The sequence below is a fragment of the Anas acuta genome, chromosome 5 (genome assembly GCF_963932015.1).
Source record: "Anas acuta chromosome 5, bAnaAcu1.1, whole genome shotgun sequence".
Classification (NCBI taxonomy): Eukaryota; Metazoa; Chordata; class Aves; order Anseriformes; family Anatidae; genus Anas; species Anas acuta.
Genome location: NC_088983.1, coordinates 8,488,866 through 8,612,646, shown reverse-complemented (window position 1 = coordinate 8,612,646; position 123,781 = coordinate 8,488,866). Strand labels below are relative to the sequence as shown.

The 123,781-nt window shown below is 41.6% G+C and overlaps 1 protein-coding gene across 1 annotated transcript; it reads right to left on the bottom strand.

The window, feature by feature from the left end:
• Positions 1-16,374: 16,374 nt before the first annotated feature.
• Positions 16,375-76,472, bottom strand: NUDT14 (nudix hydrolase 14). Its single transcript, XM_068682558.1, has 5 exons — positions 76,310-76,472; positions 48,439-48,482; positions 33,843-33,907; positions 29,195-29,432; positions 16,375-17,986 (listed from the first exon to the last, which is right to left on the bottom strand). Exons 1-5 carry the CDS (start codon positions 76,388-76,390, stop codon positions 17,746-17,748), a joined length of 669 nt encoding a protein of 222 aa, XP_068538659.1. The 5' UTR covers positions 76,391-76,472; the 3' UTR covers positions 16,375-17,745.
• Between the last annotated feature and the right edge of the window lie 47,309 nt (positions 76,473-123,781).

Genomic DNA, 123,781 nt, shown 5'->3' with positions numbered 1-123,781 from the left:
TACTGCTGCCAACTGGAATGAGGCTCTGAAGGAGCTCACAACACCCAAAGACCAGCTCAGGTGAAAACCAGCAATTTGATTGCTTGTTACACCTCTCAATGAGGAAGAAAGGGTTTTGCAAAGTGCAGGGAGTCTGCTGTCAGGAAACAAAGCATTTCCATCCAGAAACTGCTTCCTCATTTCCGTGATGTGCCTAATTGTGAAGACATCTCCATTTTCAGCATTGAGCACTGCATGGAAGGGGTTATGGTATCGGGGCTGGGGATAGGGTAGGCCTGTGAACAAATCGGTCAGCTGCAGGACAGGCAAGAGAACCGGGTTTCACTGCAGCTGTTACAGCACTGACAAATGAATCTGCCCTCTTAACCAAGTCAGCCTTTCTTAAGGAAATGACAGAAGGGGCCAAACTCACACAGTGCTGCAATGCAATAATCACTGGAGCACTTGTTTGAAAATTGCAGGTCTTGCATTATCGGAGAGCAGAATAATTTGGCAGCCTCGGCCCTGTGTATGCAGCTCGCTCCATGCACCAAGGCAAGGCAGGGGCTCCAGAGCTGAACCTCACTTCATATTTAGGGAGAGGTCAAGGAGAAAACCGAGGGAGGAGGTTGCATTTCCTTGAGTGAGGCATGGGTAAGGAGATCTTGGCTGCTGTGCTGTCACAGGGTGTACCTACCCTCCGCCTTCTTGCAAAGCCCTGCCATGATGAGGACGTGATTTGGGGTGCCATGGGAGAAGAGGGCAGATGACCACTTGTCATGCGTGCACTTTCTTCTCATCATCATTCCCTTGGTGGCCCACGTGTCTCATCCCCATGTGGCAGCGCTGTCCATCTCTGGAGAAGACAAGGACAGGTTGTGGAAGCGACAAATGCTGCCCAGATTCCTGATCACTCCACTTGGCTGCTGGCTTTGACCTGCTGGGGCCAAAATGTGACAACCCAACTGCTTCCCAGGCCGTGCTGCAGCTCAGGAGCTGCAGCTGCTCCGGAGCCCCCGCCAGCAGCTTGCCAGCCTTGCTCTGCCCTCCCAGCTATCCCTGCAGCAGGGCAAAACGTCACCGCAGAGAGCTCTGCAGCTGGAAGAGCAATCGCCTGTCTGCAAGGACCTCACACCACGTTATTAACGTTTTGTGGCAAGAAAAACATCACTGGGAAAGACTTTCCTCCCCAGCACAGGGGCACGGCTGCGCTCTGCATCGGGGCTGCGCTGAGCCAGCCAGCAGATCTATACAATTTCCAGACCCGTTCCTTGCTTGTCCTTAGCCTCGGAGAGCAGATGCAGCACCACTGAGCTCATTCCTGCTTTTCCTTCCATATTAGGCAGACCCCTAAGTGTCGTGCCCTTCGCAGAGCTAACATGATCTTCAGATAGCAGCAGATGGCACTCGACGGCTTGTGTTGTGTCCGCGATGCCTCGCGCACGTTTCACCCTTCTCTGGGGCTTCAATTCCCACCCCTAGCATCGCGCCCCACTGCATCCTCCCTTGGGGTGCCGCTGCTGGAGCGTGCCCTGTCTCGTGTTTGAAGATACCTGGCTGCTGCCTGTCCACACGGGCTCCCAGTGAGTGGGTACCACTTGGATTGTGCTACTGATGCTGTGGAGAAATGGTCCCCCAATCTTCCCCTTCCAACCTTCCCCTTCACCAAACTGTAAGAAAGACAGCAGAGTGACCGAAAGATGACATCTATCCTTTGCTTGCCTTGGCCTCTGCTGGAGCCTCCTCCTCCCTCCTGCACTGCTGAGCAGCAGTGGGGTGAGCTCATCCACTCACAGAGGGTCAGCCCTCACCAACCCACCTGGTGCTCATGCTGCTAAATATACCGAGGGTGAGTGGCACCGGCAAGCACATCTAATTGTTGTGCAGTAGATTTCTACAGTAGATGTCTCGTGATGATTTACCACGGTAGTCATTTGAGAGAAGGAGCATGCAGAGGATAAAAGCCTTGGAGATGCCTTACAGGCACTTGTCTGTACCAAGTGAAACTCGTACAGAAACTCATCCTGGGAGCAGTTGGATTTTGAGCCATTGCAAATGTTTGAAATATCTACACAACATATTTATCTTAGCTTGTGGCTTTAGCACTTAGCGTGTTCTGCAGTCTGTAACCACGGTGCAAGGCTTCTGCCTCTGCCTGGCAGAAGAAATGGCCTGGTGATCATTTTTGTGTGATTAATGTAACCAAACAAGTGTGTGCACAAAAGGGGGCAAGGCATTGCTCGTGCGACCCCGCCAACCTGGCAGTCAGTCTGGATCAGGAGTGATGATTTATTTGCTGGTGGGCAGACAGACGAAATGTGCTTTAATGCACAGAGAAGCGACTTAACACCAGGCACTCAAAAACAAGGGGTTGATTTCACATGGCTGATTCTTACAAATGAGTCCATCATTTTGGCACTTGGTATAAACGAGAAGATTGGAAACAATGGGTGTGCTTGATAACAAAGAGTAGATTACATGGGTCACCTTCTTGGGCTGAAACCCCTCTGCCTATGTGGTTCATCCTTATTCCCCAGCTGCTCCAGGACCCATCCCTCATGCAGGACCATGGCATAGGCCAGCAGCATAGCTCCCTGTGCCTCCTTTGCAGGCCCTGCCAGCCCCCACCATCCTCTGACTTTGTACTCTCATCTCTGAGGGCTTCTTCCCTCGACACCCGTTTCTTCAGAGCCTGGGCAGGGCATCACTGCTACCTGCTGAAACTCTGTCTTCCCCAACTATTGGGTGGCACCCCAAGGCTTTCCTGCTTGTTGGGGAGGTCATTCCACATCTCTGACTACACCATCCGTAACATCTGCAAGGCTAACTTCAATGTGTGTGCTGTGCGAGGAGGAATAAACTCAGATTTGGGACAGTACTCAGACATTGCGCTTTCCCCTCCCATCACAGAGCAGCCTTTGCAGCTAAGGGAAGAAGGTGTGCACTTAGCTCATAAAAATAAACAGTGTTCTCTGCTGCATTCCTGGACGTAATGTTTGCAGATCTGATATTCACTTGTGCCGCTCCGGCAAGCATTAGTTGGCTCAAATACTAAATATTTACATAGCGTGTGTCACGTGCAGACTGCGAGGAGGGAAAGCACCATTGCTCCCACTTACAGGGGAGTTAAGTGACTTGTCCATGGTTTCTCTGGAAAGACCCTAGCAGGACCTACAAGTGAGCAGAGCCCTGGGCACAGGGCCACTCTCTTGCCCGGGGATCTTGGGAGCTGCTGTTTCGGGGGAAGGAGCAATAAGGAATTCAACACGGGCAGCTGGGTAAAGCTTCGAGTGCCCCATGGAAAACCAAACCTCTGCGGGCACCGTGGCATCACAGAGACACACGGCTTAATTTCACGCAGGACGTGGTGCCAGAGCCTTTGAAGAAGCAGCAGCTGCCCCCTAACTCCAGAAATGATGTGGACTTCTGAGAAAACTCCTCTCTTCCAGGCGGCGTGGCAAACAAATTGTTGCTCTTTCTGTTGACAACAAGCCATAAATTAACCTGTTATATAAAAGGGACCGGCAGCCCGAGGAGCTGTGCCCCAGCCACATAGCAGGGGGCTTGTTTTAGCAGGGAGGGGCAAAATCCTCGTGTTTAGGGGAGATGCCCCCAGTTTACCCAGGTTGCTGCCCAGCAGCCTGCTGGCCTTCTATAGGTTTCTACAGTAAAGGTCGCATAGATGGCTTGAGGATAACTCACCCCCTTTGCTGCATGTCATGCAAATGGAGCTGAAAGTCTCTCAGGACTGCTCGTCTCCTGCATGTTTATTTTATTCAGTGGTATCATGTCAGTGTGTCTGCCTAAATATAGCTTCTGTGAAGAGCATTTCTAAGTTTCCTGTTACAGTTTCACTCGCAGTTACCTTACAGTAAATGGAGGAAAATCAATGTAATCTCCATTACACGCCACATCTAAATGTGCGTTGCTGGAAATTCTGCCTGGATTGATTCTCTTCTCATGGAAACCGTGTGGCCTGTCTGCCCCCCACTTTTTTTTTTTTTTTTTAATTGGAATAAACCACAATTTTATCATTTAAAAACCTTCACTCTCCTTTGATGTACTGTGCAGATAAGTCTCTGGTAGGAACTGACAGCACAGGAACCATGGAGTCCCTGGACAGGGTTGCAACTGCAAAGCCCAGATCAATTGACTCCGTGTGGCATTTGGACATGACCATTTCAGCAGCTTCTACAGAGTAAATTGAGCAGAAGGGTCAAATTCAAGGTAATCTCTGAATAGCAATCATTACCCCAGAGCTTGCTTTTGTTCTTTACAGACTAGATGATCCCACAAGTTGCAAGAAAATGATTGCTTTAAGAATAAATTCCCTTCGCCATGGTGTTTAAACACAGCTCTTTTACCCGTCCCTCCAGTGACATGGATCTACAGATACACAGAAAAAATACTATTATCATATCCCTGTGGTGTCAGTGTCAGTCAGTCTCCAGTAAACAATCAGGGCTATAAAATGATCCAACAGATGTTCTGCTGGAGAGGAGTAGTCCGAAATAGAAAGTCTAAAAATACACCCACAGGGCCAAATCACACCCTCGCTTTTCTGCCAGGCTCTGCCATTTCTGGCCCACAGTTGGCTCCCGGGCTTTAAGCGTAGGCAGTGCCGCGGCCACCAGCACAAGCTGGGCAGGGGCGGGACTGGGGGACATGGCTACCTGGGGCCCAGAGGTGGCCACCACGGGGACCGTCATGGTCCTAAGCCTGTGCCTTTCAGGTTTAGTGCTCTTATTATTTGCCCCTCGAATACCTCAGTAATCCAACACCAGGGGCTCTGCCTGTGCTAACAGACTTTCAGAAATGGTGCGTGTTGGTATATATACTTTAAAGACTTGGACTTGAGGTAGAATTTAATGCCCAGAGGGGTGCTGTTGGTCTGTGTGATAAGCAAAGTGTCGCAGTCTCAGCTGTTTTATGTAGGGAAGTGAGCGGGTTATGGCAGAGGAGGATCAAGGCACGTGCAGCTGACAGCTCTGTGTTGCTTGTGGTAAACTGGGGCCAGACCTGGGGCTCCTGCACTCCTGTTGTGGGTCCCCAGTCCCTGCATCCAGCATGGATCTTTCATCAAGAGATTTTTTTCTGTTTTCCTTGCTTCTACAGCCTGAGCCAAAAGGATAGCGCAGGGCCTGCAGGGGGGTTAAGAAGCAGCTCTAGATAATAATATCTATTAAAACCTGCAGACAGGTGCAGGATTGTTTTGTATTTCTTTGAAAGAAGAGACCTAGAAGGTGGCTCAGGGATATCTACTCTGCAGAGAAGAGTGCTGCAGGCAGGAGGACCCCAAAGAGGGACCGTACAGACCAGTGACCACCAGGTCCTCGGGGGTTTGTTGCAGCAAATGAGGAGCAGGTGACACCAGTCATTTTGGCCTCCGGTTGTGCTGTGATCCTATCAAACCTCGTGAGCCAAACAAGATGAGGCCACAGCAGCAGCTGGCTGGGAGATTTCCAGGAAAAAGCAGCAAGCAAGCAGTCTTTACAATCCTGCCCTCACAAACCCGACACTCTGCTCAGATCAGGGCCTGTGCGAGGAAATGTGGGCATTTCAGGCACAAAAGCCTGAAATCTGGGGTCAGTGCAAAGACCTCCAGCCCAGCCCAGCTCTGTGGCTGGAAGTAGCATTTCCCAGTTCTGCCAGTAGTGTTCATTTGGTCGTTGAGAGGTTCTGTCTTCTGCTTGGCCTACCGCTGTGTCTTCTGCTCAGACTACCACAGAACAGTGCTGCATGGGCCTGACCCAGTGCTTGAGCAGAAACACAGCCTGCACAGACAGAAAGGAGGGACTGGATCAGAGGACAGGGGAGAAGCATAAAAAGGTGCTGGGAGAGGGTAAAACATTCTGCTCTGATCTCCAAAGGCGTGCAGTCACCTTGATAAGCCCCAGCAGCTTCCCTCAGTGCTGGCCTGCTGGCAAGGGACGGTGTGGAGGATGCCTGCAGCTGGCACCAGGGATATCCCCATGCCCCAGGCTGGGCCTCCTGTCCCTAAGCTTGGAATGAAACGGGGCCCAGAGGCTCAGCAGCTCTCTGCAGGCCTTGCCCCAGCAAATGCTGACTCTGTTCCACAACATTAGCGGACAATTTGACGGGCTCACAACGTCCCGGCTTTCATATTGCCTTTGCCAGGTGGTGAACGTGGTTGTGTCAGCTCAGAGACCGAACCACGGGATGCTATCTCTGTGTGGCCATACAGAAGCAACCAAAGCCATGGAGGTGGCTTTGCAAGGGTCCTGTTCTAGAAGGTGATGCCCAGAAGTGTCCCGTGGCACATCTCAGCTGCCCACATCCACCTTCCTGAGACGTACACGCTCAGCATTGGCTAGGATGCTCATCTTCCAGTGTGGAGGAAAATAATAAAACAGGAGCAAGTTTCAGGGGTTGCCTGGCCTGCGTGCATTGTTTTCTGAAATGACATAAGAATCTCTATTTTTTCACTGATTAATTCTTGCTCCCTGTGCTGTTGTTTTTTTTCCAGTTTTACAGAGACTTCAGGCTAAACTCAGTTACTCTAGCAAGAATGCTTATTGCTTCAGCTTCCCGACATGGGTTAAAATCAGTAACGTTAAAGTTTATTTTAAACACTTTAGTTTATCAAAGCAATTTTCTCAGCATTCCAGCCTGCTGTCAGTTTTTTCAATGTTATTTGCAATGCATTAGGTGTAGTAAAAGAGTGTTTCACAATCCCATTTGCTTTGAAAGCCCTTTCTAGCAAACCCTGCAATGAGGATATAATTCATTTGATGACCTTGGTCGAAAACAAACACAGGCCCCAAGGTGCAGCATGTGCAAAGGAGCTGATACACTCACAGGTTTTGTTAAAACAAAGTTTTTGTGCGTTGCTGTCTTGCTGAAGCTGGCTGGCCTTGTGTACACCCAGCAGCACAGCTGTTGCTAGCTGGGAAACCAGCTATTTCTTTGGCTCATTTTGAAACCATGAAATATATTTATGCTTTTAAATAAAGCCCTCGCCTGGTAAATTGCTCTGCCCATGAGCTGATGTTTGCAAACGCATTATGCCATTATCAGCTGAATAAATGCATGTGCAAAGTTGCTCAAGTGCAGAACCTGAAAGGGATGACCAGACATTTTTACAGGTGGGAAGAATTTGGATGAGGCAAGCTGGGTGAATAAATTTGATGCATAAGCTCTGCAGGTAAGTTCTGTAGTGAGAGGGCAGTTGGGTTTTGCATGCGTGGCATCCTCCTGTGCTGCAGACCAACCCGAGAGGTACAAAACAAGGTTTAGGAAGCTGATTCACAGCTGCTGCAGACTCACCGCTGCCATGGAAGTTGAAGCCATACAGGGAGCAGGTTGTGAAATATCCCCCCACTTCTGAAAATCAGGTCAGCTCTCGGGTGCCGACTGTGGCATTAAAAGTCTAATTTTAGGCTCTTGGCTTCTGAAAGCATCCCTGTACATGCTCAGCTCCTCTGCCAAGCTTCTGCAGGCTGGAGGGGAAATTTGCATCAGGGAGGTTTTACTGTCTGCACAACGAGTTGGGAATAAGAAAATAAGATGCAGCAACACATGCAAAAGAGGCAGAATTGGTTATTTTGTTTCTCAGCACAGTTTTGGGGCCAAACCCCTCCTTGCTGCAGGCTGCCACTGTGTCCTGGACCAGGAGTCCAAGAGCTAGGAGCTGCATGCGGAAACCAAGCCTAAGCCCAGCTCGCATGCAGACTTGGTGTGAGCAGCATGAGGTGCTGCTGGCCCTGATGTCACATCCTCATCTGCTGCAGGTTGGGAGGGAGCTGGGGCTGCAGAAAAAGTGAGGTGGGAGCAGGAAAGGATGGTGGTGGCTGCCGTGAAGGAGGGGAGGCTGCTTGCCATCCTGCACCCTCGCTTTCACATACAGAGCTGATACTCTGAGCTGACCCCCAGGTTATCTGAGGATGCAGATTAGCTAAGTACTTGTTTGCAAAGGACAGTTCTTTTACAGTGGTGTGAGTTATCTGAGATGCAGGCTATATGCATGAAAATACAATACTTTGAGCTCCTCAATTCAAAGCACTGTGATGTGATAGTGAGATACATATTATAGGGTCTTAAATCATGTCTACAGCACTGATTACAAATCCCATAGTCCTGCCTCAGCATGCACCAGGATCAGGGCCAGACCTGGAAAAGATTCTTTGGAGATGGACAATTCAAGTGCTCCAAATTCCTGCTCAGACTCTGGGCGAGGCTTTTGCTTAGATGCTACCTTCATTTTCCCTCTCCAAACCTTCCAGCTTGGAGGAAACCTTTGTCACTGGCAGAGGAGGCTCTGCAGATATCTGGGACACAGTGGTGATATCCAGCCACTGCCACCCCTGCATTTGTGTTCACCAAGGGACTTCTGCCTCTCCCATGATTGTGGAGGCTCAGCCTGCAGCTGAGCTACCTCCTGGGATGATCTTCAGAGGACATGATTTTTAATATTACCATAATATATAAATGGCCGTATTACTTTGCCATAAGCTCTGCTCTTTTGTGTTGTTTCTGGGGTGAAATCCATGGGATGCTTGAGGCAACTGCTCCAAGAGGATCCAGAGAGAGCAGGTAAGGAAGGTGCTGTAGGCAACAGAACCGATCCATGGAGAGAAGTTAAGCAGCCCTGCTGAGCCCTCCCATGGGGACACCAACACAGACCTGCACACAGGGATTGCTTTCAGCAGCTGTGTTTTCAGAGATATTTCTAATAGAGAACAAAGCACTCAAATTTGAATATAGTTATTTTCCCCAAGCGTCTCTGAGAAAACCTGAAATGTCTGAGGATCAATACTGCTAAAGACATGCTCTTTTTTAAACAAGCCTTTCTTGAAGAAGCCTCAGTTGGTGTGCTGAAGATGAATGTAGATAGGGAAGCTAATTAGTTTGCAACCCACAGCTACGAATATCAAACATGGGGAGAAAGCGGCTGTTTCACCCAACTCTGCAGCTCTAAAAAGGAAATAATGGACATGCATTGCAACCAAGGATTACTGGGGTAGCCTCAAGCCAGGGTTGCTGATAAGCAGTGGGGTTTTAGGGCAGGAAGACAACATTTCGCTGCAGGCAGTCACCGACAGATGCTGGAGACACTTTCCTGACCAGAAAAAGGTCCTGGGGGGAGCTCAGAGACAGGTGTGATCCTGGAGGGAGGAAAGATCAATTTCTCTGCATGTTTCCCTCCCCTGTACCCTTGTTCTTCTCTGCTCCATGGTCAGAAGTCCTGGAAACCCTGCGCGTGCTCCTTTTCCTCAACAGCAGATCTTGTGTTCAGTGTTGACAGTTCCTTGTAAGCCGGACACGTAGCTTCAGGATCCGTGCCAAAACAATCAAGTCAAAGAAAAATGATGCTATCTTCCCGTGCGGTGTACGTCAGCACAGCTCCCTTTCTGTCCACAACGCATCTGTATTTACTTCCATCCAAACCAATTTGGCCCCAAGGCTGCAGATAGAGCTGTGTCATGTCCAGCAGGACAGGGAGCAGCTGAAAAGTTCCCTGGAGCTCTCCTGCTGTCAGAGGAGGCCTTTTTTTCTGGGGGGTGGGCTCAGATTTCAAAAAAAAAATACCTCACAAAACCTAGAAGGATTGGGCCACCATCTTTCATCACTGCAGTGTGGGACACCCAGACCTTTATTGGTGGTAGCTGAAGAAGGATCATTGGTCCAGACGGGCAGCAATGCAACCAAGGTTCCTAAAGTCATCTACTGATGAGCACACCAGAGTCACAGAGCAATGGGACTGGTCCTGCTGGTGATGCTTGGTTGTTTTAGCACACAGACGGCCGAGGCTCCTGGGCTGAAGGACCTGGAGAAGATACCGCAGCCTGAAGGACTCGTAACCTGCAGGCAGAGCAGCAGAACAAGGCCAGGGGAGCCTGTGAGGGACAGTGATGGGCTGAGGGGGACCCAGAGCCCGGTGGCACCGAGCGCTCCCCTCATGGCCCTGCCCGTGAGGCCTGGTCCGCTGGCACCCGCGGCCCTCTCCTGTGAGGCTTTCCACCAGCACTGAAAATCAGCCGTATGATAGATTCAGCATTAAAAAAAACACATCAGCTTAACTGGGTACCCACACGCAGCTTACTGAGGAAAGCTCCATCCTGAAAAAGAGACTTTTAAATGCAGCTTGGTTTAACCCTGGCTCGTGCAGAGTGCAGCGGCAAAGCCCCTGCTGACGGCTGTGAGCAAAATGAGAGCTTTCGGCTCCCGCGTCTATAATTAGACTGAGCAGAAGGCAAAATATTCCATTATGACAACTTCGGAGTTGAAAGAAATAGGTCTTAGCAGATGTTGATTTGCAGGATAAACAAATTAATTCGACTCAGTTTAGTTCCCTCTGCCGTTCAAGTCCTTTGTTCCTTGATTTAAAGTGTCAAATACAGCGCTCGTGCTGCACGCATGACAAAAGCCAGGACAGACACATAAATCTGCAAATAGAAACTACATCCAGTATCCCTGTAGGTCTGTTGGTTTTGTCTATCGTCCTTTAGCCTTGAGGACCTTGGCTTTTACCCAGGGCTGCTGTTCTACAAAGAAAAACTCCATTTTCAAAGCTTTAACAGCTTGCAAGTGAAATGATTGCCTTTGATGCCGAGATCTCCCAGGATTACAGCGCTGTATTAGGTTGTACCGAATAAGCAGATTGAGCTTTGTCAATTTAAATTCCCAGTCTCCAAATTTTAGGGAGGGGAGAAAGATGCTTTCTCTGCCCCATTGACTGCAGGGCCTGCTCTCCTGCCTGCTGCCGAGCTGAGCAACACCTCCTGGCACCCTGGGGGCGAGTGCCTGGGCTGGGTGGTCCCGTGCCATAAATCATAGCCACTGGGGCCGCTCTCTGGCATCCCATCCCACTTAAAATGATGTTCCTTGTAAAGGGCTCATTTGTGAGATGGTTTGGGGAGGGAATTGGGCCCACACACCCAGAGCTGGGTGCTGAGTCCCTCCCTGTCCACATGGCAAAGTCCTGGAGGCTGGGGCTTTCCTTGGAGGGCTGGCAAGCCCAAGTCCATGAAGTGTGTTACATGCAAACGGCTTGGAAATGAGCTCAGCTCAAAAGCAACAAGCAAATAAATTAGTACGGGATCTCTCCTGAGGCCACGTGCTCTTTCTGGAAAGTTGAGCTTGGGTTTAAAGGACTTTGGCTCCTTTAGAGGTCTTGCAGAGGTCTCTGCCTCCTCCGACTTCCAGGTTTAGACCGAGACATAATTCAGCCCTTTTAATAATTAAAAGGCATCTGAGTCTTCTTAGTCCAAAGGAGAAGATAAGCAGCTTTCTGAGTACTAAAACTCCGGCTGGCTTTATAAGGGGCATTAGTGCAATAGTCTTTCTGTGTTCAGTAACAGGAATATTAGTGTGCAGACAGGCTTAGAGAAATAATCTAATATTTTATTGTTCAGCATTTACATTTCTTCAAACACCTGGCCACCCATGATTGGGGTAAAGGGAAGGGAATATTTTGTGTACAGGGTTCTGAGGCCCCAGAGCATGCAGTGGGGCCCTGCCCAGCACCAGTCCTTGCTCCCAGACCTGTCTGCTCCTGGGGACCCACCCCCACCAAAGCCTCCTGCATAAAAGATCTAAATCTATTACCTGAGGAATGAAGCGGCCCCCATTTTTGCATCCAGAACAAATGCTCTGTCTTAACTCTGTGCTGCCACGTGCGTACCCTCAGTGTGCTTCATGAAGCTCACAAGGACAAGCCAGCTCCCGAAGCACCAGTCCTGCAATGAGCAGCAGCCAGCCACAACCCCAGGCTCCAGGCAGGTCTGCGGCGACGCTCTCCGACCTCTTCCAGGAGCAGGAGCTCTGAGAACAACATGTTTTACTACGAAACAATTTTACTATGTAAAAATGAGTCACTTTGTTTAGTGTTAAACTACTTGCATTGCATATTTACGTCTTCTCCCTCCCTGCTGAGTTGCAGGCTGCAGGTGGCAGGAGAAGTGATGCAAGGAACAGATTGTCCTGAGCGTGGTGGAGCTCGGAGGCTGGGGCTGTGGGATGTGCTGGTGCCTCTGCCCCGTGGGGCTGTGCACCCAGTAACATCCTTAAACTCATCCCGGAGCTCCTGCCCTGTCCAGTCCCAATCTCCACAGCCCAAGTTGGGACACGGCAATGCTGGGTGGTAGGCGAAGGCCAGAGCCCCTGTGATGGGCAGCCGGTTGCATAAGCCCCGTTTCTCTGGAAAAATGGCTAAAAATAGCCAGGGGAGATGTGCCACGGGCTGCACGCTCCCGGTGCCAGGCTTGTTTTATATTATTGCAGCAGACCTGGGACTGCAGCCCAGGCTGGGCACGACACCAGCGCTGAGGGCAGGCCTCGAGACGGGCACCTTCGTTAGGTCCGGAGAGGTAACGAGGAGGATCGGGGAGGTCTCAGTTTCTTTATCCCCTGTAAGAAGGTTTGTGCCATAAGATGATACTGTGCTGCAGAGCAGTCTGGTCAAGTGGAAATCAACACTGGCTAAGTAAACGCTGATCATCCTGCTTAGAGACTTGAATTAAAAAGCTTTGCCAATCAGCCTTGATTGATAGAAGAAGGACAGGGCATTAGGATCAGGCACAGGGCATTGGAAGGCAGGACTGTTGCCTCAATTTTTTTTATTATAATTATTATTTTATTTTATTCTTTTTATTTTTTGACATTTGCTGATGCTTTCCCTGTTAATCTAGCTAGGAGCAGAGCTATATTGATGACAGCAGAATATTTACACATTGCTTTTGCCAGCAAGAAAAAAAATAAATCTACACATTAGTGTACATCCAGGAGCTAAATCCTCTGCTGGAGAGAGCTGTCACGGCTGTGATGAGTACAACAGCCGAGGTTGCTCAGTGCTGGGCTGTGTAAGAGCCCCTCGATCCAGATCTTTTTCTTTGGGTGCCTTGGCATTACTTTGTCTGTGCTCATCTGGGATCAATGTGTGGAGTTAGGGCAGCGGCAGCAGAAGCAAGGGCAGAGCAGCCTTCAAGTCCTGGGGAGGTCACTGGGAAGCCTTGTCCCTGTTAAGACCCCCACCCTTCATACTGAATAGTGAAGAGTGTAGCATGGACTTGCAATACCTCTGGATTCATTTTCCTGATTCCCTTGCCACAGCAGCACCCCGAAACCCTGGGGTGGGAGCCCGAAGGAGGAGGTTACGAAAGGAGCTGCAGGTTATCGCTGCAAGTGCATTCCTGCGGGGCCGGGCAGCCAAGGCCGCTTTCGGAAAGCCCAGGAGCTGTTTGCACAGCGCCTGCTGCTTGTCCCAAGAACATTTCTTAAATTGTTTCTAGCGCTTTCGAGTGCTTGGTTGCACCTTGTCCGGTTATTTCACCGGTTGCTGCACGAGCTAAAGTGCTCTGGAGTTGGCTGCCAGCATGATCGCTGCAATGTTTCGCTCTTGTAGAATGATTAAATCATGTTAATGCTGCTGTTAATTGCTCCAGTCATCACACCTGCAGCCCCGTATTGAAGCACAGTGGGCACAAGCAGAGCCAGCGCCTTTTATTTAAAGGAGCTTGGGGCATGAGGGAAGCCATTCATTGATAATGGTTGATGGACGTCTCCACATCACCCGCTGCCAGCCCATTTTCATCCTGACCAAGTGTCCAAAAGGTTTTTTTTTGGAGCCCTACTGCTTTTGAATGCTTTATTAGAGACCAAAGCCAGCACAGGATATTACATCCTCCACCAGCAGAGCAATACAGGGCAGGGTTTAATAAGTCCACGATCGTGTTTCCAATTCTGAGGCAGGCCGGGGAGCTCTGAGCACCGCAAGTCTGGGCTGTTCTGCTATGGTCTGACTTCTGCCTCGTAATTTATCTGGAGAGCAATTAAAGCCCTTGTAAAAATGTGTTCCCAATTACAGAGCGAGACTGGCTCTGAAGGATTATACAGATCGAGGGGTAACATTCGCAGCAGCACAGAAGGATTTGTATGAACATTTTCCTGCTTTTTATCAAGCAAAGCCACGCGTGACCCAGCGGGAAGGAAAACTGCCACGGGGCACCTGACCCACAGCCTTCCTTATCTCAAATGTGAATTTGGCTTGGGGCTGGGGGCTCTGAGGGCTCCACCTTGCTGCTGTGCTGCCTCCAGAGAGCCTTTTGGAGAGGCTGAGCCCAAACAGGGGCTGTAAATTGTGCTTAATGCTGGCTGGGCCGCTCGGCAGCAGTCCTGGGACCGCAGAGATGGGAGCTACAAGCCCACCCTGTGTGCACAGGCCTCATCCTGACCCCTGTGAAGCCGCTCCACGCTTCAGGAGGTGGCTGCGAGCGGCTTCCAGTGAGGGCGTTAATCTGCCACAGCCTCCCTCGCCACGCGCAGGGACCGGCGGCACGGGGGGCACAGCGGGGGCCGCGCAGCCAGACTTTTATGGCCACAAAGGCCAAGTCGCACCTGCTGACGGTTGTGAATAGACTTGCAGACAGCACCAGGTGTGCCATTTCAACAGATTTCACAACTGGGTGTGCCTTTCATCTATGTATAGAGCTCCGGCGAGGGGGATGAAGCCTGTGCGGCGATTGTCCTAATTTAGCAAAAATCCGATTTGGCCAGTGGGTCGCCCTGCTCTGGCCGCGTGTGTATTTCAGGAGCAATTATATCGGTTGCCCTTGGCCTGGCCCCGGCCCCGCGGGGAGTCAGGGCACGCCGCTTTTGTCCTTGGCGGGGAGGGATGGTAATGAGGCAGCGGGCAAAAAGGCGAGCGGCCGCCTGCCAGGGGAGCGGGGCCACGGCAGGAGCATCCCCACGGACAGGGCACCCCCTCCCCGCAGCCCCATGGTTCATCTGTCAGCCCTTCAGAGAAGGCATTTTTATTGGATCACTACTCGTAGGAGTAGCTTGGGGCTTGTAATTAATTATTTTACAACCATCCCAATAAAGAACAAAAATAAACATCATCTGTGTACCTGCGAGGTGCTGGTGATGTCTTTTCTGCCATCTCATAGCGAGTCTGACAGCTACTTTACATCCCAATTTTATAATTTCAGGCTTCATTAGAAGCCTGATTCATAATTTCATTAGATTATCTCTATATCCCAAAGCCATATCAAAAAGATTAAAGAGATGCTAAGACTTGTTTTCTAAATGCGGACCGATCGATGCTGCTCAGCAGAAGGAAGACGCTGACCTCACCGGGCAGGGTGGATGAGATCAGACGCGACTTTTGCACAGGTTTCATCACCAGCAAGCGAGGAAAGGCTGAGGGAGCTGCCCTGCTCAGCCTGGAGAGGAGAGGGCTGGGGGGGACCTGATCAATGTGCAAGTTTCTGAAGGGAGGATGTCACAGGGATGGGGCCGGACTCTTCTCAGCGTTGCCCAGCAGTCGGATGAGAGGCAACAGGCACAAACCAGAAACACAGGAGGCTCCATCTGAACACAACAAAATGTTTCTTTCCTGCAAGGATGACTGAGTACTGGTGCAGGATGCCCAGAGAGGTTGTGGAGTCTCCTTCCCTGGAGATATTTAAAAGCCACCTGGGCACAACCCTGTGCTAGGGGACCCTGCTCGAGCAGGGGGCTGGACCAGGTGCCCTCCAGATGTCCCTTCCAACCTCAGCCATCCTGCAAAATGGGGACTCTGTTTTATTCCAAACTGCAGGCTCTCCACGGCCATATACATGTGTGGTGGCACGTCTGAAGGATGTATCTAAAAGGCAGACGTGATTTCAAGATTCCATTAGAAGCACTTTTCTCCTGCCTGGGCTTGGCTGATGTATATCAGATTTGCTCTAATTATGATCTTTGAAATGAGCCCTGATGAGAGAAGTGGTACTGAATTGCCCTGGTTGTATTTTTATATATATGAATCATCTTCCATTTGGAAAAAAAGTTCAAACCCTTTCTCCTGCATTTTCAAACCTTCCTAACTACTTACAAAGATCACCACCAAAACTGACAGGGAAGAAGGAAAAGGATGTCAATACTTTTGTATTTGATACTGCACAGCCCAACGCCAGGCACAACCGTGCTCTGTGTGCATCACATTGCGTTGCTTCTGTCTGATGACTGCAGCCAGGGGCGGGACGGACTGCTCTGGTGATGGGGAACAGCCTTCTGCTGCCCAGCAGCTGCAGTTTGGGCCGGATTTTGGCAAAATCCACTCATACCCAACATACACACACACAATTGGGAGGCAAGACATTATCTATCATCTATATTCTACTAGCTTTTAAACGCCTCAGCAGTAATCAGGACACATGGTACTGAGCCCTGTAAGGATGCAGAGCAGCAGAGACCCCACCCTAAAACACCTTCTAACGTAAATACCTCAGACAGACGAGATTTATTTACTTTTCACAATAACTCAGCTGTCGACTCTGCGGACCAGGCACAGTTCTGTGAATGTGTCTGCACTCTCGTAAGAGGTGTCGAACTGCTCCTTCTCCAGTGACTCTCCAACAAGCTTTCCTCCCTCTCAGCAGAACAAGCAAGTACCAGTTTTAAAGTCTTTTTACTTATGCATTTATTTCTTAAACACTGATTTAGATCCGCAGCAATTTCAAATCACCTGGCGGACACGATCGCTTCCAGCTGAGCCGCGCTGCGTTTATCCCAGCCGCTATGTGAAGGTTTGCACATTCCTGGTGCTCGGCTTCTAAAAATACCTTGTAGTCCTACAAGCACAGATAATGTACTCATCTTAATTAACATTAACTCAATGAATTGCATAAACAACTGCATAATTAAATGTCCAGACTTGATTCTCTCTCATTCATGCTATTAACAGTTTTTCACATGACAAATCGTCCACATCTAAACCATGCTGATAGAATAATATACGTTCTAATTAGACCACTTTATTAAATCAAATTGCGTTGCTCAGTGTGTCTGTGCAGGATGCACGGCCTTCGACGTAAACTGCACAAATGATGATAAAGCCTCTCATTAAAGCACTTCCGATGGTGGGATTTCAAGGAGCGCTATCTAAGAGGTAAGGCCTGTTCTTCCCATTTTGGCGATAAAGAAACCGAGACCACAGAGCACCTCCGAGAAATCACTTGTATTAGTCACCTCGGAGTCAAATGAAAAGAATTTGGCCACTCAAGTCCTGCTCTAGATGACAAAGTTTGATCTAATTAAGCAACTATTATCCATACAACAAACAAAGAAGCATGTGTTTCAGTCGCAGCCCCCATCATTCATCCCCATCCCGGCTGCTCAGCATTCTAGCGGGCGCAAAGGGAAGTATATAGCCTTACAGCTGGGCTATTGTCTGAATGACACATTAGCAGAAGGATTTACAGGCATGTTTGCTTATGAAATAAAGGTTTGCATGTTCAGAAATGCAAATGTTTTCTCTCTGGTACGGGAGCTACACATCACAGAGAAAGCTGCTCCCTGGAAGCTGTGCAGAGCTCAACAACGTAGTTAGGGTATCTGTAACTACTACAGTTTGCTTCCTCCCCCCCAAAAAAAATATTAGGAGAAACATCCATGAGAACTAAAGTGAATACACAGCTACCAGACCCTACAGACAGCAGCAACAGGTTGGTATAGCAGCTGCACCGAGGCCCTGAGTATCTCTTCAAAACAGTGGTAGAGCATTGCCATGAAAAGAGGGCACATTTATTAGCTGTTGAGTGAGAATCAACATTTGCCTCTCAGAGACAAACCCTGGTCCCAGAGACACCCACTACAGTTCTGCTAATGATGGAAATCGAGTGAGGATTTTACTTCAGATTTCACTTCCAAATTTATTTTGAGAAACATTTGAGAACTCTGTGGTGAGTTGAGTTGATCAAGGCAGTTTTTTTTTGTACCCACAACCAGCAAGGAATCTTCTCTGAAAGTCACAGTGCTTTGATCTTATTTTTTTGGCAGCTTGGGTGCTATGTTGGTTTGGAACCACATGAAGCTGAAGATAACACCCATTGTCTTCGGGAAAGTCTCATCATAAGCAAACTTCATGGAGTCTTCTAAAGGTATTTCTACAACTTCAATCAGCTCTCCTTCCTCAGGATGGCCACCTCCTTCACCAGTTTTCATCTGGTCTGTTACTTCTGCATAAAATAACGTCTGCCTAGAACCCGTCACACCAACTCCAGACCTGGAAAAAAGCAGAGAGAAAAGTTGGTTTTAGATAAAAATATGGTAGCTAGGAACCTGGAAACCTCGATCCTTAACTTGCGTCCCTAAGCAATGCCAAAATATGTCCTTACCCTCTGTTAATGTAATTGATTGCAACTTTCATGCTGAAATATCAACACTTTTGAAAACAGCTGCATATGAAATGCTTCTGTCTTCAAATATATTCCGCAACTTTGGGAAAATGTTAGCTTGAGGGAAGATGATAAACTTTTTTTGAAATTGATGAACAGTTGTTACACATATACTTGAAGTCAACAGAAGTTTTTTTCAGTTGATCTCGGTGAGAACAGAACTGCACCAGAGATCTACAAACAACAGAATTAAGCTCCTCAGTGTATCTGTATGCTATTATGCTACATTCGTTTACTTGTTTTTACACAAATATTTAGAGTTTTTACTTAAGAAGATTACGTCCATTCACAGCTGGAGGCCTCTACTCATGGAATAGATAGATACAGGAATAGAAAGGCAGCCTGAGAGTCTTTCTCTATCCTTCCTGAACTTTAGCCTTGACCCAAATGGACCACCGTAAGCACGCATGTATCTGAAATAATTCAGTCTCCCTGCTAAATTTATTACAGTGGATTTAGTTATTTTAGATTATGTAGTCTTTCTTCAGTTAGACCACTTGCTGTGCATTATACTTATTTGTTAATCCTCTATTTCCTTTGGACAATTTCATTTAGATATTTTTAAATAAGGGATGAGCACATAAGCCACTCATTTAGTCCTTCCAAAAAAAAAAAATCACTTTGTAATTGCAACTTCCTCATTTTGTATAATTAGAAGTGACTTCTCATATTGAAGATGGATCCAAAGTTCACTGAAGCTATCAATCAGGCCCTAGAGAAAGCTGAAAAATTAGCCTCTAAATTATTACACACTCCGAGGATTCTAAGATTTGTAGCAATGTTATAATCCTAAAGTGTGCATCCGTGCTTACCCAATCACCAGTCAACTAGGTCCCCCAGCTAATCCAACATAAATACCTCTATACCAGAAGGTCATCATTTGTCTCTCAATTTGCTTTGAATGCTGACAATTATTCTGTTTGGTCAATTAATAGTGATTATTGAAGTTGATTCCTTACACCAATATACACCTCCTTTTTTAAACATAGAATAGGGAGTGAAAAAGTGAATTATTTTCCTAAAACCACTACTGATGCACTCTGCAAAGTTGGGCAAGGCATTTCACCCCTCCAAGATCGTTCCTCTATTTCTAAGAAGTGCTAGAGAAACTTAAGCATCTTTCACACTTCCAGGGACTCAGAATGAAGGCTGCTATGTGATTTCTTTTATTCTGGGCTCACCACTATAGTTCAGTGTTTGTAGTACTTTTTTGATACACACTCTCTGCCCTGTGCCATGCTCCCTTTCCCCTGCTCTTAGGGGAAGCTGCCTGGCAAAGCAATGCCATCTATCAGCCGTGCTGCCACTCATGCTGCCACGACCAAAGACCCGACGGCACAAACTGCAGTCTCTGAAAGCAGCAGGAGTTGCACACTGGGCCCACCGTGCTGGCTTAATTGTCCTAACCTCAGTACAAAAGTAAGGTAGACTCATCTTTCGTCAGGTTACTATCAGCAACCAGCTGCCAGCAGCTGGAATGCCATTTTTTATGCTGATGTGCGATCGGTCCTCTCTGCTGTTGGGGTGACGGCACACTTTACCACATTCTTCTCGTGTTAAAACAATGCATTTTCTTGGTATTATCAAGCAGTAATATAAAATATTAAAGAGCAACACTGGAAATACCGATGAGGAGCAGACAGATCCCTTTCAGAGCTCATCACTGCTGGCCATTTACGCTCTGGTCATTCAGTGAGCGATCTGCCCCAGCTTATTCACCTTGGTATCTGCCACTGGCCGCTGAACCATGTGCTGCCCATTCCTCACTACTGGAGTTCTGCCCATGCAAGGAGCCTCACTGACAGTACATATTTTGATGAAATAGTACAGTGTTTGTTCACTTTTTGGCTCTTTTCCTTCTTTTCTTGTGTGAGAAGTCAGAAAGGATTTTATTTTTCTTAATCAACTGGAGAGCCAGATCTGTTTTCCTTTCTATACAGCGATACTTTTTCTTCTATTGTTTCTGCAAGAATTGCATTTTTAGTAGTAAAATAAACATAGGAAGCCTGGGGTTCAGCAATTGTTCTTTGGTAACTGATACTAAGAAATAAAAAGCAAATGTTAATTTATGCTGCAAAACTTCCAACACAGAGAATGCAGCTTGCTAGTCTCTACAGGTACTACAAAACAGGACAGGACTGTGCACAATACATTTAATGTTACATTATTTCTGCTAAGTGTCAAATCTGAACTTCATCTGGGGTGCCCCGCCTGGAGAATGAAGATGCTCTTAAGTGGACTTATGCCAACATCCACTTGATATTAGGCAAAAGCTATATACAAAAAACAGAGACTTTATTGAAGAAGCCCTTCTATCAGAACTTTCTAGCTTGAATATTTACAGTATAATCTCCTGCTATACCACCTGTGACAATTTACTTAGGAAATAGCTGCAGCTGTGGAAATCACAGGAGTTCACTTTCTACACATCTTTTCTTTCAAGTAAAAGACAAATGCTTGCTGTGTGGCTATACCTTAAGACTCAGTTTCTTGTCACTCTAGCTCAGACAGCACCGAGTGATTTCCATATGCTGTTATTTCATTGTGTTATTTACTCATATGACACTTATAATAAACCAGCATTTCTTTTCTTATGAACTGAACACACCAAAAGTGGCTACTGTACTGAATACACTTTAAAAGATGAAAGCACTGGACATCAAAGTCTTTCTTTGTTACGATGCCCAGAGTTATAGCCGGTTCAAGTGGGGTTTCTCCATGCATGCTGGCATATCATTTGCCATGGAAATCAATGAAAAATTTGCAATAATACATAATCAAGACAGGACACAGCCACATGTTCATCCTTTCTATTTGATTACCTACCTTCTTCTGGCACAACTTTGCTGTGTGTTATGCATTAGAGGCTAGTAAGAACTTCCAAAAGAGCTTTGAATAAAATCAAAGAGTGCTGGTATTAATATTCATGCTCTTCTATTCTACTTTTGCCCCAGAACAGCACACTTGACATTTCTAAGACTACTTATAATCCCCTCACTATTTAGATTGGTAACTTTGGAGACCGGTGTATTACATTATTTATGCACATATTCACTGCATTTGCTGTCTAACTACATGACTAGTTCAACCTCTTCAGTAATAGGTTGACACAGGAACATCCTGTAATGCATAAAAAAAAGACCTTTCTATTTAATATTTCTTAATCTAAATACCTTGGCTTACTCTGCTACTTTTTGCATGGACCCATGTGGAATGCCCTTACTAAATTAAATATTCTCCAATATTGCCTACTGCTGTCTTTCACATTTCCAGACCCTTAGATATTTCTAGATTCTGCCTGTCCTTAGAAAATTGTCAAAAACAACAACAAAAACCAAACCCTGGTGCTATTGCCAATCCATTTGTCTTAGTACCTTTGGTTTTTATAGAAATGAAAAGTTAGCAGGTCTGTTGCTTTGAAGCCAATCTAAGTCTCCATCTGGATGAAGTAATAACGTGTTTTAAAATATACTTTTGAAAATGTGTATACATTTCAGCAGAGGGAGGAAAAGAGGGGAGTGAGAGAAAGTGAGTCTGCCTGCTAAAGAGGCAACAGGCTACAATTATGTTTTCAGTATGCTTTCAGGTTTATCTGCCATGAGAAACTTCCTCTACTTTTGCACAATTATTTGCACTTTCTGAGCCCTTTGTTTAAGGAACGTTGATGTGCCTTTATTCATGGTTTCATTACTTCTGCTTACTGCTACCTTCTTCCTCTACCCTGAGTCTGTGACATATGTTTTTCTTTTCCCTAGTATTTCACACTACAAATAAAATGCTTTTGGTCTAAAATGAGTCACCTATTAACAGATTACAACTATATTCATTAGCTTTGCATCTGTGAAAATCACAGGGGTCAGCACACACGGACCACAAGTGATGAGTTTCACCCTGGGAAAACCACCCCCTGACAAAGGTGTCCCCCCTTCCAGCACACTGGGACCTGCTCTGGGGGAGGGCAAGCAGGGTCTGAACTCGCCGCACTGCCCCACAGCAGGACTTCAAGCTTCAGCCTCACTCCGCAGGCATAGCACTGAGCTGCCTGGATCAGGCATGGCATGGCTCCTACTGACCCAGACCTACCTCACCTGGCTTGACTCAGCTCGCTGTTCCACATGTATTTTGATGTGCCTGCCTCTCATTTACCACTGTGGGACAAATGCAAATGATCTATACAAAACACAGCTCTGATTTACTCGTCTCTTTCTCGTGAGGATACTCGGAGAAGTTCGTAGTTACTTCAATTAACAGCTACGTGGCTGACAGAGACTCTTTGTCAAATCATTAGGGCTTAAGGTCACAAACCCTGTAACCTCAACAGATAGACTTAAAATTAAAATCTTTAGCAATAAACTTTAAGCATTGCTTCAAAGATGGTAAGAAACCTCTACTACCTTTGACAGTAGCAAGTCTAAGAATGTAAGCACATCAAACTGAGGATACCAAAGCCGTATGGTTTTCATCACAACGGTAACTTCAATTTAGGTTTAACGCACCAAACCAGACTGGGTGCTGCTGTTCCACATTTCACTTTAATAAAATGCCCAAATACTGGGATCAAATCATGCTTATGAACCTGTGGGCAATGCACTTGTAGGCAAGAGTACAACAGAGATGCAGTTCTGCAAAGTGCTTTTCCTCACCTCCTGCCCAGGGGTGGGACTAGCTGGCAGGACGAGGCTGTAAGGAGGGTGTTTTATCTCTACTTCCCTCTTAGACCAGGGAAACACAAGAGGCAGATTGTCACTGCAATCTGTCTTTGAAGCACAGCAATAGCAGCTATCACAAAGTCTTTGTTTAGCTTTTCCCTTTCATCAAATAGATGAGGAAATATGCAGCACCTGAACCAGAGCTCACAACACAGGACTTTTCATTCCTCAAGTCTAAGTTCATAAGCATAAAATATGTAATTTGATTAGAGTTGGGTGGCAGAATCATGGTGCTTTAAAAAAAATGTTTAGTAGTTCCCACAAGCTACTAGAGATTGAGTCCACCTCCTGTGAGTGCCTATGCTCATTAACAAAGAGTTTCAGCTTCAAATTCTTGTGTACACACACATGCACATTTGTAAGCAGGGTCAAAATTCAAAGTGTGTACTCCAGTTTAACTTCCCCTTTTCTCATGTCAGGTACTCATCTATGCAAATCAAATTTTACATTCAGTATTTTAATGTGAAGGAACAGACAAACATCTACGGCAAAATAAACAGGATTCATACTGTGCTCCTCTGCTGAAATGTGGGGAACAAATAAACTAAATTGTGATTGGGAAGATGTATTAGTTAAACCCAGATTTCTGACAGACAGTAATTAAAAGTTAAATCTCTCATCTTTTAATATTTAATAAATTATATAAAACTAGTTTTATGTGCTCCTATTAACACAGAAATACATTTTTTGGTTTTGATATCACATAGTAAATGTGAAAACCCTTAATGCAATATATCTATTTATAAAATGTTAACCATTTGGATGCAGTATTTGGATATATGGTGAATTCATAGTTCAAGTTTACATATAAATGTGACACAAATCTCTGATCAAGATCTATTTAGGCATGCCCCATGTAAACTGATGAACGTTGACATCCAGCTCCTATTGTCACTTCTTAGGACCTTTGTACAGTTCTGACATTATAAGCAGCAGGTGCAGGCAAAAAGCAGAGAAGTAATTAACATAAAATTATATTACATTATGCCATCACCCAACAGGTGTACTAGCAGGTGATCTTTCTAATTATAATGCACTCCAGCATTTTGAAGGCCGTTATTCTTTCTACATAATAACCTGTGAATACAAACCATTTTTACCTCATTGCACAGGGACTAATAGCCGTAGCACGGTAATTGGAACATCCAATATTAATTCTGTGAATACCCTCCTTTGTTGTGTACTTTTGGAAAAAATTCAAATGTAGGAAGATTAAAGTAAGTACCTATGTTAATATAGGTAGGCCCTTAAACTAATCCATCTGAATTTTTTACAGCAGGGCTGGGAACCTGCAGATCCTATTGTATCCAATTCATATCCAAAGATTTTGTACAACCACTGAGAGAAAATGAAGATGGGATGAAGAGGAAAGGAAGATGAACCAGAAGCTCTAAGTAACCTTTTTCCTGATGATCTAACATATTATCAAGGTCCAAATAATTTTTAAAATACTCCTCAAGATGACCAAACATTTTGAGAACTAGAAGAAAATACTGTAAGTATCAATGACAATTATTATAACAACATATTTAGTAATAACAACAACAACAACATATTTCTCTGTCTCTGTCTTGTAATGAAACAAGTCCCAAGGAAGATAGCTGGAAATATTTCAACATAAGAAACTAACTCAAAGCTAAATTCCACATGGGATTCAAACCAAAACCTGCTGGGATACGATGACAGAAAGAAAATTTGTTTTATCTGATATACAAGTAAGGCTAGTTCACTTTCAAATTTTTGCATTTAAGAAACCAAAACAGTATGAAAGCTCACAGATTCATTTTCGAGCTTTTAAAAATGAACAATTTCACTGACAACCATTTTCACAAAGCCCCAGTTTACAGTTACGCAGCAGAATTAGCACCTACCATCCATTCAATTTTTGACTTGAAGCCATACACATAGCTGACTAGAACTCAACACAACGCTAGGTGTCAAAACTATCACGATGGAAAATGAAGTCTCCAAAAGTGGATTACTTGCTGACAGAACAGAAAAAAAAAGAAAAAAAAAGAGAGAGATTACTGTAGTGGCAAAATGAGGCTACTCACTTTGTGCCAGTCACAAATGTAGCAATTTTTGCAGCCATGCTGAGAAGAGGAAACTCATCACAAGGGTGAAAACTGTAACATATTTTTCAGAATGATTCCTGCCTCCATCTACAGAGGTGAACCACGTACATTCAAATCCAGTTTCTGGCTGGCGTAATTCTATCATAAGATCAGATATTTCTGATTTTCAAAAATACAAGTCCTTTGATTTCCTGCAATCAAGCCCCTCTGAATATATTTGTCATTCTTATGCTCTGCTTCCAATCCAGTCTCCTTCGTTCAGCCACAGCATGCTGTGTCCTTGTTGTTGGAACAATTTGTTCCAAAGACTCTTGCTCAAATAGTGTAAATTCTCAATTCCTGGCTTTCTCACCGACTCCAGCTACTCTGTGGATCATTCAAGGTAATTATGTTTCTGCTTAATTCAGTGCCTGACTTCTATCTGATTAGTATCATGTCACAGGAGCTTTGACAGAGCTTAAAAATGGAGTCCAATAGCTCATTTGTAAATGCTTTTGAAATACCTGTAGCAGTACAGTAAACTTTTTCAGTTAGCTGAGAAACTTTAATAATAATAATAACAACAATAATAAATCCTCTAAAAACACTACTGCAGACCCTGGTAATAAATATGAAGAAAATGCTATTTTCAGATTACCTTTGGTCTTTACTGCACCCAATTCTTGAGAACAGAGAGAAGAAGTTCTGCTTAAAGTTTAGGAACTTTCCACATCTCTTTAAACGAATTCCTCTCCACCGCAATGATTGTACTTTTCCTGAGTCCATTTACTTTTCAGTCCATGTTCTTTCCCTGCATTGTCGCTTCATCTCTTCTTCTCATTTATAATTGAGGAACTTCTATTCCATTTTCCCCCTAGTCTAAGTTCTCCCCAGGCACTGTCCATGTCCCTCCCCTTCTCCATCCATTAGTCACAGTACTGTATTTACTGTTCTGGCCAAAACTGCTTCTCCCTTTACATTTGTTGTGTCTTCTGCTTTCCATATCCTTCTGCCAGGTCTGCTTTTATTCAAGTCAGGCAATTTCCTTCTCATTACCAGGATTCTAGAAATGGGTGTCATTAGGCATACAGGACAACTCTTTGCTTTCAGAGCAAAGGATGTATCACAGAAGCTCCTGCTTGTATGAAAGCCTTCTCACTGCATGCAATTCTCAGCTTTTATCTACAAAAATCTAATAGACTTAACTCAGTAATTCTGCATTATATTTTATCAATATTCGCAATGTGGCATTTTTTGCATCGAGAAAAGAACAGCTAACAGATTTGTAAAGAATGTATGATATGCAGTCAAATAATTCCAGCTACAGTAGGATTACAGCTCTTGTGGGTAGGAGTATCAATACAAACAATATAACTTCCATTTCTTAAGGCTTTGGATTTTATTTAACTGTTTCATTAAGAAGCTAGGAAATCATGATATAGTTAGAAATTGAAGAAACTGTGAAATTGGTGTAAATCTAGAATGAAAATGGTACTCATGGAGTGGGTATCACTGCTGAATTGGAAACACACACCAAAACAAATTCCACTGTGCATCATCCTCAATTCAGTATGAATCAATATTTTGTTTTAGGACTTGCATGTTGGAAGAGTGACTGCAGGTAGCAAAGCTAGGATGGGTTATTTGTGAGAAGCTAGAGATTAATATTGAAATTCAAAATCATCCCAACAACTTGGAGAATTGGTCTGAAAAAATGGGATGCAATTCAGTAAAGACAAGTTAAAAGTCTGGTGTGCAGGCAGGAGTAACAAAAGCACACAGAGAGCCCTGCATTCAAAGAATGACAGTCCAGTACTTCTGCAGAAAATAGTTTTGAAATAAGAGAGGCATAATGGAACAAAGTCAACAACATAATGGAACTGCAAAAGACATCTTACTACAGCATAGAAATAAAATCATCTGTATGACTAGGGAAATAATGGTTGCACTCAATCTGAAACTGGTATAGCCTCTATTAAAATACTGTGCTCCACTTTGGGCACTATGTTCTTAAGAAAGATGCAGACCAGATGGAGAGAAGGCAGAGGACAGCAGAGGGAATGATCAGACATCAAAAAAACATAGCTTAAATCAACTAAGATAGCTTTTCATAGACAAAAATAGAATCAAGAGGAGACCTGTTCAAACAAATGCACGGAAGGTGCAGAAGTACTTCACATCCACTGGGAACAGGGTAATAAATCAGACTTGAAATGAAGAACAGGAAATTCAGAAAAGATATGCGGAAAAACTTGCTTATGGCAGGGACAGTTAGCCACTTCGAACAGAATGCTTGCAGAGGCTATGAAATGATTAGATTTTAGGGAAAGCACAGACGCACATTTGTCAGAAATTATTTAAATCCTGATCTTTGGAAGAGGAGCAGTCTAGACAAGATCCTCCCAAAATTCCTTCCAATTGCATTTGCTAAGGCGTTTCTCTGACCTGCTGCAGTGGAACAATTAATAATATAGAGCTACTATTACACAGATCACTGGGATAACAGATAAAAATAGAAGAATTGCATGATGCATTTTAACTATTAATGACATGCATGGGGCACTAATGTGACACCAGCATAAACCATTTGTAAAAACCTGTTACACTTCGAAAAAGCTCCGAAATTCTTATATGTACCATAGCCATTATGGAAAAAAAAAATGTCCTCAGCAGAGTCTAGGGGGACCAATTATTTCCTCTCTTTGCATCAAATACAAGTATCAAACAGATACCAGTCTTTGGCTCAAGGAAAAATAACAGGATATTGCTAATGGAGAGACCATAACATTTACAATCAAATTTTAATACAGAACACAGCAAGTCCAATAAAGAAACTGAAAAAAAATCATTTTTGATTATTCAACCTTTCACATTAATCTGAAAAAGTAAATACTATACAGAGCCTTTTGACTTCTGCATGGATCTCTATGGGCAGAAAGCTGTGCCCAGATAGACAAAGCAGGACTGGGGGATTAACATATTAAGCATCCTTTGCATGGGTCTCAACAGAGAAAACTCCAGTTGTACGCTCTCTTTGCAAGTCTCAGTGCAATTAAAAAAAAGTCAACCTATAAGATTAAAAGACACTTACCAATCCAAAATGTGTGCTATTTTAGCAAGCTGAGAATCATTATTGTTGAGTTAAACTTCTATACTGACAGCTACAGAAATTATATTCTACTCTTCCTATTTTGTAGGTATGTGTATATATCTGTATGCTACAGCCCATCAGTGTCACCCAACATATGAAATGCTACAGACAGCTTTTCCTCAGAAATCTGGAAGGCACTTTTTCTTTCAGCAGAACAAACCCTCAATCTAGTTTCAAGGAGTTGTAAGAGACAGCTCCTGTGATTCACCCCTCCCCTCAACAGAAGCACTGCTCGTTAATCCAGCAGGAAATAACATTTGCCAGGATTGACAGCTGTGGATTTGTATTCAATTCCCAAATTAAAAACCAATGACAGGGCCTAGTTCAATGGAGATGTCAAGCAAAACGAAGAAAGTAAAAAACCTGCTGCTTTCTCTGTAAAATACAAAGATACATACATTTTTGATAGCAGTACTGAAAGCTGGGAAGGGGTTATAACAGGATTAAAGCTGCATGCAAAGTTTCTCCTGAGCTTTTTTTTTCTTTTCTTTCCTTTAAGTAACTCATATTTTTGTAATTTTCCTCTTACTCCTAATACAGATTTTAAAACACGTTCAAATCTATTTCAATAGCTACTTAAAATACTGCAGCAAACGTTATGTAAAAAACTCCACAGTCAAATCAGCAAAATCTTAATATATAACATTAATTACCATTCAATTAAAAGAAGCATTAATTATGCCCTAAATATATGAAGAGACCAAATGGCACAAGTTCTCATATTTCATATTAATAGAATGTAAGAGCCCATCATGAGCAACTTATAGCAGAGCAGTAAGAATCAGAGGTGGAACAAGCCTGGCACAGAAAAGCCAGGCAGTTCTCTGGTGCTGTAACAAACTGCTCTTAAGAGCCCAACGCTACTTCTGTCCAGTTCTAACAGCCTTTGGAATAAATCACAATAGTTGAATTCTTACTTGGAATTCCATTCTGTAATTATCAGTATTTCATTCCTAAATTCTTAATAAATACTCCTTTTACTTGCTGAAAATTACACCTTACACACACTTTCAGATGCCCGTGCTTCTCCAACACACTGCTTAGAACATTAATTCACACTCAAGCCACTTCAGAAATTTGTGACACACAAAAAATGCAGTATTTTTACTTACTGTTACTTACCTGTAAGAAGTGATTTTCCTTAGGTTTGTAACGGGAACACGATAGCCACACTCTTCTAAGATCTCCTCGCATGCAATTTCTTCTAAAGAAAGGTCTGGCTTGTCTACAATGCCAGCACAGAGTTCGTAAGTCACTCCTACCGCAGCAGGTAAGGGATCCTCTACACGAGATAAACCCTCCTTGTCCTGGTTCTCAAAGAGCTCAGGATGATGTCTTTCTAGTTCGCACATGTAAACAGCTTTAAAAAAAAGAAAAAAAAAAGGAAAAGAAATGAAGTGTTTTTTGAGTTTATTATTGGTATTAATGGAAAAAAATATATATATAACATATGTATTTTGCCTGGGAATTTACAGATATCAGAGCATCAAGAGCAGCAAATATTCAGTAGAATTATCTATTAAAATTATCACACACTAAAAATGGACTGAAAACTTTAGAGAATAAAGGTTATTTTGCCACTTCTGTAAATTTATTCTTTGAGCTCTATTTGTGCTTTTATCATTTGGAATGAGATCATGCACACCTTTAAAACAAATTAAAAATAAAAATAGGAAGGTAGTTCATCCAAGAAGTCTACATCCCAGAAGCTCCAAACAGCTTCCATTTGCTGGGCAATGTGGATATCAGGATTTAATTTAAACTATGCAATTATTTTGCAGGAAAGTTGGGTTGTACATTATGTACCATGTGCACAATGATGAGTCTTTCAGCCTGTCAACTCAGCTGTTATTTAGAAAGGGTATGAAAAGCATGTATGTTTGTTTGAAAAAAAAAAATCCTCTTTTGAACATATAGTTCCTTGCACAGATTCCTGTGTGGAGTTTGAAAAAGACTTCTTGAATTAATCTACAAACAGCTGCCACTGTAATGGACTCCTAAAGAAAGTTCAAATGCCAGATTTTAGCCCTCATTTAAGCAAAACCTCTCACTGATGTCAGCAGAAATTTTGCCTGAGTTGGAACTGCAGGACTGGATGCAAACACACAAAGAATCATTGTCAATAATTCCAGATGACGGTAACTTTAATTTACAGGTATAATTGCATTTAAAATGGCATGTCTACCCTCTTGTTTTCCTTGAAAGGTTACCATGAGGGTGTTATAAAACACCCTGAATAAAACTATTTTAAAATTTGAAACAATTTTTATTCCATTAAAATATTTTACATCCATATTTCATGTATGTGTAACATGGTTTTCAAATGAGCTCACCCTTTATTTCCCCTTCTAAATCTTCTACAGCTGGCATATAAAAGAGCTCAAGTTCAATGGACAACCTTTTGTTCTTCCAGTTACTGCATTTAGCTCATTATTTCTGAAAACTGTGGTACACAATCAGATCCCTAAAGAAATGTCGCATAAAAGTAGCACAGTGACAACTTCTCAAGCACTTTCTGTATCCCAGAAATTGGTGCCTAGGCTTCTTCTCTAAGACAGCTCAGAAGGGTCGTACAGTGGACCAGCACTTCATGGGTGCTGTCAGTCTACATAGAAACATGAAGCACAGAAGAGTGTCCAAAAATTCATCATTGTCCGGAACTCAAGACCTTCAAAGCTGTTTGCAGTAGGTACACCTAGGCCCTTGAGATGCACGGATTTAAGGAAAAAAGCCTCCAGTTTTTAGATGAAAGACATGGGTATAGCTCAGTTTTCTTCGCAAAATGGAGTGAGGAGGAAAAAAAGTAGTCCATGCAGAGCCTGAGGGACAGATCCTTGAAAAGTGAATATTGTTAATCCAAAAATCTTTTAAAAGCTATGGCAATTATAACAAATGACTACCTCCAGGATCTTGCTGAGATGAGCAGAATACCCTGAAGATTGTATTGCCTTGTCAGTACTGCCATGCCTTCATCAGCAAATACAAAAAGGCACAAAACACACATTCCAGTAGAGGACAGGCACCAAACCAGGATGCAGGTAAGAGTGTGGGAACAGAAATATGAAACTGTGATTACAGTAACTCTCTGTTACAAGCCTGCTGAATCCCTGAAACCCATCCTGTCATTCCAGCAGGCACCTGCCATTCTCCTTCTCCCCCAGCACAACTGGGCTCCATGTGGATCAAAGTTACATTCCTGGAAGGACCCAATCGAGCAGTCCTCCTCAGAGCAAAACCCTGGAATATGCCAGCACTCGAAGCACACTAACAGCTTTTCTCTGCAGATAAGGAAGAAAACAAGCAGTACTCGTCACTTCTTTAGAAGTGTACAAAAATTACAGAGTGCTCACTACAGAATTAAGTGTGAATCCATTATCACCACTCCTGGAAAGGTTCAGACTCAATTTCTCTCTCATATAGAAGCAAAGCCTAGAAGGCCAAGTTGCCTGCTGGTATTAGGGAACAGAGGAGTCCCCCATCTCTCTCCTGCAGGTGGAAAACTGACTGCACGGCTGACACACCAAGGGACATAAAGTCACTTCTGCAAGTGGGGGACAAGGGAAAGAGCTCCACCAAACTGGTTGAATAAGATGGTTACACCTATTCAGAGCAGTCTTTTTTGATGATCCATAAAGGGATTCATTGCTCTTGCTAGAGAGAATAACGTAACAGCCTGGACTTGGAGGGGTTAGTGGGGTTCAGCTGACTGGGGAACGTGATAGTTTCCATGTAAACTTCAGATTTCTCTTTGATTACACCAGTGTTTACTATCTCCTGAAACAGAACGTGGCTTATGACTCAAATCTTTGATACTGCTTACTTTGAGTCAGTGCAAAAACAAACATCACAATCCAATAAAAGGTAATTATTCTTACAGTGAAAGAAACAGGGCGCATGTCCGTAGGTACTAAGGCTAGTCTTACCCCAGAACATATAATTTTATTAAAATTGAGAGTGTGTGGTCATCTAACTGCTATAACGAGCATTGTCTGAGTCCTTGGTCAGCAAGTAACGTGTGAGGAATTAATATGGAAACTACTGAGATATACGTGTAACTTTCCATTCTCCGTGCTCTTTCCAAATATCCTGTTTTATGACCATTCAAAGTGGCCTAAGTCTACAGTACACTGAAAAATAGAGTCCTGTGTGCCTCACCAAGGTTGTGTGCTCCTGCCACTGCTCAAGCCACCATGAGATCTTCGAGGACAGTCAGACAAGCTGCCGAACCCTCCACCTTACCTGCCTGCAGCCGTATCAGACCTCTGCTGGGGCTGCATCAGGGCTGGTGCTGCCAAAGGGAACGGGGTGGCAATGTGCGTACGGAGAGGGACAACTGCCTGCAGAAGCAGCACGGACTTAAATGGGAAAACCTGACCGTGACACCACACCCGAAGGAAAGGCGAGCACAGATGTCACCACCAGGCGTGCAGGGGACGTGCCTGATGCCTGAGCTGCAGCTGTTTGCTCACCAGAAAAGGGCGGCGTTACCGCCTGCCTGGTGGGACTTTGGCAGGGGCAAGCAATGAGAAAACCTTAGCCTTCGCTTCTGCTCTGTGAAACAGGCACCAAGGCAGACAATAACCAGCCGATGGAAATGTAATAATAGCGACGTGAGTCATGGAGGGGCATTGTTGCATTCATGGGGCTGCTATGGGATGTCTGACCCACCACCGGTCCCTACGGCCAGGATTCTGAACAGCTCCAGCCTCTGGAACAGTTCAACTCCAAGAACAATCCAGTTTGCTGAGGCAGATTTGACATTTCCATGGAAACGATATAATGGACTTGTCTGTGTTGCTATTACATACATATATATATATATATTTATGCATATACATGTAGGCTTTTGCCTAAGACTGCCTCAAACTGATGAACAGCTATATGAGCGATTTTATTCAGCTGGCAAATAAAAGGCACTGAACTATGGATAAACAGATAAACAAACTCTCCGTGTAATAGCCAACATAGTGCTTCATGATAAATATACACTATTATTATAACAGCGCTGCACAAAACAGAGCCTGTCAAGCTCTGTTGGTAAGCAAGGACAGCATGACACCACCCTAGAAAGTTTTCAATAAAGTCTACCATAAACAGTCTTGGAATGGTTTCTTAGCAACAGTCAGTGAAATATCTTGTGATTTTTTAATTAGCATGCAAACAATATGCATTTCATTTTTAACTTCCAAAAAGTAAATATTGCTTGGAATTAAAAAAAAAAAAAAAAAAAAAAAGACAAAAAGACTGAAAAATACAGCATATTAACTTAAATTCGTAATATCTCATAAAATGAAACTGTCCAGGTATTAGTGAAACATTAGCATAAACAGTCCTGAATTTTTCCCATTTTAAATTTGCAGGTATATAACACACAATAACACAATCTGATTTTATTTATTTATTTTAGAAAAAAAAGGAATATTGTGGTTCAGAACAAAAGCTCCCAACTAAATACTAGATAGGTAAAGAAGGAACTTCAAATAAAGGCAACTTATTGCATGATCATCATAGAGGTGTTTGAAATTTCATCCAAAAGAGGACAATGACAAGCCCAAAAGCAGAATGTGAGGCTACCCTCATCATTCGTTTCATCTGTAATGGAAATTTCCTTGGTTAGAAATTCCGACCTATTGAAAAGTGTGGGCTATCGTACAAAGAACAGAATATAGAACAAAGATTTTATCACCACAGATGCACCAACTTTTAACTGCTAAACCCTTAAAGCTTGCTTCACAAGAGAGCAAAAGTAAATCTAAAAAAAGAGGATTACCTGGGCGGAACTGCTTCACCACTACAAAGCACTGCCGAGAAGTGTTAAAGATCAGGATTGACACACTGAGGAAGAAGATAAAAAACAAAAGATCAATGCTTTATGAAGGATTAATGCAGCACTATTAGACTTACATCTTGAGAATTTCATTTTAACTACATAAATACATAGAAGATTTATTACTAGAGACACAATGCAACAAGATCCTTGACCAAAATCCATCAAGAGGAATAGATAATGGGTCATGTTCCCTAAGCAAGTCACTTTTGTCTCTTGCCATATAAAGTAACTCGCCAATCAATTCTTCTCTCCAACAGGAAAAAATAGACAGACCAACTCTAGGGACATGGCTACAAGACAGCAATAACAAGAAAATAATTTCTTAAAACCATTTTTCTTCCCTCCTATCAGGCCCATATTAGGATAGTCTAAATTTTAGGAACAACCCAGCCCCATTCACACCCAGACTTCTGTATAAGCATGGAGCATCTCCTATCCGTGGCTACTTGCTGAACTGGGGCCTTAAAAAATACACCATCCAAGTCCAATTTTGTCCAAATTTAAATCAGAAGCGGTTCTAACTGCTACCACATTCTGTGGTTTAAAAGCCAGATTTTAATCTTTCCCCATCCTCCTGACTGTTTGAAATAAATGTCATAGGGAAACCTGATGGGCTGAGTATTCAGAGATGCTCAGAGAGTGTAAAGTACTGAAGTTCCCCTCTCTTTTTTCCAGTAAAATTACTCTTTGATTTTACTAGTTAAAAAGAAAAAAAAAAAAAAACAGACAAAAGTCTTCCTCCTAAGTTGGTAGCCCATTAAAACCTGCAAAAACAAGCATGTATTATGCTTATTACCATAGTAGCATTCTGTCATTTGTTATGCCTCACTGTGTGCAATCGGAAAGTTAATTCATTATTCTATGAATTCTACAATAGATTATACTAACAATGGCATATTTGCGGAGTTTAGTCAAACTATTAACCTTCCTTGTAAAAGAGCTGTATATTTATTTTCACTATTTGGTTTTATAATGCAGTCTCAAGCTGCCAGAGTAACTGCTACTTGATGATTATCAAAAATAATATTAATGTTTATTATAATAATATAGAAAGACCAAAACAGAAGGGGGAAGTCCAGATGTTAACGTTTATATTCATGGTTGTTATTCTCAAAGTGCTGTACTGCATATTGATGGCTTCCTGCCCCACGAGATGTCATTTGCAGGCAATTTTCAAGCAAAGGTTTTAGCCTTTGGATACACTGAAAGTGAATATTCGTTCTTTTTGTAGAAATGGGGTTCCTTCTGACACAACCCCAAAGTATCTGGGAGCTGCAGTGTGGACTGTTAGAAGAGATGAAGTTAAACTACAGTCTATGTTTTTAAATTTACTTTATTTTTTTAATTGATTTTTTAATTATTTTCTTTATTTCCCCATTTATGTGGCCATTCATTTTCGCAAGAGCAGTACTGTCTGAGGGTAGACATGGCACAAAAGGAGATAAGGAATTACTGCTACTGAATATATATATATATGTACACGTGTATATATATACACATATATATTGACCATCGTTCCAAGGCAGAGTACGTTGCCTGAAACTGGAGTCAGCAGCAGTCCAAGTCCAAGGTTAAAGGGACTGGTAGGGACTTCTAAAGGATGCAGATGCCCTTTGCCTTTCTTCACAGCCACCACCCCAGGCCCAATTTTTCCTTTGGCATGCCTTCTTCAGCATGTCTCATTAAATAACTCATACCAACTCATTAAAAATGGCTCAGCTATTAGACATTATTTTTTTTTTTTCCTAAGAGTCAATCACTTGAGATTTTTATGGAACAGATGGGAAAATTAAAAACAATCTGTCAGAATTAAGGAACAGGATCAAATTAAGCTGGAAAGGAGTAGCAGCAAGTTATTACAATTGTCTGCTTCTCACACCATCTTGAGATGAGAGGGTACAGAAATGGCACAAATCTGCAGAACTTTCTATTTAATTACTTTTAGTTTTCTGAGAGACTGACAAACAATTTTGAACATAAATTTACATGTTTTAACAAACCGCAACACACAAGTTCTAATAGTTCTTGTCAGACTTGGAGAGGAAAAGTTCAAAATCAAAGCTACTTAAGAGGAGTGTGACCCTACAAATACTATTTGGTATTTTTTTATTCCACAAGAAACAAGATAACATGAAGTATTTCCACACGTTATTATGCTTGTAACTTACAAAATGTCATTTAAAGCTGAATTCAGGAGAGTTATTTGAGTATTCCATAAAGCTAGGGCAAGGCCATTCAACTGATCCAACTGGAAGATCCCCACAGCTTTCAGGGAGCTTCCTTACTGCTGCAAGAACCCAAGGATGTTCTTTGGTCTGGCATATAAGATTAGGAAAGTATCTTCCAGAGTTTTACATCACCACACAGAGAATTTATTACAAAACTATTACAAAATTACTATTTTTACAGATGATACCGGCTACCAAAAAGCCCTATTACAAAAGAGTTGCAAATGCATTTTTTAGTGATAACACACCACAGGATATCAGATGAATATTTGATGTTTCAAGGCAATTCCCTATAAAATATTACAACCGATCCTATTTTTAAGTATTATATATGCACCTATGTATGTTAAAGTGATCAAAAAGGAGTATACATATTAAAATAAGCAATTAAAACTTGCACAATGACTCTCGGGAACATCTCCACAAATAAAAGATATGGAAGATCAATGAAGCCTAGCTTGTGTGTTATCAAAAGGGAAAAAAATAATAAAAATCACACAAGCCCACCGGTGATGGTGGGGGAACTGAATTTCCTAAAAAGGCAGAAATCATTGGCAACACTTTAATCTGACACGGGTATCAAAACGTCTTAACCTAACAACAGGCTTCAGGTGTACGAGATCTAAAAAGCTGCACAGTGCCACATTTTTCTTCATTTTTTACAAAGGAAAAAAAAATATTGTCTAATATAAAAGTGTCAAGGTGTATCTGAAACTTGCCTCCACGCTTTAAAAACAAGCTGCACAACTAAAACACTGCCCCAGCTTAGGCCTGCCACCCTTTTCATTCCGGGTAGCGGGTCACTCCTTTTGCAATACTCTGCAGCTGTAAATCTTTGCTGGCTATGCCTGCAGCAGCTGACACCCAGGCAAACAGCTGGTGCAAAAGACCAGGCCATTAAGGCAAATGCCATGCCACAGAGCCACAGACCTGCACCTGGGACCCACTGGGCTAAAACTTTGTATGCAGGGAGCACTTGGGGTACTTGCCATTGCTGGTGGGCTTGGTACATGTCTGCAGGCAAGAGGAGGCAAAGGAGAACACCCTCCAAAACACCCTGCACATATATTTGCTTCTGTAAAACACGGATTGCCTTCAAGCAATAGTGGAGCCCTTGCTCTCCTGTACTGCATCTCTCAGAGGCTGCTTTAAGGACTTCCACTGAACAGAAACAAACTGCATTAGAGATGCCACAGGTCTGTACAGTGTCTTCCAGGGCTGGCGATGACCACAGACCTGCTCAGCCTTCAGGCCAGCTCCTCCTCGCTTCAGATGTACAATAAATCACTGCTCCAGTGACCAGAGGCTTTCTCCCAGAGAAGGCACGCACATAAACAGGGTGCTGTGCAGTAAGGCAGGACACTGTTCTTTCTATAAATATAGCAACAATTAGTGTAGCCTTGAAGTATTTTAAGAAAGATAAATACCTAAAATGTCAGCAAGATGTATCTAGAAGAAAAAAGCTAGGCTGTGCTGAAGCTTTTACTCTAATCTTGTTTGCTGAAAAAGGTGCCTGGTTTTGGTATTTAATAGAGCATTTTCTTAGATGGACTGAACTGTTCAGTCCAGGAACTCACCTAGCAGTTAACCAGCAGAATTCAAAGAAAAGCCTGACTGAAATAGCTAAGCTTTCTTTAGGCTTCTCTAATGGCTGTCAGGCTTCCCTAAAATGTCAATGTGCAGAAATCATACGTAGCCAGGAGCGAGCTGCAACACAGGAATCCAGAATCTTAATTCCTCTTCCACCTTTAAGACTCTCAATAAGAGCGATGATCTCCAGCAGAATACTTCCCTGAGAGCTGAAAACAACTCTTACAGGAGTTTAGAAAATGACTCCATTGTGTGCCACTGACCTAGAAAACCACTTCCAAGTTTTTCTTTCCCCCAGCATAGTACACCTCTGTATTTATTGAGCTCGTGGTAACTGATGCTTTGTGACATTTCAGCAGAGCAGACATGGGCGGAGAAATGATATTACAGCTTCACACCCTCGAGGCTGAAAAACGAAGGTGATGCTTCCTTCTAGGAGCCATGTAAAAAACATGGTACGTGACCACAGCAGGTACGAGGTAGGGGACAGACGAAAACTGACATCCTGTTAAAATGTGCACACGCATATGGAAGGACAGAAAGTTAATTCTTTTGAATTACATCCCAGCAATTAAGATCAGCAAGCGAGCTTTGCCAAAGCTACAAGATCAGGTACTTCTTGAGATCCAGAGCTTAAAGGATGTTATTGTGTTTGCTTTTGGCTGAGCTACATGCTTTGTATTTTGTTGTTGCTTTTTGGGGGACAGAAATAGAATTTCAACTTTGTAGTCGTTGGTTTTGTCATTTTCTGTCTTGAGGATTTGTCAGTTGTTAACCTGGCATACAGTTAATCCACAAGCACATGCTAACATTTCCTAATTGCTTTTCAAGAGACAAACTTTTAGAATCCCTTAATAAAAAGATTCATTCAGCCTTTCGTTATTCTTACATGTGACCTTAATGCATGCTTTACAAATGTGTATTTGCAAAATAAGTAAATAAATAAATCACAGTTTAGTAACAGCAAAGAAAAGGACAAGATTCTCTTGTCTTTCTGTGAATGAAATAAGACTCTCAAGACTGGAGATGAAGCTTTTTAAAGATAATCTTGCACTAATACTATAGTATGCTAAGTAATTGATGGGGTAGTAAGGGCAAAGAAACTGACCCTTCTTTAATCATTTTAAGAGCAAGTCAGGATATTGTTTTGTAGATGTCTAGTGTGGGTATGTGTGTGTGACACACACATTCTGATCAAACTGAATAATGGAAGATAAAGCACCTAAAAAGACTCACATTAACACTGAAAGCCAGGGCTTCCCAACTATTAACCCCAGCTCCTTCCATCTACTTTTAAAGGCTAAAAATTATCACATAATTAGTTGAAAGTCCATAATATTAGGAATGACAGTCTCCTGCACCATAGTGGAAATTCAAAATTATAATGTTATTTGATTAATTAAAAAAAAAAAGGAAAAAAAAAAATCAACCAAACCCCCACAACACTATCAGAGCCTGTGCTAATTCAATGCCAGTCTCAAAGACAATGAAAACAGACTGGACACTGAAAACAAAATTCCAAAAAGAAATACAAAAATGGCATGCAAGAATAAAAGTAAGTAATTGACTTAAGTCCCCTCAACTCCCAGCATATTTGGTATTAAAAATCCCCTATTTGCAATCAAAAGGAAATAATCAATTGCAGTGTGCAACCATAAAAGTATTTAGGGAGATGTACTCATCTCAGCTGGAGAGCACATGAATACAAAATATACACGTAGTATTTTTGCCTTGTATGTTTGATAAAGGAGCAAATGGCAAGATTCATAAATCTCTCAAGAATGGAAGTAAGAGAAAAATATCACTTAGATGTGCTACAATTGTTTTAGCTTTAAAGTATATTTTTTTTTCATTAAGTTACATTAATTTGGCTTTCTTTGTTTATACAGAGTTGACAAAATGATCTTTCACATTATTTGCTGTGTCAGATCTATAACTCCATTTAGTCTTTTTTTTTTTTTTTTTTTAAAATTATTACCTTTGAGAAACACCGTAGATCAGGATTAAAGCATGCTAGTGAGCAAGCATCCTTTTCTTTTCCAAATCAGAAATGACTGAGCTTTCAATTTTAAAGCAACAAACAAGCAAATAAACAAACCTGTTTGAGAGCTAGCAATCAGAAGTAATTGTAAGGGAGGATTCATCCTCCAGGAGGGCCTATTTCATCTTAAGTTACTTCAAAATTATTTTTGGTGACCATGAGCAAGAACTGCATACAGCCCCTGTGTTAATTCTGTATTCGAATTAACCATCCACAGTTGGACACATCCCTGAAAATTTACAACTTGGTACCTAAAGCGCTGTCGTCTTCCTTTTATCAGAGAAGCACAGTATTGTAAGCCAGGCCCTTCGTTTCAGAACAGACATGTAATAAAGCTGTACCCTTTGATTATTCTCCAGTGCAATTCCTTTAGTTTCCCAGAGCTTTAACTATAATGCAGATAGTCCTGAGATTAAACGTGGGCTTGCACAATCTTTATTGGTTCATTTAAGTCTTCCTTCAAAGCATTTTACATTTTTCAAAGGCCAGCACCAATCCAATTGGCTGCTTAAAATGCAGCCTATTACAAAAGCAAAGCTATAAGCTCCTGACAAAAACATTCAGCCTTTCATACTAATCACAGATAAAGTGGATTTGGCAAAAGATAATTAGAGACGTCTAGAAGACTTCTGCATTCAGATGAAATGTGAAAGCTTCCTCCTTTACGATTTAAATATTTAATATCAAGTAAAACCAGAATAAAGTGGTGAGATGCATATAGTTAAGAAAACGTTACGTTGGGAAAAATCCAAAGGAAGGCTGGTTTCAGAAAAGTGAAGTGCAGCAGGAAGTTGTTCATGACACCATAGAGCAGGAAGCATATGTTTGGTTAATCATCGGCCTGGTAGAAGAATGAATTAAGGAGTGCTAACAAATCCATGCACATGCACTTCTAAAACACTCCCTATCTCCTTGTAAAGCAGTAATTAGTCCCCTATTCAAAGAATAAGATGCGGGACAACTTGTTTGGAATAAACAATCCTCCCAGCACCCTGTTTTCATCTAACAAAGAAAAAAAAAATTAAAAAGTAAATTCAACTGCAAAATAAATGAGACATCAAAGCACATTGCCTTCAATAACATTCTTTAAGTGTCATATCTTGGCCCGTATCCCAGGATACCCTTGGAAATGACACACTGCATCTTAATGGGATTCTTTCAACAAAATATTTTAATAAATAAATTCAGGTTTTATTCTTAACTTATTTCATTAAATAAATCTTTGTAGGCATTACATACAACAGATGTCAGAATCTGATGGGCTTTTGTTCCAATTCCATATTATTTTTCTGAAACTACTGCTTACAAATGCTATCACAAAATAAGACCACCAAGTGATCTATCTAAATGGCAGAAATATGACTTCATTCTGAAATGGCAAAAAGAAAACTTTTAAAACAACTTGAGAATTCAAGGACAGTGCACAGAATAAAAAAATCAAGTGTTCTGCCCAAGCTAAAGTAAGGGACAAACCAGCAACGTTCTTTCATACCTATCAAAAATCAAATATGAAGTGAATAGCAACTTTTTTTTCCAGGTATAAATGTATACTCTCACCACCATGAGTGAGAAACTGATAATGTCAGTTATTCACATTTTTCCTAGTTTCCCCATTTCTGAAATAATGGATTCAAGAGTTTCCTCTTTTCGACAAGATATTTTCTGATAAAATTCAAAAACACAGGCACTCAGATTAGAAAACATTTCCTAGTTTTCATAAAATTACTTTTACAATCCCAGATGCAGGCCATGACCACGTTACTGTCTCTAGACCATGTGAATACTTTTGACGCTCCTTTCAGACAAAAAGGTTTAATTCAAAACCACATGGAAGGAAATTCTTCTTGAAAGGTTCTTCTTGATTTCAGTGACTAGAATAGAATTAATATGTCCACTTATTTTAATATTGAAAAATATTGAAAAATTAAATTCTGCACGTTGTAAAAACTAGATGTCTTTACTTTGGCCACCATAAGCCTGTATGTAGAAATTTGTGACTCGCCAACCAAAACTTTTATATACCTGCTTAGTTTTAAAATATTTCTATTGATTTGGTTCTTAAAATTAGACAAACATCTTACTTTGTAATGAATCGATGCCCTGAACAAAGATTTTATTGCCATTTTACCCTATTCGGTGATAGGGCATAGTTGAGTTTATATGCTATATGGAGTTTTAATGGCAGATACTTAGAAAGGGGAAAATCAGAACATGGCTTATGATCTTGTGTTTGTCTCTGATAACTTTACAGCATCAAATACATTTATTTTTGCCTCATTGCTACAATTTTATTTAGATCAGATCCTAAGGTAACAACAACATAAGACATCTAAAAGACAGTAAACATGCCTGCAGAATTCCTGGCACACCAGTAGAGGATATGTCAAACCTTTGCTTAAAAAAAGAAGAGAAAACAACAGAAAAAAAAAAAAAGCATAAATGTATTTTATTTGCAAATATCATATGCAAACAAATCGTGTAATTACTTGGGTTGAAAGGAAATCAACAAGCTTCTAAGATTTTTCCTTTTAATGGCAGGAAAAATATCATTATCCTGATAGCACCCTTGATAACCAGATACCAAGTCTACACCTGAGCATTTCCAGTGACAGCGATTACAGAACACGCCTTCCCAGATCATCTTATTGCCCATTGTTAAAAATGGTTTCTTAGTATTTTGTTTATGAAATACTTTCTGTATGACACTATTCTTTCTCGTTCTGTCATTGATTACTGATGAAATCAAATGTTTCTGGCCTGCTTTAGAGCATTCCTTTCAATTTTTGTGATAAGCAGTAATTTCTCTCTTCGGTTGTATTATCCTTTGCAAGAACATGCCCAGCTATCATTACTTTTTCTCTCAGCTATTATTTCCCTAAACTTTTCATCATTTTTGTTGTTTGTTGAACTACATCCAGTTTATTTTAAACAGCGCATTATCTTCTGCTCTATCTTTGAAGATAATCATGAGAACTCCACTCCATTGACACCCTGGAGGAGATGTTACAAAGGCAGACAAGGTTTAGACAAGGTTTACACCACAACAGCCTATCATTACACATAAAAGGCACTTGCCACCCAAGAAAGATTGTTTTTTAACTTAAAAAGATGCTAAAAGGCTGTATTTTACCCATCTTAAAGCTACTGTGATAATTCTTGCGCAAAGGAAGCATCTGAGTTAAATTTCATGGTGTCTTATAATACACTAGGACATAAACCAGAAAAATACATACGGGATTAAATTTCCATAAAGCCCAAACGATCCGGCATATGAAACAGGAGAAGGAATTTAATCCACTCCTATAATGTGGTCAGGGCACATGACTTCCACCCCGTCTCCAGAGCTGCCTGCTGCAGCCCCTGAGCCGCGAGAGCAGCCGGCTGCCCCCGGCGAGGCAAAAAAGGGCAGCGGGGACGCGGCAGCTCCGATGGCAGCGGGATGCAGGTACCTCCCAAGGCGTTCGTCCTCCCACTCCGTGTCTCAAGACCCCGCAGGGGACAACACGCCGGCGTGCAGATGTCCTCCGCTTCCTTCAGCCTGCAAACCACCTCCTGATGGCAACCCGTGCTTTGCAGTTGTCTTTGCAGCACATAAAGCATCTTTTCTGAGCGAGCAGTTCAATTAAGAATGAAGTTGCTTTAAATGAGAAATAAGTCGATCCCCTAAATAAAATTATCTCATGCGGCAGGAATATTACTTCCCCTTCTTTTTACAGAAATTAGAAAAGAAAGTTTTTTCCATTAAGAATTTTTAAGTTGAGAACTACTCCTGAGCCACTGTGACATGTTTTTGTACTTAAAACCAAAGTATAACAAGGGTGCAATGCACATGCACAAGTTTAATTTTTGGGGTCCTACTGCCTTTTCCTTCTCACATGGTATTTTCAGGGTTAGGAGGAACTCACACAACACTCTTACAGGCAGTTCAGTCTCCTCAATTTATTTCCCTTCTGAAGTAGTGTACTTTCCAGTGAAAGTTTAATTCTTTTAAATAGACAACTAGCCATCATTTTGCTCAATATCCTTTCACAACACAAGCTGTCCTTTTCCTTGTCAGCTAGCAAAAGGTTCCTGTTCCTGAACATTATTACTCAAAGCACAAAAGCAAGCACATGACTCTGCACTGACCTTCATCTGTTCCCAAATTATGTCTTTTAAAAGCCTTGAATCTGTTTAAGGGGAGCTGCTGAAACCTGAAACGAACTGGGTCTATTGCTTTATAAAGTAGATGAATGTAAATCTTAAGTATTACATTTCAGGCTCCTACGGTACTAAATATAGCAAAATTAGGATGAGGGGGGAATATAACTGGAGCGTGACTCCGGTTTTAGAGACTTTTTTTTTGTTACAGGCATGGATGATTACTTTGTAATATTTGGCATATTTCTATTTCTGACAGAAAATCACTATAAACTTGCAGAATTAAAGTGCACTCCTGATCAGGTATTTTACTTTTAATAGCAGTGATCTTTAAAAACAAACAAACAAACAAAAACAAACAAACAAAAAACCCTTCCTCCCAGAAATTACTAAGTAGCTTTGATAGACTCAAATCTAAGAAGCACCCTGCATTAATGATTCTATGATTTAAATTTTTCATCTCTTGTATTCTGCGTGATTCTCTTAAGGGTGTGTTTAATAATGAGGAAAAAAAATTCACCTCAGTATTCAGAGGAAAATAAAGTTAACTATAAAAAAAAAGCACGATGAAATTAATGCAGAAAGCATCTTCTCCTGTGTGTTACTGCCTGACACAACAATCCATAATTATCTAAATTATCTAACACTTATGAGCACCACCTCAATAAACTTATAAAATACTTTCAATAGAAGAGGTAATCCAGACTTTTTTTTCTTCATCTACTTTTAGTAAATTTCAGCATCATTTCTAAAGACATGATAAAAACCTGTAGTGAGCTCTGATACTCTTCAACTGCATGTGTCAAAGAATCATTAACAAATGAGACTCCAAAGGACCAGAACAATAGTGAACACCTTATTTATGGATAGAAAATTGGCTTTCAAGTTGACAGATTTCTAGACAAGTTTACATTTTTTTGACAGTTATCAGATGAGAACTGTAACTTTCATCAAGTATATTTAATTTTCATATAAAGTCATAGAAACTTTCAGGTTATAAGAGGCTTCTGGAGATCATCTGATCCAACCTCCTGCTCAAAATCGGCGAACTTCCAAGTTAGATTTGACTTCTCAGAGCCACTCCAGGTTTGAATTCCTCCTAGGATGGAGACTCCTCTGCCTCTCTGGGCAGAACGTTCCCAGATTTAGCTACTCTCTGTGTGCACGTATATGTCTTTGTGCCCTGGGTCTTCCTTCTATTACAACTTAAACCCAAATAGGGTAGGAAATGCTGCCTCTTTTGTCTACAGTAATTCTCAACTGACTTTTGGCAGCACAGGTTTGGAAGGTTTGCCTTAGTAACAGTTTACTGTGTGACCAGTAATAATTTCACAATTTTTTCTTTTTTTTCTTTTTGGTCTTTAAATGGTATAGAGGAATTAAGAGTAAGCATAAATTACAAACTAAATAAAGCAGAGGCGACTCCAGACATACCCTAGTTTTGAATGCTCTTAAGAAAGCTCAGGAGCCACACAGTAGGGGCTCAAACACAGATCTGCAGTAACTAAAAAGGAGAGGGAAAAAAAAAAAAGAAAAAAGGGAAACCTAATTAAAAGTTGTCCTATTTTAGCTTGCACTAGTGTTACGCCAGCATGTGTACAGATAAGTGATTTTGTGTTGAGCCCTACTGGAATACATTGAGATAAGTAGGTGACTCACACCTAAGGCAAATGAAATGACTACTGCAGTCCTCTTGTTTTTGTCGTTGTATTATTTACTCAGCTGTTCATCTGAACAGTTGGAAAGGATACATTTATACAGAAATAACTTCAACTCTTGCTAAATATTTTCTTGTATCAGGTACAATTCTGGTACAATCTATTGAATGTTGGGTTATGCTGACCTCATTCAAGATGAGAAAAAACACAAAGGTCCCAGAGGAACCAGAAAAGACAAGCTCTGAGCTTACTGTCACACGGCACTGAAGTCAGTCTTAAACACTTCTACTTGTGCTGCTGAAGGAGGATAACAGATAAAGACATGAATCAGGCTCAACGTCTGTTTTTATGCAATTAACAATTATTTTTTTTAATATTAAATATCATTAAATCAATTGCACATATCAATTTTATGTAAGTATATAATACACACATATGCATACTTTGTAGATCTGTTGTTCCAATGTATATGTTCTATTTAAGTAAACAACCTCTTTTTTTAAAAAAAAAGGAGCATTTACCAGTGTTATAGCATTTTCAGTAATAAAACAAATTTGAAGTACTTCTGAAAAGTTATCTTAGTTATGGAAAACTCCCACAATCTTTCTGAAGGCGACAGTTATCTCCTATCTTTATGCACTAGGAAATCCTGACCAACAGGACACATGCCCTGGAAGCCCCTCCTCCCTCAGTATTTTATCCCTCATTAAGAGCAATGAACCTCTAAGGGCCCTCAAAGTGCAAAGTTCTCTACACTCTTCAGCAACTAGACAAGACGACTTTTCCATATAACTAGCTGTCTTACTTTCCATATAACAGCATATATCTTTCCATGTAACAGCTGTCTTACTAAAGTACAGTAAAATGTAGGGCTTCAAGGAATTATATGGAATTCTGAACCTAACTCATCTTTTTGATAATAATTGACTTTGCATTCACAAATAGGGTGTATGAAAAACATGTTTTTTCATATACAGAGGGTTCATATTATTACCTTAGGTTTCAGAAGTTGCAATGAATTGACTTGTGAAAGAGCGCGAGGCATTCTGCAGTTCAACAGTAGTCACTAATAAGTTAGGATGGCAGCTGTTGTACATCTGAAGCTAACAAATGTTATGTGACCAGAGATGACTGGCATGACATGTGGCTGTAGCCTTTTTATACAGTTATGTACTCAACTATTTTAAAAATGTTCACAAAAGTCCTTCAGAAATACTGTTCTCAAGAAGTTCATGGAAAACTGATCCTTTAATATTTACCCCACTCAGTTAGTTGCATATGCTCACACATTATCACACAGTGATAATCTGAAGCTAAAACAAAAATAATAACATAAATTATTCTTCTGGAAGATATGTTCTCAGCACAGTGACTTGAGGCTGGATTCACTTGCTTGAAAGTACAAGGCACATATTAAATTTCCAGCAATCAATTATCATTTCAGCTTTTGTATCTGTGCTCATAAATCCTGGCACATGCCCATATGGACAGACAAAGTGCAAAGACAGAACTGTCTTCCAGGCAAATTCCAAAAGCAAGTGTGAAGTTCAGTAGTGAAATATCACTCCTTTTTCTTCCCTTAACCTCAGGCAGTACAGGCATTTTTAATCAATTTAATATTTTCCTAGTCTTCTTGGAACTTTTACCTTCATAATCTTTATATTGATAAAAAATGTTATCACTGAAGTGATATAAAAATCCATTTCAAGAGCCTAAAACAAAAACATTCATTGTAAGGGTTTAGAAGGTTCTGGCAGAGCAAAATTTCAGAAAATGCAATTGATATTACCTACTTACCTCATACACAAGAAGAATCTCTCTCTCTCTACATGACTCTGGTTGGGTCACAATTTCTTTTGCCATTAGTACTTTCTACATTTTATACATTAATAAATTCAAAAAAATCCTTTTATTTCCTAGGGAAAAGTCGTTACCTCTGCTTTTTATTTTCCAATACCTGAATTTTCAGTAACTAGATTGCATTGTTATACATTTAAAAAGAGACAAATACTTTACAATTTAGTAACTCTGAGACTGCCTCTACATCATGCATACCCTAGTTGTTATTATTTTTCATTCTTTAGTGTCAGGAGTAAACTACTTTACCTCCTTTATAGGAAAAATACAATTGGAAAGACAAAATAAAGTCAGAGGTCATCCATTTTTTCCTGTGTGATTAGGAGAGCATTTTGGTCTACAGAATGCATGGGCTGAAAGCTTTCAGGCATTTGCAAAGTCCCTTGAATTAGGCTTTGCCTGAAACATCATTATACAGCAGTGATGGAGAGGATTAAAATACAAAACAAAATAAAAAAGCACAATACTAAGATTTGATCAAACATGAAACAAAATCTTCACCTCATTGCAAAAAATTGCCAGTGACAAAATCAAATGGTGTGACTGTAACTTTAGACCTCTTTTTATGAGCCTTTGTAGGGCAATATTTGGGCTTGTATATTCAGAGGTGAGGGAACGCGGTCACATATTTGGGCCCAGACTGTTTATCGACACAAATAACAGGGTTAACTATGTGCGGACAGAGTCCTTCCCTCAGTCAATATTTTCACACTCAAAGAAGAAAGCTTCATACAATTCAAACTTTTAGTTCCATCTTCTGTATCACGTGCCAAAACTCTTAACATCTGAAAAGTCAGGCACAGACAAAACATACTGAAAGACATAACGAACCATAAGAAGATTTTAAAATTTCTGCTAATTCTGTTTAAAGTAGTAAAGAAGTAACTGCATTATGCAAGAAGTAAGAATTGAGGAGGAATATGGAGGAAAAACATGAAACTCAATATACTAAGATTTGACCAGTGGAAGAGTATGAAACACAACATATAGAAAAAAGGAAATAATGTGATTCCATCTGTTACCTGTCATGTGTCCTCATAAAGTCCCAGAACTTCTTAGTGCCATTCTATGGAAAAAAAAAAATATATAAATGCATCAGTAAAATTAATTCCAAATGAAAACTGACTACAATGAAATTGAACAAAACTTTAGAAGGTATTTTTTGAACACTTGGTAGTACTGCTTTTACTTACGATGTCATAATTCTGGATTTTGACAGTAAGTATTAAAGATGGTGAGAACTATCTTAGGGATTTCTGAAGCTTTAGTCCACAGTATTAGGCTGACAGCTAATGAACGACTGAGGTAGTCTTTGAGCCCAATTCTGGCCATGGTGTCAACTTCAAACCCCAATCTACTCATTCAGGTGCTAGGAAGCTATATACAGCTAACTTTCAACCAGTAAAATAACCCATAGGTCTAAGTTCTTCCATGGTACATGTGCTGAAGTAGACTTAGCTTTGCAGGAAAGCTCAGCATTTACCTCCTGTACCGTGTCACTGTTTACTACTCACACCTCTGTTATCTTAATAAATTACAGGTACCACAGGTAACACGGCTGACACAAACACCTGAAAACCACCACTTTTCAACACACACAATTGCATATATATTCTATGTTCTGTAACCACCTTCATCAGTTCGTACACAGCAGGTAACAGAGACATACATAGAATCAGAATGGCTTGGGTTGGAAGGGACCTTGAAGAAGATCCAGTTCCAACCCCCTGCCATGGGCAAGGACACCTTCCACAGCCCAGGTTGCCGAAAGCCCCATCCAGTCTTGCCTTGAACACTGGTCCTTCTCTGGCAGCTTGTGCCAGTGCCTCACCATCCTCAGAGTAAAGAATTTCCTCCTGATGCCTAATCTAAACCTACCTTCTTTTAGTTTAAAACCATTACTACATGTCCTATCACTCCATTCCCTGACAAAGAGTCCCTGCCCAGCTTTCCTGTAGGCCTCACTTAGGTACTGGAAGGCCATTATACAGTATATAATTCTGTACCCTATCTATATGATGTGTGGAAATACTCTTCAGATGAAGAACAGCTTGATGAAATTCCCTCCTCACTCAGTTTTAAGTCTGTATAAGGACTCAGCATACAACCTGAGGAAATTCTTTTGGTTGACACCTTTCTTATATTAGCAAGGCAAGTAACAGACCAGCTGAAGACCTACAAACCTAAAACATGCCTAATGTGAAGAGCAGCACAAGCTCTCTATTATAAAGTATGATTAAACGGATGGTCAAACCCTGAGCAACTGGTTAATGATTTAAGGCAGGTAAATGCAAGCAATGAAAGAAGAATCAGGTTCAGTTGGTGGGTAAAGGTGCCAACCAATATAGACAGGCCCTTCAGCTCTATTACAGATGTCATGGCTACCAAGTACACAACAGCTGGTGGGGATTAGATAACAAGCACTCTGGTTCAGAGATTAAGCTCCTGAGCTTTATGAGTTTACCGAGCTTTTTCGAAGAGTGACTGTTTGCTTGCTAGCAGCGTTTGCCTTCATTCCCACAGCTCTAATTATAAACAGTTGTCCACCTCAAGAGAAACTCTAGTCTGCTCTTCCATCGGTGCCTGTGCATAACTTCTGTAGCACTGACAGGAATCAAATGCACGCATCACAAGAGAAGCCATGTCATTGTTTAAACGTAACATAATGTTGAAAGAGAAAGAAAGACAGCAAATTCTGTGTAAACTGAAACATTAAAACCCTTGGTCATCAAGCTGAGTGTACATCCAATCTGTTCCACCTGGTGAGAGACAGAGGAACTATGAAAGGACTAGGACAACCCATAGATGCAACACTCACTAGCACAGAGCAATGCTGTGTGGCAGTATGGTTTAATGTATTAAATTCATAAGGTCTGCTCAATCCTTTTGTAGATTTATTACTACCTGTAAGACATTAATGTGTGGGATTTTCTCTTGCTTGCAGATTGCTATGCGGTTTGTTGTTTGGCATGAGCAATTTGGGAGCGTGCACTGGGAATTCTGCATGTACCTTCACATTGGTTCTCCAGCTTTGACCTTCCACTGCCCTACACAGTAAGATGTGCTCCCACCCATTCTCCCTTTGTAGTGTCAGCTTGAGAGAAATGTGGGTGTCCAGCTGATGGAGAAGACAGAAATGCCTGCACCACAGATATCTTAGAATTGACTTAGGCTATTAGTCCTGTGATACTAATTCCCATGGTGTGATCACAGCAATAATCCTCCTGACTTTTTCCTCCTGCCATCGTTTTGCAAATTATAGAACCTGATTGCTTTGGAGCACTTATGAAAGGGTTTCAAATAGCTGAGGAAAATTACACCCTAGAGAATGAGCCTCAACCAGATGGGATCCATCAGATTCAAATGCCCTCTTCTCATGGGTGAGCCCCATTAACATTAACAGAACCTACCACATAGACGTGCAAATTATTTTTAACAGAAAGTAAAAGAAGAAACTTAGTATTTCAAAAAATAAAAATCAGGAAATACTTTACTTTTTCTATTTTCTAAGCAGCTGGACAGCATATAAGCACTTTCTCTAGAACATAATTTGGTTAGTTTAAAACCCAAATTCAAAACCAGCCACAGGCTAAATTAATTTTAATCTGTCCATTCAAGATGCTGGTTATGATCATATACTCAGACTGGACAACGTTGTTAAGGTCTTGTCTGTCTATATTTGAATACGAATTTATTTCATATGATCAACCTGCACCTGTCCAAATAAATAAATCAATAAACAAATGAAACATTCCAACATCTCATTGTTTACAATGGCAGAAACTCAAATGAGCACCATTCATGCCCTATTGTCCAAGTCAAATGTAATTTGAACCCAACCGTATGGAGTTGAGTTTCTATTGTACCCAATGCATGGTTCTTTCCTAACAGACTAGTATGAAGGTTGCTAATTATTAATAGCATGTAAACAGTTACCAATGGTTCTTATGCTGCTTTACATACTTTACAGAACATTAATTCTAACCAGTTTCCAACCAACTATGTAAAGCTGTACATAATATACCTATCTTATCATTAAGACAAAAATATTAATTGCAGAACTCATCAAGATTCATGCCTTTAAAAGCCAGGTAGCCATGACTACTTGTTAAATTTAACCATCCCATTCTGTATATCCTGTCTTCTACCTTTGACAATGTTCTCTTATCACCACAATTACAGACAGTTGCAAAGAATTAAAAGGTATCAGTGGGTCAACACCACTCCCAAAAACCAGAAGCATCTTTGTGAAATATGAAGGCTCTCTCAAACACTTAATGTTCTTCATTTTAATACATATATATTTATATTAAGTAGTCCATTCTCCAATGTCTATTAAGGAACAATCAAAGCATTTCTCATTGAAGTGTGAAAGTAAGCAAAATAGATCGCTTTGAGATCTTAACACTGACACTTAACACTTTACATGTAAAACTGACTTAAACAACTGTCCTTCAAATAGGAAATGTCTCTATTAAAGAGAGATATGTCAACACTATATTAGTTTTTATCTCTGTGAAATAGCAGTTTTGAAACTCTTCACAGCAGTATATAACACACAATTGATTTGGTAAATCTTTAATTACAAAGTAATTACACTCTACTTCTGTGCTCAGTGATCAGATTCTGTCATGTTGCAATGATGAACTAGTGCATATAGTATGTGTAAATTAATAAAGCTGTATTCCAGGGGGGGCAGCATGTAAGACAGCTTCGTTTCATGTTACTCAGAAGACAGATTACTTACATAAGCACAAATTGCGTAAGAAAGCCGTATCAGGTCAGGCAAGATGTCCATCTTGCCTTTAACAGCAAAAGGAAAATTTAAGAATAGAGGCATAGAGCAATGCTTCCCCAGACCACTCTTTCAGACCTTTGACAGAAGGCAGTTGAAGGTTGTCAGAAGACAATGCCCCCAGAAGGCATCCAAACTAAAAAAATCCTCCTTCTCCCCCTCCCAGAAAAGCAAGCACAAATAGCCATTTCTATACACTACTTGAGTGTGCAATAGCATGTCACAAGTCCTGCTCGTTTTGTCTGTAAGACTGACTTGATAACAGCATTGACAACTTAGAATTACAACAGCATACTACAAGCTTCCCAGTCCACGTGGAGCAAACTCGATCCCTTTCCGTTCAAGTGACTGCAGGACAACCACGCACTGCACAGGGCTCTTTGCTAGACAAGTGCTGACAGTGGATACAAGTTCAGCAGATGTGGCTCCTACCAGCAAGGCGCTGTTTATGATGCCACCCATACCTGATCTCCACATTCTCTGTCCTTCCTCTATCCGTGAAACCATTTCCTAAGACCCTTCCTGCACCTGCTCACTGCCATACTTACAGGCAGCAGCCTGTTCGCACCATCTGTGACAGATAAATTGGACTTGTCTACAGCCTCTGATCAGAATACCATTCTTTTTCCCACCTACACTCTTTCTGTCTCTGGATAAAATGCCGTAAGACTCACTGCACCAGGGATATAACTGTCCTCTGCTTTCCTCTACCACCTTATGCAATATGGTGTCTGAACGATGTGGTCCCATTGCTGTCAGGTTACCTGTGCAAAAGATAACCTTTGCTCACTAGAGAAACTCCTGTAAGATTTAGCCCAATCTAGCCAATGAAGACTACCAAAAGTAGTTTGGGGGCAGCTGGAATGCATTCCTCCTTCTCATCGCTGTGGACAGTACCAACACACAGCTCGTGCTTTTGGGAAATGTCTTTCCATGTATAGCAACGCTCAGCTCAGCATCGCACTGATACCATCCCCAGCTGTCAAAAAATAAACAAAAAAAACACAAAGCAAAACCCCTGCAGTTTGGCTGTGGTCTCTACCATTGTGTAGAGCCTCATAGGGACCCCCAACATGGGTTTCTGTGCAGATGTGACTTCTTCAGATGGAGGCAGTAAGCACTTTGATGTGATTTGGGAGAGACAGGTATAGGACTTTTCCCAAGGATCATTCTGCTCCTCCCAAAGAATGGGATCTGCTCACAGATAACACAAATGAATTAGTGGTGTGGTGCTGCAGTTATAAATAACAGGACCAGGGCCCTTCCAGTGCTACTGAGATTTGAGATGGTGAGGAAGAAAAAGAGCTGGTGGTGCCACGCAGCTTAATGTAACCTATGCAGAGGGCCACACTAAGGGCTGGCACGGCAGCTCTTAAAAAACACGAGTGACATTGTGATGGTGAGTATAAAATAATTGTTCACTACTTCCTATAATACAGAAGACTCTGTCATTGCTCGGTACCCGAGGAGGAAGTCTAAGGCCTACCTGGGCACTGAACTGGCTCCTTCAGAGGAACCTGTGGTACAAACTGCATTGTATATATACATTTTAAAACATCCGGATTTAATGTTTAATAAAATCTAGGCCAGGTAAAGTTTTATTCTTAAGAGTAAATTGAAAACATGCTAGTGTAGTAGGTGCAATAACACTAAAAAAAGAAATCTCTCTTTAAATGTTTCTTTAACACTAGGTAATAATTGTTACACAACGGTTAAACTGAGGTTATCTAAAGCAAATCCTCATCATGAAGGTTTACAGTAACATATTTCCTGTAGTGATTGTTGGGAGTTCAGACCATTCAAAAAGACAAACCTTACATTAGAATTGCACCAACTTAAATAACAGAAAAACTTCTCGTAAGGAGCTCTGTACATACCATACATGACCGAAGCAGTAAAGATATTTGTTCAGACTCTACATAAAGCTCTTTTTAAATTTGCATTATTTAAAGTATGACAATTCAAACAGCTGCTGAATTGAAAACATTGGCCAGCAGCATCTCTTATGTTTATCCAGAGAAAAGCGCTGCTTGGACAGACAGCAGCCAAAGTTTCCACGAACTGTGCAGCTGCACCAAAGCCACCTCAGTAAAAGGGGTTCATACCTTAGGTTACACTTTTGATGAGGCTGGTAACAGGCTAAGAAAGCAGATAATTTAGATGTTGGGGACATACGTCCAAAATAAGCAAACTAGCTTCACCTATGCCATTCAAAGAGGAAAAAAAAATCTGTCCATGACAATGATTAACTTCTTATTGTTTACATAACAGGAGAGACAACCAGACGTTTGGCGACCCATTGTGATGGGCATTAAGAATACTTAGTGGGAACAGTTCCTGTTCAATGATCTTACAATTCAGTTAGAGCCCAGACACAGTTGGTGTAAACAAACAGCGGCAGTTAAGGAAGAAAGGCAAATACATTATGGTATAGATAAGCTACATGCACAGGTTATGAGGGTTAAAATGAGAAACAACAGTAACGATCCCCTAGCCTCTACCAGTTGGGCTGGGTTTAAAGCGGTTATCCGTGACATAAATGTTCCATGCTTGTGAAAAAAAAATTGAACTCCTGAAGTTGATGCAATTATAGCATAAAAATAACTCTATCCTCACTGCTCCACTTCGTCTGTTACCACAGTTCTAAGACACAAAAGCAGTTAATGCCCTCAATGCAAAGGGATTATGACCATTCTTCAAGCAACAATATATCAGCATTACAGGTAAAAAATTAAGATAAAAAATTATTTGGCAAATAACGGTCTTAAACCAGAGTCAGCAGTGTCAAGCAAGTGTGCAGTCTCTGTTTAATCATTTACATGTAACAAAACTGTAAAACTTCCTACAGGAACAATAAAATTTTGCCTTCTGTTCTCATGAAGAAAAATCTTAGAAGTACAAGCGTATTTTTTCATTAAATGCATTTGTAAGATCTGTTTTCTATTGCGTACTTTCCCATATTCAACCAATCTTCTCTAAATTCATCCAGTTTAGTACCAGAGCACATAGCGTAACCTCTATCTGGAAATTTGCTACACATTCTTTTGCTGAGGTATCTCCTCGTTGCCCAGAACCACATGGCAAGAGAACAGCAAACTCTTCATTTTATTAAGTAACTGACTCCCGAAGACAGACAAAAATCTGCACCAACTCAGCCAGTTGCTGCAACCTCTTGTTACTTTTATTTTCTGAAGTGGTCTTAGCTTAATGCTTTTCACTGCTTTTTATGATCAATAATAACTGCCCAGAGGTAAATTTGCAATTACATCAACTCAGTAACTCAGTGCATCTTGGTTTACAAAATTTATGTTCCTACAATGTTAAATACGACCTGGAGATGTGCATTAACTACTGCTTCTCTATCAGCCACAGTTCTTGGGCTACACGGAGCGGACTTTTGCTAGGTAAACCTAGCAAGACAGGAGATGCTGGATGTTGCCACTTAAACCCTCACCCTTTTGGAAATGAACCTTTCCCTTTCTTTCCTCCCTCAATGCAGAAGAAGCACCCGTATCAGTTCAAATTTCCCTGTTATATTTCTTTTTTCACTTTAATAGAATCTGATGTCATATCTGTAGCAATTTTTAGTGGAAACATATGAGGATTTATAACCTCGTGCATACCATTTCTTGCCAGGTGAAATATTAATGCTATAATTCTTTGCTATATATAATCAATACATGATGTTTCCAGTGTCCACAGTGATGTGCCAACATGAGCTGTGCTTCCAGGCCAAACCAAACTCAGGACTGACTACATTACGCTTTTCACTTTCATATCAGACAACTAGTGATCAAATTACCTTACACTGCCTGAATATTTGTGTAGCATTTTCAACACTGCCAAACACAGAAGTTGTCTAAAGAAACAAATAAATAAGGAAAACCACCAGTTTGGATGCCAAAAAATCCATGTACCCCCATAGTTTCAGATTATTTTGGAGCAATAAAGCAGAAATCATCAACATAATATTGTGAAACCTGTATGAAGAACAGAAATTATACAGAGAAAGACAGCTAAAACATGTTTGGACTTGTGCAGTTTTCCAACTAAGAATAAAATGAAATAGCCATTCCATATGCTTTAGAAGTTTAATTGCTCCCCATTGTTTTGTTAGATTAGTAAATTAGGGCAGTGTTTAGCATCTCTTTTTCTTTATAGGAGCTAGAGAGCTGTCCTGCTATATAAAAGTATCCTTTTCATCCACAAAAAAAGAATGCAAATGGACAGTCAAATATTCAAAGTCAATTTATTTTCAATTTTTTCGTATAGAAACAATCATCCCGAACCAGCTATTTTGCATATAAAATCTGTTTGAAGGAATGACATAGCAATTGTGCTTTTTATTTTTTTGTCTATTTCAACAGTTTGATTTGTGAGAAGCAGGGAGGTAGCTGTCTTCTCTTTATATAACTACACATTTTACAGAAAGTATTATGTATCTTTTAAAATGAAGAGAAGTATTCTCAGACAGCATAAAAACATAGACAAAAAAAAAAAGTAATAAAATCATTCTGATTTTCATGAGTTGAGTGCCTGGACCTTTCTTTTCCTTTTGGAGGAACACATCAGTAGTACTGAACCGCCTTACGCTTGGCTATCCTATTACATAACTACTCAGTTAAATGTGATTTGTTTCTGTTAAACTGTCCAGGGGTGCTGTCCTGTAACACTGTAAAGTCAATCTAAACCCAGGCTGCCCCTTTTTCTACTCCAGCTGCATTACTCTGCTCTACCCCTACCCTACCGCTAGCATTTATGTAACCATACAGCAAGCTGGTTATGGAAAGTGATCTGAAAAAAAAAAAATACACTCTCCAATAAAAACTGATGGGAAAAAAATAGTAGCTAACATGAATGTAATGCCATTATACACACACCAAATTTTCACCAACGACTATTAAAAAGAGTACTCTTGGGTCTACTCAAAATTATTGCAAGAATATAGAGATGCATCTGATAAGGAGTGTTTGAGAGAAAGACACATGCACACACAAAAAAAGCCTAAATTACAATTTCAGTCCACACCCACTAATCCACTCAATCAGACTGCACATGCTGGAGTAAATGAAGCCTCATCTTCAAAAGCAATTTGCAGAATTACTTGCTGATGTTGAAGACCTACTTCAAAAGAGTTTAAGTGTTATGGAATTTTACTGTTTTTTAAACAAGCCACTGTTTAAGCTCCAGAGGAAAGGGGGAGGTGTTTGTTTTTTAAACAAAGCCTGTAAGATTTCATTACTAAACTATCCGGAATGTTTATTTTAAAAGCATCGTGATTACTAATAATGGTGTTTTGCAGTTTTTAACTTAACCACTATTCAAATATTTCAGATAGAAATGACTGGTTTTAGTGCCTTTGTGGAATGTGCATCCAAAAATATACAAACTGATGACTTTTCAATTACATTAAAAATCAATGTTGTGTCTGAAGTACTACATCTACTGCTGCTAATTGGCTTTAATTGACAATATTAACAATTTTGTAAGTAAGACTAAGTCTAGCAAAATTCACAGGGACAAACAAAGCTACTCACTAAAGAACAGCATGCCAGCTCCAGCTGACACAGCATTTCTGGGCAGGGAAGGGCAAAGTTACTGTAGTCTCCACTACACTTGTTTTACATCTAAGGATCTTGAATGAGAGATAAAGGTGCTGAGCTCTGTGCCACAGCAAACTCTGAAGCACGGATTTGACTTCTTATCTGAAGTTAGCTGGAAGACAAAGTTACTTCTTGAAGAAATCATAATACACACCAGTATAGACCACACCAGGGATACCTAAAGAGACATAAAACCTAAGGTCATAGACTAGAATTTTTACAACCCGTATCAATTTTCTCTTCAAAGTGAGGGTTATTCTGGTAGGAGTTTGTAATGAAACTGCAAACAGATGGTTATGGCAATAGAGGTTACTGTTCAAAGGTGCAATTTTTTCACACTTTAGGAGGTAAAATAAACAATGGAGAACACACTAATTTATTCAACTGTTAATGCAATACTGGGCCAAGCCACTTTGTTCATTTTATGTACATCAACTGCCAGAACAATTACAGCTAAGATACTTGATGTGTAAGTAAACTTTCTCATATAATCCTCTGGAAGTTTACTTTTCAGGTCACAGTTTGTTTTTTGTGTGTACTTTTCAACAATGGAGTTGTTGCAGTCTAGTTTGGCATTCAGCTATCAGTAAGATCACTTACATTTGAATGAAATTTATAAAACACGAGAATTAAGCATATATGAATACACTAAATTGATTTAAATCCCCTTTCTGTCCTTGGTTGTGTTTTTTTTTTTCCATTTTTATTATACATTATTACAAAGAGCAATTACATATACATATCAAATGTGCTTTATTAGAAGTCAAATATGTAGTAGCTATAGTGTATTTTCAGTATACTGAAATCTACACTACAAAGAGCAAGGATACGGTGCCTGCATTAGGAAACACAATATGCACAAAGGTCAAATTTATGACTTTTCTCACTAACATCATTTTACTGCCAGGTCAGCATATAGTTTAAGGTTATAACTTGAGATACAGATGGGGCTTTTTCCAGTACCAAGTTGATTCCAGTAAGTTCTGTTGAAAGGTAGAAAAATCTACTAGGTAGGTTTTTTAAAATAAGCTGTTAGAATATTTTGAAGACTACATTTAAAGCAAGTATTCAAATGCTCCGAGTTTTACCTAAATTCCTATGATACCATTGAATTAGAAGTCTGTAACACTTTTTCTTATTTTGCAGGGATAAGCTGACTATACACCTTCCATGGTTACAAAATTACTAACACTACTTTTTCACAAAGCTATAGTAAAGCATGAAATCTGAAACTCTGACTGGGCATAGTTAAGAAATAGCTTCCTAAACATGAAAGTGGTATCATTTGCAATTTTTGTTTTCAGCTGATATGGCAGCTAAGTATTTTCCTGTAAATAAGCACTGTATTCTGAAACAAACTTAATACACATCTCACACATCCAGTGATACCCATACTTGTTAAAAATCTACAAAGTAAATGTCATTTAACTAATATCGTTAGAATCTTTTACCTGTATTTTTATGTTATTGATAAAAAAAAAAATCACACAATTTGCAATAGTTGCCTGATTTATTTTTTGTTGTTGTTGCTCCCCCTCCCCCCCTTTTTTTTCAAAATCACTATCAAAGAGACAAAAGGAAAAGCTCAGGAAATTTAAACCGCTAAGATTTCTTTTGCCCAGTATGACCTAGGTCAGCACTTCCAACAAAATAGCATCACCCTCCCTTTCTCTGCTTCCTGCATGGTCTCCTGCATGCAAACAGCACAAACACTTCTGCAACCACACACTGAGCCACACTAAAGATGTAAGCTGGTTAAAGCACCTCAACACAAAAAAAGTTTCTCCATCGCCAGTCATGCTGCCCCTGCATAAAGGTATGTGCCACACAAGAGGGAACCAGAGTAACCACGATTTCATCTCTCACGTCCTGCAGTCCTGATCTACCAAATAATTAAAGACATATTAGACTTTATGAAGTTCAATGAGATTAAGATACGTAACTTAGAAGAGAATCAGATGTTAGAAGCAATTGAGACAACTGTCCTGGGTACATCATGATCAGAAATTGTTAACACTTTGTCTCCTCGATTCTTATCGGGACAAGCAAAAGTGTTTCCACCATTAAATGCACATCCCTGTGCAGAAACAGCATAGAGTATTTGATTAGTTTATTGTACACTTTACATATTCAGTGAACATTAAAGGAAATTAAAAATGAAATTCCCCAAATGACCTAAGAGGCTGAGAAACACAGATCCAATTTTTCAAAATTAATTCAGTATTGAGGAGAATACCATACTTCAGATTTTCAGCTCGACAGTTGTGAAATTGAAAATAATCAAAATAATGCCTCCCTCCTCTCCCCCCCCCCCTTTTTTTTTTTTAAACCACAAAAGGATAAAGTTAGGTTTCATCAAAACTCTTTCTGGATTCAGAACAGCATTTCTACTCAAAACCGTACAAACTTCTCCTCATCAGCACAATCAGATGCTAATGGCACTCTCTGGTGCTACAGGAGGCACATCTGCTGGCTTCAGCTCAGAGACTAAAAGCCAGGGAAATACCCAAACAGAGGGCTGCAGGGAACTCTTAGGTGTTCCGCATTTAATTTCTTTTTGTAGAGTTTTCCTGATTTGTATAAATCGTTACATATTCATTGAGTCAGGAACAAACACACACACACACACACACACACACACGAGGCCTTTGTAGTTCTCTAACAAAGAAACAAATGTGGGGAGCAAGAGACACGCGTTCAAAACCCTTCTCCAATTCTAGTATTTCCTGAACATCTCCAGAAGAGGAGACTTAAGAAAGCTCTTTGTAGCATTCAACAACCTCCAGTTTAAGGCACTCTTCAGAAAGAGAAGATCTGAATTTAAGGATTTTACTTGAACCATTTCAGGCAAACACCTGAATCCCTGAATGTTGAAACATCTTTATTAAAACCTTTGTTTTAAAAATTTAAATAGATTGAAAGAATAAAAATGTCTCTGGGAAATCTGTTTTCATCTCTTTTGGTCCGTTGGCAGCTGACTTCTTTTGGCCCCAGAGCTACCACGTAAGCCTGCTCTCGGCCTACCACGCCTGGGCCTGTTATGTCTGCAGCGGTGGTTTCAGGATAGAGTGGGACTCCACATACAGGACCCACTGCAAGTCTGTAGAGTCTGACACCCCACAGTAGATAAGAAATCTCACTTCACACTCTTGTACTCTTTCCTCTACTCATTCTGTGCATTCACTACTCAAAATATTCTTTCCACCCCCAAGGGAGAGGACTCTTCTAAAAATACATGGTGGACAAGCACTGCTTTGGTCCAAATCACATTCCTGCAATTCTCCATTCCCCTCTTTACAGGTATAGCCATCCTGAAGGACTTGGGACTGCTGAAAACAAGCTAACTTAGAATCCCTAACTCAAAAGGAGACATTTACCCCACTGACTTGGCCAGGATTTAGTGCTCTCATCACATCTCTGCAGGTACAACAGAGAGAGGCAAACACAAGAGTAGTCAGAGAAAATGAATCTTAAAATCATCAGTCCCAAGGCAACCACTACGCCTACAAGTGTAATTTCTTCTTTGCTACCGTAGGTCATGACCCTCATCCAAAAGAGGAAGGAAAGAAACTGTCCTTTCATCATTATTTTAGCTATGCCACTGAGGAAAACAACACTGACAACACCATAAAACCACAGTGTAAGTTGCCACTGGTATTCCAGCCAAACGCTAATCACCACCATCAATTGTCTAATATTTCTCATTACCTCTTTAGTCATTCTAACAAATTCCACTGCAACTTACACGCGGTCTGATTAAAATCTTCTCTGGTTGACAAAGGGCCAGCAGAAAAAGAACCGAGCCCTCTGCTACCACGTGCCGGACCACTCCATTTCCAGAGAGATAATAAAGCTGCATTAAAAACCATGCACTAGATGAATGCCATTCTAATTTCAAAACCAAACAAAACCTACCAACTATGTCACCTGAAGCAGAACACTGATAAGAAATAGCCGGTGTATGTATTAGACTGTTGTATCATTGAAACTAGATTAAAATAAAGTAACACAGAAAACAATCCATTATGCATAAACTCAGTTACTTGGTTTTGCAAATACATCTGTAAAGCAATAATGTAGATCACATAAATATGATTTTAAAATATAATTAACAAATCTATTCATTTATTTATAACTTACGAAGGACAACATACTTCTGATGCAGAAGTCAAGTCAATGCAGGAACAATATAGCTCAGTGAACTGTACACCTTGCATCACACACCAATCTGGTACATGCCAACAAAGAACCAGCATTAACAAGATTAACCAAGGTTAGCAAGCAGCGCTCGGGAGATCCTAAGTTTCAACAGAGTTGGGAAGAAAGCCAGGTGCAGCACCGTGGTGTCTCCATGGTGAAGCAGAAGTAGGAAAGGACGCCTCCTACCCACTGAAGGCTCACAGGAGCTCAAGGTTACCACTTACCGCAAGTGTTTTTGTAGACAAGGTCTACAGGTGCTTTAGCATGTCACCTCAGTAATACTGAGCACTGTAAGCTTTTTAAATCTATTTATTGCTGGTTCTGCTGGCTCCTTCAACAGAATACCAGGCCACCATAAGCTCTAAGACCTTAACCCAAACATGGGATGGCAGGAACCCAGCACACACAGAGGTGACTAAAATCTTAGACAAGGAATGAAGTTCATAAATCCACTCCCCAGATTCAGCAGGGCTGGACTGACAATGAAGAATTACCTTCCACAAATACTACAATTACAAGTCTTCCACTGCAAGAGCAAGACACATTGTTATGACTAAAAAAAATAATAAATACACAAAACTTGCACTGCAGCAAGTTGCTTTTTTTCCTTTACACCCTCTCCCTAAGGCACAACTGTGAGGAATGGTTTGTCATCCCACTCCTCTATCACAAGGGCTGTAACAAACACGCAGAGGGGAGGGAAGATACACCACCAAATGGCATTCACTCGTTGTGTTTTTATTTTGTTTTATTTATTTATTAATTTATTTTGAGAAATGCTTCAAAAGCAAGAATTCAATGTTTTTCTGTTTAGGGAAAAAATTTCACTGATTGCCATGTTTTCCGTTTCGGGGTATGATTAAATCTCTACTCCCCTCTGAGCATAACTTTTACACTTAAATCTGGACATCTATATTATTACTTTTACAAATTAATCTTTCTCTGTGGAGGGCACCAGGAGGCTCCAGGGAAGCTCATGTGTTCCAGTGATTCTTGACAGATCAAGCAGAAAATAAGGAGATTAAAAGAAGCAGGGTTCTCCACACTGACAGGTCAACCACCCACCCTCAGCGAGGCAGAAAAGGTGGCTTACAGGAACAAGCAGGTGTCAAATTTGGAGGAACTATCCTGTACAGGACTACAGCAGTCAGCTCTTCACTGATGATCACTGACTGCTTTCACGGCACAGGAGGCCAGTGCTCCCACATTCGTCTTTAACGTGACAGAGCAGTGTAAGTGGGATGAGTTACCGATCGAACTTCAGGCCATACTCACTGCAGCGCTATGAAATGTCATTTCAAAGAGCAACACAAGCCTTGCAGGCAAAACATGCTGGTATCCACTTCCTTTTCTTAAGTCACAGCCATTTAAAAGCTGAAAAATTCAATTTGGAGGCATCACTCAATTCCTTAAAGCATTGCCGAAATGCTTTTCTGCTAAAAAAATACCTACAGAAACTGCACCTGTGCTCAAGATTTTAAAGTGCCAGAAACACTGCAATGCTGAAAGCAGTGCTAAGCACAGACATACACGTGAAATTCTAAGATAAACTTGCTGCAAAACTTGTCGACCAGCTTCTCTTCCAATGCTGCTGCTTCAAGGTCACCAAGCTTAATTGGCCAAACAGAAACAAAGACATGTCCCAAAGCCAAAGCAGGACTGAATGAAGCCCGCAGCCATACTTCACTTCAACAACTCAAGATAAGCACATATATAAGAGCTATATAGGTTCATACACTAAATAAATTTTACAATCGCTTACAGTGTTACACACAATACCCAAAGTTATCTATTCCCCCTGCATTTTCCACATCCTGACTTCCAACTCAGTTTGTCAAAATGTGTAATTTCTGGTCATAAAGCACCAAATTGCTCCAGCTGCAATTACCTTACTTTCTACATAAAAACAACATTAGTCAAATTGCTTTGGACTTTGCCTAAATTAGGATCAAGCAGAAACAATGCAAGTAAAGACCTGGCCTCCTCAATATAAGGACCAAAACATTCAACAAGGTCAGAATTTTAAAAGTTTGTAAAAACACATACCAAAGATTTCTATACCTGGCCTTTCATAGCCTGAAGCCTTTTATAGTCTAGGACCTTTTTATGCAGCAAAACATGATGTTATAACCACTCCAAGTACACAAATAACAATAACTATTATGGCTAACTAAAACACCAGGTAAAACGACAAAATTAATTGAGAAGAATCATTAAAATAATAACATCAAGTTATCAAATTCTATGCAGTTAATTGCATAGTCAATATTTCTATTCCTAATCTAAAATGATCTTGTACATCATGAACATCTTACAAACTCACACAAAGTTAAATTTTTTGATGATACGTACCATTTCTATGCTATGTACCATTTCTATGCTATCATTCAGAAAATCAAGTAATTGCAATAATCACGTACTAGGCTCTTGCGAAAAACAATTTTCTTCATTATAAATCAGATCTAGGGTCCCAATTATGCATAGACGTAGCTGTTTAACTCCAGAAAGAACTCATGAAACAACAACATTGAACATTTCTGAAATTTTAAGATGGACTAGTAAATAATGCCCTCTGTGCTGTATCAGCTTGCTGAGGAGCTCCTGTAGTCTTTGAAAACAACTCTTTGTTTTGCTTACTAAATATGCACCTTGATCACAAGCAGCATGACATACCAGAACAAGGTTTTGGCTTGAAAGTATAGAGCTCAAAGTCTTAGTGGAAATGCTGTGTTTTATGTTGTTTTCTATGCACACTCATTTTTTTTTTACCCATCTTATGGAAGAAAATCTACACAACTCTAAAATCCACACCATTTATCGACTGGGAAGACTAAGGAAGGAAAAGAAGGTATGGAAAGGAGAAGAAAGTGAGAGGACTAGACTCCAGAAGAGATGCTCTTGCAATTCCTATGTGATACACAAATGTATTTTTCATCAACTGAACACACACAAAAAAAATAAATTGTATTTATTTTTAGAGAATATATTACCGCACGAAGAAAAAAAAACTATTTAAGATAGACATAAGGATTTGAAATACTAAATATTACAAATATCGGAAGACATCCATATTCGCAGGCAAAATAAAATTAGAAAGCATAATAACCTCCACTTTCATTTTTTACAGTGTGTTTTTTTCTGCATACAAGAAAAAAACTCTTCAAAAAAAATCAACCAATCTTGTACACATGCACACACACAGAGGGTCACAAAAGCTATGAAAGAGATACTTCACATAGGATCCTGAGCAGATGACAAGCCATTAAACTTTCACCTTTAGGTAGTTATGATGATTTGATGTCTCTTTTATGATATCTCCCATTTTTTTTAATTAAAATCTACGTGTTTAACAAGCAATTCTTCCATCAATCTTTGATGTGTTTTACTTATAAAGCAATGACAGTTTTCAGTTCAGTCTCCTTAAAGTTCCAGAGAAACCATTTTCCACTCACTTGCTTTGAAAGCCATTAAAATAACTTGATGAAGAACAGCAGCAGGGGGCTAATAGAAGCCAAGGCTTAGTAACAATCTTTAGATTTTTCTCCTAAGACTTTCTCACAGACCCTCCTCACAAAGATCTTCAGGGCTTTTCATCCTCTCCTTTCTCCCCACCCCCCAAATATTAGTTCAAAGTGACAGATGCAACCAGCTCCAGGTTTTGCTGTTTTCTTAATTTCACTTTTACCTCTCAATTGAGAAAGACTCCACTGAGATGGGATTATAGCAGTGGCCAGACCCTCCCCATCAAAAAAAATAAAAAATAAAAAAAATTGAAGAACTCCAAAAACTCCAAAACATCTCTTAACTGGTCAACTATTCTAATGGGAGCACTGGGTACAGAGAAATGTACCTGTTGCTTAAAAGCCACATACAACTCACATTCAATTAATTGAATTAATTAGCGATTAACTGAGTTGATTGGTGATTTACACACAATTCTGCATTTTAGTACTTTATTTTGGAAACCTTCATAATGACAGTAATGCTGGAACAGTTTAAAACTTTTGATTTAAACCAAAGAACTATGCAAGCCAACTGCAGATAATCTTTAACCTTTCCTTAAAAATGGGAACCGCCTGTAACAGATGGTTCAGTTCTTTGGTTATAGCATCATGCAAATGTAGAAATTAGTTTTACAGAAAACAGAACTATTAGGATAGTATTTAAGCCAGTCAGAATCAGTAGGGCATACTCTTTTTGATCTATGTTTTGTTGTGCAAACATTTCGTTTCCTTATTGTGGCCACTTGAAATACATTTTTTGCTGATTACTGACTTTGGGAAACTTCTGGGCCCAAGAACTCCAGCGCTTTCCTGGTAGTGCAGCTGCTGTACCTGATGATAGCGCTGCGGTCTGAACACAGCGCCCGGCATTAGGGCACGGATGAAGGCAAAAACTGTGTCTGAAGTTGGCCACATATACGTACCCTGTTCTCTAGGACTGAGGCAGCACCTGGGAGAGATTTGAGGTCAGGGAAGACAGATGGTGGGCATTTCCATTGCAGCTCAGTCACCTCTTGTCCTTACATTGAGCTTTATATTTTACAGTTGGTGACTCTTACAGTTTGTGTTTCTACTTCATTTTAGCAAGCTCTTACTTCCTCTTACAAATGAAAATGCATCATGGAATAACCTCCTTTATCTCTGAGAACACATCTTATCAGTGCTTTGTCAGATGGACATCACCAGTCAGGCTTTTTGCATCTCCTCCTGCTAAAGAAACACACCAAGAGTGCTAATGAGATCTACTTTTTTTTATGAAGTTTGCTTAAAAATGAAGATCAAAAACAGAATAGAAAACACTGTAGAAATTTTGTGAACTGACAGAGAATCCCATCAGTGAACACACAAGAAGTGTAGCTTTCTGAGATAATTGTATCATAAATATAGGAAAAGGATCCAGCAAGACCTGAAAACAAAGAAGTTCACGACACCAGAAGCAATATTCTCAGAACACCAACAGTTAGGTGTAATTTCTCAGAAGCACGCAATCATTGCACAAAATGAGAAGAACGTAAGGCTGGAAGGACCTCACAAGATCACCCAACTCAACTCTCTCTTAACGGTGGCAGGATCAGACATATGTTACATGAGAGCTATATAATACATGCCAGATACGGAGTGTGTCTGAGCATTCCTCATCCAGAGCTCCCGTTCAGGCTGTTCTGTCACTGAAACTATTCAGTTATTTCTGCAATTTTTGGTCTAAAATTAATAGTTTCTATGCTATATATGTAGTATCACTGTAATGTTGTTATGCTAAAAGTACACGACCTAGAGTTTGTCACAAATGCTACCACAGAATAACCATTTCATTGGAATTACTGCTAACATTTCTCCTTTCTGTATTAAAGTATTCACGCTTATGTCTCCGGGAGGGCAAACTTTTCTTTTCCCATATTTTCTATTTTCAGGGACAGCACATCCCTCACCTTTAGGAGTTTAGCCTCATTTCCCTATAATGTATTCATCACCACTCAGCACATCTGTCCTAGCAAATCCCATTTCCTGTTCTATTCATGAGGCCCAGCAACCTGGAGCTTTAGTGATTGCCGCCACACTTTTCCCATGGCCTTCTCACCTCTCCCCCCCCACGCCGCCCGCTCCCATTGTTTATCATCTGTTCTCCCCTGCTGCAAACTGCTGTCAGATGTTCACTTATCCCTAATCTTACTCGCTGCCTTTGATATTCTTTCTAATCCAACAACCTGTCAACTGGGGCATCAGCCCATGTCCAGGCCAGCTGCTCTGTCACAGGCCTTAAGATTCCCTCTCAGCTCCATGAGGTATTTAAAGGATTTTGACACAGCAACCACGACGTGAAACCAATAATTAATGCTGTTTTGAGCAGCGATCGCGGCTTTAGTGTGACATGAGCTGACCACGAAGAAAAACTGAGCTTTACTTTGTTTAAACTTTAGTAAACTTCAGTATTACTATACTAACAAGACTTTGATCAATGTCTGGAGGACAATACCAAGAAGCCAAGCTTGGAGATGATAAAGCTTTGTTTTAAAGTTTTGAAGAGTAATTAATCCAAATGCAAGGCAGAGAGGCGGTGAATTTTATATGCCCACAGTGTAAAACATGCTTATTTATGCAACATCAGCTTGTTGTAGAGAGTTTTCAAAGCACAGGAGCTGACCATTCACGAGTTATAGATGAAGATAAAAATATTTTCTAAATACAGCAGCAGTTGAGGTAAAATCATTATTTAAAATGCAATTGTATTTTAAGAATATAATAAAGTATACTAGCATCCCATACAGGCCATCAAACCAAGCCATTTTAGAGAATATTCCCACTTACGGAGAATGTCTCATTTCCATAATATTCAGATTTGCTGTAAACACTTAAAATGTTACAGTGTTCATCTGCTTTAAAACATACCAAATACACATAATGTCATAGCTGAATGAAATAATGATTCAGATGACAGATTTTTGTACCGGGAAAAAGAAATATCTGCTATTTAAGCAAACATATGTATTTTGATCCAAACTGAAAAACAAATACAGCATTTAGTTGTTGAACTACATGAACACTATTTTATTTCTCAGATCTAACTGCAATTACTACAAAAGAAACGTTACCAAACAAGTCAAAAAAGCCTACTTTATACACCACAGTAGCCATATTCTACATGTAAAAAAAATAAAAATAAAAATAAAATCTCAATGATGGATTTTATAACGCGGTTCATTCACTTAGAACTAAACCGCTTTCATTCTTAGGGCTTGTCTCTACCAGGACATCAAGAAAACGCATCTGAAACAAGCACCTTGATGAACTTGCATTCTGCTAGTTAAACCCCATTAAACCCCTGTGTGGACACAGTCATTCAGTTGAGTTTACTGCTCCCTTAGGGCATGCACGGGAAAGTTAACATGGATTAAGGTAGGGTATGAATTCAAAGTGCAGTGGTACTTTGAAAGTGGTTTAATGTAAACAGTACCAGACTCTTTGTTGTAGAATGAGACGTGGAGTTAATCGGGAAGGTCCTGTGTAGACAAGCCCTTGCAGATGAGGCTACTGGAGTGGTACTGTCAAAGCCATTGGTTTTCAGCCTCTTCATCTTCTGGAAACCTGGAAACATCTTCCAGTGAAGCTGCACACCTTTGGTAGCACATGAAAACCTGCTGGTGATTGATCTGCTTCTCCTAGCTGACGCATGGACCACGTGCAGCACAACGGCCCTCACTGAGCACTTCACAAGAACCTGAGAAGCACTGCCTTAAGCTAACTACACCCCATGGACTTCCTCCTAAAACTTGGTCTCAACTTCATAGCTATTCCACAGTAAACCACCTAGCATACCCACTGATGACATTAAATGAGATTTTAATCTCATGGCAGTTGAACTCCGTGGTCTTTGTAGGTCCCTTCCAACTAAATTGCGCCATTCTGGTTTATTGTGCATTTCTCTAGGTGCAAACATTTCAGCCCTGTGCGAGGATGATACAAAAGATGCGCAACACAATCTTATTCTTCCCAGTGATATTTGCTGCCATAAATTCATTAACGCAACAAAAAATGTTAAGTTTTGCCAAATAATTTTAATGTATTTACTTCAAACAACCCTATATTCACTTCTCAAAGCATGCTGGATAAAGATGTTAAGACTAATATAGCACAATATTCACTGAAACAAAAAGGAGCACTGGTTTTCTTTTCAACTCTAGCTTTTATTTACTAATGCTTCCCATTTCCCACTGTGGTAATTCATAAACACCTCATTCAAAAATATCTTGTACAAATTTCCAGAGTTGAACTCCATGTACATAGCTCAGCAAGAAGCAGATACACCTGAATTTCTTAATTTAATTTCTTTTCTTAAACCTGTGCCCTAGTTGCAAAGAAAACTGTTCCTCTCAAAGCAAATTACATTCCCTCAGTATTTTAATTCCCTAATGCTGTTATTGCAGAAACTCCACGATTCTTTTCTTCCACCCGTACAGAAGAATCATTCTGCACTTTAACCATAGTTTCCCGGTCAAAACAGCAGCAGCCATATCAGCCAGATCAAAAATTTTTCTCATCCAGGATCCTACCTCTGACAGAAGCCAAGATGCCTGAGGAAGAATATATTGTTAAAACACACTCAGCCTTCTGCAATTTGCAGCTCAGGAACTTCCTGAGCTAGCAGCAGTATGTTTAAGATTAATATTATATACTGACATATTAGACTTGACAACCTGAAGAAAACAAGACAAATTTCGCAGCAAAAACAGCATCACCTTTTATTGCACTACTGCTTTGAAAAAATGAACTGCAAAATAAATGTATTACTGGGTTGCTTATTTCCTACTGCTAGAGCCTTTTGAAGATTCAAGTGCAGACTTACTTGTTCGAACAGGTAACTTAAAAATCTGTTTACTCCCTCAACAGCATCATTTTTAACTGTCAAAATAGGAAAGAATGTTTAATGTTTATAAAAAAGCAGATAGAAGTTCCAGAGAATATTTCAGGCAGCTGGGCACATTCATGTTGCTATTACCATGTAAAAATTTTTTGAATGTAAAATCAGATTGTTATTATTGCTGTAACACTGCACAGCTTTGCTCTTTTCATCTTCAAAGTTTTCATGACATAAATGATACAGCCTTTGCTTCTCCTCTGCATGTATACAGCTTATCACAGAATCAGGGGCTTAATCTTCATGACATCTCCAAGTCAGTTGAATTGTAAAGGCACGGCAGCAGAGTGGTTGCTTATAGTCACAAAAGAAAGACGTATCAAATCTAAGATTAGAAATAAGACATTCCTTATTCACTGATGAATCGCACGCTACTCCTGAGGTACATGATACAGTTCATTGTGTGTTAAAATCTACCACAGTCTTGAAAATTACTTTAGAATGACCATAAAACTTTGAGATTATAATTTAATTTTGTTAACACAGAATGAAAACACCTTGCATTAAAATGAAATCAAAGGGAGCACTTTTCACATGTCTAACTTCAAAATAAATTATTCTAAACATTAAATTGACGGAAGAAACGCGATACTCAGGCACTGAGCAGGACTGAATTGCAGAAGGGACATGAGGCTCGCAGGAGCAAAGAGCTTCAGTTCACCATTATTGGTCATCTCTTCAATCTAGATGCAGAGTTTTTCAGGTTTATCCCACACCAGTGAAGCAGATGCCCATTCACCATTCCAAAGATTTGGAACAGAGCCTCACTCATGTGGATGCTGGGAGAATTAATGACAGTTGCTATTAGCCTAGTAGCAAGCTTCTAAAAGCTCTTGGACAGAATGAATGCTTATGTTTACACAATGCAAGGAAACAGTGGCAAGAGCTCCCTTGCCAGAACAACCTTCAAAAACAAGGCTATAGGAGTCTGGGCTAGATCCACAAAGGCTTTGGTATGTGAGCTTTGGGCAGAAGTTTCTTTAAGTGCTCAAGGTGTTATTCCCCCGGCAAGATGCTCTGCCTCCCCTGGAAGGATGCTGTCCCCAGCACAGAGGTCACCAACAGGAACATGCCATGTCACTTAGTCCTGTGCAAAGCTTGGTAATTTTGCTTAAAGGGCTAATGAAGGTGGGTTTGAACCAGAACAGCAGAGCGAGAACTGGAGCGAAAACACTTTTGCTTCTGCTAAGCCTCAGAGGGTAATAACCATTAGCGCAGAGACAAACAAACGCGTGCAGTAGCATCTTCTATTACTACAGGAAGATTTACTGCAGCTCAGAACTACTAAAGTCTCTGCTCAGGCATTTATTAAGACTACAGTGAATCCAGATTCCCATTTGGGTACTCAGAGTTACCCAAAATCCTGACAACTGCTCAACTGTTACCACTCAGGGTCTATTTCATCCCTGAGACTCGGCAGGATTCTTAACCTTTTGTGTGCATGCGTGTGTCTATCTGGTATGTAGGCCAGTGTCTGGCTAACCTACACAAAAGAGAGCTGAAGATTTACACACAAATGTGTTTCCCAGCAGTGAGAACACTCTCCTGTGATGTGGGAAGCGATATTAATTGAAGCAAGATCTTGCAGCCTGACTCTACCACATCCCAGGGAAATGCCCTAGCCCTTGGGCATAGAGTTAATCTCTCATTAGCCATCCCTCTGGTCTCTTGAATAAATTATTTATGAAAAGCAGAAAAACTTCAATAGGAAAAAGTGAAAAGAGATTTACCATGGAGTTCCTGGTAGAGAAGCCAATTCTCTGGGAGGTGATATATGTTTAAAAAAAGGGCCATTTTAGGCAACAAATCAATTTGCACTTTGGGGGCAAGTATGCATTAATAACAGCCAGATGCTATCCTATATGTGAGATAAATGAATTCTTTTCTTTCAGCACCAAGCAGAACAAAAATATGTAAACAGGGTTCCTACCGACAAAACATGCAGCATATTCATTAGGCTGCATGAGGTGCCTTACCCTTCTCCGAGCACCACATCCCCCTTAAAGTAACTTGGATTAATTGACTGAGGGTCCCCAGTCAAGAAGAGGGTTTACAGCTGAAAATCGCAAGCAGAAAGTGAGGTCTGTTCGGAGGTGGTAAGTGCCTATTCTGAAGTACATCCTTTTAAACTTTACCTTACCCCTCTGCATCGGTCCTAGCCAACCCTGCCTACAGTTTGCTGATTTCTGTGACTCCTTTGCTGCACTTATTTCTTCGTTTACACTGTACGAAGAAAGAACAAATCCTTTAAAAAAAGTGGCTGGTACAGCGATGTGTCTGGAGCCAGGCTCCTCCCCACACTGTGGATGTCTAGCACCACGCTGCCTCTATGTGTGCATGATTCAAAGCCTACAGTTTTTTCAAAACTTGTCTTCTCTTTGAGAAACATGCAGAGACCATTCCTTTCATTTAAAACACTATCAGCAGGCAGAAGAAGAAAAAAGACCTCATATGAAAACAAAAACATCTCATGACCTTCCGTTGGGAGAGTAGATCCGCCGCGGGCACAAATTGCGGTAATTTTGGGAACTGCTAAGAATTACGACAAACCCTTCTCCATCCAGAATCCTGCATTCTTCTCCTGATCTTGTGGAAGAGTAGTTCTATATAACCAAATATAACACATTCAATCCAAAAGATGGTTCAAGCCTTCAGAACACAGGTAGACTTAGGACTAGCACACACATGAAAGTAACATGAAAGTAACCACCGGGCCTGATTCTAAGTACACATAACTCTGTTCCTGCATGTGTCCACAACTCCTTGTCTGAACATCCAGATACCCAGGCAGAAAATTCACCTGGCCAGAACACTAATCAGATCTTTTGGCCTATGGTTTTGTATGCGTTAAGTGCCTCTGATGAACAGATGAAGGCCACCTGAGCCTCTGGCTCCACTCTCCATCAGATGTGACACAATCTTCTTCAACCTGGACATGCTTACAATCATTATTTCCTCACCAGTTTAGATTTAACCCCTCACATGGATCAATTTCTGCAAAACTTCTGGTGGTCTGCAAACCAGCTAGAGCAATGGTGGCCTACGACTCAGTTGGCTACAGACTTAATAGATAAAACCAGACTTGCAGAATTAACTGTGATATGACTCATCTGTACTTAGATTTTACATTTAACTTTTAAAGACTTAACTGTTTTAGGTATAGCGATGAGATCCAAATTACCTCTGAACAAGTAGTGTAATTTTCAGATGAAATATCTAAGAATCCATGCTATTACTTAAGTATCCATGAATGTTTAGAAATAATCGAGTCATATACTGTTTGTAAAAATTCTTTCAATTTCCTCTTTGTACAGAAAAATAGTTGTAAAAAAAACAAACTAATAAAGTAAAAAACACCGATTCTATCTGTATACCTCCCTAGACATAGGATTTTATTGAAATATCAATATCTATTACAGGAATGTATCTGTTTGAGAACAGATTACAAAATGATGACCTGTAAGGCCTAAAATATTCTTCATCAAAATTATATTTAAAAAATTAAGCATCAATGAATCTTCTTCAGATTACAATGAATTACAGGGGACGTGTTATTGTTTCGTAAACAGCACCCAAAACACCACCTCCAATTACAGCACTATGCCATGTATTGCATTAAGAATCTGACTGGTTTCAGTTTTCATAATGTAACAAATGCTATTATTTAAACTTTCTTCACTTAGATTATTCTGTTATTCACAAAGACTTTTTTATTAGATTTGGGTTAAGTTCAGCAAGCAGGTGCAGGAAATTTGTGGAGAGGGGTAACATTTACTCTAAGATAGAGCACCAATTAACTGGGAAAATGAAAGGTTTTCTTTCTTTTTCTTTTTTTTTAAATTTACTTTTTCCAGATGGTGATTAAAAAAAAAAAGTTGGAGAAGGAAAAGATCCGCTCATCATAAAACCATTAAGACATTAAGATCAAGGGCTTTATTTTTTTAAATCATTTTCAGCTTTAGATAAGCGGTGGAATTTTCAAAATTCTTAAGCAGATCAGGCACCAAACTCCCTTACATTTTAGGCAAACAGTTTAGGTATTTACTGGGGTTTTTGGCAGGCCCAAACACCTTTGAAACAATTAGTCAAATAACTAAAAATATTTCACATTTCCTTTGGTTAGTAAGTCATTTTTTAAATACAAAATGTGTTTTTAATAAAAGTAGGGCCTGTCTCCTGGGTCAGGTGCAGACAGTTGTGCGCTCATTCAGTTCATGCTCTCAGGAGGCTGGGCCCAAGGCAGTTTCTGCACAAGTGCCGTATAAACAGTACTTTCACCTTCTTTTTAGGAGAGTTTTGAGGCCAAGAGAAACAATCTCTGCCCTCAACCAGCCCCCAAACATTCATCCCTAACCACCATATTACCACTTCCCCTCTGTCAGCATAAGCACTTGTTTAGGAAAAAGTTAACGTGGTTTTTTTTGGTCAGATTAGGTTTGATCTGGACCAGCTCCCCAGCCCAGCTCCCCATGCTGCTGCACAAACTCTTGCACAAGGAAAAGAGAGTAAGTCAGAGCAAGCAGCAAGATTTGCAGAAAGGGCAAGTCTTGGTGGCAATGCCATCTCTTGTCAGATCACAGCATGCAAACAAGTACATCCTTATTTCTTAACATAGTCATCATGTTTAAGGTACTTGTATTCAACTAAATTTAGTTTTACAATACTATTCCGTACATTTTAATGGAATCCCATTTTCCAAATAAATAAAGCACAACTCAAACAAAAATGAAATCAACAAGACTTGTCACTTACAGGCTAAGCCAGCAGAAATTGACAATATGAAAAAATGGTCAAGTTTCCTTCTAATACCTAAAAAGAAACAGTTAACTTGGTGTAAAAAGTACAGCTGTTTGCAAATCTCTGTTTGCATTACACCAATCAATGAGAAGAGAGATTTCTCTAGGGAAATGTGGTGAAATATAAAACAAGTTAAAGAAGTCAGTTAACCTGTATTGATGCAAACTATTTCAACCCTTGCTCAACCTTTTCTGCATCTCATCTCACTGTTGGGCTTAAACACCTCCGCTGTGTGCATTCCCTCTTCTACCTTCCCAACTGATGTGTTCAGGAGCAAAGAAAAGAACAAATAAATGTGAATGAGAGTGAAACGTGGTCCACATTTATTTCTAGGGTTGTCCAAGCTCTTCTGTATTTCCACTTTCATCCACCTCCCTTTCTGTGACACTGGAGCCACCACTGTGAAGTAGAGAAGCAACCAGTTCTGTGCACGACCTCACTCGCAGAAAACGTCCCTCATGGAAAATTCGGCATTTTAGACCACGAGAAAGGTCTTCCACATTACGCCTCGCATTCCTTCCGTTGTTGAAGGCTCCCATTCTCTGGGATCCCCTGGAAGGTGATTCATGTTGATATAAACATTATAAGGAAGAGGATTTCCTTCCACCGCCTCCACGTGCCTGCGGCGAGGCTGGCCGTACGGCGCAGTTGTGCAACGCGGAGTCACGTCAATAACCCTGCACACCGAGGGCTGCCAACCAACAGGTTGTGCTCGCAACCCTCGGCAGGGAAGCGAAACCTAAATTAGGGGGTGCCCTGCTGCAGGTCAACCCCAAGGAGAGGGGTTGAGGCAGGCAGGATGCCACGGGAGGGCCGGGGCTCGATGCCCTGCACAGGCGGCGGGGAGGGCGCCATGAGCCTGAGGCGCACCCGGCTCCGAGCCCAAAATGGCGGGGGCGGCGGGCGGGGAAGGGGGGGACACGGCACCAGAGGGGCCCCCCAGGCAGCCTGCCCTTCTCCTCCGGCCTCCCTCCGCCCCGGCCGGGCTTCTCCCGCCTCGGTGGGGCGGAGGGAAGGGGAGGAGAGACGGGCAGGCTGTGAGGGGAAGAGGCAGGGCGAGCCTGAGCCCCCGGCGGCACTTACCTGCCGGTAGCAGAGGCGGAAGGGCCGTAGGTAGAGGGAGGAGGTGCAGGGCTGGATCGCCAGCTCCTCGATGGCCTCCATCCCGCCGGGGGCAGCGGCCGGCAGGAGGAGATGGAGGAGGAGGAGGAAGAGGAAAAGGAGGAAGGGCAGAGGAGGAAGGGCAGAGGCGTGCGCAGCCGCTGCCGGCCGGCCTGGGAGCAGCAGGCAGGGCAGGGAGCGGTTTCACCCCCGAAACGGGGGCACAGAGGGGGGCTTGTCGCGTTGACATATTAAAATACCTGTTTGTAAAGGTGCTTTCTCAAACTATTTGTGACAGTTATCTCCAAACGGGGTATTGATACTGCTGAGGGACTCCGGCATTAAACAGAAACTGGGCCCCGTCCTCTGGAGAACTGAAATAAATGTGGGACTTTGCCCGAATCGCATCCCCATCCTGGCTGTGTGTCAGGCTTTGCAGGGTGCCGACCTTAATGTTAAAAGCCCAGTCCCTTACATTCACCTGTGTGGTGTCTGTCAAAATGGAATCATATCAGTGCCATGGAAAGCATGGGCATGAATACATGCTCATTTGTACCTTAAAACATACAAGGCAGTGCTTCTTAGGCTTGTCCTCATGACCAGCTTCTAGTTAAGGCCACGCAGGCAGCCCATGACATAAGAGCAAAAACCACCTTATTAGGCCCATCTGGCAGGTTTTAGCTACAAAGTTATGAGATAATTACTTTCTCCCCCTTCGTTTTTTTTTTTTTTTTTTTTTTTTTTTTTTTTTTTTTTTTTTTAAGCAAATCACTATTAGATTTAATAACTTTCTTGTCTTCTGGACTTTCTGGAGTTTGATCATCATTATGTAACATTAGGTTAGATTCCCTTTGGTATTTTAATGTTCCTGGTAATGTTTTTTATAGATTCCTGAGCAACAGAGCCCACAATTTGTTGTGGTTATTTTCTCTCTGACTTGTGCTCACTTCACATGCAGAAGTTCCAGTGTACAACTATTTTAGTTACTATATAAATTTAATTATTTGGTCGATATATTAACTGCACTGAGAATAATCTGAAACCCCTCCCACCTGTTTCTTTTTTTCTCTTCTAATCTACTACCACTGCACCAGTAAGAAAGTTTAATTGTTTTCCAATGTAGCACTCAGAGTCTTAACAACATGGCTAAAAAGAAGATATTCAGCAATTACAAAGCTCAATAAAAAGTAGGTGAGATAGCACTTACATTGCAGAACGTTTACCATCGGTTCTAATAACACAAGTGACAAAATAATAAAATGTTTTGTAGGACTGAAAAGTGTTGTGTTCCAAAAAGCATATTTGTAAATCTCTCATGACAAATAGACAACTAAATGTATTTTATTATCTGACTATTTATAAATATTGGTTTAATTCTATATTTGCGTCATTGGATATGTCCCTGTATTTCCTTTTTTTTTTTTTTTTTTTTTTTTTCCAGAATGATCTTGAGGTCATTCAGAGCTCCTGGGAACTTAAGCTATATTTTGCTATTAAATTATTTCAGTCTTCCAAGCCCAATTTAAGTATAAACACAGTTTCCATGCATAGCAAGTTTACAGTATCTCTGTTTGCTTATGTTAAAAGTTACCCAGTACCCAGGTCGGCTCAGCCAGTGAGATTGTGCTCTTCAATAAACATTCTGACACCACTTTAAGGTTTTCAGTGTGTGTGTGTTTTTGGGAACATGTCATAGTGTGTGATGGATGGTTTATTCCATTCTTAGTCTTAGGTGGGAAGCTTTTGGGGTTGTGATATGTCACAGACCTGATCTTGCTAATGTACCTGGAGCAGTTGAGCACAGTGTCACAGGAAAAAACGTTTTGGGGTGCTCTAGCATTGCAATCATGATAGAAAGTTAGAGAGTCCTTTATCGGACAGTGTTCTTTCTGAATGTGACAGCTGAACTAAGGATTTAACAGTCTGAGATTGAGAAGCTGGCTTGGTGCTACCATTTTACAGGTGAAATCTGAATGAGAAATTAAAAATATGCCCTGCAGTGAGACTACTGTTGAGCAACTGGACATGAATTTGTTACAATTCTTCAATAATGCTTAGATATCCCACATAGCAAGTGGCTTTGACTTTGCTAGTCCAGGAACAATCCTGAGAAGGGAATGACCTGCTCCTACTTACTCCCGTGAGCAGTACTCAAGGGGAATAACTTACCTTTCAATGGGTGAGATGCACTTTTGCTTTCCTGTTTTCCTGCACTGCTCATGTAGCTTGCCTATGGTAATCGGTGCAGTGACTCCGACCTGGCTGTAAATGCACTGACTTCACAAGAAGAAACAATTAACAAATAACGAAGCAGAAATACTGCACAGCAGCTCAGCGCTGCGGTCAGGATAGCTCTGCTCACATGGTGCACACAAAGCTCCACCAGAGCAGAAGTGCCCCCACCATGTGCTCATGACTTTTGCTGGGGTAACTTGATTCCAAAGGACATTGGGAGGGTGGGCATGTTTGCTCAGAGCGCTGCCCCATATGGATTTATTACCTCAGATAACTATCACCTTGCAGATCTCCATACTACTCTGTTGTGTGTTACTAGACGTCTCCGCATGTTTGTCTGTGTTTTAAACTGGCGGTTTCATTCCTCCAAAAGCTTGAGAAAATAGACATTCATAATTCCAAGGTGTTCAAGTGCTGTGCTCGTGTCTATTACTTTCAGTGAGATGACTCTGATGCTTAAGTTGAGGCAGATGTTTAACTGCTTGCAAAATCTTTTGATTTCCATTAGTAATACCCTGTAAAGTATCATTTCCCTTTCTCTGACACTGTGCCTAGATTATCAGTTCCCAAACTTCTTACATCCTAGGTTGCTCTTTGCTATCACGGTTTGTTTGCAGATTACTACCCACGTTTACCATTAGACTCCTAATTAAAATAGGTACAGATGGTATGCTTCCACAGACTGATTGTCTTGTGCCATCACATCATCCTTCCTAAGTTACTGTTAATTTGACTCCCCCCAAAACCAGGAAGGTGTCAGAATGACAGGTTGCTTTTCATTGCATCAAATATATTTCTTTATCTTCCTTAGAAGTGGCTTCCGTACTATATAATGTTTTCTCACTTATTAAATAACATATGTAATGTTGCAACGAGTGTTTTCCTGGATCTGATCTATTGTAAATTACTAAAGTATGGATGGTTTACGGGCATGGGCTTTAGCAGGTCTGAGAACATTTTGTGTGACTGTGTGACAAACAGCCAGGTAAAGAGGTGCAAAGACATGAGTGCAAGTTCATTTATTTCCTGGAAAGAAAGATCAGCAGATTAGGTCAATAGAGAGAGAAGAAAAAAGAAGTGTCCTGTCTGGAACTAAAGAGTCTTAAGGGAAGATTCACTGGGATTTCTTATAAAAAATGAAATGTTAACATTAGTGCTAAAAAGGAATTCTTTCCTCAGGGTAAGCTTCTTTGTTTAACAGACTTCTTTTTCCTTCAAAGCAATGTTTGCTCTGTGTTACATTGTGAGTAACTTTTATTACCAGCAAAATATCCAAACAATTTTTTTTGTTGTTGTTTTTAAAAAAAAAAAATCCCCTTGAGGTTGAAGTTTTTGCAGACACAGTCCTTCCCTTCCCTTTAAACACACACAGACCTTGGGCATGTACTTTGCAGAGGGTCAGGTTGCATCCTTATTAACAGTTTGTTTTATTGCTGTTTGCTTTGGGACGGAACAGGGAATGCTTCCTGTATGGGGCTGGCGCTGCTGTCCCCTCTACCTGTGGCAGCTCGTGGAGCCACGCACACCTCGTGGAGCCTCTCCACCTGTGTGCCTGGGGATCAGCGTGCAGCGAGCTGGGGTTGTCCTTCACCACCTGCCCCAGCCCATCTGTTCAGGCAGCAGCCCCACTGTTTGCCATGTGCACCGGGGAATGTCCCTCGTGGTATTTCCCTCTTCCTGCTGGAGCTTAGCAAAGCGCCTGAGATGCTGGGCTCCTTCATGCCCAGTTAGGTGGCACATTTCCCATAGTGATTTTGGTGTGTGAGTGTGTGTGTGTGCTAGTAAGTTCAGGCTGTCCTTACCAGGCACCATGACATGGCCATCGCTTAACAAAATAATAATAATAAATAAATAAATAATAATAATAATAAAACATCTCATCCAGAGCTTTTCTTTATCTCCAGATATTGCAGAGTATCATTACATATATATAATCTTATATTACTTTTGATATCTGCGAGTACTGTAGTTACTAAGATACTGCAAGGATGAAAGCCTCAGCGAGTAGAGGCCAGCTGACTCGCAGTTCTCAGCTCTCATTTTTAAAAATTATTTCCAGCTCTCGTGGTTACAGGAAAAAGTCAGGAAATGTAAACTACGGTAAATCTATGGTTTGTGAGCCGTTGCACGCAGGTCCTGTGCCAAGGAGATGGCACGTATTTAGTAGAAAGGCTTTGATGTCGGGGTGACAGATAGCCTGAGCCCGTGACTGGGCAGAAGAAAGCCAGCAGAGGCTGCCGAGGACCCAGTTGCACGCCCAGTTCAGCCCCATACAGCCTCAGGCAGCTGGGATGCCCGCAGAGACATTGTCTTCTGCCTGGAAACCACTCCCAGAACGCCCTCCTCCCCAGCTCCCTGGACCGCATGCAGTTTTTGTTAAGATCAGATAATGGTATCAGGGAGGTTGGACACCTTGGCTGTAAATACTTAGTGTGACAGGTGGATAAAAATGTCCAAAATCCAGTATAATTTGTAATTTCTCGTTGGGGATCCTTCCGGCTGCCATCACGAAAGCTTGTCTTCTTCATGTGGGCCATCTTTGCGTTGCCACAGAGAGCTTAGTTGTGAGCACCTCTCCAGGGATCAGATGCTGGTTCTTTCCATAATGAAGTGGCTGTTCTGAAGTTTGCCTTCTGAAGTTTACCCCCTAGGCTCCTGCAGAAAAGCAAGCCTGAAGCTGCCAATATCTAGCTTTTAATTATTATTCAGTTCTGGGGCATAACCACCCTGGTTACATTCATGAAAGTCAGGAATCGTGCTTATGCAATTGTTCTGGCATTGTAAATAGAGCCCTAGAGAAATTTGTTTTTATTTTAGTAGTAACTTTTCTGAGAGACTTATTTTTTTGTTGGTGCTGTTTTAAATAATTTACATTTCCATTACTAAATATAAAATCAGAGGTCCGCGCTGCAGTACATAACAGTATGTTCCAACCATTTTATTTACCATCAGTTGGTTCAGAGGTGCTTTAATCACATGAATAGCCCCGGTCAGAAGAACCCAGAGTAATTATTCCTGTATGGGTTTGCAGAATTTGGTTCATAAGGACTGAATGCAGGAGCAAGACAGGAACGGTGTGTGGTATTGCTGGTGTGCACCACGCCGAGCTAGGGGAATATTTCAGTTTGCCTTCCTTAGATCTTACATTCGCTACTGTTTGCTTTCAGAAAACCAAGATGTGTCTCTTTTAATGAGAAAACGACCTTCTTGGTCTGTACTTTGCAAAGTCAAGTACTGTCTCGTGGCCATAGTGGAAAGCTCACCTGTGTCAAGGAGAACAGCGTCATTTTCCAAAACAGCTGGAACTTATCCACCTCCCAGTGGAATGAACGGCTGATACGAAGCTTTTTTTATTTTTTCAGTGCATATTGTCATTAAAATTCTTGTACAAAATACAGTCAAAAAAAAAAAAAAAAAAAAAAAAGACATGTATTCTATATAAATACAGATTCAGATACCATGACATGTAAAATTGGTCTCTAAAAATAGTGGGGGAAAAAAAGCTCTTCAACATAAATATGTAACTAATATGTCAGTAAGACAGTTCATAAGATATTCATAATAAAATATGACAAGTTGCAATATGGTATAAAGTAGAGAGAGGGAGGTGAGAACATGGGAAGTAAATTCTGATTCCTAGCTTTTCAGCTGGGGGAAGAACAAACACATAGCCTGTGAAAAAATAAGAAACAATATGCATGCAAAAATCAGATGCTTTTTTAATTATTTTAATTACTATCCAACAAATGTTGCCTACAGCTAGCAGAGTGAGAATGATTAGAGAGAAGACTTTGATTTTTCAATAAGCTCCTCTCTAATGAGGGAAAAAAGAAAATGATAACACCTTGTTGTTTGTGTTACAGTACCACGCACAGCTACAGTCTGGGTCTCATTATGCCAGAAACTGTGCAAATACAGGTAGAAAAATGGTGTCTTTCCCAAAAGAGCTACAAACTAATTTATACAAAGGAACAAACAAGACTAGCATAACATAATAAGGAACAGCTGAAGGCGGGTAAAGGAGTAAGAAGAATCTGCTTTTGTTTGGCCCGTATGTATGCAATAGAGCTGTAAGGAGAAAAGTATTTTGATTTCTCCGGGAACCTTGATGTTCCAATAGCTGGAAATTGTCTGTGAAAAGGACTGGAGCCCAAGCTGTTGGATGCTTGAGTGTTGGCCGTGGCTCCAGCCATGACCCTGGTATCTCGGAGCTCTCCAGTCACCGTGACACTGTGCCTGGTAGCCTGCCTTGGACTGCAGGCATTAAAAGCCCAAGGGTCCTTAATCTTCAGGCAGTTTGCCTAGCAAGATTTGTTGAAGCTGTGGGAGCTGGAAGCCCTGGTCCTCAGGAGACTACCAGCTGGGCTGCTCAGAAGCCGGGGGCTGGCATAGCTCCAGTGGAAGCCTGCCTGTTTTCCGAAGGAATTTAATTGAATACTTGTCTGTATGAAACATTTCTCTTCGGTAAATTGAGACATTCCAAAAGAAAAATATAGTTGGAGAGTTATTATTTTATTATTTTTTTTCTACCAGATGTAGGGAGCAGGTAGCTGGCTTTTATTCTGACATATATAGACATAAATATCTATGTAATTTATGAGAGAATGGTAAGGAGTCACAACTGGCCATTTCCCTGCCTCTTCTTCATTAGGCGTACAATCATATTCTCATATTTATTTGTATTGCAGCAGTGCTTAGGAATCCAGAGCTTTATTGTGCTCATCAGTATCAAAACGGAACAAAACAGCCGAAATGCTTTTGAGAGATTCTTGTGGTTAGAAGTGAGTTGGAGGAGGGCTCTGGGGAAGGGCAGGCTCAGCTCTGCACAACCTAATTCAAGGGAGCATAGCTTTCATCCGAGTGTGAGTGTGTGAAAGGCAGTGTAGAGAAGGGGTCTGGGAGCATTGCAGCAGTGGAGGAGGTGGGCAGCTGGATTTAAGTGCTGGAGAGTTAAAGTCAGGAAGCAAAACAGGGGTCAGACTGATTACATTCAGGTGGTTTGGCAACGAACTTGGAAGTAGCTGAGCTGATCTGTTGTTGAGAGCTTGCCGGAAAGTTAGAGACCGGTTCTTTGATCACATGAAGGGCTCTGTAAGAACTGAAGTTCTAAAAAAGAAATCCTAGCCGTCTTAAATTGGACTCTCAAAGCTGTTGGCATTGACATTTCCTAACTTTTGAGTGCTTGACTTTGAAACCTTGGCAGTGTTTTTTTTTAATAAATGTTGTGTGCATTTAGACAATAGCAAGTCTTTGGTTCTAGTTCAGCAGCACCCACCCCCACGTACCCCCAAAAAAAGAATAAAAAAAAAAACACCTTTCCCATTTGTGAACCATCTTGCTGGATTTATTATTTTGTACTATGGCCTTAGAGGCTGCAGAGAAGGTATCCAGTGCATTTCAAGTGGAGATTTGGGCATTAGCATGCTCGCAGCAGAACTGAGCCCAAGGATATCCATCCCTAATCTCTGCTGATCTCCCAGAGCAGTCTGTTTTCACCTTACTTTTGCAGTGCTCCTTCTCTTAAAGCCTCTTCCTTGCCTGCAGCCTCCTCATTAGAAATCCTGCAGAAGGGAAGAGGCGGATGTATTAAAAGTTGGTAGCTGTCAAGAGACACTTTGTTTGGCTACCTGCTTGTGCAGGGCAATGCTGCACCTTGGCTGGCTAAGGCAAGGCACAGGGGCTTTGGGACCCGAAGCTGGCTCATGCTGTGCAGAGGATATTATTGCTTGTAGATCTATAGCTATTTGCTGTATTGCTTTCTTTTTGCTGAGATTAGATTTGAGATTCTCATAACTGGTATGCTGTATGAAGAAAATGCCTTCCTTCATCAAGATCAGGAATTGCATGTTGTTTTAACAACAGTGTTCTACAGTAACTACTACGGTTTTCTACTCGGTATTTTAAAGATATACAATCCATGTATGCTAATATATCTGCATGAGAGATTGCCATGACTGAGAGCCAATCGTTGGCAGAAACAATAGAACAGACTCACAAACAGGTGGTTCTCATCACTGGATGCATAATGCTGTATGTATGCACTTAGCCTTTGCCTAACGCCCTGATCCTGCAGAGAATGTGGCTCTTTCTGGACATAAAATGGAAGCACTTGCTGGAGAAAGTGGCAAAGTACTTATTTCCCTGAGATGCTCCTCTCAGTAACTGGATAAATCTCTCTCACTACTTAGGTAAACCAAAAGCACATAATCTGTCATTGCTAAGGACAGCATTGCTCTTCTGTGTACCTAAGAAAGGAAAACGTATTTCCAGTGAATGTAGATGTTCTGTTCTTCATTCATGTGTGACCAAATTCTAATCTCTCTCAGTCTGCCCTAAATCCAAAATAACCAACTGAAGTCAGTGCAGTTCCTGGGGATTTGTGCTACTGTAAATGAGAACGGAATGGAGAATTTTTTCTCCTCCCTCTCATACCAGTGAGAAGAAAAGCTGCAATGTCAGATTGACTTTTTTTTTTTTTTTCCCCTTAAGGCACATTGTCATAAAATGGACATCATTTAGACCTCCTTTTTTATGTATTTGGAATATAACAGAAGGAGAGCCTTGATGGTTTCTTATTTTACAGGAATATAAACATTAAAAGTCATTTTTCTTTTACACATGAGTTAGGAAGCATAATTTACTTGAAAGGACCCTATTATATACTCAGTACTGTATTTGTTTATCTAATTGAATAGAAGAGCATTTACTGCAGTTTCAAAGCTAAGCCAATAAACATTTGTCTTTGTATTGCGGCAGCAATGTTTGACAATTGGATTGGGCAACACCCATTTCAACTTCAGTTTATTTTATAGTATTGATGAAGCAAAACTCCTTGTACGTTTTCACTCCCTTGCTCACACAATTTCCACGAGTTGGATATTTGGCAAAAGATGCCGAAAGCCTTTCTTACAGGTCGCCTGTGTTGCATCGTCCTCGTTTCATACACCACCTCTACTTCACACACCAGCTCACCTCACAACTTAATATTTTATTTCCCATATCCTTGTGAACAGTTAGGTATAGAGAAATAAACAGCAACTTTTTAAAAACACCTACACGTCTAATTTCTCTTAAAATCCAGAGCGCTTAAAAAGCTTTAATTTTCACTGTCAGTTATACAATGCTGTCAGCATTCTTGGACGTAAAAATATTGGAGATTACTGCCTTTTTATTGACTCACTGTACAAATGTCATTCTGGATTGTGCTGCCTGTATCAAATAGCTTGTGGAACATCTCTCCTAATCAGTTCCTTTTGGGAGCAGGATAACCCCATCCCTTCTGAAGCCATGTCAGTGCCTGCAGTGCCTGGGACTACAGATGAGATCTTTGTTAGAGAAGCATGAGATGAATTCATGATTCCAGGCCGTGTAGTAAGTGCATTCCTGACTGAATGTTACATCGTTTTGATTTTCCTGGGACAGCGTTGCACTTTGTCTCCTCGCTGAAAAAGCTATGTTCATTAGATACAGGAAGTCCTGCTAAACACCCATAACGTTACATTAACAGCTGCTGGTAGGTCTTTGAATGCCCAACGAGCAGGGAGAGTTTGCAAGAGATTTGGTACTTCTTAGCAATGATTGTTTTCTTCAGTGAGCTTCACAATCTAAATTTCTGTTAAAAAAATAAAAAATAATAATAAAAAGGGCAGTTAATCCTTAAGGTTGTGAAGAAAACTTTTAAAACATGCACCAGATGGGAATCAGTGCAGTAATGTCTGCAAGCAGACATGCTGAAAAGCAGTCTGAAGGCTGATACTATTTAGATTAAAGGAGAAAGAGCTGCAAAGCAGTCATGCAACATAGACAGCATCTCTACAGTGAGGGAATCTGCAAGTCTGCAGCAATCCCTGCTTTGTTTTACATCATCGATGGGTTTGCTTTTGACTGTGGCTCAAGAGAAACCCAATTTTCTCTCCTGCTGATTTGTGCTCCCTCCGTTTTATATAGACAACTCCCATTACTTCCTTTGGCAGTACGCACAGATAGCTGACTCAATAACAGAGCTGACTGAAAAAAAAAAAAAGAACAACAACAACAAAAAAGATTTACAATCTATGAATTTGTGTTTCTTCTCTTGCTTTCTGTACTTCCCAAGCAGGGACAACAGACTGCTAAAAGAAACTGCTTTGGAAGTTCTGAGTAGAAGGAAAACATTTTCTCACAACAGCAGAAAAAGAGATCATCATGTCTAATGAGTGATGAGATTTTTGATTTCAACTGTTTCAATCTAAATGAAAACCTGGTGTTAGAGCTGATAAACAGAGTGGCTTCTTTATGTGTTGTGATGTCTTCAGGAAGCTGTAGTTCTGGTCACCAGCCAGTGACGCCTTTGCCCCAGTTTCTTGTCTCTGGTCCCTCCCTGGAGGTGGGATTTAGCACAATTTCTACAGAACCTCTCTAGAATAATCATTTGTTCATGTCTCCAGGAGTGCTGCATGCCCAGCTCCAGTTCAGCTCATTGGGCAACTCTCTGCTCTCACGGTGCTGCTGATTTTGATAGGGGAAGATGAATCCTTGCAGTCTTCTGTGTGTCACTTCTGAAATGGTAAAAAATAAATAAAAAAAATCCCAAGAGGAAAGGTGGTTTACAATGCCTGGGAGGAAAAGTACATGCTAAGTTACATCTTGTACCTTCAAATCTGGATGAATATCCGATGTCAGCAGGGAACAGGGGATGTGGTTTCAGGGAGATGCATATTCCGTGGTCAACAGAGGTGGTCTGAGACTAAAGTATGTGAAAGCACCATCGTTCCTAGCCCCTCCAGCACAGGAAAATGCCTGTGACCATAACAACCTGCTCGGGAGTGAAACCTCTCCCAAGTGAATGTGCAGACCTGGTTGCACCTGATGGCTAAACCAGGTAGGCAGCTGGTGCCAGAACAGACAGAGCCCATGGAGGGGAACTGCCCTAACGGACAGCAAAGGTAAAACAGAAGAGCAGGCCCCATTTCCTGCTTACAAAAAATTGCAGTATTACCTGTGTGTGCCTCTTTTTTCCTAACTGACCCTTATGGGGAGATGCTACCTGTGTCAGGCAAGGCAACTCAGTGACAACAGGGCTGCTCCTCGGGTACTCCAAGGGGCACAATGTTAGGGATGGAGGACATAGGTTTCATGTTTCTGCCTCTTCACCCTTCCTCTTACCTCTTCTTCCCTTGGTTTTGGGGCATTAATTGCTGCTGAAAGAAAAGGGCAGGAGATCTGGCTTCAGAGGAGAAGAATCCACGAACAAAATAGGAGTCTTCAGGCCGTTATTTCTACCTTGTCACAGATAATAAAGTCGGTCTGCTGTTATCAGATGCTACGTGCAGACAGGATGAGATGCTTGTAGTGCTCAAGTGCTGTCAGCCCACAATATAAAAAATGTAATGCTCAAGCCCCAAAGTCCTGGAGACTGGCCATGATGTAATGAGAGTTCAAAATAAATAAATAAGCATTTCGGTTTTACTGCACCGAGTCTTTAAGGCTTTTATGTTTTCCTGTGCAAACTTGGAGGCTGGAAATGAATTATTTAGGTGAAAGATGAGTCTTTCTTATGATTATGTTTTCTTGCCTGGATATACTTACATGTCCAGCGCTGTAGGAGCTGGGAATTTTAAAGAAACCCCTCAGAAGGCTTGTGATTATGTCCTTAAAACTGGCAGTGCTGGATGCTGTTATATCATAGAACGGGACTGTTGTGAGACTAAAGATGAAGTCCTGATTTTAGCTGCACTCATAATTTTAGGAAGTGCCTACATGTGCTTAATAAAACTAGATTTCCACCCTCCTGACTGCAGTTTTAGTCATAGCAGCACATTTTGCAGCTCCCACTCAAGCCAAGCTGTATATGATAGTAATGGTGATGTTGTTGAAGGAGGGAAGAGTCGGATTAAACACTATCGCAATTGATCTCCTGTGTCTCAGCTCGCAAACTGAGCAGGAAAGCGTTAAACCTCCTCCAGCCAGGCTGTAAGGGGAGAGGCTGCAGTCATCTTTACCTCCTAAGTCACTTGCAAACCAAGGAAAGAAGCAGATCCTCCAAATTCTGTTTGCTTCGTTCTGAAAGATTTTTATTAAAATGAAAAGTGTTGTCTGTTCCTTCTCCCAGACAGAAAACAAACATTGGCATCTAGAGTGGCAGAAGACGAATATTTGGTGCTGAGCAACTTGATTAAAGTGTATTCCTCGCAATGCGCGGTGCCTCCCTTATCCTGCCATTGTGTTCATACAAAAAAAAAAAAAAAGGAAAAAAAAAAAAGAAATAGGAGGGCCTGCCCTTTCCCATTGTATAGTCACATTTTCTGAGTTCAGCCAAAATGAGTTTTATAAAAAGCTTAAAGAAAAAGATGAACTTTGTCTTTTAGTAAACCACTGAGGCAATCCTGAAAGCGATCTTGTGTATTTTGTGTATAGGAAAACTGCTGTAGTTAGTGCTCTGGCTAATCTGCCAGGGGAGGAAGATAATACTGATACAAATGGTTATAGGATAAATCTAATCTGAGCTTTGCTTAAGGGTCTGCTACAAAAATTGAAGCTGAATTTTACTGAAAACCCTGAGAAAGTTTATAGAGGAGGAAGTGATTTGCAGCAGAAGAGAGTGGGTTCGTACTGTTACATTTTTATCACTGCCATCACCAATATCAGCATCTACATTTATCCACCGGTGTACATTAAGCTAGTGATCCTCTGATGTAATTAACAGACATTATTAGCCGCAACAGCCTAATTCAATCAGAGGATCCGAGAGTCTCTGCATCGTGTTTGCCATTACCCAGAGACAGTTGCTTGTGGGCATTCACCTGTGTGCAAACTGGGCATGAAAAATTAAAATAGCGCATCGTATGCTTACATTATGGAAACACTAAAAAGAGGCTGTAGTTAGTTGACAGATACCGGTATCCACAAAAAAAAAAAAAAAAAAAAAAAAAAATTGAAAACAGAGACCTAGGCTGAGCCATGTCCTCAGCTCTATTTTGTGGCACTTTTATCTGTGTTAAGGACTCAGCCATGGATTTTCCTCTGTGTCTGTGTATACTGAGTTTTACTGTACTGGTTCCACCACCACCAGACTTGGTAAACAAAGATGTGCCCAGGGAAAAACAGACATGGTTACAAAGATCTGTGTTGCCAGCCAAAATCTGGTTAGGTTACTGTGGGCTTCTAGCAGCCAAAATAAAACAGTTGTGCAGGGCCAAGAATTTTGAGATAGAGAGGGCTGGAGGAATTCGAAATATGCTACAGAAGTGGAAGCAACAGGACTTGGCAAAATCCTTGATCTAGTTAGAGAAACAATGCGTCCCGGTAGCCAAACAACAGGGTGGTGTCAAAAGAAAGAGTGAGATGGCAAAACCCTTGGGCAGAGACAACAGAGGATATCCAGGAAGGGGAGTTTGAGACCTGGGTCTGGATAGAGATGAGAAGTTAGCTCTAATGAAATACCCATTGGCTCAGGGTTTTGGTTCAGTGTAACTGTAAATTCCTGACCTAAAATTCTTCTCCAGTATTATCAAAGGATCTGTGCTGACCAAATAATCCTAAAAGATCCATCAAAAGCACAGCATTCTTTAAATATATGTAAATATACCTACACCTCCATCCATACTTACATACATGTGTGTTAAATGGAGATGGTTTTGCCACAACAGTTTAAGTAATAGAGACAGATATGTTGTACTAGAACAGCATTAAACAGTTACAGCAAAGAATCTGATGTCCTTGTGCTTAACTCCAGTTCTGTATGGATGCATTTGTTTTTAGGTTTTCTTCTTTTTTTCTTTTTTTTCTTTTTTTTTTTCCTTACTTTAGCAATAACTGTATTCCCCATAGCTGTTCCACTAATAGAAATTCATCTGAGGAACTTGCATCTGAGGAGCTGAACATATAAATGCTTAGCAAGAAGATTAGCAAAGTGATATGGGTATTTCTGTAGTCATCAGTTGCACACTAATGTGTATTGATCGAGAGGAAACCAGTGCACATACCAATTTCTCAGCACAAAAGAAAGATCTCTCTTGCACTCAGCCAGCCAGCGTGGCGTTTTTGCTGTATGATTTTCTTTGTTTTTAGCACCAAGTTCAATATAAAAGGCAGGTACTTTCAGTTAATTAAAATTACACATTTTATCCAGGAACACATCAATAGATAGGCGTGTAAAAGGCAGAGATTTTATCTTGCTCAAAGAGAACATGGGTTTGGTTGAATCTTACTCTTTGAATTTGTGTTTGTGGCTTATTACCATTGTAATCAACAAAATATAAATCTCCTGCTCAGCGCTGGCTTGAACCTGACAGCACTGAGAGAGGGTTTCTGCAGCAAGACCCTTCCACCAAAGCTCCCTGAGAGCCAAGGGTCTTTCTCCCTCTCGTGTTGGAGCAGGCAATGCTGGTGGACTTAGCACAGGGGTGAGTCAGCAGAACCCAAAACCGGGTCACTCTGCCAGCCGCTGGCACCCAAAACCCTGAATTGCCAGAGCAGAGGAGCTGCACGTGCCTCTGCAGGGCCCCGAGCCCGCCGTCGGGCGGAGACAAGGCCGGTGCCAAGGTATGCAAAGAATTGAAATGAAGGTTCTCCTAACCCTATACAACATGCATTTAAAATAAAATAATAAAAAAAAAAATAGCCTAGATCTCTCATCAAAGAAAAATGTAATTAGGGGCATTATTGCATGCCTTCTTAATTGGAACGGCTTGTGACAGAGAAGTATTTGGGAGGGTTTCAACCCAACAACAAAGCGCGAGCCTTGCGCCTGCTCGCCTGGAAGTGCAGCCCGGCGAATCCATGTCTAGCGCAGCCAAATGGCAAGTGGCACAGCTGTGGGTCTGCAGGGGTTTGCATGCGAGCTTAAACCCTGGTCACAGTGAGATGCTGCTGAAATTTCCCTGGGCTGCTGAGCAAGGTTGAGTCACGTCCCTGTGAGCAGCAGGGAGCACGTTGGTGAGTCAGGTGGTATGTTAAGTGAGATCTTCTCTCCAGAAGCACAAAGGAGTAATCAAAATGTCCCAAACTTGAAGCCAGCAGTGTCACCAAAGGCAGTATGAGGTTCTCCCAGAAAACCTTATTCCCCTCATACCCACCCATGAGATTGAGGCACTGGCGAACGCATGGGAGGAATTATCGTGGTGAGACCAGTAACACAGACAGGATTCAGGCATTTTTAGGGATGGATAGACATCAGGGTGGGAAAAGATGCCATCATTCCTGTGCTGTGGCCAGAGGAGTCACACTGCAGGGGACCGTTCACCCAAGCAGCCTGGCTAAGGGCCAGGTATTAATTTTTCTGTGTTCCTGTGTGGGAGTAGGGAAAGTGAAGGAAAGTGTTAGAAATGAAAATGAGGTGAAGATGCTAACGAGGTCTGCCAGTGGGTTTCTTCTTGGACAGTGCACTGCTCACACAGCCCCAGAGTCATTGCAGGAACAAGGTTGTTATATTTCATTTGTACTGCTACTAATTTACATACCTGAAGATTACTAAAATATTATTTTTTTTTTCCTCTAATACATCTCTTGGTGGAAAGCAGATGCATCTGGAAAGATTTGTTTTAATGCAGCTTATTGAGAAGACCTGTTGCCTGGCATGCAATAGTTAAGTTATGAAGTATTGGACACTGGAGTAATAAAAACCGATTTGCTTTGATCTTGTAGTTAAAAAATGATTAAAGTATAGAATTGCATGTGCCGACATTAGATCTCCACCCACAAAGAGATTTAAGGCTGTCGGGGGAAAAAGGAAAGTTGAAAGACAGCTTAAATGTAATAATTCAGAAATTGAGCTGCTTTTTTAATTTAAAAGATGGTCAGGATAAAGGGATTTTTATACCCTATTTGTTGTACTAGACCTAAGAGCCTTATCCCAAGATATTTCCTCTTGCACACGACCAAAAAGCTGAAACTTGGTAAGAAGAGCAAGCATGTCAGGGAGCTGAGTTTCCATATTTTCTGTTGAACTGAGCTGAGTGAATTTACAGCTTCGAGAAGGATTCTCGCTTCCCCTCTTGGTACCTCCACCGTGCTCAGGGTGACCCCTGCCCTCCCTTCTGCTTGCATGCTGCAAATAGAAGACGGAGTATTCAGTAATGTACTTTGCAGGGATGAAAAGCTTTCTTCTTTTAATTGCATGCATATTGTCATCTCCCAGGCACATGAAATTACCTTGTGGAATTGCAATTATGAACTTATTACTGGTTTATCTAATTGTTAAAGAATACAGAGACGTGTTGAATTGGGTTTCTGGCCCCTGTCATGTAAACTGCTCCAGCGAAGGCACACCCTTACACCCACACACAATCCTGAATTAAGTCAGTAGGAAGCCTCTGGTTTTGCATAATCATTTTGTAGCCAGTATAAAAAACATAAGAAAATACATTAACTGATGCTTGCAGTATTACATCTGCCCAGCCAGACTTAATTCTTCTGGAGCGACAGCTCTGCTAGTGTAAAGTCAATGTTTGATCTTTAAGTGTCCTTGATTGTTTTGGATAATTTTGATTCTTTGTCCAATTACAGATCCTTAGCATTCTGTTAAACATTGCTTAGTGAAAGAAAAGACTTTTAGAATTAAAATAAATAAATAAATAAATAATGCAGTAACATTCATTGTAAGCAACCTTGGAGATCAGATGGAACATTGAAGAGCAAGGACAATGAATTGGGTTTCAGTAGTGCTGAGCTCATTATTATACACACGATGATCCTGGTCAGAAATTGCAGTTTGACACCTGTTAATGTTAATGATCTCTGAGAAATAAAGACCTAGGAAACACACCACATCATCTCTGAGACACGAGATGTATTAGGATAATGCAATTTTTAGAGTCAGCATTCTGGGGTTGGCTTTTATTGGCACAGGAGTCAATATTTTTACATTTCACTTGACTCCTCTATTTGCAGCGCCACTCTTCTACTGTGTACTGGATGTTCACTGCTGAAGCACACACTTCATAAATTGTTATTGGTGCGATTTTTGTAACTCACTATTTTATTACACATTACCCTACTCTACATCAAAAATTAAACACTGAATCTGGCTGCTAGGGTGGACAAGCAGCTCATTTTGTCCCTCCAACCAGCAGGGATCCACTTTCCATTTGAAGAGGTCCCAGACTGCTGCAGGACAAGCTCCTGGGGCACCAGCCTTGTCTTTTGGGGAAGCCACACACATCTTTCCCGTGCGGATAAGGGAATCTTCCAACCACACAGAGCTTTCCCTGTACTGTTTCCTCAATGGGACACTGAATTCATTTCTATCCTGATCAGGTCAACAACCAGAAGTAGAAACATAAAAGCATGATGGAACAGAAGTGCATAGGACATGGATTAGGTCAGAATGGGGGAAAAAAATATGGTTCACAGAAAAACCATGGCAAAGATCTCCATGTTTTCATCAACACAGAGGAATGTTATCTGGCTTTGGGGATACGTCCTCTGGTAAATGGGCACTTTCAGGCGGAGCTGTAAGAGAGGTGCCCAGTCAGAATCATGGAGAAAGGGGCACCAGATGCCTTTGGGTTACTCTGAAAATGGACCATCTGAGGTATTTACAGTTCATTTCAGAGGGCCAAAGTCTCAGCCGGGGTTTTGCAATGGCATGATGGAAATGGACATGTTTTTTAATGGTCAAATCCTCTATCCCAAATGCAAAAAATGACACCTTCATGTTAAAATAGCAAAGAACATCTTGAAACTTTTATGTATAGAAATAAGCTCTCTAGGTAATAGTAAATGACTTTTTATAATTGCTTGTTGGGATGCCTGACATCAGATGGTTGTACTGGTAACATGAGAACAGTATGTGACAATTTGGGAAAAACACATGGCAGGAGATGGGAATATTGATTTGTAGGCAAAATTTGGAAGGGGGGGGGGGGGTTGAGAGGGAGAGAATGGCCAAGAATGTGCTTTACTTTTTAAGAAAATGACATTCCTGCCACCAAAACAAAAACCTGAGAAAGAAAGCACATTCCAAAATGATATCATCACATTCCTTCTATTCGGACAAACACGATTCACTGTAACTGCTGTTTCCTGCGTTTGTGATTTCCCTTAAAGGGTGTTTTAACGAGAGATGTTTTCAAATAGGAAGAGAAATTCAGTTTCAATGTCCTTAGGAGCCTCTTGGCAAAGCCAGGCCTTCTCTCTAAGGCCAAGAGAGGTTTAAAAAACAATGTCTGGGTCAGATAATACACCAGCTTGTAAATTAGTGACGTAGGTAGAAAGTAGCTTTTCCTCTCATCAGACACTTTATAGACAATTTGTGTATATCCGGAGCACCAGCTCTCACTTCTGTTGGATGCTTTAGACTGAGCAATAGACGCAATAGGAGATTTTTATTTGTGTTGTTCTGAAAGAGATACTGCAAAATGTATTGTAACCATAGGAGGCCTGTGAGGCTCAACAGCATTTGCGTTATGGTGACTCAGAGTGAGCAAACCACTGCAATACCTGACCAGGGATGTGGTGATTCTCCGTCATCAGGAGACTGCAGCAAGCTGTAGTTTCTAAACCGCCACCAACCACAAATTGAGACCACAGCACTGTGCAGGAGCTTCTGCGTGAATTTCTCTGCCCTGGGTTACACCAGAGGTCAGACTATACAATCACGAGATCATGACAGCTTCTCTGGCCTTAAAACTTGTAGGATTACAAATCTGGGAATTGCAGTCATTGCCCAGACTTACTTTTCTACCGCAGGAGAAGGCATTCAGGCCCGAGGAGAAGTGAATGCATGAGCGACCACAGCCAGCGTTCAGCATGAGGAGCACGTTAGATATGGAGAGAGAGAAAAGGGGATGGATTCGTGTTTGTGTGGGAGTAGTTTACTTGATAGCAAACGTTCTACAAGAGCAATGCATGCTGACTCTCACTGCAACATCAAGACAGGTGACTTTTTTTTTTTTCTTTCTCTCTCTGCTGAATCCCACTCTGGTAGAACTTGGTAGTTTCTGACAAGTGAAATCAGACCTGATGAATTTAGAAAAGACAAGCCTGAGATTCATATGTTTTTTCAGAGGATAGAGCACAGAGCCGTAGATCAAGGGGTGTTATTCATGGACTGTTATTCTGAGTTCTTTTGTTATGAATAACAGAGTGGTGTTCCAAAAGCCTGAATTTTATCATCAGCTAAGCAGTGAGCTCCTGGAAGATTTCCTTAATTATTTCCCAGTATTCCTATCATTTATCATTAGCTTTCTAAAACTGGCATTCAGGCACTTCCACTAACATCTTGTGTGATTTCTGACCACCTAATTTCTTCCTTTCCTTTCTGTTTTTGTTACCCTTGTGACACAATATACTTGTCACCAATATCAAATGCAGGTCTGGAGGGTCTGCCTCTGTGGGTATGCAACAGGTCTAACACAAACAGATCTTGTTCTCAGTCAGCTTTACAGCCCAAATAATACAAAGTAATATTTATTGAAAGGAGAGACACTTATTCAATCCTTAACTCAGATTGGTAACTTGATCCTCATACATCAAAGATATCCATTTGTACAAGTGATGCCAAATTACGGTGTCTTCACTCACACTAGGCTCATTATAATATCTCACTTGGTTTCAAAAGAACTTCCTCAATGAAGTCACTTGCCATAACAGAAACCTGATGGCCCACCAGCAAGAATTGCCACGGTACCAAGGGGAACGTCCCTTGCACTCATTTCCAGCCCATTCCCCGACTGAGTGCAGCTTAGCTCCAGTTCCTGTTCTGCTTTTATACAGGGTGTGATCCTCCTCCGCCCTGCTGCCCCCAGACTGACAGCTGTTCCCTCTGTCCTTGAAGCACTGAGGGAAGTGTATGACTGGCTTGTAGCTCTTCCTCTCCTCAAAGCGAGTGACAAGGTTATGTGGCAGTTGCATGTTTCCTTTGTTATCCATTTGTTTGAAGAAATAGGAGTTGCACCTGACTGAGACTGCAGAGGCATTCAATTAAACAAAGATGTTTTATTTTAGCAACCATGTAATGAAGAGGAAACCAATAGACAATCTTCTCTTCCTCTGGGCAAGAAAAGCATTGACAAATGCTATATTTAGTTGTTAACTATACAACCTGCAAAAGGATTTCATCCAGCTTATCAGGAAACGAATCCCCCTTCGCTTCTAACAACATGAACTTCAGGGAATGAGAGCAGCTCACACAACACTGGAAACTCATGTTCCTAACAGCATTTGTCTTAAAAAAAAAAGAAAAAAAAATAATAAAAAAGTACTTTTAGGCAAGTAGATCTTCCTAGACCTACCTAAGTCATAATTTGGGATGCATTTGTTGACATGGGAAGGCAGGGCAGTTTGTTGCTCTTGTTCCACTCAGTGCTGTGATAGCTTAGGACCAGTGATGGCTGAACAAAAATGGATGGGGACTGTGCATGAGGAATGGCTTGTTCAATGGAGCTCCATCTTCAGGACTAGGTATTGGCCTCAGTTATGGCAAGAGACAGCCCATCTGAGCTGAAGGACCTTGATGTGTTCATTGCTGATGATGATTCATAAGACACTTGAGAAGACAACTAGATTCTCAGATCCTAAAGCAAGTTTCCAAGGCTGGGTAGTGTAGGTGTAAACTGAGATAATTAAAGGTAATTCTTTTGTATGTTACAGGAAAAAGCTGATAACCTCAAACCCTAATGGAGATAGATGGGAGAATTTCCCTGAGCTATCTGCTTTTCTGCTGAGAAATCAGCGCTTGGCAGATAGATGAAGATGAAACTGATTTCCAATTTTGTCTTCTATTAATGTTTTATGATTTTAAATTTAGCACATCAAAACTTCCTCTGAGCACTGTGGCTTAGGTCCAGCTCTGCCTGGGTCTGACTCTTCAGATAACAGAGGATGCAAGTAGTTCTTCCTTTCTTAACCTCCTGGCTTAATGTTAACCATCTCCTGGTTGAGCAAGTAGGTTCTTGGCAGAGAAAGGGCGAGAGCCACAGTGCAAATCCTTTCCTCCCTGCTCTGCGTATATTTGGGATGTAGGCTGTAAGATTTTATGCAGGGAGCTCTTATGGTGCATGGAGAGTGCTCTGGCACCAGGCTGAAGCATGTTGATGGTCTCTCATTATAACTCCTTAGGAAAATGAAAGAAGGTAAAATACATATGCACCTGTATGGGCACTGGGGCTATCTGAGAGATGGATGCTGATTCATTCCACCCAAAAAAAGGTACAGAGAGAGCAGAGTCAATTGTCTTCCGCATCTCTTTCCATTGACTATCATCTAAACAATATCCCTCAGAGTGCTGGCTCTCAGCAAGCTGAGATTTAGGAAGAAGAAGACGGGCAAAAGGCATTGCACTCAGAGGACCAAGATGGGAACAACAGGTGATTCCTCTCAGGGCACATTTCCTCCCATTCTGGTGCAGTCAGTGTGCAGGGACTAATCCCTGGCAGCATCCCCATCAATTTCATACTGCCAGCCCCTGTATAGGGTAAGGGGCCATTGAGACAAGAGTTAGTATGTGCCTACAGGTTAGTTTGGTTCTTGTTCATACTGACATCAGTATAGAGTAACTCTTCCAACAGTTGATCTCTCTTTATATTGCTGATGCCCAGAAACCAGTGAATGAAATACTGTGAGTTTGGGAACTTCAATTAACAGTTCCTAAAATGATGAAATCCTAGGAGGCAGAGAATGCAAGCAGAAGGAAACCTAAAATGTAAGTATGATTCTGTAAGATATCAGTAAGAAAAGCAGACTAGGAAAGGAATTTTACCCAGCAGGGTCTCTTGGCAGGAAGGGAATCTTTATTTGGAGAAACATGACTTCATTGTGCCGATTGTAGCACTTTTTCTTATCTTATGCTGTTGTACAAATGAAAACAGGCATCCGCAAGTAGGCCTAATATGCTGGTGCTAATTTAGGTGTGACTGGGTGTAAAAACACAATCATTTTAAAGCAGGGGTAAAGTACTGCCGGCGATCGGGAGTTGCATATCTCAGGGTTTCAGTCGGCTCGGACCAGCTTCCTGTCACTGTCCGCCATTATGTATCAGCAGGAAATTACACTTTTATGAGTGATTTACCTTTAAACAAACACTACTACACAAACAATATGGTATTGAATTTGGTGGTTTGCCTTTTAAGTATTACAGTGAAAGATTGTAACAGCTGTCTAAGCTGATAACTACTACCTAGGATAAGAATATTGTTGACTGAGTTATTAGCCGATTGTTCAACTAAATCTAGCTGCTTCTTTCTCTTTTAACTGTGTGACATTTACAGTTTCTTTAAACAATATAGTTCCTTGAAACACGAATGTAACTGGTTCCTTGGGTGGGAACTTTATGGGTAAAGAATTGTTTAGGAGATCAGATCACACTTTTAATTTAAATTTTTGTATTTTTGTTTTATTTATTTATTTTTCTTAGCCGGTTCCTGGTGGGAATGGTCTCCTAGAAGTGAATTTCCATGCAGCTTTCTAATTTCAGCAGATAAGCTGTGACCACAACCTGTGGCTAAAGATGACTAAACGGCACAGCGGGATGCGTTCTGGCAGAGAAGGAATGAGACAACATGATGGATCCACTGCACATCTACTCATAAGAAGTTTTATCCTGAGATGGGACTTCATTTTGCAAGGTGCTGAATGCCTACAGCCTTCTAGGAGACTCATTGTAAAATCAGACGCAGCGTGTGTGGAGGAGGTTGACCTTGCAAAATTCTTATTCTGTTTTTGAACAATTAGGGCTAACTCTGTGCCCGGTTGAAACTTCCAGACTTAGAGGCTCCAGAGTTTGGGCTCGATCCAAGGCCCAGTGAAGTCACCTGGAGTTTTTCCATTGACTTCACTATGCTTTGGACCAGGCTTTTGGAAAGGCTATTCCCATGAACATAAATGCCGAAAGCCAAACATGGCTTTACACAATTGAAAAATCACCTACTTTGTATGTTTTCAAAGGCAACTTCACTGGTCGGCAATAACAATATAGAATTGGGATGAAAGGGTGAAAATAGATTTGAATGTGGAGTGGCTCTTCAAAAAGGCTGTGGCAATGCTCCAGCACTGCAGCACTGAAAATGAGAATATTTAATGCAGACTTTTTTAATGATCGTTACTGAATTAAGTTTAAAGGGAAAAATCATGCCAATATACCAGAATTAGAGCACTCTTCTTGTTTTATGTGCTTGAATAATGTTTGCTGCACTCTTTGAGAAGGAAATATCTTATTGCTTTGAGGCATTCCTTTTGTTGAATCAGTTGTACTATCACTTTAAAGCAGATTTCTTTATGCCAATTTCGGTGATACGCTGGAATAAATCTATACCAACAGCCCATTTTCATCAAATTTATTGCTATGCTTCAACGACAAGCTCTTCTCAGGAGCTTTGCATCTGTTCAATGGTCTTGTTCCAAAAAGCTGGACTCATCCTTGAGTTCCGGTATAGTTTACACATAACAGCAACCTCATCTCTTTTGTCCCACCATTAGTTTTTTCAAAGCACAGCTCCTCTTTGCCTACAGATGCTCTTTGCAACAGAAACCCTGACTTTTATGAAGTGTTTTTATCATGCACGCTAATATTGCTGACTTTATGTCTGCTATTTTAAATTAGGTCGGTTTTGAAATTTAACATTTGTGCATAAAATATGTGGGTCCTGACACGGGTCCTTCTTTTTCATATTACATAGATGAAAAGGAAGAAAAGAAAGCTTTATATAGCCTTATAAGCCTCACGATCTACCTCTATTGCTTATTTCCTGCCCACATCCAACTTTTCAAAGGGCCCTTTCTTTGTTAGAGGACTAATTATTTTGGCTAGTAGGCCAAAGCATAGATGCATATTGGATTAACAATCACCATGAACTGTCCCTCAGCAGGTGGAAGATTTGATTCTGATCAGCTTGATGCTGGTGTAAAGGAAGAGCCATGTCCTGGAACCAAATGGAAACACTGTGATACAAAGGACGATGAGACCAGAAGTGAGCTCTATTACTGGTAAAAGCATCTCCCTTCTGATGTAGCTGTCCTTGAAAGATTCACAGAAAATTATTGACTTTTCAGCTCCACACATATTTTGGGGCACAAGGGTATTGGTAACAGGGAAAATCAATATTCTCTTTTTGAGCTTGTTTCCTCTTCTCTTTTTTTTTTTTTTTTTTTTTTTTTTTTTTTTTTTTTGAGTCCATAGCAAGGTGGGAAGAACTGCAGGTGACAATGAAATTGAGGTTCTTAAATGCACCAAAATGACAGAACAGTCTTGTGTGCAAGTAGAAGGGAGCACTTCTCTGTTAAACAAGTTGTCAAAAGCACTGCCTCTTAATGCAGAACAATAAAATAATCTTTTCAAACAGTTTAATGGCCAGGATGAATGAAAGAATCTGTGTGTGCTTTACAAATGGCCTGATTACTGCCAGCTCACATGCTTGCTCTGCAGTTGTAGTACATTAGAATTTGAAGTAGGATGTTGTTAGCAACTCTTTGCGTGGGGTGGAATTTGAATCAAAAGCTATAAATGACCTGTGACAGCAAAAATGAAAGTGCAATTGCTTTCTCACATGACCTGTTTCTTTTAGTGTCATTAAACTTAATCAATGATTAACCTTTGGTTTAACAGTGCTTGTCATTTCATAGCAAATCAAGTAGAAAAAATGTTGTCTACCTGAATAATTCCCTACAAAATGTCTCTGAGGTACATTAATAGTATGAGAGGTGAGAAGCTGGCCTAAATTTATGTAAGCAAAAAGCATTTGAAGTGCAAAATCACTAAGAGCAATTGAGGGAATAAGAAATGTCTGACTATCCACTTAAACTTGTACAAGTCCTGTATGCAAGCCCAGATTTTAGGAAGATCTAGAGGCTCCTTGCACAAACAGGACACTGTTGAGCTTACTAATAACACATGAGAAATAGTAATGAATGATTTCAGAGCCTTCATCTCATTTAGGTTGTTTTTGCATAACAACTTTATGTAGTAAATATATACAAACAAAGCACCTTAATCCAAGATTGTCTGGATATGGTTGTCTTTTTTTGATCTTCATTGAGATCAAATGAGTTACATTGCTTTACACTGAATAACGTTCTAGCTGGAATGAATTTCCTTTTGGCAACCAATTAGGATGTTTAAAGAATTTACTTTCATTTCTTGATCTCAGAAGTATTTGTGGACAGTTCACACGGACTGTGTATTACTGTGCCTAACTGTTATCAGCCCATATAATTATCTCATTTGCATATGCTAACAAGGTACATTATAGGTATAGTGTTTTCACATGCTTTTTATCCAATTAGCCCATTGTTCCCACCAGGCTTGTGTTCTCCCCCTCTGTCACCAAATTAATAAGAGTTGTGAATTGAAAATGGTTTCATTCATCTGGTTTGTCTGTGCAGACTTCACCCAGAAGAAATGGGGCTTCTGCTGTTCACAGTCTTATTTATTCATTACACAGGCAGAGAGGTCGGTAGGGCTCCCAGATAAGCTGGGGAGCTTGATGTAGTAGATGCTGACTGAATTCAGAATTTCACAAAAGTTTGTGTGCTACAAAAATGAAGCTCCTAGGATGACTTCTCGCCTTCACCAATCACCTGGAATGATTAACCTTTGCTTGCTTTTATTCATTTTGTTTTCAAAAGGAAAAGTTGCACACAGTGAGGATCTCTTTGCTCTTTTTTCCTATGCCTAACTCCTCCAATGGATTTATTTATTTATTTATTTATTGTATTGCCATTTCAATCACATTGAATGGGAATTTATTCAGGCAATACAGCCATGTTCATGTGCCTTTGTGGATGAAACCATATCTAGCTATATTTATTCTAAAATAAAAGGATTTGCCTGTAGACTTGCACCAGAAGGATGAAAATGTTAAGAAGCTGATTTTCTTCCTAAAATGCTGGTAGAAAATATGATCTTGCTCAAAAGTCATAGTGACATAATTTCCCCTTGTATACTTTTTTTTTTTTTTTCCCTGATGAGCAACTACTTACTTGATAGACTTGTATACAAGTTTGCCATACCACCATGCCTCAGAACTTGACACTGGCATTTTCTTGTTTACCTGCTGTAGATCAGCTTCATCTTCATTTCAGACTACCCAATTTCCTTTTCAGCTGCTGGCCAGCATCAACCAGGAATATGCTCATCACAGTCAACCAGAGTAGCCTTGGGAAAGTATAAAAGAGAACAAGGTTAGGCTTATTATCCTCAGTTCTCTTTTGTATCTTACCCTTTTGTGAATCAGAAATGTTCCCAAGCAAAACCAATCCTCTTTGTGAAGAAAGGCTTCTCAGAACTGATGTCTCCTGATGGTGTATTTAAATTAACTGAATATTCAAGTAGGGGACATGTTGAATAAAAGTTCTGTATATTGAAAGACCAGTAGTATAGAGATATTTTAAGAACATCTCATACTTTGTTGTCATGGAATGAAAACTCACTACACTTATTAACTTTATAGCCTAAATAGACAATGGAAACATGGTAAGGAGAGAAGAATTTAGGAAACAACATGACAAGATTATTCAGGCAAGAGGGAAATGAATTTTAAAAAGTGTGGAGAACATGGTTCACAGTTACTGTTTTGTCCTTTTCCCTTCTTTCTCTGTCTTCCATGTCATTCCAAGCAAAGCAGCTGGCATCTGTAGCCTGTTGTGCAGATGGGTTGAGAGGAGCACATATTCCACTACGTGTCTGGCATGCTTCAGAAGTAGCTGGTGACTGATTGAGTACTTGCCAGCAGCTAGTAATGAGGGAGACTTGCTGTAGCCTGTATGTCTGACAGCACACAGGGGTCAGAGAGATGGAGAATACAAGGAAATATTAGAATAGTACCTCTCAAAGCACTGACCACATATGCTGCTGCCTGGTAGATGCAGCCTGGGGGATGAGCAGGATTTTTATTGGGATTTGTCATTTTATAGCAGTCCTAAATACCCATTTTGACTTCTAGGCACTGTATGCACACCCTATAGGAAACAGCCCTTGCATAAGCAATTTGCAGTGTAAGTAGACAGAAAAAAGCAAAGGATGGGAGAAGGAAGATGAAATTCCTCATTCCACGGGGAAGGAACTGACGCCTAGAGAAGTAATGTTGTTTGGTGACACAGGAGTATCATGGCAGTGGTAAGGATTAAATCCTCTTTCAAGACTTTGTTGAGAGTAAGGTGATTTAGCTGTTTTGTCCAATAAAAGCTACTCGCCTTGGGCATAGGTCAGATGCAAGCCCCACTGGGATTTTGTCCCTCTCCAAATTTCCACTCTAGCATCTCCATCATCTTCACTCTACAGCATAGCTGGGACCTGAATGGTTCTTGCTGCTTGCAGGAGACCCATGTCTGGGGGCTGCTCCCTGTCCACACATGCAGGACCAGGAGAGGAAGGGAGGTTCAGGGGGACTGGTGGCCGACAACACCGAGAGCATCCTGACCGAGGCCCAAGGGGCATTCCTGCACGGAGCCAGTCACCGGCCATTTGTCATAAACTGCTATTGCAGAACCTGATATTGCAGATTTCCTGTCAGGCGACATGGGCAGAAGCAGAGAGAGGTTTAAATGCTCCGTGATATCATCAGGTGTGATGGATTCCATCAGCCTAAGCCCTAAACTAGGAAAACTAGTCCACTCAGTGTGTTTTTATAAGGCAAAGTTTCCTGTGGACAAAGCATGAGTTATAAGCATGTGAAAAAAAGGAAAGGGGAAGAAAATTTAGCATGGCCTCAGTGGGGAAAACCCGACACAGACTGCAGGCCCCAGAGAAGATGAAATCTGAATGCAGGGGAGTGAGGGAATGGTTGGGGGGCACTTGGCTTGAGGCCGGGCCAGGCCTGTATGGAGGCCACTGTGAGGGCAGCAGGCTTGTCCCCAGCATCAGGCCTGGCCCCACAATCATGCCTGTCCCCAGCATCAGGCCTGGCCCCTTCAGCAGTAGCACAGGCGGTGCAGAGCCCGGCCATGCCTGGCCTGGGGACGTCAGATGTGGAGGCTGGGACAGGGGCAAGCCTGGGTGATCCCGGCAGCCACACGAAGGGGAGCGGGTTGAGGGATTGGCTTCAGATGCATTTTTTCCCTCACAGAAGTAAACTATTCAACCCTCTGCATTCCAGCTGCCCCCCGGGGAGACATGCCACCCAGTTTGAGAATAGGTGCATTAATAAACTGACAATATCTGTGTCTGCATCTAGATCTAATCTGCGACAGCTAAGTGAGATTCACTGTTTCCCACTCCAAGCAGCTTCTTGGCAGTAGTTTTTGAGCTTGGTTCTCCACCTGTAGGTTGAACATCCTGCATGCTGGTGTTGATTCAGATCCTGCCCCTCTTCGCCATTCCTGTTGACTGGCGTTAGGGAAGTTCAGGCAATCTCCAGCCCTTCAGGGAACCGATGCCCTGCCTGCTTTCAAAGCTTCAAAGATTAATTCAGCCAAAGTGATCCCGGTTCTCTGGATAGACAAGTCTTTACCAGATCTTCTCAGCTAAGCTGCAGTCCCTTGCTGCTTCAAAAAAACCTCTCTTCTGGCCATTAACTTGGCACCAATGTTTCCTCATGGGGTTGCTGTCAGGTTTGGTGTGATCTATGTGGGGTGCTCCAAAGAGTACCTGAGGACACCCAGGTCCAAGCAGAGTCTCTGCTTCCCCAAGATGCCTTCCTGCCACTTCTCGTTTTCTGTTTGGTCTGAGCTTCAACTTCACACAACAGTGTTTAGTACCTTCAGATTCATTATTTAGCTACGTTTTGGCCAAAACACTCTAAATATTAATGCAAACAAGGCCTGTCTCTTTTAACTGTTTCCCTCTGCTTGCTAATAGAAACAAGAGGAGAGCCCTTCCCCGGGGACAGTCTGCCCATCTGGAGTATTGAGGCTTTTAGGGGCTGCTTTTCATCCTCTTCCCTGGCACAAGCTTCTTGCAGGGCTGGGCTGCACGTTCACAGGTATATGACATTACTGATAATACCACAAAAATCTGGCATTCATCAAGCATCTTGGATGAAGGCTGTCTTTAAAAAGGCAGGTAGGGGCCTGTGCCACTGGAAAAAATGACCAGGTTTTCTAATCATTCATATGGAGTTATCTGGACACATGGCTACCTTTCATCACTTAGTCTGACGCCAAAAATGGATTATAAAGCCAACATGCCTGTTGAAATGTCTGTGTGTATTAAGCTGTCATGGACTTGTTTTGGGTCAGGATAATATGTGTACTCTTTTTTTTTTTTTTTTTTTTTTTTTCTTTTCTTTTTCTTTTCCTTTACTCTCTTTTCTTTTCTTCTTCCTTTTTTTTTTTTTTTTCCTACTGTCCTGATTTTCTTCTATGATTGAGAATAAAGAAGACACAGCTCATGCACAGAAAATATGATACTGCCATTAAGCAACTCTGCGTCTTGAAAGCTATGCATAACCTAAACCATATTGCAATGGTAGAAAGAAATACAAATCTCTAGGTCATTTTTCTCATAAGAACTAAACACTTCAGGAAATGCAAGCACAACTACAGCTGCCTTATCACAACTATCTGTACCACAAACAAAAACAGAAGAGTAGCCATACCAGGTCAGACCAAGGTCCATCCAGCCCAGCATCTAGTTTTGGACTGTAATCATTAGCAGATGCCTTGGGAAGAGTAAGGAAAGGGCAAACCTATAAGATATTTTCCCATGATACTCTTCCAGCATCCAAGTATTCTCAGTTCAGGGACTCCCTGAGCTAGGTGTGGTTTCTGTGTGTTTAGCAACCTCGGTGCATTTCTCTACCATGAACTTGTCCAGTCGCTGCTTATATCCTTATAAACTTTTATCATCCACAACATCCTTTGGCAATCAATTCCATAGATTACTATCTTTTGCATGCAAAACTAGCACCTCTAGTTTGGTTTGAACCTAGCTAAATATTATATATATCTTGTATAGAAAAAAAAAAAAAAAAGAAAAAAAAAAAGAAAAAAAATAGACAATCCATCCCTATCCATCTTTTCTGTGATTATGTTAAGTGATCATGCAAATTACCACCAATAGCATTATTCAGATCTGGCTTTACATTGTTCCTGGAGCTCTGCTGACATATTCCAGGCTAGCAAACGCTTATCTTCTGCAGAACTTGCTTGGAAAAGGCACAAAACCTTTAATAACTAATAAAAGAATGCATTCAGAGGACTTTCTGGCCTATGCAAATAACTCTGAGCAATTAGGACAAGATGTAGGGCTTGGTTTTCCATTGCATGACACTAATGGATTTACACTTAAAGAAACTGCATGTAAAGCTCTACAGATTGGATTGGATCGGAAGGGAATCATTTCAATTAAAATTCAATGAAAAAAAAGTATGGTGCAGTGCCAGATAATGTAGTTTTCAAAGGTATGCTTAGGTAGACAGTAATGGAATAATATATTCATTTTTAAAATGTTGATCTAGGATTTAACATTGGTCCGTCCAGTTTTTCTTGGCACTGGAGAGTGATATGGCTCTGCCTTGCTCCCCAGTGAGTAAGTGGCATGTACCACTCCCTGGCATTTTTGGCTTTTCATCGAACATTGTGCAGCATTTTGTTCCCATTCTTGTGGGTTTCCCTCCGCTGCTGCCATTTGTATCATTCCAATCAAGGCGTTTCTAACAGGGATGCTAATAAATGGCAGCAGAGCAGCAAGGCCCACAGAGAAGGAAGCCAGCATCTCCTGCAACTCCAATGGGAGATCTGCAAAGAATTGCAAGGGGAGGGTGCCAAACCAGACAGAGCGAGAGAGTCACTATGGGAAGGGAGGAACAAGAAAGGGAGAAGAAAAGAAGAGAGCTTGCCACCTTTCCCTGCAGGACTCATGCAAAGTGCTGATAATGTGTTTTATTCATTCCTCTCCTTTGTTCTCTAACCATCTCTTGAGAGACATTTCAAAGAAAGGGAGGCGAGGAAGAGACTAAAAGTCTCCTTTTAGATTGAGGAATGCAGGCTCCACCCTTGCTCCCAGCTCCATCCTTTTTGTGCTGCTGCAGCTGGGGAGTCTCCCTTGAGGCTCTAACTTAAACCTGGGCTTGGTCCTAAGCCAAATGGTCCAAAGAGCAGGGGAGCCATTTTCTTCCCTGAGCTCAGGGCCAGCCTTTCATTCCAGTATATGGAGCTGGGGTGGTCAAAAATACTTCTGCAAAAAGGAGGGCTCCATTTCCTACTTCATAAGGGACTTGGAAGGTTGTAGGGGTGATGGGAAGTAACCAGATCAATGTCAGCTCCTTGTGTGATCCTGCTGTGCAGAATGTCCTGAGCATGCACAGGAGGAGATGTGACCTGGATTTATTTCTGTGCGCAAAAGCAGGGGGTTACCGCAGGAACGTTCTGTCCTGTTTTCATGTCCATGCTTCAAAAAATGTTGACAGGTTGGAAAGGCATCAGGGAAAGGTACATGAGCAATCTGAGATCTGGAAAACTTTATAATAGGAGACTAAAAAGCCAGCGGAGTTTGTCTGTTTGAAACAAGGCTAAGGGGTGACTTGATTGCGGTCTGCAAGTACGAGCACGGGGAAAATGCAACAGATGTTTCAAACAGAAAATAAACCCATAATAAAATCCAGTGGTTGGTTGTTGATGCTAGACACATCCAGAACAGAAGTAAAGTAAAAATTGAAGGCAATTAACCACTACTTACTGGAGTAAAGTTGGATTCTCAGTTTCTCTTTAAATCAAGGGTGGATGACTTCCCGAAAGCTGCTCTGCAAGGTCTGAAGATGGAGAAGAGTTCATGGGAGATAATTTTACATTGGGGTTATACAGCAGGTCAGACGATCATCATGACAGCTCCCATGACAAAACTGCATTTCCAGCAGAGTAGATCTTCCATGCTGAACCCTGTTCGTCCCTAGTCTGGCAGCCCTCTTGTGACCCTGTGTGCACTGGGAAATCCATACGGTCCATATTCACATTGTGCTCATACACCCCAGAGAGATGAATGAGACAAGTGTTTCCATACTGGGTAATCAGAATTAAATCTCACTGAGATTACAGCATTCAACATAGGGCCTCAGAAACTGAGATAAAGAACAATAATAAATAAAAAATACTCTTTTTTCATTATTATTATTTTTTTTTTTACACAATAGGTCTGCTATCAAAAGTGACTGATCTGCTAGCAATTATATTAAAGTATATTTCTGTTTTGAGAAAATGTTTTATTGTTTCTGGTTACAGCGGTTACCCTTAGCTAAAACCACTATGATCCAAGGAGAGCTTTAGAAATGCTCTGTGTCTGGTACTTGGGCACTGTGGACATTCACTATGCTACATGGAGGCTTTCAGCGCTCTGTGGACCCAGATCTCTATGAGTCTAAATTTAAAATAATAATAATAATTAATAAATAAATAAATAATAAAAAACCCTACTGTGTATCAGACCTGAGAGGGTTTCTGGGTGAATGTTCACACATCCATTCTGCAGTGACCTCTACTGGCAAGGGCAGGACCTATAATGTTCCTTACATGTCATTATGTTAAGGGCATCTGCAAACGTATTTTATTAGCACCTTTATCTGAAGCTATCGCATTACACTCTGTGTCATTAGTGTAGGGCAACACAGTTAAGGTTATGGAGCTGTCATACAAATTGGGAAAAAAAAAAAAGTGCCATGAGGCATATGGAGGTGGTATTTAAACAGAGATATTCAGATCTGATTAATAGCAGTGATAAAGGAATGTCAACATATGCCTGTCTCACTGATGAAAAAAGAAGGTAGCTGGAAATTAGCAATTGTTGCAGGTAGCTTAAGGATATTGTTATTTTTTCACCTTTTGAAACATCCTTATGGGCATGTCTGCCAGTGAAATCATTGAGATATTCCTTCAGCGCGTGAGGAATTACTGTCATGCAGCAACTCATAAAAGATGCCCCTTGCTCTTCTGGAGGGATCTATGCTTTTAATGGCAGAGACTCTCTGCTGCTATAAATCAGATTAGTGCAATTTACTTCATCGCTTGTTTACCCCGGCAGAAAACCTGGCTCCAAACCTTTACCCTGCCGTTGTCCAAGAGCACCTACCAGCACTGGGTTAGTTTTTGGCCCTTAGACAAATCCCCAGTGCTCACTGTTGCAACTTGCCTTTTTATATCTGATTTTTTTTTTTTTTTAGTGTACATTTATTAGTTGTTTTTCTTTCTGTGCTCACCATTTGTTTCCAGTTCCAGAACTGCTTTGTTTGCGGCCCTATGAGTAATCAATAAAGCCATACATCCATGCAGAGTGCAGCGAGGAGCAGCGTTTCTAGGTGCTGTCCTCAATGTGAATGCTGGTGGAAACATTAAAGGCTGGGCTGCCTGCCTGTCCTGAGCATTGCCCTCCTCACCACCACGTCTGAATATGCATGGCTATTTCTGACTATGAACAGAAGCTCAGAGCCAGAGTACAAACAGAGCTAGGAGAGCAAAATTAGTGCACAAATTACACGTGCAACATGGGACCCGAGTTTTGGGTATGTGTTGGTGCTCTCTGAGAGCAGCCAGGGACTGGTGGCAGTGGAAGAGGGTAATAATGGCAGCAGATAGTGGTATTTCCCCAGACAGCTCTGCTAGCCACCAGTGACTAATCTGACCCAGGTGTGGCACCTGGCAATGCATAAGATGTCGATGAAAAGCTACTCACTTTCCAGCACTTATACCTACAACACGAGTGACAGCCCTCAGCTTTCAGAGGTGTTCTGATCTGGAAGCAGGAGGGTGGAAGACCCCTTTCTGAGAGGTCTTCCCCTCCTTGGGCTGTTTTTTTCCACACCCCTTTGGGGATGCAGCAGCTGATGGAGGTGGGATGCCTTCCCTTCCCTCTGGGGCATGATGCCCACGTGTGATGGTGTTTCCTGAGTGAACTGTGCTGGAACACAACACAGAGGATCAGGGAGGCGGTACGATGCCACCATGCCTTGGTCAAGGTGGTGGAAAGCAGGCGTTTCCACCTTGTAGGTTTTCCCATGATTAACATATTCGGTTTTGCTCTCCATGGCAGAACACCCTGCTGCATCCAAACTCCACGGGGACCTCCACGTGCCCACTAGACCACCCCCTGCACACTCTGGTTAGGGCCAAGTCGCTGTACCCCTGCACTGGGAACAGCTCCTCTGCCCAGTGCCCTTGCCTTTTTCTTGCCCTGTCAGATGACTCAGGGTATATTATCCATGTCACTGACACTCAGTTGGTTAATGTGTCTCTCTGGGGGTTTGGAAAAGACTCAGAGCTCTTCAGGTCTCTTCCTGTGAGCTTCTGGGACTCAGCAAGCTTACCCTGTTACAGCCAAGGTGCAGGGGAATCTCATAAATCTTCTACAGCCCTACTGTCTGCTTCGTGCATATTATCGCCCTCAACATCTCTACTCATAGTAATCACTTTTTAAAATGTAATTCTTTAGCTGCAATGTCAGTAATTAATCAAATGCCTTTGTTTTGTTAGCCATAATAAAACCTTTGGTTTCATGTTCCTAGGTGTTCCTCTTTATAAACCTCTCATGCTGAGTTTCTCCTCCTTAGCACTCAGTCGCTGCAGATGCTTTAACATCACTGATAAGGTGTTTAATTGAAAGACTATGAAATCATTTTCTTTCTCATATCAGACCAGGATCTATAAGGGTTGGGATCAGCATCAGGTCTGCTTTGCAGCTGCAAATATTCGCTGTGATCTTTGCACTTTGTAGCTCTCAGGAGACTCCAGAGAGCTGCTAGCCTGTGCTCTGTCTTCGCAGTCTGCAGGCAGAGTTTGCATTAGGGCTCCCATCCTGACTCCCACCCTGACCCACACCTGAGGTCTCTTCTTGGTTAATAGGAATAGGATCAGGCCCTGCAGGAAAAGGAAAAATAAATGAATGAACAGAAAGTGTGGATTTTTGGAGGAATAAAAAAGGAGGTCTGATCCCAATGCTGCGTCTGTATTAATTACAGTAACAACAATGATGGTATATCTGCAGTGCATGCCATTACACATTGCCCCCACTGAGAGCTGGGGTGTTGGGACTTCATCTCTCACAGTGACATTCACAGAAGCAATGCCTGCCACACTGACTGGTGAAGCCTGGTTATTCGGTACCTCTGACTTCTTGATTTGTGCTATTAAGGCCATTACTGTATTCTTCAGAGTCATGCTGTACAACAGGGACTTCCTTCTCTTCTTTTTCCCCTGGGATAACTATTTTATTTTATTTTATTTTATTTTATTTTATTTTATTTTATTTTATTTTATTTTATTTTATTTTATTTTATTTTATTTTATTTTATTTTATTTTATTTTATTTTATTTTATTTATTTTGTTTAAGTCGAGCAAAAGAAATTAATTCTGGCATACTTTGGGGAGTAAAATAATTGTATAAAGGCATTGGCAAACAATCTCTGCCCAAACACGCATGCAGAAAGCAAGTTCTCACAATTATGGTTAATGCAAAATGAAGTCAGATTACACAGGCCTGCAGCGTGATTTCTAGCATGATAATGCTGAGAAGAGGAGATTAGCCTTATCACAGACAAAGCTTGTGGTGCTGGGTTTTTAGTAATTCAAAAACAGCCACAGTGCTACAATGCACTTAAAATGCTTATCGGCAGCAAGGCATTCACAAATACTGCAGCATTTCAAAACGAGGCAAAGGAGGGTTTTTCTGCTGAATTTAATGCCCCTATACGGAAAAATCCTGCAGTATGGGTGCAATTTTCAGCACGTGGAGCAGCTCCATGGGCTCCTCTGGGAAGTGCCATGTGCCTATGTGCCTAGAGGTGCACAGGTGCTGCTCATTACCTGGGTGCTCGAGTGGTTGTTTTTTGTTTTGTTTTGTTGTTTAGTTGGACCGAGGCCTTATCTGAACCTCCTGCAGCACTGTGCATCTGCCATGGGAAGGCTGGGAGCAGAGGCTGGCAGGAGCCCGGAGCAACCCTCACCCCGGGTCTCTTTGGTGCAGTGCGAAGCCCAGAGCTGCTACGCCCTGGTGGAAGTCGGAGTCGGCAGAAAGCCTTTAAAGCACGGCGTGGATCCAAAACCCCTTACACAGCCGTGTTCCCACGCTGTGCTGCATGGGTTGGAGATAGGGCCTGTCTCAGAAGGAATGGAGCTGAGTGCTGTTCCCTGCACCCCAGAGATGTCCCACCAGATGCTCGCAGCTGATGCTGGTCTGGCCACAGCAGACCCAAGGTCCATTGTCCTTGTCCTTGTCACCTCTCTACTGTCAGGACCTCACAGTACCAAGTTCCTCAGCTCTGGTCGTTGTGTCTTACACCTTATGTCCCTCTGACTCGATCCCAACGAGGGTCTGCCCTCGCTGGTAGAGGCAGTCCTCCCTTCTGGATAACCCAGGACAGCCGGCCATGGAGAAACACAGCCTCCAAGCAGCCATGGGGTGAATTAGCCCAGCTGGAAGAGAGCCAGGCTGCAGGAACAGCAGTGCTGAGTCAGACCGAGGGGTCACCTAGCCCATATCCTGCCTCTGGCCAGCCAGGAGCGGATGCTCAGCAAAAGAGTACAAGAGCAGGGCAAGCACAGCGATATTTCCTCCACTTCATCCTTCCAGTTTCTGGCAATCTGGAGTTTAGGGACTTCCTGAGCCAGGGCAGTATCTTCATCTCTGCAGTCTAGGGGCCTTTGATGGACTTCTCTTTCAAGAATTTTCTAATTGCTTTTTGAACCCATTTATACTTTTGGCCTCCACGACATCCTGCGGCAACGAGTGTCACAATGTGGTTATGTGTTGGGCGTGTTTGCTTTGAATCTGACACTTAATCATGTGAAGGCTCCCCGGTTCTTGCGCTGGGAGAGACGCATTTTTATCACATTCTGCAGGCCATTCCTGGTTTCACATACCCCTCTCATCTGCTGTCCCAGTGGTCTCTTTTCCAGCTAAACAGTCCCAGCCCATATGATAGTTCTTTATTTTGAAGGCTTTCCGTAGCTTTGATCATTCCTGTTGATCTTCTGCAAACCTTTCTAGTCGTAATCTGTTTTTCCAAGGCACTGCAAGAAGAGGGCATGCACCACCAATGTGCACAGAAGCACAGGGATGGAGACAGCACCTTCCTTTTTCTCAGTTTCTTTCCTAATAATTCCTGATGTTCAGTTTTTCTTTCTGAATGCTGCTGCACCCTGAGTTATTACTTAGAGCACTATCAACAGTGCTTGCAGGCTGTCTTTCCTGAGTGGTAGTAGCAAATGCAATGTCCATTACTGCATAGACATTGCCCTTTTTTTATTTATTTACTTTTTCCCTGTAAGCATGAGTTTGCATTTGTTGACATGAAACTTTTATTTGCTACTTTATCATCCACTAATGGGAGATTGCAGCCATTGGCCGTGTGAGATTTTCTGTGACTCTGCACAACCAGAATTACTTTTTTTTTTTTTTTTTTTTTTTTTACCGCTCAAAGTCATGATTAGCTTTTGACTAATCTGTACAAGATTAATAGAGGCTAATGCTTAGAGTCCCACCACTAAGGCTGGTATTGGACACAAGGGTTTGGGTTTTGTGCTGGTGTGATGCTCTTCTTTGGACCAAAACTCTGCTGGACATCTCAACAGGCGAGATGATACTGAGAGAGTCCCTCACCTCTTGAATTACAAACACCAGTTCCTACCTCGCCACCCTACAGGGAGTGCTGAGTTGAAATGCCTGATTAGTGAGATGAGTGTAATGCACACGCCTGGGGCTATTCCAGGCACTGGAGCTGATCCAGGCAGCGGGGTACAGTGATGGGCCTGGAGCTACGCTGGCTGCAGATTGGATTCCAGGTTGAAATTAAGCTATTGCTTTTCTCTGTGAAGCTTTAAATGTTCCATGACATTTGTGTTAGGGAGGCACGCCTCTTCTGATGCTGGTCCATTGGTTCTGTCTCATCCCACAAGCTGGGATCTTCTTTCCCCTATAAAATTTGAGTCTGTAAATCCTAGGGGTGCTGTGGGGGACCCAGTGATTGACCGGTATGTTGGGAAGTAGGGATGCAATGAGGCTGAGGATGACTTTTGAGGCTCACGTTTAATTGTGACTGGCTGTTGCAGGGTGGGAAGAAGTCAGCTTTCCTCGTGACAGATGCCAGGGAGGCAGAGCCAGGATAGGTCGTTTCCGATGGGAGCCCATGGTATGAAATAAATAAGGGGAAAGTGAGAGTGAAAGACACATTGTATAAGATGTACAACTGGCGAGATGCCAGCATAAATATTCATTGAGTATGTTAATTAGCAACTATTGCTGTTACTCATTAACTAATTTATTCAACAAATAGCATTCAGGCCACTCTAGAACACTGCATACTGTTACTGCTAAAAGGGGTATCAGTTTCCCTGGCTGTCACCTGGAGACATTGATACTCCCCCATCTTTGCAAGTACTTTGATATGTGGAGATGAAAACTGCTACATGGGGCCAAAGGAGCACAGTGTATTGCTTATAGAGTGGGAGAAGTCCAATCTCATTCCCAGCAACATGCATAAGAGATTTAATTCATTAGTTCAACATCAGTTGGAGAAGAATGGCAGGTCTATGGCAAGACTTCTCTTTGGATGACAGCAAAGTGTATAGGTTGCAGAGAATTAGCAAAGGGACGGATGGGCTCCTGTGTGAATTGGCTTCTTTTAACAGAGAGGAATCAAAAGTGGAATAAAGGGTCAGCACAGGGGATTCCACTGAATCCGCAGGCACCTGGCTGCCAGAAGCACAGCTGACAGCAAAGAGCTGCAGAAGAGGTTGGCTTTACTGAGCTACCGGGTGATAAAACAGCAAATGGATTCAGTGTTGGAAAGTGCAAAGTAATGCACTGCAGAGAAAAACAACCTGAATATTACATACAAAATGAGGGCTTCAGATATAGCTGTTAACAATCGGGAAAGGGACACTGAAGCCACTGGCGACAGTCCTATGAAAATATCATAGCAGTGCTCAGTAAAGGTCAAAAAGGCAAATGGGATGTTAGTCATTATTAGGAAAAGAACACTGAAAATATAGTAAAGATTATTAAGCCATAAATTAAATCCAAGTACACTGAAGCAGGCCTGGTCCTCCCCATCTCAGAAGCACAGAGCAGCACTAGATTAGATCTGTAACTCTGACAGAATATGGAATGATAGTTATGGATGAAAAAATTCTGTGCAAAGGCTGAACATGTAAACTAGAACCTTTCTGATGGAAAAAAAAAAGACGATGAAAGGCAACATCTGAGAAAAAATGTTTAACATCCCAAATGGCATGGAAAAGGTAAATAAAGACAGCTGTTCTTACAATAGAAGAGCTGTGAGACATGCAAAGAAATGATCAAGCAGCAGACTCTTTCAGACAAAAAGAAATATGATTTCATACCACATCTAATGGAGTTGTGGAACTCCTTGCCCAGGGTGCTGTGGAGGCCAGCAGTATAACTAGTTTCAGAAAAGGAACAGAAACATTGATGAGGAAAAATTCCTTTAGTGTGCATTGAAAGCAAAGGCTTAGGCAGTCACTGACTGATAAAAGCTGGGAGGAGGCCATGCCCACGGGAGGGTCACTATGCCTGTCCTGTTTTGGAGTCTCTTTGCTACAGACCTGCTTCAGGTCACTGTCAGAGACAGGGTCCTGGGGCACAGGTTGCCTTTGTTTAGGGATTTTTATGTCAGTACTCTGCAGTGAAGTGTGAGGTCTCTTGGAGGTCCCATCTACTGTACCTTCTCTGACAAGACATCCGAGAAGAGACAAAGGATGAAAAATCCTGATCTGTCTGTCTGTCTATTTATCTATGTATCTATCTGCCTACCTACCTATCAAGGTAATGTGTGTCATTCAGCAATGCCTTAAGCTTCACGGTGTATCTTACAGTACTTAAGAGAAATGTCCCCTGACGTGCAATTGAGCCACCAATTGTGGTGGTATGCCATTACGAACGGCAGGGGTGGGTGGCACCACAGTGCTGATGGCTCCTGCAGGTGAAGCAGGGGACTGATCCGTCTGGATCAGTCTGGATCAGATCCTGGATCACTGCCTCTGGAGTCACTCAGGCAGCCACAGCAGTGTTAATAAGTCCAGGTATGCCAGAAGCATTCCCAGGTGCTGAGCCAGTCAGCCTGTTAGAGCATCCCCAGTGAGAATTTGGCCCATTCCAACACTAATCCTGGACACAGCTCTTAGATCAGCCCAGGAACCATTTCCCATACACAGCTACCATGCAAACACCTTAAAACTAGGTGGGTCACCAGCACAGATGCTGCCTGCTCCGTGCCAACTGGCCGCAGTGCCCAGGAGCACCACTGGGCATGTTTAATTTATCAGTGTGCATGTGGCTTCTGTGTCTGGATCCAATTACAGGATTAGCTCCACGGGGACAGAGGAGATGAATTTGTGAATCGAAGTGGTGCAGATCTGTTGCTTATGAACAGCGACAGTCAGCAACAACATTTCTAATTGAGGCCAGAGGAAGAGAGGCTGCTGAAAGAAAACCCCAAAGATTCTTATCTCAGCCCTAAGAAATGTGTGCATTCTGGAACTACATCACTAATGGTAGGAGGATGCTCAGATGGAAGCTAGAAGGGCTGGAACAGAAGTCTGAGGACTGAATAAGAAAGGGGAATGGCCTAGAGGAAAAGCCTACACCCCCTCCCCCCCCCCCCCACAAAAAAATAATATATATATATATATATATATATATACATATATATATATAAAGATATAAAGAAAGAAAGGAGCAAATGAAAACATAGCTGACATTTATGCAGTGTCTAAGACAATAACCTCCTAGCAGAACTTCTTAGAACTGGTGTATTTTAAATAAAATACAAAGTGAAGCAGCAATTAACTAAAAAGTGTATCCAAGTCCAGCCCCTACAACAAGTTGCAATATGTAGAAAAATATGCATGAAATTCTTTGATGGGGGTTTAAAGTATGAGATAAAAGTAGCGTTGAGAAAACAGTATTCTCCCTCCTATCTGGTCCATCAGCAGCAGCAACTATAAGTCAATCCTAGTGACTGCCTAGCACTCTGCACTGCTAATTGTTAGGGTGGTTGAGACCAAAAGAGAAAATGTAAAAGCGTGCTGTTCCTAATGCTTGTTGCATTTTATTAAAATGTGAAAAATATCAATGAGCTGGTGTTACTTGTGCTCAAGCAGACAAAAAAATGCTGCATGAAAAGGCCATAGCTGGCCCTCTTCCTGTATAAACAGGTCACGATGGCATAAGCTGAGACTTTCAGAAGAGCTTGAAGATATTTTTCCTAACTTGCACTATGCTCCAACCTCAGAGCTGGGTAAATCCAGGCCCTGATTCTGCACCAAGCTTCATGCACAGAGCTGCCGTGTTCGCTGGGGTAGTGCAGGGGGGACAGCAGGATGGATCCAGCATGCTGGGTCATGGAAAAGGAGATGTGATGTGTGATGGGGCAGAGCCATGAGGCCTGAGAGGTCTCTGCAGCACGGCAGCAGAAGGGGCAGAAGCGGGGTCAGAATCTCTCAGGCTTCACCCTAACAGATTGTCTGGGCTGCACTTCAGGAAAGCTTCCCCTTGCTTTCCTATTTTAATTTGCTTGCAAAATATTTTCTCACAGCACACAGACACTTTCTTTCATTATTATTATTTTTGGCAATGTTTTCCAGGTTTATTTTGGGTTCAATGCAATGGCTCACACTCTTTAATGCAGCGAGGTGTCTTCTCTCTTTGGATAAAGCCCCTGTGGGAGAAGATTTTAAAGTAGCCTGGGGAGGGAAAAAAAAAAAAAAAAAAGGATTGTTTTCTCTCAAAGAAGATCAACTTGCATCTACAAATCAAAAAGATTTCTGCAGCCTACGCTTAAAAATCCCTGGAGAGTCCCTCGCAGGAAGGACATCACCCCCAGGGGGAGTCCATCCAGCCCCTCCACGTGCTGGCTCAGGGTGAAGATGCAGTCTGTAGACACAGACAGCATTCACATAGCTGCAAGCCCTGGCTCCAAACCCACCCAGCCTCTTCCCTCCTGTGGGAAAGTGCCCCGCAGCTCAGCTCCCCGGATGCAGGCACTCGCTTCCCCCGCAGTGGGAAACAGGGGTGCCAAAGCCCCGGGCGAGCAAGCGTCTGGAGGGTGCCCCCCATCCAAGCCCAGGCCCCATCCATTATGTGGTTGATGTGGGGAAGCCTCACGTGATGGTGCTGGAGGAAAGAGAGATGGAGGAGGGAGGTTCACAGCCAAGAGGTTTCTTTCTGGGGATGTGGCCACTCCTAGGGGACACCCCCTGTCTGCCACCTGCTCCCCAGCAGACAGCCTGGAGACAGCACATGGTGGGCTCCTGGCTTGTCTGGCTTTTCCAGGTGAGCTCTGGGGGGCTGCCTGGGGGACAAAATCCCTTGGTGTCCAACCTGGCATCTCATTGGGGCACCATCTATGAGCAGCATCTTCTCTGAGGGCCAGGAAGAAATAGATGGAAACCACAGGATCGTGTTTACCTCTCTTCCCTTGGGAAGGTTCCTTCATGGCATTAATTTCATGGATGGATCCAGGCCACATAATTCTGCAACCATTTACAACAGAGGGAAGTGAATGCTCTTACCATCCTCCCAAGGGGGATGTACTTCAAATAACAGCAAACACTGTAATTTCTAGATGATGCCTATCTACTGAGTATCCTTCCTCCGTCCAGTTACTGGAATGAAGCATATCCTTTAGTAGCACAGAATATAAAACACAGCCCCATTTTTGCTCTGAGCAAAGACAGGGATGTGGTTGTCTGTTTTGTCTAGTGAAACGTATGAAGACTTTTTAATGTCCCACAGGGAACATTTCTTTAAAGCAGCTTGTCAGCTTTGCACTTTAATCCATTAGGCTACAAAATACAGGCAAGAACAGAAAAAAAAACTAATTCTTATTTTAAGCTGAAGTTGCTTAATCTATTTCAGTATTTACACGTTTAGCATCAGGCAAATAGTGGGCTTGCTCAGTAGCATGGGGTTTGCTTCGTGCCACTTACTTTCCTCACAGCTTTGTTGGGACCTGATAGCCCATCAACAATGCACTGGGGGAGATGTATCATGTCATATGAATTAGCTACAAGGCACTTCTTGGATTTCCAAGTGCTTGCGTGCATTGTTCCATTCACAGTATATGGTGTCCCACTCCCTTTTGAGTAAGGACAAATATAAAAATATTTATATACATAAATAAAGCAGGACATCAGACAGCTCAAGCAAATTCTATTTTGACTGGATTCTGAAGGACCACACTCAGAAAGCAGTCACGTGTATTCCCCCTCCTGCCTCACTGTCCACACTTCCTGACAATTGGTCAGTTGTCTTTCTTGGCCTTTTTTTGCTTGGAGCAGCTGAGTAAAGCCACATGCTCTCTGGATAATCAAACAGCTGATCCTCGAAGATTGCGTCGCCAGTCGTGACTCAGTAGATACGGAGACACTGTTGCTAGCTGGCCTTATGATATGTTCCTCGTGGCTCCTGAATAGGCAGTGACACAAAGGGATGAGGAAAGACATTCAGGGCACATGCACAAACCAAGAGCATGGTGTGGCAAAACATAGCTTTGTTTGCAAGGGACGTGTAGCTCTCAGCCAGGTCTTCATTTGTTGCACCTGGACATCGCATCCTTGATCACTGTAGGCCTGCTCCTACACATCTCGCCCAGAGACCCAGCTTCTTTTTTTACATCTCCTCTTTCAGATGCTTATCGTTTGCAGAGGGAACTTGCTGGAGATCCATTGCCCAGAGTGAGGACAGAAAACATGCACAGAGACCCCATTCTTCCCTTTAATGAGATGCCATCTCCATTTAACTAGCTTCTGGCAGAATTTTCAAGCGTTGCAGATCTCACATTCCAATTACATCAGTTGGTATTTTGCTCTTTGGCAAAGGCCACCGATTTCAGCAGCTCGCTGCATTCACTAACAGTAGCAGAGATTACCTACGAAACAGGGCGACAGGCCTAAATAAGCAAGTTACATGCAAGGAGCCAGATCCTTGGCCCAGCTGGGGCTGCTTTGCCCAGCTCCGGCAGCACAAAGCTGTCACCAAGCCAGCCCAAACAGCTGTTGGAGGATTCCCTTGGCGCAAAAGAATTCCTGAATGGCAAAGAGCCACTAAAGCAACTCCTACACAATCTCACTCTCTGGTCCCCAGAAATCCCTGACAGCTGGGACGGCACAATGGGGCCAGAAGCACCTGTTACCATTCAGAGCGGCCTAAAGGCTGCTCTACGGGGTAATGAATGGCAAAATGAGCACCCAGCATCTTTAGGAGCTCACAGAAGCCTGCCTTTATCACCTCGTGTCCACGGCCGGAGGTGCACCGTGGGAATAGTTTTTTAAGGCGCTGCTGTGGTGGAGCCAGAAGCTCAAGGCACTCCACACACGCCTGTGTTTTCTGACATTTGCATTGGTGGAGACTTTTTTCAGATACGAGCCTCCTTCCAGAAGTTTGGAGCCCTCTACACTGAAACAAATATTGTAGCTTGGAACCTCAGTTTAGTAAAAGATGGGGTTTTCCCTCAACCTGCCATCCCAGACAGGCCTACCACAACTTTCCCCTTCATCTTTCTTGCCCTTGTGGTTGGCTGCCCCTTGACAATTCCTTGTGTCAGACTAAAACAACCCCCTTTTCACCAGGGACTATCTGCCATGAGGTACCTTGCTGATGCTCCTAGGGATTCTGCTCTACTCAAATTTGGGGTCTGACATCATCTAACTTCATTAATCCTTTGGCACAGGGGAGCTGATGAGTCACTTAGAAACACGGATATCCCAGGAGAGCACGCTGGATGGGCTGTTCCCCAAATGGGCCATGAGTGACAATAAAAGGCTCTGTGCTGTAGTGTGCTTCTGAAGAAGGTGCAAAGTGGAATGAAGCTCCTCATTATGGTCAGGTTTGAGGGCTAATGTTTAGGACAATTAAACTTTTTTTTTTCCTGTCTAAATTTCTAAAATAAAATCTATATAAATCATACACGGAGAAAACAAACAAAAAATGTTATTTTTATTTAATCACACACATAAAACCCCTGAATTCCAAAACAGCAACAACAAAAAATCCAGTCCTGCTAATAATCCTCTCCTAGTGCTCACCATGGGATTCACCCCCAGCCCTAGACAGGCTTCACTCAAATGACAGTATCAGCATCGAGATTTTAGGCAGCATCTGAATGGAGCATTGTCTCTGTGCTATGCTCTTAACACGCTCTTGCTCTTATTAATTGGGTACTTAATAAGAATTTGCGAGGAATCCACCTTTCATATAGTGCCAATGTGAAAGGGATTAATATTGAAGAGATCTAACAAAGGACACAAAGACAGGCCCTGACCCGGAGACCTCCTAATCAAGGATTTAGACGATGTACAACAGGTGAATGCCCCGGTAGGATAAATGGAGACAGGAAGGAGGAATGGAAGACAAGTGCATTTGCCTAAGCTAATAATCACAGTGATCTCAAGAGTCACAGGTGGTCACTAGCTGAACCCGTGATTCAACAGCCAAAAAAGTTTTGTCCAAAAGCCTAGGAGATGAATGTGCTCTATGTGAGTGCAATTCAAAGCATGTTAAAGCCACTGGAAAGACTCCCATTGATGAGGCCTTAGGAGCTGAAATATTTACCTCTCGGATTTAATTGTTACTGGATGCAAAATTTGTGGATGCAGTAAAGATGGTGTTTTATGGCATGTTCTAATCCCTCACTAACTATTCTCAGTGAGTCTGTGTTCCTCAGGTGATGAATTGCCTCATTCTCCCTGAGCCCCATGAGCTAACGCCCTTCTGCAGCCTGCTTTTACTGGCAGTCCCTTCTGACACCAACAAGCCACAGGCACCAACTACCTTTTATCTCAGGTGGTCTTCCCAATGTATTACCTGCATTCAGAGCAATGGTTTTCAGCTGTATTTAATTTTGAAGATCAGTACTTTCTGAATAGCATGTTGGTGGTGAGCTCAAAAAACTTGTATCTAACCCTTCCAAGTGCAGCAGCTGTTCTAGTAAAAGCTGCTCTCTCTCCCTACAAAACTTGACCTTCCTAAAAATTCACTGAATGTTCCGAAATTGAAGTCTTTTCTCATTTACCGGGAAAATGGTTCCAAATGCAAAGCAAGTCTATCATTTTGATATAGTAAACAATTTTCCATTACAGCTCAGAAGACAGTCAATCAGAATAATGTGTCATGCAGTCAATGAGAAATCAGAAAGGGTGTATGGGGGGCTAACAATATTGTGTTTAAGAAAAACTTTATTCTAATTTGCTGATGAAAGCTACTCATTCCAACAAGAATGTCACCAAGATTTTGCAAGAAGAGGTAACAAATGAAAGTTGTGACCAGCAGACCTGTGGTTTTGCAAAGAAAACTTGCAAGCACCAGTCCGTATTGGATATTTTATATACTCCCTCATTGTATGCCAGAAGGGCATGGCTGCCACAGAATGAAACTCTGGAAATAAAGTCCTCAAGAATGTTGTGTAACACTGGAGCATATAGATATGGCAAAATAAACTGACAGAAGTACCCAAGTGCAAAGCCAGTGGATACAGACCTGCAGTTCGTGTCTGTGCTACAAAGATTTGCAGGTGCAGCCGCATCAGGCGGTTCAGAGAGGTGCCCTGTCCTCACACAGGACACCCTCGCTTTGCTTTTTCGGGACAATACATTTGCCCCTGGGCTGAGGGTGCAGGTGAAACAAGTCACACTGGAAAAAGCACAGTTCTCCTGATATGAGCTACATTCACAACAAGGTGTTTTGCTGTTGGAGAGTACTCTGAAAGCTGTATTGGCAGAGTAGAGGGTTGTGGACCTGATCCGAAGAAGCTGGCAGGTTTGCATACTGTGTATTATCCCTTTCCAACCTTCTCTTCTGAATAAAAAATGGTGTGGAATCTAATTTCCTCCCTGAATAAAACATGAATATAGATAAGACAAAGTAAGGATCCAAAGACCACAGCAGCATACTTTCTTGTGCTTCTTACTATTCAACATCATGGCAGCTCACATATAGAGCAGCTCTAGAAACCATCTGTCATTGAGCAGCTCTTTATTCAAATGAAATCAACTGTGAAGTAATCATGGTTCTCATTTTTATTATCTCTCCTTACAGTGAACTTGATTAAAATCCAGCGCACGGTATGCAAACAGGCTGTTGTAAATTTGTACTCTGACAAAAGGGGAAAGAAAGTGATCTGCCCACGTGCCTAGAACTTTGTCATTATACATGGGGACAAAAAAAGGAAGGGGCATACTGGGTTGCATAAACAAGTTTGTCCGGACACAAACTGTCCTAGCCCTATACAAAGGCCACGTCTGCTGTGTGACACCATCAGAGGGGCCGAGGAGAAGCTAATTTTACTAGCAAGTATAAAAGGCTTGGGTATGTACTGAATAAACTAGATAGCCTGGCTTCAGCAGCACGTGCTTTAAAGTCTTTTGCCCAG

Coding starts and splice junctions, on each gene's coding strand:
- NUDT14 (XM_068682558.1), bottom strand. CDS start 76,390: ATGGAGGCCATCGAGGAGCTGGCGATCCAGCCCTGCACCTCCTCCCTC. Junction 48,483..76,309: donor TCCGCCTCTGCTACCGGCAG/GTAAGTGCCGCC, acceptor TTTTTTCCATAG/AATGGCACTAAGAAGTTCTG. Junction 33,908..48,438: donor TTTATGAGGACACATGACAG/GTAACAGATGGA, acceptor CTTCTTCCTCAG/TGTGTCAATCCTGATCTTTA.